Source organism: Panthera onca, assembly GCF_046562875.1.
Source record: "Panthera onca isolate mPanOnc1 chromosome E1 unlocalized genomic scaffold, mPanOnc1 haplotype 2 h2.Chr16_ul_12, whole genome shotgun sequence".
Classification (NCBI taxonomy): Eukaryota; Metazoa; Chordata; class Mammalia; order Carnivora; family Felidae; genus Panthera; species Panthera onca.
The window spans coordinates 468,574-612,752 of NW_027675811.1; the positions used below are offsets into that span (position 1 = coordinate 468,574).

A 144,179-nucleotide genomic window follows, 5' to 3' on the forward strand; every position below is an offset into this window, starting at 1 on the left:
CCCTGACAATCTCTTTAAATGCCCCCAAATAAATGCTGGTGGCTTAGCGATAGGTGATGGAATATGGCACCAACCGCTGGCCACCAACAGAGTCCCCCGAGGGGACAGTAGGACTGGGGCACAGCCCAGCAGGTTTGGCAGGGTTGGTAGGAACGGTTCCAAGCGGGGTGATTGGCCCATCAGTGCCTCTTCGGCTTTATTAGTTTGCTGCTGCTGGGCAAGGACACCTGTTCTCCTGGTGCCTGCTCCCGTTCCCCCAGCGTTTTAGTGAGAACGGCCACCAAGTGTCTGTCTCTGTGTGGTGACGTCAGTGAGCCAACAAATAACTGTGTTGAAAGCACAAGACTAGAGAGTAACAGTAATCGGAAGCGGCAGCAGCACCTAGTTTACTATTTGCTTACTTGGTGTCAAGGCCTGGGTTGGGTGTTTTGCAGTCTTAATTTAGCCCAACAGTCCGTGAAAACATACTTTATTATCCCCATCTGGCAGATAAGGGGACAGGGCTTAAAGGATGTAGGTACCCTGTTCAGGTGCCCAAGGCCGCAAATCCAAAACTGCCAGGTAGGGGTTTAATCCAGGCCTGTTAACTCCAAAGCCTGCTGACGGTTATACTGCCCTGCTGCAGGGTGCAGGGGTACAGAGACGTCTAAGCCATGGTTACCATCAAAGAATCAATAATTATAACGATGAGGATGGTGGCCGCTACTGTTTGTTGAGCACCTGCTTTGAGCCAGGCGCAGTACTAGGCCCTTTAGTCACTCTTAGGTCACAAGGGCAGAAACTCCTCATGCCAGCTCAAACTCCTTCATGAGCTGGGTGGAGCGGGGGCCGGTGGTGACTTTTTGAAGAAGAGAGGTGGACACAGAGACAGAGCTGACGAGAAACCAAGAAGACCCATCTGTGCATAGTTGGGCTTCCCGAAGTGTGGGCCGGGATTCCAGGCAACTCCATTCTCCTATTTTGGAATATTTCCATTAGCTCAAATGTGGTTCATAAAGTGAAGCTTAGAAAATGTTGTTTCTATAACACGACCTCAAATTTGCACAATACTTATCAGTCTCAAATGCTACCTTGCCGTATTTCTTTTAATTTTTTTAACGTTTATTTTTGAGAGAGAGGGAGAGAGAGAGACAGAGCATGCGGGCAGAGAGAGAGGGAGACACAGAATATGAAGCAGGCTCCAGGCTCTGAGCTGTCAGCACAGAGCCCGATGCGGGTCTCGAACCCATGAACCAACCACGAGATTATGACCCTCTCTGCCACCCCTCCACTCGCACTCTATGTCTCTGTCTCTTTCTCTCTCCAAAATAAACATTTAAAAAAATTTTTTAAAAACAACAATAAACATTTATTCCTCAAAAAACATCTTTTTTAATGTTTATTTTGAAGAGAGAACAAGAGAGAGAGGGAGACACAGAATCTGAAGCAGGCTCCAGGCTCTGAGCTGTCAGCACAGAGCCCAATGCGGGGCCCGAAGCCATGAATGGTGAGACCATGACCTGAGCCAAAGTCAGACGCTCAACCAACTGAGCCACCCAGGCGCAATACCCATCCCCAACCCTCCCCTCCCTCCCACCCCCCATCAACCGTCAGTTTTGTGAACATATTTTAAAACTACCATAGCCAGGAAAACAAACCATTCTAGATATTGCAAACACACACACACACACAAAGGTCATACAAGCAATTGGTGCTCACCACTGGTGGGGCTCGCGGTGGTGAAGGTCAGGGCCAGGGGGGAATCGCACCACTAGCTCTCAGGTTACTTTACCACAGTTGCTCTCCATAGATTCAAAGCTGCTGCTGCCACTCGGTCAGGAAACTTCGGGAAGCCACTGCCGGGGTCACTACAGCCCCATGGCCCCAAGCCTGACTGGTGGGGAGTATGGACTCCAACATTCGGCCCGCATGTCTGCTGCTACAGAGGAGAAAAGCATGGCTTCCACCTCCTTCCACCTCCGCCTTCCAAATTTCACACAGGTACGCTTTATTGGCACAATTCTGCTGTCGAGGGAATCTGTCAACGATGGTTCGTGGGTTTCCAGGACCTGCAAAGAAGGGGCTAGAAATGGGTGTCAAGAGCCAACCAACATCATCCAGCAAACCCCTCCTGATGGGGGGGTGTTCAAAGGCTTTGTAAAAGGGGGGTGGTGTCCACGTGGAGTAACCTGGTGGTCGTGTTTCTAAGTCGGAAACCCTGAAAGGTGTCATTCTAGCTGGGCAGCAGGTGAGGCGCTGGATGCTGACGACATACACTCATCCCCAGAGGTGACTGGAGAAGCGCCTGGAGTTGATTCTTAGTTTCATCTCTGGAACGTTCTCACTGGAATTAAAGCTGGATGGACTATTGGCAATGCAGTATCTGAGAAAACATAGCCCCCATTCAAAAGGGCTGCCAGAGAAAAGATCTCCACAGGGAAACATGTTTTCTCAAAATACAGCCTTTGGACCTCTATACGCAAACATCCCTGGGATGCTTACTTAAAAAGCTGATCCTGAAAATAATTTAATTTCAAAGGCTGTTGGGGCACCTGGGTGGTTCAGTCAGTTGAGCGACCGACTTCGGCTCAGGTCATGATCTCACGGTTCTTGGGTTTGAGCCCCACGTCGGGCTCTGTGCTGACAGCGCGGAGCCTGGAGCCCGCTTTGGAGTCTGTGTCTAACTCGCTCTCTGCCCCTCCCCCACCCCCCTGCTTGCACCCTGCCTCTCTCTCAAAAATAAATATTAAAAATAAAAAAATTAAAAGGCTGATCCTGCACACCTCCCCTGATGAAAACAAACAAAAGCAGACACTACTTAAAGTAATCCAGACAGATTTCAGTCAGTAACATAGTATTGCAGTGCCGTAGGGGAAAGGGTTCATCGTGAGCAGGCACCCGACTGGGATTATTACAGAGGTGATGGGGTATTTCACAGGGAGAATGAGGGACTAGGGAAGGGAATGAGTGGGGGGCTCTATAATCAGAAGTGAAAGATGACAAAAAGCAGGAAGGGACGCTGGCCCATATGAGACCCATCTGGCTTTGCTGACACTTCTCAAAGTTAAGCTCCTGCCCTCTCACAGAAGCTGGGAGACAGGGGCCCGATCTTCAGGCGTTGGCTGGACTCAGCAGCCAATCCTTTAGACAGCCGGGAGTTTTGCAGGCAGGCACTTTAAGGGAGGCTAGGGTCCTACTAGGGATGCGGCCACGAGCTGCCAGCAACCACGTCCGTGTTTGTTCGCCTTCACAGGCCAAGCAAGGTCGAATCAAGAAGAGGGCTCGGAGGAGCATTTGGAGAAAGAATCTGTCACCCTCCGAACCCACATGCCCACCCCTCCTGAGCCCATCCCCCAAACAGAGGGACCACTTTGACAGGCCTTTTTATGCTCACCAAACGACTGAAGTAGGACAAGGCGGACGGGGAGGTGGGGGAAGCAGAGGTTCTCCGGCTTCTTCAGGGCTGGAGGTCGGCAGGGATTTGGGGGTGGGAGACGAAGGGCAGAGCAGATTGAGGATGACCAGGAGGCTCAACTGGATTCTTAACCTGGGAGTCCCGACTGGTCATGCTGGCCGGCTCCTGCCCCCACGGAGGTCAGGGCCTCTCAGTCCTGAGGACCACCAGGCACGACCAGCTCTGGCTCCTGTGGTCCTGGTGGGGGTATGTTGTTGAGACCTGGGGGATGGCGTGGAGCACCAGCTGGGGGGCGGGAGCACACTCATTCAAGAAGAAGAAAAGTCCCGAGGCCCAGAGCAGAGGCAGGAATGGTGCTTAGGCTGCGTGTGTTTCCAGGGCAGCGGCAGAGAGCGGTCTGGCGCCACACTGTGGAGGAAATGAAGATTTCAACGGTACAAAGGCCTCGTCTGGATGAGGGCTACACCCCAGGGTGGTAGAGCAGGAAAACAGAAGGAGCCTGGCTCCCTGACATAAGAGCCACCGAACCAGCCCCAGATCCAGTACTTAACCGGATTATCATATGAGAGATCAAGAAGCTGCTTCTTAAAAAAATTTCTTTTCAATGTTTACTTATTTTTGAGAGACAGAGACAGAGCATGAGCAGGGGAGGGGCAGAGAGAGAGGGAGACACAGAACGTGAAGCAGGCTCCAGGCTCTGAGCCGTCCGCACACATCCCGACATGGGGCTCGAACCCATGAACGGCAAGATCGTGACCTGAGCCAAAGTCAGACACCTGACCGACTGAGCCACCCGGGTGCCCCCAAGAAGCTGTTTTTTAATTTAACCCACTGTTGGGGCGCCTGGATGGCTCAGTCGGTTAGGTGTCCGACTTCGGCTCAGGTCAGGATCTCACCGTTCGTGGGTTCAAGCCCCACATCGGGCTCTGTGCTGACGGCTCGGAGCCTGGAGCCCGCTTCAGACTCTGTGTCTCCCTCTGCCCTTCCCCCACTCAATCTCTGTCTCTGTCTCAAAAATAAATAAACATTTAAAAACAAAGGAATTAAAGGGCGCCTGGGTGGCTCAGTCGGTTAAGCATCCAACTTCAGCTCAGGTCACGATCTCGGGGTTCGTGAGTTTGAGTCCCACATCGGGTTCTGTGCTGTCAGCCTGTCAGCACAGAGCCCGCTTTGGATCCTCTGCCCCACTCTCTCTGCCCCTCCCCCGCTTGCACTCTCCCCCCCGCCCCCCGAAAAAAAGGATTAAAAAAAAAGAATTAAAAAAAATCACTTAACCACTGTTGTGTTGGGTCTCTACTGCAGCAGCTGAACCTGTACGTAACCTGATAACGGAGGGAATCCATGTATCTGTTATCTTTTGCCACAACAGTGCTAACTAATAGACCATCCTCAAAACTCAGAGGAGGCTGGGAAACCGATTCTCACAGGTTGGCCGTTACCGCTGTACTTTAATGCCCTGCTGGCTGGATCGGCGCTGCTTCTCACTGCTGGTCTTTTCTCCCTGTGTTGCTGCCGGGACCCAGGCTGAAGAGGCAGCGGCTACCCAAGAGAAGCGTAAGAGAGCAAGCAAAAGAGCCATCGGGCCTCTTCGAGCCTAAGCACGGAACCAGCCCCCAGCCCCAAGCCAGGGGATGGGAAAGTACACTGTGGCCACGAGGAGACACAGCAGGAGCGGGGATGCGGGGAGGGCCCATAATTCTCTCTCCCAGAATGTGACAGAGTCCTGGGTCAGAGGCTACAACACGGTGGCCCTGCTCTTCTAGGCGTCACCTACGAATGGCGCAGAGTGAAAGACAGCGTCCGTCCATGTGAAGACTCAACCGCAGTTCTCTATCAGGTCAGGAGCCCTGACAAGACAAGAATCACATCTCCTTCCTCTTCCCAACGCCTAGGGCCAGGCCCTGCCCTCAGGGCTGACTCAGGGAGATTACTGGGTGAATCTGAGACCATTTCTTCACTCTCTGCGTCGGATTCCTTATGTGATACAGACTGACCTCCTAAAGGTCAGCACACAGTGCTAGGGGTTTGCCCGCAAAGCTGCAAAGGGACTGTGCCATTGGGAACTGAGATGTGTACCTAGGTCTGTCTACACCGCATCCTGGATCCACTGCCTGCCAGAGGGACCTCCAGAAGAAAGGACTTCTACAAGTTAAATATCGCAGACTTCACACTCCAAAGGAGAACCGTTTGAAGAGAGCCATGGTTAACCCTGACGAATGCCACCATCACCACAGAATTCCAGGCACCGGGCATGTGGGTAGAAAGCATATTTTAGGGCAGTGACTCATGGTAAGTCGTTTCCTCCAGTCCCTAAAACGGGCTATTCAATGTCAAGCTGTCTCAGGCTCAGGCTGATAACAGGGCAGCCATAGGGGACCTAGTGGGAGCTGCGTTGTCACGGTCCAAGTCTGTACGCACCGCTTGTATAACCTGCCCAAGTTCACAAAGACAGGATATCAGTCGCCGCTCTTTATGCTCCCAGTGAAAGAAATCCAACTAAAATATGCTTAAGCCAAAAATGTCATACGGTGTATCGGCTCACATAACCGGGAAGCCTAAGATCTTCAAGCTGGCCGCATCTAGCGCTCAAACGTCATTCTCTCCCCAACTATCCCTCAGTTGTGCTTTCCTCCATGACGGCTTCAGGCCACAGGATGGATGCCCCAAGACTGCAAAGATAGTCCTTAGTAACTCCAACTCTCCACTGAGGTTGAGCAAGCCTCATAAAGGAAAGCCAGTCTTCAAAAAGCCTCTGATTGGTCTGCTTGGACCCTGTATCTGGCAGGAGGAGACCCTGATTGGCCAGCCATGGTCAGCGTGCACCTGCAAGGTGGGCCTTAAACCAGTACTTAAGTCTCTGCTAGGGCACAGGAACTGAATAGAAAGTCAAGAGAGGGGGTTGTCTCACGGCAAGTTGAGGGGGCGAGGTGACAAATGGAAGACCAGACATTGAGGCTAGATTGAACTAACCCTAAGCCTAAACTTTGAACAGGCTTTCACACGTTCATAGATGCTATTGTGAGTAAAACACAAATTCACTTAAGAGCAGGAGTGCCTTCATAGTAACTTTTGGTCTTTCTGTATTTTTTGTCCCAATTAATAGATATCGAAAGGATCCCTACGATCACGAGCAGGTCCGAAGACCATTCTATTTTTTAATATTAGAAAGGGATTCTTAACTGCAGATTAAGAGAGAGAGTAAAGAAAGCAAGAAGAGAAGGGAGCCAGGAAAACCCCAGCCCAGGAAGCAGCGAAGGAAGGTTCCAGGACAGCAGCGTATGACAGGTCAAGGAGGTAGCCGAGGGAAACGGCACTAACTGTCATGCCAGAGCACTGGAGCGGAGTGGAGGAGTGATCGTGGCGGGCAGCACAGAAAGAGAAGGAGAAGAAATTAAACCCCGGGGGGTCAGGGGACAGAAACGAGTGCCATCGGACTACATGAGCAAGCTCTGCGGTGAACAATGCTTACCTAGTCACAATTCTGCAACCACTATCAATCATGGGGCAAGAGTGACAAAACTAAACCCCAAGAATGGAATGGGTGGGGGGTGTTAAAGACCTAACTCCTTGCCTGTGTTGCTAGGAAGTCCACAGATAGCGTCTAAAATGGGTGAATCAGAGCACCTGGGTGGCTCAGTCGGTTGAGCGTCTGACGTCAGCTCAGGTCACGATTTCACGGTTCGTGGGTTCGAGCCCCGCATCGGACTTTGTGTTGACAGCGCAGAGCCTGCTTGGGATTCTCTCTCTCCTTCTCTCTCTTTCAAAAAAAAAAAAAAAATTAAAAAACTCTTTTAAATGGAAGAATTAAGAGCTAGAAACACAAGATAGGTGGAGATAAGCACCAGAAGATCCAGCGAGAGGTAAGGAGGACCGAGGACTGGCGAGCTGGCCCAGGAGGGTGGGGATGGTCGAGGCAAGAAGCTGCTGCGGGTCATTCTGTTTCCTCACCACTTCATTTCGTACTATTTGAACTGTAAACTATGTGTGATAACATTTGGGAGGCTTAAAGAGTCCATTCTTTTGTCAACGGCACCTCAAAGCTGTATTTGTGTCCAACTTTATTGAGATAGAATTGACACATAATTTTTACGAACCCTTTAAATCCATTTTTTAAAGAGAGTGGGAAGAACCAGCTTCCTGCAACAGAAGCCATGAGAACATTACCTATTCCGGTTTCAAAAGAAATGGTGGCATTAGTTCTGCTTAGATGATTTCGGTCAGAGACCAAGTAAGCATACATCTGGGGTTCAAACAAGAGAGGCTCTCACTCCAGTGCTCAAAGACCAGTTAGAAAACGGAGATCTGACTGAACTGGGTAGGTACGAATTAGCCAAAACTGTAACAATAATAATAATAATAATAATAATATAGCTAGTTATCCTCAAGTGCTTACTTCAGACCAGAAACCGTCCTGAGGATATTATCTTATTTAATCCTCATGGCAACTGATATTTTCCCCAATTTACAGATGAGGAACTGAGGCTCAGATAGTTTGGGGAACTTCCCGGAAGTCACACACTCTGGCCCCTCTGCCTGAGGCAGAGGGGCCTCAGCGTGTTGTGATTTACTTCTCTTTTCTAACCACCAATCAAACTTAGAAGTTTCTATCTCTGGTGCCATCTCGAGGGGCCTATGAAAACCACTGACTGTGGCAGTGGTCTCAGGCCCACACTTGCTGGGTTGTGCTGGGCCCTGCGCTGTCTTAGGGAAGGCCTAGAAAACAGTATGGGGTAGAGCCGGTATTCAAACCTAAGCATTCCCGGCTCCAAAGCCCACTTGCTCGGCCACTGAATTATGCTAGTTCTCCAGCTAGAATCAGAGCTGGGTGAGGATCCCACCTGTAGTAATTATGAGTTGTATGGCCTTGGGCCCCCAAGTTCCTTAACCTCTCTTAAGCCTGTTTTATCATCTATGCCATGGGGATAACAATGGTGCTTACCTTCAGGGTGGTTGCTAAGGATAAATCAAAATTCCTATCTGGCAAATAGGAGCCTCTATTTTCCACACCTGTTAAATCCCTTGCCCTTCAGCTCCTAGGTTAAGGAGAGATTCTCACATTTTCTCACCCTTCAGATCCACGGGTGGTAGGGCAAGAGACAGAAAAGGTTTGGGTCAAGGCTAAATACTTGGACCTCATCCCAGAGTGACTCTCCAGGGCAGGGGCGGGGTTCAGGAATCTACACCTTAGACCCCCGAGAAATTCAGATGCCTGCAGTCCTCCTGCCTGGCTTTGAATGACTATGCGTAGTGCTTGAAATCTGACAGACCAGTGCCTTTGTGAGCGTCTGAGCCCTTCCTGCACTGGCCTCCAGCTCTGTCTGTGCCTCCTCCCTTTCCCCATTGCCCAATCTGTCTTTATCTCCCCCTTCCATTCTAAGCCCCCTCCCCTTACTCTAGCCTTACTTCCTAGCTTCCTCTCCACCTCTCCGTGCACCCTCCCCTGAGCTCAGTCTGCATTCCTACCCACCGGCCGTTTCTCTACCAGTCTCTTCGCAGGCATTGCCCTTTCCTGTGTCCACCCGGAAGGCTCAGATAAAAGTTGCTTCCGCCAGGATAACCTTCAAGGCCTCTTCCCTGGCACCATGGCACTTTGCACGTACCTTTATTATTGCTCAAATAACAGGGTAATGGGAGATTTTTTTTTCCGGCCTCAGATTACCTGGTGGACTCGTGGCCCACGAATGGTGGAAATGTGCGCCAGAGTAAGATGGAGAGAGGAGGACAAGCCCGTAGACTTTGCAGAGGGGCCGAGAGGCCTGAGAAGTAAGAGAAGACCAGGAGACAGGGGCTCCTGAAAAGATAGATAAGAGATTACCATGCGGGGTTCCCACAGCTTTTGCAGACAGCGGCTGCGCAAAAATTCATTGGAAGAACTGAGGAATGTTGCTGGCTCCATCTGGGGGAGGGCATGCTTGTATCAAGACACTGATGCTCTTGATGTGCTATAATTATAACCAGAAACACTATCCTTTTGCCCAGGAAACTGGATTTCCCAGTAAATTCCTTACTTTCCAAGTTGTTTAACGCTAAGATAATGCTTTGCTTCTGTGTCCTTATTTATTTATCTTTAACGTTTATTTACTTTGGAGAGGGAGAGCACAAGCGAGGGAGGGGCAGAGAGAGAGAGAGAGAGAGAGAGAGAGAGAGAGAATCCCAAGCAGGCTCTGCACGGTCAGCGCAGAGCCCAATGCAGGGCTGGAACTCACAACTGTGAGATTGTGACCTGAGCCGAAGTCAGACACTTAACCGACCGAGCCACCCAGGCATCCCTCCGTGTCCTTATTTCTAACTTTCTGTTCAACTGTTAACCATACTAAATGTACTCAGATTCATCTAGTCTAAAATCGAGGAGAGGTGGTTCTCGCTCCTAGAGACAGAATTATTGAAGAGGCAGCCCGCACACACTCAGGTGCCACATCTCCAACAGCTGGTTTTATAAATGGAAACAGGCACTGGGACCCCTTCTTCTCCCCTTCCCAGAAAGGCTGATGGAGAGCCTGGCCCAGATCAGTGGAGCTTTCTTCCAAGAACTGTCCCGTTCCCAGACCAGCCCTGTAGACACCCCCAAAGTCCCCCTGGACCTGCAGGTAGCAGTACCTCTCCACCCCAGTACTCACCCCACACTCAGGCCCTAAGATCCCACTTGACCTGAGCCTGCAGGTATGAAGTGTCCAAAGCACAAGACATCTGTCCCCACCCCCACCAACACACACTCTTGACCTTTTGTTCTGGGTCCATGTGAAAGAGAAATGTCAACTCTACCAAGTAAAGGAAACAAACAACTTCCTGGCTAGATGAGAATAACCAGAACCTTAAGCTTCATGCCTGGGGGCTGACGGGTACCTAAAGGTGCTCCCTTGGTGATAGGGGTGATCAAAACCTGTATGCTTGTCCTGAGAACCACCAGGCGGGAAGCACCAACTGCACTGATGCCCTCAGGGAGGCAAAACTAGGGTAGACGTTATTGGTCCGATTTTACAAGTGGGAACCTTCCGGGCAGGAGGCCAACAGACAGCCTCCGTAGACAGCACGGTAGATAGTGCTGTGCCCAGGCAAGGTCGTGAACCCAGAAGGCGGCCGGGATCTAGTGAGACGCAGACACTGCTGGGGGCGGGCAGTAGGACACGTTCCGCCCGACACTGGTGGGCTAGCCTGGTGGCCTCGCCTCTTCGTGCGCATCTCGGGTCGCAGAGTCCCCAGCCTCCCAGATCACTCACCTGCTCTGGAGCTGGGAACTTGGGCTTTCCTGAGCGCTGGCCCCGCCCCGAGGCTCCGCCGGCCCTGCGCTGGGCTCCGCGGTCCGGGGGCGGGGCCGGACGCCGAACCAACGTGATGGCGTCAGGCGCCGCGAGCGCCGTTTCCTGTTGTCCCTGGCCCGGAGGCCGCAGCGCCTGGTCGGAGGCTTAGGGGCTGCAGTGGCCAGGAGTGCCCCGCGCCCCCTCCCCGCTCCCTCTGGTGAGTTAGGGGTCAGAGGGCGAGGAGGGTGAGAAGGGGACGGCGGGGCCGAGACGAGAACGGGCGATGGGTCACCAGCCCTGTCCGTGATCGCAAACCCTTGGTTGCTTTGAAACTGTCCTGCTTCAGAGCCTTTTCCCTGCCCGGCCTGAGCCCCGCACCCTACCCCACTCGGACCCGAGCCTTCAGCCCAAACAGCCAGTGCTGACCCGTCCCCTTCCTCTTCTCCACCCGTGACCCGAGCCCAGCCCTTACCCTCACCCCTTCACCACTGGTCTTGCGTAAGTGCAGCCACACTCGACCCCACGGTAGCCCACTTCCAACCCCTAGGACAGCCACTTCCCTCCGCCTCCCTCTAACGCATCTCCTTCTCACCCCTCAACCCCTTTGGCAATCCCAGTGCTCCACGCAAACCTCCTCGAGCCCCCCCTCCCCCTCCCCGTCTTTCTGGCTTACCCCTTTTCAGGCTCAGCTTTCTTATCCCAGCCCCCCTGCTCAGCCCCCCAAGGTCTGCTCAGCCAAAACACCCACCTCCCCCCACTCATTTAATACCTACCACTACAGTAGATGCCCTATTGCGCTTACCCCCCTCTTCTTGATAACTCTGATCTCAGCCCTATCTCAAGTCTTGTATGTATCTTCTTGCCCTCACCCACTCAACCCCTAACTTCCAAGCCCACCGCATACTTTCTTTCCATCCCCAGCCAGCCTGAGGACACTTCATTCCTGAGTCTTTGCTAAACCACCCCCCAACTCTTGCTGCCCTAGTTCCCACCACCCCTACCCAATCTTGTTAGATTGACGTCTTCCTATCCCCATTTCAACTCTTCATCCCAGCTCTGTGCCCACTCTTCCCTTGATGTGGTCCCCATTTGATCTGAGAACCTAGTGCAGTCCCCTGCCAACCCCACCTGCTTTCTCAGAGCCAGGCACTTGCCGAACACCTCAATTGAGGCAGGGCCTCAGATGGTAAGTAAGTGTGGAGGAGTAGAGATCCTTCTCCCGTGGGTCAAGTGCTTTTCCTGGATGTCAGGCCCCCTGTACCTGTCCTTAAGGATTGTATTCCTGGCATCCATATTACATTACTCGCGTTGGCTGCTGGAATGATAGGTATCATCCAAATACCTGGAAGGTGAGGGAGCTACTCATTCAGCTGGGGCAGTGGAAGCTTATCACTTCCTTTTGGGTGACGATCTGGAGAAACTCAAGCGGTTCCACTGTGTGGGGTTGGCTGTGGGCACAGAATCATGTCCATGTGCATTGCCCTGCCGCTCAGAAAGGACCCTCACCCAGTGCTCCTCCTGGCCAGAACTGGTTGTAGATTAGTCCCGCTACCGAATGTGCCAGAGGTGACGTTACATGTTGTGAAGAGTAGAGATGAGTGGATCCTGGGGACGCCGAGGCCTCCGTGGAGGCTGTTGAATTGCTTCCTCTTTTTGCAGGTGCTGGATCATTGAGTTTTGACCATTTTGATTACCCATGAACACAGAGAGTCAAGTTATCTCAGAGTAGCTAGACATTCTTGAGGCACCCAGGCTCCATGGTTAACATTTATAATCTCCTGGGATTTGGGGGTGCACATCCCCTCTAAGTTCTGGTGACCAAACTCCAAAGGATTGGCCACTTGACAGCCATTGTAAAGGACCCCAAAGAAGACCCCTTGTGTTTGCTTGCATTTATAGTCTCACGCCTTTGAGAATCGGATGTCCTTTTACCTTCAATATCCCCTTCCGTTAAGGTGTGATCTCTGAAGGGTTTCAGCCTGTTGGCAGCTTGGTGTAATGGAAGGAGTTCTGCAGTGACCCCACCACTGAGAAGTTGTATACCTCAACTTCTTACAGTCTGAAACGGTCTGAGCCTTTTTATTTTACTCATCTGTTCATTCAGCAAGTATTTTGTGAGCACCACTGTGTGCCGTGCACTGTTTGAAGCATTAGAAAGACAATGGTGAATGAGTCAGGCAAAGGTCCTGCTTTCATTCACTCAGAGTTTGGTCCTTGCCAGAATCTTAAGGGATCTGGGACAAGAATATGGGAGAGATGGGTGTTGTTGGATGGAAGGAGGGAGGGAGGAAAGAAAGATACCCAGTGTTCCTAGACCTCACATTTCTGGCCTCACCCACTAGCCTTTGGACTGGGAATCACGAGCTAGAAGTTGCTTGCCCTCCAGCTGATATTCAGTTGCTTTGTCGCCCTACCCACTCCCCCCCCCCCCCACACCCATCCCACCCCCCACAGGGCTCTTGTCTAGAAATCCAACTTTCTTCAGGTAGAAGGAGGTGCTGTTTACTCAGCACTCACATGTCTGAAGTATCAGCTGTCTTTCTGAATCAGAAGATAACTTTGTCATTTGTTTCCAGCTGAAAACCCTGACTCATCACCTGGTACAGCAGCTGGAGGGCTTAAACACCGGCCTGTTGTCGTGCATAGCCAGGTGCAGGATCGGAGTCAGGCCGTAGAGACGAGGCTGTCGCGGATGGCGGGGAAGTCTCTAAGAAGAAGAGGTTGCTGTTTACTGATGAACGGAGTGTTTCGAAAGTGGTGAAGCCAGGTTATCCATTTCTTCTTCTAATGTAAGTCTCATCTGAGTCCTTCTCCTCTTTTCGTTCTTCCTTAGTCTCTGGAGGAAGTGAAATTGGATGTTTATAGAAGGCCAGGCAGTATCACGAAGAGAATCAACCCCAACGATTCCTTCCTGTGTGTTGGAACATTTGAGGAGGGACAGCTCGGAAACCTGGCTGCCATGGAAAGGACCTGTGGTCAGCTAGTTGGGGCCACAGATCTGATGGGCAAGATTGTTTCTTGTCAGTGTTAGGCCTTCTTTGATAAGGTGGAGCTTCTGAAGAGTCTGTGAATAATAAGTTTGCCTGAAACTCTTTGAACCAAGGACCTGGGACAGTATGAACTGACGAAAGGCACAGAGCTTGGAATGAGAAAATTCTGTCCCTCACCTGAGGCATGTTTCTACTGAGCCTCAGTTTTCTCTTCTGTGAATGAGGGATACTCATCCTTCTCTCACAGGATTGTTTTAAGAATTAAATGAGGATAGAGAATGAGATCCTGTGCCAGAGTGAACCAATACAGAGGGGCAGAGGTAGACGAAGGGTGACTTAAGAGTTTCCTAAAGGCACACGGCACTCACCTTTTCTGCTCCACTGTATCAGGGATGTTTGAACTCTCTACTTGCTCTCTTTCTTCTGGGTCTCCTGAAGACCCACCCCTCTTTCGTTTGCTTCTTGGTGTCAGTGAAGACAGCTCTGAAGATAGAAAGTGAAACCAGTCCCATAGCATGGTAGATGGGGGTCTGGCTCACCCAAGGAGCCTGCTGGAGTGCTGACCTAGCAGTCAGGAGACCCAGAGCCCAGAGATCTCACATCGTAGATGGTCGTGGTCCTGCCTCTGAGCCATTTCCTGCCTTCCTGAGGCGTTCTAGAACCGACAGGCCTATGTAGGGAGCTTTGGCTTCCTGCAAGGAAAGATGTGCCCGGAACTTTGGCCTGACCCCCACGTCTCAGTTCTGTTTTGTGAATTGTCAAGTGGCAATTCTTCTAGGTTTCTCTGCACTGTTGTCCTTTTGTGACGTTCCCGACACTGTTTTAGGTCACAGTTGTCTCTTGTCTGGCCCTGCTCTGACCTCAGTGTCAGTTTACTTTGTTTTTTCAGCAGACCCTGACTTGGCCAGAGCACCCACTTAATGATAAGCCTCCCTCCCTCCAGTGAATATTATATTCAGTGAATTAGTTGATGAGGCCTCAATGGTCTTCCTCTTCAGATTGCTGAGGCCCAAGCCTTGAGGCCGGCTGAGGGAAGGGCAGTTTTAGGGCTTGAGGCTCTGTCTAGAAGGGCAGGCCCCCGGAATTGCCAGAGGGGATTGGATGCCAGGGTCTCAAAGCCAGCGAGCCTGAACGTGGCCTGCAGGGCTGCGTAGGGTAGCCTTGAAGAAACCCAGCCTCTAGGATCAGGCACGGTTTCAGGACCGACTCTATAGTATGTCCCCTTCTCCCGGTGCCCTGGTGGCCAGAGCATGGAGCTGGTCTCCAGCGAAGGGTCCTGAGGATTCCCAGTGGGTAGGAGCTGGGAAAGTGGTGGAGGGAGAGACAGTCTGATGGGCTGTGGCCAGGGGCTAGTGTTCCTCCTGTCAGTCTGTTGTGCGCTGACCAGAGCTGGTTTCGTGGGGGCCGTCCTCCACACACCTATCTGCCTTTGCATGTCCTTACTTAGGAAGGTCGGCGCTGGGTCCTGTTCACCCTCTGCCGGATCCAGAGGCCAGGGCTTGAATCAGAGCGTCTTTCATCATTTAGGGCCACCCTGCCGTTCTCCATGCCTCACTGTTCGCCTGTAAACCTTTCCTGCCAGACTCAACCCTGATGCTCCCTTGCATCCCGCCACCTGGGCCCCCAGCTGGAGAGCCCTCCTCCCAAGACTTCCCTGCCCCCTCCCCAGCCACCCCTTAGCCCTAGCTCACACCCGCCTCTTCCAGAAGGGTGGATGTCATCCTGGCCGAAGGTGGTAGAGCCCGCCACTGATCAGCCCTGGGATCTTGGGAAGTTCCCTGACCTGGGTCAGCTTTGATTTATCTGGATAATAAAAGAGCTCGCCTAGGGTGGTTACAAGGAATGAATGAAGCAATGTGTGTAAACAGTACAAAATCCATTCATCATGCCTCCATTTGATAACTTCTTTGGGCCATAGGTTTTTGAGAACAGAGACAGCGATGACCTATTTTTTGGTGTCCCTCCATGCTCGGCAGCGTGGTCACTAGAGATCTGTTTAGATGGGAATGTGCCTGCCCAATCCTGGTCCGTCCAAGTGGCTGGGGCGGTCCAGGCGAGCCAACAGCCACCCCCCGAGGCTCAGGTTGAGCCCCCCCCCCCCCCCCCCACCTAAGCCACCCCCGGGGGGGTGGGGGGGAAGCCAGTGCCCTGAGGGATTTACCTGTGTACTGACTTCAGGTAGTTGAGCGGACTCATTCAGACAGTGGCCTTTGCCTATAAGGCTTGGCCACATCCAACCGGGGTAATAGATACCATTTATCCTTAGTACCGTCAGGCACTGTGCTGGGCGTTTTCCACATTCATAACCTCCGTTTGAGACGTCTGCCGTGGTGCCCCACCTAGCATGCCTAAGTGGTTAGTGGCAAATTGAGATTCGAACCCGTGTTGTTTCCCTTTAGGCGTGTCCCTGTGCTGCTCCAGCTGGACCCTCGTGCCTGGAGGGGAAGCAGCTATGTAGCAAGAGGCCCTCCCTTTGGAAACTTCCTTCAGTTGTGCTTGTCCCTGCCGAGCTGGCAGACATCGGGCTGGCACAGGAGTCAGAGGCTCCGAATGTGAATTGTGAGCCCCTGCTTCCTGGTCCACGTGGGCTCTTGGCACCTCCAGCGGCAGCATCCCCCTCGCACCCTTAGTTCTGTATCCAAATCGGCCCCTCATTCCCTGCTTTTTTGTGCCAGCGTTTGGTGTGGCATACAGAGGCCTCTCCATGCCCTGATTAGGGTGGACCCACCCACGGCACATAGGATTCCCCACCTCCTGAGATTCGAGCCCTCAGATTTCTTCTCTTCCCTTGTTTCCTTCCTTAAAATCCACTCTTGGCTTTTACTTTTGAATTCAGAGGCCTTTGCATTGCAGTTTGAGGAAGATGGGCTGACCCGCTGCCTGCTGGGGGGAGGGGGAGAATTGGCTGGGGGTGGTGAGCTGGAACCTGCTCATCTGGCCGCGCCGTCTGTCTCTGCAGGTGTCATGTGATTCTCCGAGGGAGCTGCAGTGTGAGCGGAAATGCTCTCGGTGGTGGAGAATGGACTGGACCCCCGGGCTGCCATCCCGGTAGGCAGTCGGAGAGGCTCAAGGGTGGGGAAGGGGGCACGGGACAGCCATGTCATTGGTCTTCCTCACTTTGAAATGAATGAGTACTGTCTGGAAAGCGAGGCTTCGGGCTGAGAAAGAGTTATAGCAGAAGCAGGCTCTGAGGAGACCCTGCCCTTTCTAGAACATCTTATTGGTGATAGAATGGGAATTGATAAAAAACAACGGATTTTAATAGGGGCTGCCTGAAGACCAAGGATTTCTCAAAGGAAGTCATACATATGGGGCGCCTGGGTGGCTCACACGGTTAAGCGTCATGATCGTAAGCGGCTCATGGTCTTGCAGTTTGTGAGGTCAAGCCCTGCATTGGGCTCTCTGCTGTCAGAGCAGAGCCTGCTTTGGATCCTCGGTCCGCTCTGTCTCTGCCCCCTCCCCCACAGGCACATACATGTATGCACATTCTCTCTCTCTCTCTCCCTCTCTCTCCCTCTCTCTCTCTCTCTCTCTCTCTCTCTCTCAAAAATAAGTAAACATTAAAAGAAGGGGCAGCTGGGTGGCTCAGTCGGTTGAGCATCCGACTTCGGCTCAGGTCATGATCTCACGGCTCATGGGCTGGAGGCCCGCATCGGGCTCTGTGCTGCCAGCTCAGTGCCTGGAGGCTGCTTCATATTCTGGGTCTCCCTCTCTCTCTCTGCCCTCTCCCTCCCATGCTGTCTCTCTCTGTCTCTCAAAAATAAATAAACATTAAAAAAAAGAAAAGAGGGCATTAGGGTGGCCTGGGTGCCTCAGACGGTTGAGCGTCCATTTGGCTCAGGTCATGATCTCACGATTTGGGAGTTTGCTGCTGTCACTCCCTAGCCCACTTTGAATCCTCTGTCCTCCTCTCTCTTTGCCTCTCTCTCTCTCTCTCTCTCTCTCTCTCCAGTCAAATAAGCAAACAATAAAAGAAGTATATGACCCATAAGTCATATGAAAAGATGTCTAACATCAAAAGACTGCATACTGTATGACTTCATTTACACAAAATGTCCAGAATTGGCAAATCCATAAAGACAGAAAGTAGATTAGTAGTTGCTAGGGGTTGAGGGAGAGGGGACTAGAGAGGAGTGACTGCTCATGGGCACAGTGTTCCTTTTTGAGACAATGAAAATGTCCTAAAATTAGGTAGTGGCTGTAGTTTCACTATTCTGTGAACATACCAAAAATCACTGAACTGTATAGTTTAAATGAGTGAATTTTAGGCAATGTAAATTGTGTCTCATTAAAGCTGTTATAAAGAAAAAAAAAAAAAAAAACAGGGGCTCCTGGGTGGCTCAGTTGATGGAGCGTCCGACTTCGGCTCAGGTCATGATCTCACGGTCCGTGAGTTCGAGCCCCGCGTCGGGCCCTGTGCTGACCGCTCAGAGCCTGGAGCCTGTTTCAGATTCTGTGTCTCCCTCTCTCTCTGACCCTCCCCCGTTCATGCTCTGTCTCTCTCTGTCTCAAAAATACATAAACATTAAAAAAAAAAAATTTTTTTTTTTAAAAAAAAAAGAACATTCGACTTTTCAAAGAACATTAACATGAACTGTTTGGGCTAAGATAAAAATAAAACAGTAAAATATTTATCCATAATCCTATCAGCTAACAGTTCAAACCAGGTTTTCTGTATTCCCTCCCAATCCTTTTCCAAAACACATAGGTAATTTTGACATGCTTATACTATGACAGAACTGTCTTTATCTTTCCAAAGGATTTTACATATATGTATTTTATAATTGATTTATGTAACAGACCTTAACGGAATACTTACATGTGTCAGGAACCAAGCCAAGTGTTGAGGATGCAAGAATGAAAAAAAAAAGCAAGTCCTGCCCTCAGAGTAATCCCCCCGCCCCCCAACTCCTGTGCTGTAGGTCAGGAAGTATTCGTTCCGTTTAACAGATGAGGAAATTAAGCTCAGTGAGGTTAAGTGAAATGTCTGTAGTGACCCAGCTGTTGACCAACAGAGCTGAGACTAACATCTGCCTCTGACTGCCAGGTCAAGGATCTTTCCTTTTTTCTTTCTTTCTTTTTAAAGTTTATTTATTTATTTTAGGGGCGCCTGGGTGGCTCAGTCAGTTAAGCGTCCTATTTCAGCTCAGGTCATGATCTCACGGCTCGTGGGTTTGAGCCCTGCATCAGGCTCTGTGCTGACAGCTCAGAGCCTGGAGCCTGCTTCGGATTCTGTGTCTTCCTCTCTCTCTGCCCCTCCCCCCTCCTCATACTTTGTCTCTCTCTCTCTCTCTCTCTCTCTCAAAAATAAACATTAAAAAGATATTTTTAAATAAATAACGTTTATTTTATTTATTTTGAAAGGGAGAGTGAGCATGAGCAGAGGAGGGGCAGAGAGAGGGAGAGAGAGAGAGAGAGAGAGAGAGAGAGAGAGAGAGAGAATCTCAAGCAGGCTCCACACTGTCAGCACAGAGCCAGATACGGAGCTCAAACTCAAAAACCGTGAGATCATGACCTGAGCTGAAATCAAGAGTCAGATGCTTAACTGACTGAGCCGCCCAGGTGCCCCTAGGATCTTTTTTTTTTTTTTGAATTTTTTTTTTTTCAACGTTTTTTATTTATTTTTGGGACAGAGAGAGACAGAGCATGAACGGGGGAGGGGCAGAGAGAGAGGGAGACACAGAATCGGAAACAGGCTCCAGGCTCCGAGGCATCAGCCCAGAGCCCGACGCGGGGCTCGAACTCACAGACCGCGAGATCGTGACCTGGCTGAAGTCGGATGCTTAACCGACTGCGCCACCCAGGCGCCCCCCTACGATCTTTCTTAATGTGGACCATGCTCCTGTTTTCTTGGTGTTTTTATGGTTCTAAAGTGGCACTTGTTGCCTCTTCATGGAATCGTAGACCCCTAAACAAGGTGGAAAGCTTCACCCCTGCCCTAGATGGATCACCCAGGCTCCCACACCTGTAACTATGATGGAGCCGGTATTTAAACACAAGATTTCTATGGCTATCAAATCACTGAAGTTCGGTTTAAAAAGCAAAACAAAAGAAAAATATACAAATATCTTTGCAAAAAAATAACTATCTCTGGGTGGTATAAGTACGTAATTTTCCTTTTCTCCTCTATGCTTTGTCTCTGTTTTCTTTCTTTTTTTAAAATTTTTTCCAACGTTTATTTATTTTTGAGAGAAAGAGAGAGCGTGCGTGCGTGTGCAAGTGGGGGAGGGGCAGAGAGAGAGGGAGGCACAGAATCCAAAGCAGGCTCCAGGCTCTGAGCTGGCAGCACAGAGCCCGACGTGGGGCTCGAACCCATGAACCGTGAGATCACGACCTGAGCCGAAGTCGGACGCTCAACCGACTGAGCCACCCAGGCGCCCATCTTTGTTTTCTATGATTAGCTTGTGCTAGTTTTGCTGTATACACACCCACAGGTAGACGTGAGCACGTGTGTGGGTGTGCGTGTATTTGGTGATAAGCACTTACCTTCCAGGGGTCACCGCAGGATCTTCTAAAGGCCTGTGTTATGTCTGACACCGACTAGGTCATCAAGAAGAAGCTAGTGGGATCTGTGAAGGCGTTGCAGAAGCAGTACGTGTCCTCGGACACAGTGGTCACTAGCGAAGACGGAGATGCCAACACCATGTGCAGTGCCCTGGAGGCCGTATTTATCCACGGCCTGCATGCCAAGCACATCCGAGCCGAGGCCGGAGGGAAAAGGAAGAAGAGCGCCCACCAGAAGCCTCTGCCTCAGCCTGTCTTCTGGCCCCTCCTGAAAGCTGTCACCCACAAGTGAGATCAGCAGGGGAGGCTTTGCTTTGGGGAGGAGCTTCAGTGTGGGTGACCCTGGGCTCTCCCTCTACAGCTATATGGGAAAGCAGCAGAGATGCTCTGTGTTCTAGAATGGAGATGGGTGAGATAGGGGTTATTGTTAGACCAAGCCTCAAGAGCCCCTCAGCGCACAGGCAATGGCCTGGGGCTGCTCAGGCCCCTGGCTGGTCGCCTTTAGCAGGAGCCGCCTTTTTGCCACACCGTGGCAAAGTTGGGTAGTTGGAACAGAGAATGTGTGGCCTGCAAAGCCTAAAATCTTTACTAAGTGGCCCTTAACAGAAGAGGTTTGCTGACCCTGCCTTGGAATGTTTGAACATCTCTATGCTAAGTATTATATCCTAACAGGCTATGGCATTTTTTAAAGACGTGGAATCCAGATCATCTGAATATCCACCCTGGGACGTTTGCCTCTGCGGCCCTGGCCCTAACTGCCTGGGCTTTGGAGCAAGCAGCTGCTGGCACGTTGCCTCTAAGGGCTATTAAATGCCACCTTCAGCCTGAAGGTGCCTTGTCAGTCTGTATCTTCCTTTTCATGCTGACTGCCACCGCCCTATCTCAGGTTCTTACCTCACTCCTAGGTGGCAGTGGCTTTCTGATTGTCCCCCTTATCTCATTGTGTCTGTCCTTAGGTCAGGCAGCTGGTCAACATTTATTGAGCTTAAGCTAACCCGAGCTCATTCCCTGAGCCCTGTGGCGCACGCACTCCTATGGGCGAGACGTGCTCAGGGCACTGTGATGGTCAGAGGAAGGGCATTTACATCAGACCAAGGGTTCGGGAACTGAGTTGGGTACATGATCTTATCCCGAGCAGCCCACCCAGAAGTCTGCGCGACTGCGGTCAAGTCATTTCCCGGTGTAAAAACTCTCAGGCTCCCCAGTGCTAGCCTGGAGTTCCATTCACTTCGTTGGGGCCCCGGAATCTGTATCCTGACCAGGTTCCCAGGTGATTCTGACGCACAGCCAGGTGTGGGGACCCTTGCCCCACCTTGCCTCACCGGTTGGATGCTCAAGACCCTGCATCACCTGACTTTGCAACCCAATCAGCCACTCCTCCTCCTCCCCGTGCTGTAACGGGAGTGCTCACCACTCCTGATACACAGCTGCTGCTTCCCTACCCTTGGTGCCTTTTCTCTGTCAGTCCTTGGTGCCTGAGGTTCCCCTTCCATCTTTGCGGCTTGAAATCGCTCAAGGCCCAGCTCAATGCCTTGCCTGTGCCTAATCCCTATGCCTAATCCCGCAATGCCTTGCCTAAGGCATTGTCCTTACTGCAACCTGGAAGTGATTGCCTTCCCCCCACCCCAGCTCTACTGACAACAGGGTTCACTTCCGTGTGCCCTTGAAAGGTAGTAACCTGGACTGAGGGCAGGACCATGTCTGTATCCTGTATCTTCACAGCTCCAAAGACCTGGCACTTAGGGGCTCATCACATGTATGCCGGATGAGCAGGTGATGTCAAGGGCGCCTGGGGAGTTGAAACTAAAATGGCAATTATCCTGCATGACAGTAACCTTGAAAAAGTGGGGAGTTGTAGCTAAATATTTCTCAATTCCCTGTAGAACACTGCTATCTGAGATATTTTCCCAAGCCTGTATATACTTGCAGTCGTTATTACTGGCTCCTGCTCACCAGTGGATAAAATGATCCTCTGTGATCTGAACTCACTTCTTGAAACAAGCCTGTCCTCTCCACCCCCAGGCACATCGTCTCGGAATTGGAGCACCTGATCTTTGTCAGCACGGACGTGGGCCGCTGCCGGGCCTGGCTGAGGCTGGCCCTCAATGACGGCCTGATGGAGTGCTACCTGAAGCTGCTCCTCCAGGAGCCCGCCCGCCTGTGCGAGTACTATCAGCCCACAGCCCTGCTTCGAGACGCCGAGGAGGGCGAGTTCCTCCTCAGCTTCCTGCAGGGACTGACGTCCTTATCCTTCGAGCCCTCCTACAAGTCCGCCATCTTAAACGAGTGGACGCTCACCCCGCTGGCTCTCTCTGGGCTTTGCCCGCTCTCTGAGCTCGACCCCCTCACCACCTCTGGGACAGAACTACAGCGGAAAGAGTCTCTGGATTCAATTTCCCATTCCTCAGGCTCGGAGGACATCGAAGTCCAGCACTCAGGCCATAAGATCCGACGGAACCGGAAGCTCACGGCCTCCTCCCTCAGCCTGGACACCGCCGGTTCATCCCAGCTGTCTTGCAGCCTAAACTCTGATAGCTGCCTACTCCAAGAGAATGGCTCCAAGAGTCCAGACCGTTCCGAGGAGCCCATGTCCTACGACTCCGACCTGGGGACAGCAAATGCCGATGATTCAGACCCGTCTCTGCAAGAGTGAGTGTCCTTCCCCCACTCCTCTCCTCCCCCTGCCTTCCTTCCTTCTCCTCTTCCTCTTTCTCTCCCTCCCTATAGCATGTGATTGCCTGTCACTGAGCATTGACCTCTCTAAGGGCATAAAGGAAAAGGGGATCGTGGCTCTTCCTCAGGGACTGGAGTTGCCGGGACTTGTAACTGGAGGCAACATGGGGCAGCGAGGAGAATGGATTCAGGGAGGGCTCGAGCTGAATCAGGCTCCAGCTCTGCCCCTGGCTGATCTTCGACCAGTTACCTAATTTCTCTGAGGCTTCGTGTAAAATATTATTGCCTCTAGGGCGGAAACCAACGGTTCGGAGTTAGATATACAACTTCCAAAAGACGCAGTGAAGCCCAGCGCGTCTGGGTGCTCCGCTGCGACCTCCCAGAAGGCCTCTGAAGGACACAGACCCTGAATGAGGCCTGGAGGAGGTGGTGCACAAAAGGGGCCAAGCGAGTGAGTGGAGGAAGAGCACAGGGAGCAATGAACTTGACTAGAGAAGGGACGCTGGGCAGAGCTGTCTCTTTAAAAGAACTTTTTTCTATTTGAGTATTGTTGACACACGGTGTTACATTAGTCTCAGGTGTACAAGGTAGTGAGTCACCATCTCTCTATGTTGTACCATGCTCACCCCAGCAGAGCCTTCTTCGTTCAGGCCCTTTTTAAACACTCATTTTTTAATAGATTTATTTTTATGGTAAGAAAAAAAAGTCTACCTACAGTGAAACGTCTTCTCCACCTTTGTAACCATAATTATTCATTCCTTACATCTTTCTTTTTCTTTTCTTTAAAGTTTATTTATTTATTTTTGAGAGAGAGAATGAGCAGGGGAGGGGCAGTGAGAAAGGGGGACAGAGGATCTGAAGCAGATTCTGTGCTGACAGCAGAGAGCCCAACGTGGGGCTCGAACTCACGAACCGTGAGATCATGAGCTAGGCTGAAGTCAGACATTTAACTGACCGAGCCACCCAGGCACCCCCTTTACATGTCTTTTTCTGATGTTTCTAAATGCATCTAACAGATATGAATAGATCTGTTAATAACTGTTAATATCTGTTAATAGATCTGTAATAGACTTTTAAATGTCTTTTATATTTCTTATCTCTGCCCCATCCCCACAAAGCTATTATAAATATACTGTTTGATACCTTGTCTTAGAAGAGATCAGGATTTTTGTTTTGGAGCTTCATATCAGTTTCTTAATTTTTTTTCCCCCCTATGGCATGTGTTTCCATTGTATGAATGTACCTTAGTTTATTTGACCAGCCCTGTATTTCCTGGACACTGGAGTTCACTCTTTCTGTAAATAACCGTGTGTATGTGATCTTTGAATTCTATGCAACTATCTCTGTTCAGTAAAGTCCCAGAAACAGAATTGCTGAGGCAAAGGATAAATGAATCTACAATTTTCATAGATAATCGCCTGTTTACACTCTGTCAGGAATGTACCTGTGCCCCCTCGGCCTTGTAGGCAGAAGGTATTATCAAACTTTTGGATATTTGCTCATCTAATAGGTAGAACATGATAAACTTTTTTTTCAAGTTTATTTACTTGTTTTGAGAGAGAGAGAGAGAGAGAGACAGCAAGCGAGCATGAGTGGGGGAAGGGCAGAGAGAGAGGCGGGGGGAGAGAGAGAGAATCCCAAGCAGGCCCCTCGCTGTCAGTGCAGAGCGTGATGCAGAGCTTGATCCCAGGAACTGTGAGATCATGACCCAAGCCAAAATCAAGAGTCGGGCTGGTACGGAGTGAGCTTAGAAGACATCTGTGAGGAAACAAGGCCATTAGGGCAGCCATCTTGCCCAAGCAGCAGCCTGTGGGTGGAGGAACCTAGGCCTTTGCTCTCAGGAACATACACCTGCTTTCAGGGGAAAGATACGCATGCACACACCCACCACACACACACACATGCACACGGTGACAGAAATAGCCCCATTCTGTGTTTTCATGGCATTGATAGTTTTTTTTTCCCAATGTTTATTTATTTTTGAGAGAGAGAGAGAGAGACAGAGTGTGAGCGGCAGAGGGGGAGAGAGAGAGGGAGACACAGAACCCAAAGCAGGCTCCAGGCTCCAAGCTGTCAGCACAGAGCCCGATGCTGGGCCTGAACCCATGAACCACGAGATCATGACCTGAGCCGAAGTTGGATGCTTAACCGACTGAGCCAGCCCAGGTGCCCCATCCAGTTCTTCACCAAGCTTCCCACCACCTTAGATTTAATATCCATTGATGATTCTTGCCCAAACTAATCTATGATGGCTGCAGAGTGATGATTTTCCAACCTCATGACCACCTCCACGTTTATCACTCACCATCTTATTGTCAGGAAGAGCTCCAACCCCATCCCCGTTATGTATCTGTTTGTCTATTTATTACTATTAAGGACTCAGGGATTCCTATCTCTTTCACTAGATTATAATCTGTCCCTATCCTTATTTTTTTCAAAGACGCTCTAGGCCCAAGGTGGGGTGCTAACTCATGACCCTGAAACCAAGAGTCGCTCGCTCCACCAACTGAGCCGGCCAAGCTCCCCTGTCACTATCTTTATTTGTGTCGATGGCCAAACTGTCCCAGACTACCTTAGAAACCATTCTGTATTAATTCTGTAGCTACGATACCAAAAGCGTAAGCAACAAAAGAAAAGATAGAGAAAACAGTCTTCATCATCATTGAATTCTTTTGTTTCTAAGAATACCATCAAGAAAGTGAAAGGCAACCCACAGAATGCGAGAAAATATTTGCAAGCCATGTATCTCATAAAGAATTTTTTATTTTTTATTTTTTTTAATTTATTGTTTTTAATTTTATTTTTTATTTGTTAAGAGTTACATGCAAATTAGTTAGCATCTAGTGCAACAATGATTTCAGGAGTAGATTCCTTAGTGCCCCTTACCCATTTAGCCCATCCCCCCTCCCACACCCCCTCCAGTAACCCTCTGTTTGCTCTCTATATTTATGAGTCTCTTCTGTTTTGTCCCCCTCCCTGTTTTTATATTATTTTTGTTTCCCTTCCCTTATGTTCATCTGTTTTGTCTCTTAAAGTCCTCATATGAGTGAAGTCATATGATGTTTGTCTTTCTCTGACTAATTTCACTTAGCTTAATACCCTCCAGTTCCATCCACATAGTTGCAAATGGCAAGATTTCATTCTTTTTGCTTGCCGAGTAATACTTCATTGTATATATATATACAGTCATCCGTCATCCATCGATGGGCATTTGGGCTCTTTTCATACTTCAGCTATTGTTGATAGTGCTGCTATAAACATGGGGGTGCATGTGTCCCTTCAAAACAGCACACCTGTATCCCGTGGATAAATGCCTAGTAGTGCAATTGCTGGGTTGTAGGGTAGTTCTATTTTTAGTTTTTTGAGGAACCCCCATCCTGTTTTCCAGAGTGGCTGCACCAGCTTGCATTCCCATCTGATAAAGAATTTTTACAACTCAATAAAGAAGGACAAATAACCCAACTAGAAAATGGGCAAAAGATCTGAATACTGAATTTCCCCAAAGATATGCAAATGGCCAAAGAGCACATAGAAAGATGCTCAGCGTCATTAGCCACCAGGAAAATGCAGATCCAAACCATCATGTGTACGACTTGGCACCCATTAGGAGAGCTTTGATCAGAAAGACAGTTAATAGCAAGTGTTAGTGGGGGGGGGTGCTGGTGGGCTCAGTTGGTATAGAGCATGGTGACTCTCAACATCAGGGTCATGGGCAGAACCTACTTAAAAAAAAAGAGTAAATTGAATTAAAAAAACAAACAAGCGTTGGGGCACCTGGGTGACTCAGTCAGTTGAGCCTCTTGATATCAGCTCAGGTCATGATCTCACAGTCTGTGGGCTCAAGCCCCGCATTGGGCTCTGCGTTGACAGTGAGGAGCCTGCTTGGGATTCTCCCTCTCTCCCTCTCTCTCTGCCCCTCCCTAGCTTTTGTGCACCCTCTCTCTCTCTCTCTCTCTCTCTCTCAAAATAACTAAATAAACTTTATAATTTTTTTTTTTTAAAGTAACCAGTGTTGGTAAGGATGTGGAAAAGCCGATGGCAATGTAAAATGGTACAGCCACTTTGAAGTCAGGCAGTTGCTCCAAAGTTGAAACTTGAAGTTACTCTATGGCTCAGCAGTTCCATTCCTTGGCGTATATGCCCGAAGGAATGAAAACATTTGTCCACACAAACACTTGTGCGTGAATGTTCACAGCACCGTCATTCATAATAGCCCCAAAGTAGCCCAAAAGTCTATAAAACGATCAATAGAGAGACAAAAGAAGGATTCATCACAAGGAATGAGATCCCAGTGGCTGCCACAACATGAATAAATCTTGAAAACATCGTTAAGCGAAAGAAGCCGGGCTCAAAGGCCACCTATGGTGTGACTATTTGTGTGCAGTGTCCAGGTTAGGTAAATCTAGAGAAATGGAAAGTAGGCTTGTGGTGGGCAGGGGTTGGAGGAGGGGTGGATTAGTGACAGCTAATGGGTATGGGGTTTCCTGTTGGGTTGATGAAAATGTTTTAAAATTGACCGCGATCATAGTCGCACGGCTCTGCAAACACACTATTGAGCTGCACGCTTTAAATTAAGTGATTGTGCGGTATGTGAATTATGTACTGTGAATTTTATCTCAATAAAGCTGTTACCAAGAAAGTGTTCCAGATTTGGCCAGTGGGTGCCCCTCTGAGCTGGCTCTCATGTCCATTTGACGTGCCCCAATCCATATTTTGAGCACTTTCTTACTTTCTAGCACAAGATAATTCAGACTTATTTTATACTCTTTCCTAACTCCAGCCTAGGAATCAACCTTTGTCCCAGAAGTCTTGCTTCCTATTTTGGGGGGGAATGCAAAACCAAGATTTAGGCATTTATCATTTCGTTTAATCATCATGACAACCCTAGTAAGTGGGTACTGGCATATCTTCCTTTTACAAATGAGGCCCGGAGAGGTAAAGTATATTGCCCAAGGTCACACTGCAGCCCAACCTTTGAAAGCAGGCGATGTGAATCCAGAGTCCCCGCCCCTTGCACCTCCCCCTACACACACACACACACACACACAGAGTGTGAAAGTGAAGTTTATTTCTTCAACAAGGTCACTTTTACTTGAGTGACCCCAGTTTTGAGTGGAAACAAAGGTGTAGAGCTTATAAGACAGCCTCTCAGGAATTGCACATGGCAGGGTATACCCTTGGGAAAAGTCACATATCATGCGTCTGGGAGCGTGGGGTTGAGGGCAGACCAACACCCAGTGGCCTGGCCCTTCCTACGAGAGCACATGTTCAAACCCACACACGCAAGTACCAGTAAAGTCCAGTGCTCATCAGTCTCCTTTGCCAGCCTCACTCCCCACCCCTGTACCCAAATGCTGCCCATAGCCAGGTGTCCTTTACAAGAGTGAGAATGGCTAAAACAGGAGAAAACCTATAGATGAAAGGAGATCAGCCTCGGTTTTTCACTGTTGACGCTGGGCAGTGGCTACATGGAGATTCATGATATTATTCTCTCTTATTTTGTAAATGTTTGAAAGTTTCTGTAGTAAAAGAAAGTATAAAATGGTGAGAGGAAAGAGAAATAGCCAGGCGGGGAGCCGTGAGTGAGCCGGGACATTTGGCTGCTGTCTCCAGATTCCTCAGGTGCTCAGAGGAGACCAGCAGCACGTCTGGGAGATCCTCGGGACCACAGGCCCTCAGCTGCACCTTCTCCCCTCCGAAGATGATGAGGATGCTACTCATGTCCTTGGTCAGCTGCCTCGTTGCCATAAATGAGGCCAAGCTCATCAGTCGCTGTGACTTGGCCAGAGTGCTGCACAAGGAGGATCTGGATAGGTGTGAGGGCTACTCCCTGAGTGACTGTGAGTGCTGCTTTCTCACACTCCCGCCCCCCCATTCCTCTTCTGCTCCTGGTCACCTCCTATGTGGCCATCTTTCCATCATTCATCTTTCAAAGCCAAGTTCAAAAAGCAGCCCTCCCCGAGAAGCCCCTCCCAACATTCTATATTCCTTCCACTGAATATTATTAACTGAGCACTTACTATGTACCGGGAACTATTTTAGGGGCTGGGGACAGAGACATCAACAAAGCCCCTTCCTTCACAGTGTTCGCATTCTAGGGGGAGAGGCGAGTCCCAAACAAACACACAAACATATGAAGCACTTCCTGGTGGTGATAAATGTTATGCAGCAGAATAAAGCCAGGGGAGTGAGAGGTAACCTTGTCCTTGAAGGGGAAGTCAAGGAATACCTCTCTGAGGAGGTGACATTGAGCAGCACTGAATGAGGCAAAGGACCGGGTCACCCAAATGTCTGGGGAAGAGCATTCCAGGCAGAGGGAGCAGGCAGTGCAAAGGCTTCGTCCTCCTCCCTGGTGGGGCTAGCTTCCTTTTGCCCAGATTTTGCACACACCTGTCTTGTGCCGTCCTTCTCGTTTTATCTTGTCTTGTGGTCCTTTAAGGGGTGCGTCTTCGTTCTTGCTGAAGGCACCAGCTGCCTTTGCCCCAGCTGAATGTCCCTCACTGGGCTTTGCACGGGTCATGGCACACAGTAGGCGATCATCAAGTGCAGGAGATGCGGATGGACAGCGGGATGATGAGCGGTTGTACTGAGGGGCAGGTGGATGGACCGAAGGGCGAGGAGAGAAGCTAATGGGTGTTTCCGGCCAGCTCGCCCCGTCTAGCCTCTTAGGCCTTGTTCCTTTCTTCTGCTTCCCCGTCTCCCTTTCTCCTCCGTGTCCTTTGTCCCTCAGTTCAGAGCCCTCTAAAAACCTTCTTCTCCCTGTTCTAAGGGCTGTGCCTGGCTTTTGTGGAGAGCAACTTCAACCTATCAAAGGTAAATGAAAATGCAGACGGCAGCTTCGACTATGGCGTCTTCCAGATCAACAGCCACTATTGGTGCAATGATCACAAGAGTCACTCGGAAAACATTTGCCACGAGGACTGCAAAGGTCTGGCCGGGGTCTCAGGGTGGGAGAGGGGAGAGGATGAGTGGGGTCTACTCACAGGACTTCTCGTCCCACTCCAAGCCTGGGAATGCACCCAGGAGTGCCTTTGCTGAGCAGAGGATTTCACTAGTGGCTACGATGCCCCTCCGGTTAGGAGATTCTCCGGGGTGCAGGCTCCAGAAAGGCTCTGCACACCCAGTAACAGAGGACAGCAGCGGCCAACATTTAGCGAGAGTGTGTTGTATGCTGAGCACTTCACATGCCAGCTTCTCATGCGGTGGAAACTATTATGATCCCCGCTTTACAGACGAGCAAACTGAGGCTCATAGAACCAGTGCTGAATGCCAGACTGGTGGCCCTGAAGGCTCAGCTCTAACCATCAAGTCCTGACTTTGGTCAATGGCCTGATTGATTCGAGGCCAAGGGCAAACTCCCCACCTCAGAGCCACTCGTGGAGGCTCCACAGGTCCATGACTTTGCCCCTTACTCCCTCTTTCGTACTCTGATCAACATCCCTGCACTCTTCACCTGAAGAGCCTCTCTCATTAGGCAAGGTTTACCTCGGCCTCTGTGCTGCCTGTTTTGACATTTCCTTTCCCTAGAAACCCTCAAACGTGGCGCGAACCAGCATGTACCCTAGCTAGGATGTGTGGTAGTAAACATACATTTACTCCTGCCCCTCCTGCCCCCACCCCTAGCCACCCTTGACCTCTAGCAGCCATTGTAGGGATATCTCCATGGGCCTCTGGGAGGGAGCCCTTGCCTAATCTGGAAGGACTCAGCCCCCGGGGGGCGGGGAGAGCCGGTGTGTGCCTCAGTCTCTGGGACTGTCCTCTGTGTTCTCACAGGTATTCTCTGTCTCCCCTTCAGAACTGCTGAGCCCCGATCTTCTCTCAACCATCAACTGTGTGAAAAAGATTGTGTCTGGAGCAGGGGGAATGAAGAACTGGTGAGGAGGTCACTGTGGGACTAAGTCAGCAGGCAGAGCCCCAAGAAGGATGTAGTGACAGGAGGGGACAGGAGGCAAGGACTCCACCCCTTCTAACCATCTAGAAAAATGTGGGAGAGCGGCGGGCTTGGAACTGGGACTTACAAGACTTGGGATCTGGGTCTTTCTCTGATGTTGTATTAAAACTGTTTTGGACACAGTAGCAAAGGAACTTGAGTTAGCTGAGGGAGATGGCTTCGGAGGGGACAAGGTGTCTCACCGAGCTTACCCAAGGGGTCTCTTCTCTGGAAGAGAACGGAGGCGGAGCTGGGAACTGTCAGTGTGGCTTTCCTGACAAGTTTCTGCCTCCTCGTGCATTTCCTTCACTACTTTCTTTGTAGAGCAGTATATTCTGCTCCCCATTCCAGAGGACAGACTGTGGCTGCCCCCAAGTTAACGGGCTAATGTTCTGAGCAGTCACGGAGACTGGCTAGTCTCAGCCCCAGAGTCCAAGGGGCTGGGATAGAGAATCTGATTGACTCGAGCCCCTTGTCTGGCTCTGTGCTGACAGGATGGAGCCTGCTTGGGATTCTCTCTCTCCCTCTCTCTCTTCCCCTCCCCCCCCCCCTCAAAATAAATAAATAAACTGAAAAAAAATGTTTTTCTTGCAGAAGATGATGAAGTACAAATAGAAGAATTTGGACAAGTGGTAAAGGATATTCGTGATGCCTCCAGGTTAAAAGGTAACTAGTAAATTATTTGTGACTGTTAAATTTACTTTTATTGAATGGATGTCTTTGTGTTTTGTTTTTTAGAATTTCTAGTTCTGTTAATTTCTGCTTACCATGTTGGCATTGATCTGTTTTAAGGCAGGCAAAACTTGATTTTGATTAAAAGTTGGCAGCATCCATGATGAAAGAAAAATGCCTTTTTCTGGAATGGGGCCTGTGTAACCTATTTTAAATCCCTTTTTTTGTTGTTGTTATTTGTGTGTGTGTGTGTGTGTGTGTGTGTGTGTGTGTGTGTGTGTGTTTTGTTCTGGACTTTATGTAAAGTCAGATACTAGCTTTACAATTTTTCAGATATGAAAATTTTCTATACCATTTTTAGCCTCAGACTTAGGACTCTACCCTGTGTAAAGGCTTATATATTATAGAATTTCTCAGAAATCTTCTACCTCTTCCTTTAGTAGACATTCCTCATGTTCCTTTCTTTGGATTTTGTTAACATACAAGAGTGACCATGTGCATTTTGGTACCATGGCTATTTCCTACCACTTGACTTCCATTTTTGCTTAAAAGTTAAATCATAGACCTAAAACCAATGGAGATCATACTCATGGAGTTTGTGTACTTTTCTATTGGGAAAATAAGTTTAAAACTTAATTATCACTGGTAATTTATTTGAATAACATTCAAATGACTGTTTGGTCAATGAGCGCTGTCAGGAGAAGAATAACAACATAGGTATATGTTTAGGAAAACGGAAGCGGAGTCATTTCTGGGTGTAAAGAAGTAGATAGATACTTTTCAGATTTTTCATAACCACTCTGCCCTGGTATAAAATTTTTAACATCATTGTTTCTCTTTTAGGTTAAGAAAAGTACTTAATAATTCCCTGTTGACATATAAATATGTTACCTGGGTCACATAACATAATTAGCATCAATATAGTATAGTGAAATAGATTAGCTGTGCTATAGGAAACAATGCATACAGGTAGAAAAGAACATGGGCTATGGAGTTTGATACATGGTGGTTTGTGGGTTTTTGACTTACCAGCTGGGTAGTCTCTGTAGGTCATTCTGGTTTCCTCATCTTTAAAACAAGGAAGCTAATAAAATCACGTTTCTCCTAGAGTTGTCAGGATCAACTGCAAAAACACATATAAAGCACATAATCTAATTATTAGGCACATACTATATACTTGGTAAATGGTAGTTAATTTTGAAATCAGAAAACAGAGTTCAGAAAGACTGGTATTCAGGACAGATAACTTTTTATGTGGAGGAAGGAAAAAAAAATGGAAACTAAACCATTGAGAAAGGAGAACAGTGAAAAAGGAGAAAGGTGTAGTTTAGGTACCTGAATCTGGGAGCTGGTCATAATGATTGGGGGTTGACACTGGAATCTGTCAGCCAGTGCAAGAAAAGGCCAATAATTACAGGGAAGAGTGAGGAAGGGCCACCCTGGAAGAAAAGTGTTAACATAGCAGGCCTGAAACTGCTCTTTTTAGAAAAGTCTCCTTGCAAGGTTGACTGTCATATGCTCAGACTGTTCCCTTCATTACTGACTGATAAGGTTAGTTCACTGTGCCTGGACTATTTGTTGACAAACTTGGAGGGGCTGAGAAAACAGGCATATTGTGGATCAAGTTCTATGCTTTCCTTCAGTATACACACAGTTTTAAGGGATTATGGTCAGTGTCTGATCTTGTAGTTGAAGATTTTAGAGGTTGGGCAGGCAGTTCTAGGTATTGATGAGGATTAAGGATAGCCATTGATCTGGATGACTTTGGAAAGGAAGTGAAAGTTTTTGGAGTTGAGAGGTCAAGGTCATTCTTATTGTCATCAGATGATAATGGGAAATGGGGCTGAGGGAGGATTATGAGCAGGGTGACCAAAGATCCTCCAAGAAGGTGAAAGAGTGATCAGAAAGTCAGTAGATGATGGTGTCCGGAGGGTAGTGTAGGTCAATGACAGGCCTGAATCTCAGGGGAGGGATAGGTTTGATTGAAGGTGGAACTAAAATAGCCAGACAGCAGAATCTTAGGAGTGTTTCTCTGCTTCCTGGTCCTATGTGGAGCATGGGAGGATGAGCAGACTCCTCTTAAGGTGTCTGTGCAAAGAAACCATATTTTAAAGGGAACCAAGCTTTAGGTAAAACAAGCAGAGCTGATACAGGTTTTTAGGTGACTGTCATTTGCAGTTGCCTCGCTGAGATGTTAGGGGGACAGAAAGTGAAGCGGGATCGAAGGTACTAAGAAGCTGTGATTACTGTTTGCAGCTATTCCTGAAGGCTTAATAATAATAATAATAATAATAATAGTAACTTTATTGCTATTAATATGACACTTAGTGTTTGCTATATACCTAATGTTGTTTTAAGTGTTTTTCATACATCATATATTTAATCTCCATATTAACTGTGTGAGGTAGATAGTATTATTAAATTATTTTAGATATAAGACTACTGAATTTGATAGAGGGGTTAAATAGTAATAATTTGCTCAAGGTCAGATAGTTTCAGGTCACAAATCCTGGAGCCAGGATTTGAATGTACTTAACACTGCCTCCTTTGAAAGGGCTGGAAATAAAGCAAAATTCCAGATGCCAGAGTACAACTGGATCTTGGTAGAATTGAAAAGAAAAGGTGAGTGAGTCTTTGTGATACTTGTGTTTACAATTTTACATTTCTCATGATTCTGAAATCTATTTCACTTCCACCAGGATGAGTTAATTTTGTTTGCTACCATTAGAGCTCTAGTTTAAAATAACTACTTTGTGTCATTGCAGTGAAAAATTCAGCCATAGCAACCATTTTGGTTGTGCCAATTTTATATTAGCACCAAAGAAACATGGCAGACCAAGCATATTGTTTTGCTGGACTTAGAATTTCCTGAGGGCTGGATTCTTCACTGAGATTTCTTATTCAAGAGGTGATCATAAATCATGGACTACCACTGACAAAAGTCTTGAGTGATGGCTACTGTTGTTTTTTAAGTCAGAGGTTAGTTCAATTACCGAATCACTTTTTTCTGTTTCTAGAGTTACAAGACATTGTCTTAGCTCTTGATGGGCTTGAAGGTGACATGATATCTGGGAAGAACTTGGAGAGCTTTCTAGGCAATATTGGGATTAAGTCACCTGAAGAAGAGGTAGAGAAAATTCTTCAGTCAGATCTTGTTTCTGGTAAGCATTTAAATATTATTATCCATTTTTTTGTTTTGGGTAGGAGTAACTGAAGAAAGTGTGCAAGGTTTTTGTTCAAGCGAATAGGGCTCCTTTGAGCTAATATCTATAGGTATTTGCTTGTATTGCTGTAAATGTCCTTAAAGAGGAGACTTTCTTTTAAAGTCCTTTTTTACAGTTAATGAGAATACTCTTAGCAAGCAGGTAGAAATTTTGTGGGGGAGTGGGCTCATTGGTATCCACTCTCTTTAGATAGATCTTGATTTAGTGACTAACACATAGTTTGGAAATTCCAGCTCTGTGAATAGAAAACCTAGCTTTGCTGGTTTGTACCAAGTAAAGTTATTGGACTTACAACTTTCTTAGTAGGTTAGTTGCCTTACAGGTAGAATCAGAACTAGCATATCTACAATCTTGTAAGGTTAATTGCAAGGCACAGTGGGTGAAAATGAATCCCAAGTATCTTGTATGTAAAGTAAAGAAATTGTATGCTGGTTTTGATTTTCATATGAGCTTTTTAATATTACGTTTTCCAGGGATTCTTGTCTGTTCCCCTCCCCTCTCTCTCTTACAGATGACAACGTGGTGAATGTTAAAGACTGTATGAGGGCTTTGAAGGACACTCAGAAATTTTCCACTTTTGTTGGTAAGAACTTTATGGTAAAACTGTTGAATGGCAAACAACACAGGACTCATTCAGAGGTCACGTAGCCAAACATTATATTTGGTGCTCAGATCTTCTTTGTAGTATCTGTGCCAAATGTTTGTTTCATCTACATTTGAACTCTTCCAGTTATGGCAAACTTGATTACATTTGTTTTTCATTTAAGAATTTGTATTTGAATGGAAAAGATTGGGAAAATGACAAGGTTATGATGTTTTCCAATAGCTAAAGTAAGGACATTTTATTATATAATAATGGTAATTTTGAAACTGTTATAAAAAAATTTAGTGACCAGAAATGTAAGAGATATAAAGTGCAAGGCTCATGTAATGTCACCTTCTGGAAATATCCCTGTTAAAGTGTGGTAAATATCCCTTTAGCCTTTTTTATTTGAATCTATGAATATTTGTGTATTCTGATATTATTTAAAAATTAGACGCACTTGGGTGGCTCAGTTGGTTAAATGTCTGATTTTGGCTCAGGTTATGATCTCATGGTTTGTGAGTTCAAGCCCCACATTGGGCTCTCTGCTGTCAGCACAGAGCCCACTTCAGATCCTCTGTTTTCTTCTCTCTCTGCCCCTGCTTGTTCTCTAAATAAATAAATCAATTAATTAATAATTAATTAATTAAAATAAAATTACCATGGGGGCGCCCGGGTGGCTCAGTCGGTTAAGCGTCCGACTTCAGCCCAGGTCACGATCTCGCGGTCGGTGAGTTCGAGCCCCGCGTCAGGCTCTGGGCTGATGGCTCAGAGCCTGGAGCCTGCTTCCGATTCTGTGTCTCCCTCTCTCTCTGCCCCTCCCCCGTTCATGCGCTGTCTCTCTCTGTCTCAAAAATAAATAAAACGTTAAAAAAAAAATTTAAAATAAAATTACCATGTCCATAATATTCCACGACTTGCAGGTTTAAAGAAATTAACAGTGTATCTTAGATATTGTTCCATGTTCCATTGTATCATAAACAACCTCATTCTTTTTTTTTTTTTTTTTTTTTTCAACTTTTTTTTTATTTATTTTTGGGACAGAGAGAGACAGAGCATGAACCGGGGAGGGGCAGAGAGAGAGGGAGACACAGAATCGGAAACAGGCTCCAGGCTCCGAGCCATCAGCCCAGAGCCTGACGCGGGGCTCGAACTCACGGACCGCGAGATCGTGACCTGGCTGAAGTCGGACGCTTAACCGACTGCGCCACCCAGGCGCCCCGCAACCTCATTCTTTTTAAAGACTGCAATAATATTCCATTTGGGGGATGTACTGTCATTTTATCCACAACACTTTTGATGATATTTGCCAATTAAAAATCTGAAAATTTGCCAATTTTTCACCACTGAAACATTTTGATGAGCATTGTTGTATGTATATATGTGCATAAAGTTCTCCTGGGGGATAAAACCCTCAGAAGTCACACTGCTAGACTGAAATATATGCAGATGTGAGATGTTAACAGCTACTGCTTAATTATCCTCCAAAAAGTTTGTAAAAATTCACACTTTTATCAGTAATGGATATTATTTATTGAAAATTCTGCTGGTAAAAGAATTCTATTATTGTTTTAATATGCATGTCTTTAATGACTAGTGAGGTAAAACATTTTTCATATGATTGTCGAATATGCTTTTCTTTTATTTTAATTAGATTGTCTTTTTCATATGAATTTATAAATAGCTCTTTTTTTTTTTTTAAATAGCTCTTTATATATAAGGGACATTAATGTTCTGTCTTGTCTATTGCCATTTTTTTTCTAGTTTATTATTCATCTTTGACTTTGATTTTGGTGGACTGCTTATTGCCATCCTCTGTTTTATTTTGTCAGTTTTGGTAATTTTTATTCTCCTAGGAAATTTATTTTATTCAAGTGTTTTTTGGGAATATTAGTACAATCCTATGCAGTGATAATTCTTTTGATTTTTTTGTGTCTGGTTATTTTCTCATTCTTAAATTTGTATATATATATTTGTGTGTGTGTGTGTGTGTGTATATATGTGTGTATATATACACACATATATACACATATATATATATATATCTTCTTCTAGATTTCCTAGCAGATCTTTTAATTATCTCTCTTTTTAAAGCTCTACATCTTAGATTTATCTTTAGTGTTTCTATTTGTAGTAAAAAAAAAATTCTGCTTTTATCTTTAGGATGTCCTTTCTATTGTTCCCTTTTGTCCATTTTGTAGTTTTTCTAAGTTGTTTAAATTATGAACTTACTTTTTTCTTCTTACTGAGAAATAAATGTTTAAGACTATCAATTTTCATTTCAGTAAGACTTTGGTTTATCAAAGTCTTTATTCTTGTTTTTTTCTAAGCATATTCAGTTGTATTTTGATTTTCTCCTTGATGTAAGAGTTGCCTAAGAGAAAAACCTTAAATTTTAAAGCAATTATTTGAAAAATTTTAAATGAATTTAAAAATTTTAAATTTGAATTTGAATTTCATTATTGTCCTCTCTTTGTTGTTTATTTTTAGTTTACTGTGGTCAGAGAATGAGGTCTATAGTAGAGGATTTGATAGTTTCTGTGTTAATTAGATACGGAGTTTTTTCGATTTTTACATGTTTATTTAAAAACCGCATTAGGGGTGCCTGGGTGGCTCAGTTGGTTGAGCGTCCGACTTTGGCTCAGGTCATGATCTCGCGGTTTGTGAGTTCGAGCCCCGTGTCGGGCTCTGTGCTGACAGCTCAGAGCCTGGAGTCTGCTTCAGATTCTGGGTCTCCCTCTCTCTCTGCCCCTCTCCCACTCATGCTCTGTCTCTCTCTGTCTCAGAAATAAACATTAAAAAAAAATTTAAAAAACACATTAGTGGGCTTCAGGGACAGGCTAATCGTAAGGGACACTCATCCTACTGTTTGTCTTGGAAATCCTTATGACTCTTTGAAGCAGCGCATTCCATAATTTTTGGACAGCTGTAGAACTAGTCAATTGTTCCACATATTTGATGGAAATCCTGCCTTATAATTCCATTCCCAAACTTAACATTTGGACTCTTCCCCGTCAGTAGCCCTCCAGGGATGGGAGGAGAGCTCTTATATTTTCTTTCTTTTATGTTGAATCATCTTTTCTCTGGACTCAGATTTCCTTTCAACCATTCCTCACATGGCCTATTTTTGAAACTTCTTACCAATGACTAATGACTAACTCATGGAACAACATAATATATTAAATTATACTTTCACATAAATTAGCTAATTTTAAAGTAATTTATTATATATTTCTCTTAATGAATTCTGAAAGATTATTTTTTTAGACATGTACTTTAGAAATGTGAAGAGGTTTTTGTTTGTTTTAATTAAGGGGGGGGTGGTCAGTCATGGATTTCCTAGTTCAGATGTTTGATATTATCATGCTAAACATAATAGGCTTTGCTGATTCTCTAAATTGGGTAAAGTGAGCTGACAGGAGCAAGGGGTGTAGGGAAAGAAAGTAGAAAGGGAAGGATTGGAGTTTGGGAGCAGGTGTGACGAATGGAGGGTATTTTTTATGAAATGGTGAGCTCGTTAATAGAATCCCTAGAGAAACTTTGGCATACTTTTTTGTTCATAAAGGAATAGCCCACGCAGAACCCAGAGTTTTAACAAAATAATTTTAAGAATAAAGATAAGGGGCTATAGAAAACTATAGTGGAGAACGGATTGCTCTACCTTTTTAAATGGCCACATGTGGGTAGTGGCTGCCATTTTGGACAGTGCAAAACTGGAAGAATCCATCAGTTTTACTGTTATGTTCCAAAAATTTAGATCCATGGACTGAATTACATGTTGCATGTATATTCTCTGTGTTTGTAGTATTGAATGACATCATCGGTACATTGGAATGTATGGAAGAAAGTGATCAGTCTGGCAAGGACAACTATGCAGATGTACTTGGAAACACCAATAGAATTTATTTCACTGATAATAGTTTTCAAGAAGTGTTGGATGATTCCTTGCTCGACGGTGAGTTGATTGAGCAGATAACCAGCAACTTGTAATAAAAATTTCTTCTAAAATTTTATCCAAGGTTTTAAAATATTTTACCAAATACTAATTAATTAAATCTTAATACTTAGTTCCTAAATACTACTGTAAATGTATTGAAATGCAATTTACTACAGATCAGATTTAGAGATATATCTTATATTCTATATTCACGGAGATTTAGTTATTACAGTATCAAATTCCTGGATGATCTCTTGGACTGCATTGTAAACTTGGTCTGAAAGTATTTATATACGTTGTCATATGGCTTTAAAATGTTTCTTTCTAGAGTAATTTCATTTCAAAGTTAATCCCTTTCCTTTTATGAATTTTAGAGAGGTCCTAATAGTTGTCTAGCTTTCTTTTTCTTTTAGGTGACAGGCTCTTTGAAAAATACAAGTTATTGTTGAACAATTAAACCATTGGTCTATATAACATTCTGTGTAAGTGTTGATCTGGCTATTTGCTCTATTTACAAAGAATTTACCTGATCCATCCATATTCTTATCTGGGATATACCCAGATGGGTTTTATCAATACTTGGAAAGCCATCCCCTGCCTTTAAATTTAACTTCAGCTAAAAAATGAGATCAGATCTGTGTCTCAGGGAAAACTGGCAATCTGCAAAGACAGTTTAGATTGTCAAAACTGATGGGGGAGGAATGCTGGGATCTGGTGAGTAGAGGTGAGGGATGCTACTAACCACCCTATAATGTATAGGACAGCACTCCCCCACATAATTAGCTGGCCCCAAATGTAATTTTGCTCAGGTTGAGAAATTCTGTTTTAGAGTTATCTTGTAAAATTGCCAAACCTACTATTTTGAAAGTACTTTTTAATAGGTTAGTTATATTTTTTTAATCCTGCTTGGATCACATTTTAAAAATTAATGTAAATATAATGTATCTTGATTCTAACCTCCTTTTGCTTCAAGGTAATACCTGTACTAGTTGTGAGTTATTCTAAACTGCTCTCTAACTGCGATGTGGTCCATCTATGCAAATGGACATATTTTGTTTCTATCACTTGTCCCTCAAATAGATCTCTGTATCAATTTGCATTTGTGTAGAAAATGTATAGGATGAAGCGTATAACTGCACCTTGTCCTTAGGAAAAGCTCCAGAATTAGATAGATAGGTAGGCAGGCAGGACTAAAAAAGGACAATTCAGACTAATAATTAAACACGTTATTGAATATATGAGCCTGGGGATTAAGCTGTTCTCTTAGGGATAAAGGAAGCATTTGTAACATTAGAATCTCAGCCACATTTAAGAAGCTTGGTGGAGCTTGACGAATCCATGGAGTCTAAGAAGTAAGAGGAAGATGAGTAGAGAACGTTATTCTGGAAGCTAGTGGAGGATTTTGAGAAGAAGGGGATGGTCAATGCTAAATGTTATTGAGAAATGAAGTATGTAATTTATCCATTGGTTTTCTTCCAAACTGGGTAAAATCAGGATGCTGTTCCTTATGGCATAATCTCTCTATTTAAATTTGCAGACTTTAGGAAAGAGGCTTTGTCTTCAAATCTGAAACTACCAACAGCAGATGGTAAGGACTTTATATATGTATACAAGAAAGCATTCCCTATGAAGGAGTTATTTTTTAGGATCATTGCCAGGTGCCAATGGATTCCTAGTCCATTCTTCCCACTCCAGCCAGAGTAATTTTTTTTTTTTCAAAAAAGTAATCTGATTGTGTGATGTCCCCCTATTTTCAACTCTTTAAACATTTTTCATTGTTGTTAAAGATCAAAATCCTGCATGTCCTAGCTCTCTGGTATAATTTTGTACCATTACCCTTGCTTTCTGCATTTTCAAGTACAATGGCTTTCTTTCATTTCCTTAGAACTCCAACTACAAAGCTTTTGCGTATTTTGTTCCCTGGAATAGTTTTCCCTGACACTCTTTGCCTAGTTAATGTTTACTCATCTTTCAAATGAGTGATGGGGTGCCTGGGTGACTCAGTTGGTTAAGTGTCTCACTTTGGCTCAGGTCATGATGTCGTAGTCTGTGAGTTTGAGCCCTGTGCTGAGCTTTGTGCTGACAGCTCAGAGCACGGAGCCTGCTTCAGATTCTGTGTCTCCTTCTCTGTCTCAAAAATAGACATTAAAAAAAAAATTGAATGAATGTCAATTTCCTCTAGGGAGCCTGTCATTATCTGCTAGTCGAGGTCAGCTTCTTTTATTATAAGCTTTCATTAAACTATGTCTTTTTCATAGCATTTACTTCATACTATAAATACCCATTAATATTTTTTTAAATGACACTAGAAATGCTCAATATATTTTAGCTTATATAGTGACAAAAGTAGGAGCATCTGACTGGTTCAGTTGGTAGAACATGCAACTCTTGACCTCAGGGTCATGAGTTCAAGCCCCATGTTGGGTGTAGAGCTTACTTAGGAAAAAAAGTAGCAAAAATATTAGAGAACTTTGAATTATCTTAATTCATTAAGACCAAAATAATATAATTTCTCATTAAACTTTTTTTATTTGAGTACGGTGGACACACAATGTTATATTCGTTTCAGGTGTAGTGATTCTCTATACATTTTGCTATGCTCACCACAAACATAGCTATTTGTCACCATACAACAATATTACAATATCACTGACTATATTCCCTTTCCTGTGCCTTTTATTCCCATGACATAGTCATTACATTCCTGGAAACCTGTATCTCCTACTCTCCTTTACCCCTTTTACCCATTATCCCCCTTTCTCTCCGGCCACCATCAGTTTGTTCCTGTATTTATAGGTCTGATTTTGCTTTTCTTTTTTTTATTTGTTTTTTAGATTCCACATATGAGTGCAATCATATGGTGTTTGTCTTTCTCAGTCTGACATATTTCACTTAGTATAATACCCTCTAGGTCCATCCATGTTGTTGCAAATGGCAAAAAAAATCTCATTCTTTTCCATGGTTTTGTCAAATTCCATAATATACCACATCTTTATTCATTCACCTATTGATAGATAGTTGAGATACTTCCATATCATGGCTGTTGTAAATAATGCGGCAATAAACATATAGGGGTGCATATACCTTTTTGAGTTAGTGTTTTTGTTCTCTTTGGGTAAATACCCAGTAGTGGAATTATTGGGTCAAATAGTATTTCTGTTTTTACTTTTTGAGGAACCTCCATACTGTTTCCACATCAGCTGTACCAATTTACATTCCACCAACATTGCACAAGGGCTGCTTTTTCTCCACGTCCTCGCCAGCACTTGTTACTTCTTATGTTTTTGATTTTAGTCATTCTGACACGTGTAAGGTGATATCTCATTGTTATTTTGATTTGCATTTCCCTGAGATTGGTGATGAATATCTTTTCGTGTGTCTGTTGGCCATCTGTATGTCTTCTTCAGAAAAATGTCTATTTAGGTCTTCTGCCCATGTTAAAATCTGGTTGTTTTCTAGTCATATTTTTGATTATTTGGTTAATGATTCTTTTTCTTACGTGCCTGGAAGCATCATTGGGCCAAGAACCATGTTTCCATTTTGCTACAAGTCCTAGCATTGTTTCTCCAGATCCTAGCACAATTTTGGCTTTCAGAAGCCCCTTATTAATAGCTAATTTAATAGCTAATATTAGATGATATTTACTGTGCTAGGCATTGTTTCAAATCTTTTATATTATTGACTTATATAATTGTGAATATTTATGGAATTAAAGAATGACAATAAATCTGTCTTCTTATCTCATTAGCCTCATCTCTCATCACTTCTGCATTTGTATTTATTCTGTAACCATATTACTTATTATAATTTAAATTGGTTCCATATCTTCCATGTGCTTTTGGTTCCATATATTTGCATGTGCTGTTTCCTTTCTGTATATTTTCTGTCAAACAAATTCACATTTTCCCCCCAAACTCAGCTCAAACATCACTCCTCAACCCATAAGACTTTTCAGAGTTATAGGTTAGGTGAACTGTCTCAGTGCTTTATATCTGAGTGCTCAGTGCTCATATCTGGCACACATTTTTCTCATAGTACCAACTATATAATGTATTATAATTTTATTTACAGACATGACAAATTCAGTCCCTGTCTTCAAGGAATTTAAAGGAAACTCTTTAAGAGGGCTGAAATTTTCATTGTTGGTCTTAGTAGCTATAAGATAAATGTTAGTAAAAATGAATATAGGTCTAAAATGGTATTATGGTATTCTTTCCAACTGAAGGTTTAGATCTGTTAGTATAATGCAACGATTTTCGGACTGTGGAAACATACATGACAACTTCGTTTTGGGGTTGAGAGAGAAATGGGGTGAGAAATGGTATTGACAAAAAATTGAAACTCCCAGTAATGATCATGTTTTATATTTTAAATTGGTGTGGTATCAACAGGACTACATTTGGTTGTATGGGTTGTGCTTGCACAAAGATGCCTGGTTGAGAGGGTACAAGTAGAGACTGAAATGCATTCTACATTCCACTGTGCTCTCCAGGCTAGGACCACCAATGCTAGATTGCAGCTACCTAGAGGAAGGTATGCCTCTTTGTAATTGATACATAGAGAGGGGTGCCTTTTTTCAATTCACACAAAAGCACAATATAGACTGGTAGTGGCCCTGGAGATCAAGAGCTTTAATCTCAAATTTTAGCATTTTTTTTTCGTTTATTTCATCAGTTGATAGAAGTCTTTAGATCTACATGTACAGGATGTTACTATTATTTAAGAAAGGGTCACAGCTTACTCAGTATTTAATGGATGAGTGGATTCAGGTAACCCATCATATTCTGCATATAATTTTTTGGTTTAATTTTTTCTTTTCTTAAAATGTTTAGTTTTAAGAGACAGAGAGAGAGAGAGAGAGAGAGAGAGAGAGAGAGAGGGAGAGAGGACAAGTGGAAGAGGGGCAGAAAGAGAGACACAGAATCTGAAGCAGGCTCTAGGCTCTGAGTTTTCAGCCCAGAGCCCAATGCGGGGCTTAAACCCAGGAACCATGAGATCATGACCTGAGCTGAAGTTGGATGCCTAACCGACTGAGCCACCTAGGCGCCCTTAATTTTTTTAAATGCTGCTTGAAATAAATAGGTTGTCAGTTACAAGTAGAAAATACTTTGCTTTTTTTCTGCAGAGATTTTAGTTAAATATATATACTTAAATTGAGAGTTCACCTATAGTGGACTCTGGGCAAACTATTTTGCATTTTTTAAAATAATAGTATCTTATATATATTTATTTATCTTTGTAGCAGTTAAAGAAGCTGCTTATATCTTGACAAGTGTTGATAATGGCAAGATTGGCATACGTAACTTGGAGCATGCCCTGAAAAGTTTGAATGTTAATTTAGCTGAGGAGGACGTCAGTGAAGCCCTTAAATATTGTGACATCGGTGGTGAGCATTTTTTTTGGCTTGAGATTCTGCTCATTTTTTCCTGTTTATAGGAACCAGTTTTAGAGTGTTTTATATGGAGGTAAAATGCTAAAGGCAGTCGCAGTGAGGCCTAGGTTGATATAAATTAGAGCCAAAATAGTCTGCTAATTTATTTACTGACCGTATCTATCTGTTCATACTCTACATATGCTTATTTAGATAATTAGCATTCATTTCTTGTAAGCATGGGTGGGAAAATACCATTATGTAATAAAACAAAGACATGACATCAGCAGCTTCATTTTGATCTGCAGTCTTTCTTCAGAGGAGACCCAATTTCACCTTTTATTTTGCTTGTCCCATTCTGCTTTTTTAACCAAAGGAAATACCCAAGGTTTCATTACATCTCAGAAGAATAATTATTTAGTCTTGATCATTGTTTCCAAGTGGTCACATATTTATCTTTGTTTTCCATCTTTGACTTCATGTATTGTGAACTTGATCTCCTTTCCTATTTACATCCACTCTTAAGTGTCAAATCGTGTGGGAATACTTCTAGAAGCTGGTGAGTTTTACCAGTTTTAGGTGGCTTTTTATTTGGGGTTTATCTTAACCAGCTTGTTTTTTCTATGGGAATCCCATGAGCATGTCTTAGGTTTAAGAGTACCTCCCCAGCATTGATTGGTTATTGCTTTTGCCATAGATTATTATTGACCTCAATCAATTTTTATGTTTTGACCTGGAGTTTTTCATATCATGAGAGTGGTATAAATTTAGACCCTAAGCCCACATGAGTTGCAGGAGATTTTTCACAGGTGATCTTTTTTACCCACTGCCTCTCAAAATTGGGAAGATTTAGGTCACCCTGGTGTTTACATGGGCCAGTGAATATAATATTTTAATCTCCCTTTCACTGGATTGAAATTCTTTAAGCATCCCAGTTTCATTTGGTATCTAAATTCAAACTCTCCGTGTAGCAGGACCCAAGATTTCTTTTATGAATATGCATGAACATTTAAATCAAGCACCTTGCTGCTTTTGGATCTAATATGTATCCCCAAATAGCTGTAGGCTTAGTATTCACTTGGTTTTCCCCTCTGGATCTCTGTGCCCACTTAACGTTTTATTATTTCCTTTTCATACAACTTGATAATGCATTTATAGAATAAAGTATTTCATACAGCATCTTTAGGAATTTGTAATCATTCCTGTGCTACCCAGCTTGCCATTTTGTTATAAGTTAAAGTCTTTTCATTGTAGGTATAGCCCTATATTTTCTGCTGTGGTTACATTACTGCATTTTATTTCCTGTGTGTGTGTGTGTGTGTGTGTGTGTGTGTGTCCCAATAGTTAACATTGTCACCTCTGGCCTTAGACTGCCTTAGTTCAAATACAGCCTCGAGCACTTTCTGGCTCTTGTGACCTAGACAAGTTATTTAATTTCTCTTTGCTTTCATCTTTTAAGGATAGGCACATCAAGCATGTTATAGAATGAATTCTTGTGCATATTTTAGTTAATAAATGTGAAGCATCATAAAAGGATACTTAGTATACATAAGGAACTCAAAAGTTATTTTAAGTTCTTACTTTTGAGTAAGAAGTCAAAAAAAGTGAACTATTAATATCATTAACTGATCAATAGGTGTGGTTCCTGAAAGTATGAAAAATTACATTGAAATAGTTTCAGCCATTTGAGAGAGAAAATAAGGTAGAATGAGACTTTAGGTATTGTTAATCAGAGCCTTTATTTTGTGTACTGACTGAGTATCAGGGTTTTAATGACAATATGCTTGATTTTGATATTTCCAGATAATAATGAGGTGAATTTAAAAGATTTCTTTGAAAGAATTAAAGGAAGTCCACCTTTCAAAGAGTCCGTAGGTAAGTGAATACTTCCAGTTTAAAGAAGTGACTGTAAAATAAAGATAATGAAATCACATTTAAAAAAAATCACTAAATGGATTTCAAGTGTTTAATTTGTAGTCTCTATAGTGTCAAAAAGGATTTCAAGCAGCTTATGCGATATAAAAAAAAAAAAAAAAAAAACAAGTGAAAATGGGACAAAGTTATAAAGGAGGGAAAAGAAATAAAACAGGGTCGAAGAAGATACACAGTAAATACCTTTGCTGTTAATATAAAGTCCTTCCTCAAGAGGAGATAAATTTTTCTTCACTCAAGGGGTTCTGGATCTATGAATTAAATCAGGTGTGGAAATTGGGTGAAGGACCACTACCCTCTGTGCTGTCTCAAGACAGGCCTTTGGAGTTTTCAGGTTTACCCAAATGGACTGGCCATTGATTTCATTTATAGAAATCTTAGCTTCATCTATCTAGTTTCTTTAAATGCTTGGGCCATTAATCCCTGTATCATTCTTACTACCATGTCATTTCTGTGGCCTAACCACATCATTTTGCCCCTGCTGCATAAAGACAATTGCTTGGTCTTTGTCCCCAAAGTTCCTCTCGTGCTCCTTGAAATTAGGGAAACCATTTCAACACCAGCATCTTTCCCTAAACGCCCATGTCTACAGAGAACACCTACCAAAGAACTCTCCGCAAATGCAGACACCCCTGCCAACAATGTATTTCTAAATGCGTTGGGGAAACAAATGTCTTTTTTTCTTCACGTTTGAATATCTCTAAAATTAGAACACCTTTATAATCAATGGCATTATTTATCAAATGTACATTTTTACTGAGATATAAATCACGTACCATAAAATCTCATCCTTTTTTTAAAAAAAAAATTTTTTTAATGTTTATTTTTGAGACAGGGAGAGACAGCATGAACGGGGGAGGGTCAGAGAGAGAGGGAGACACAGAATCTGAAACAGGCTCCAGGCTCTGAGCGGTCAGCACAGAGCCTGATGCAGGGCTCGAACTCACGGACCGCGAGATCATGACCTGAGCCGAAGTCGGCTGCTTAACCGACTGAGCCACCCAGGAGCCCCAAATCTCATCCTTTTAAGGTGTTCAATTCAGTGGTTTTTGGTATATTCACAAAGTTGTGCAACCATCACACTCTAATTCTGGGACATTTTCATCACGTCAAAAAAACCCCTGTACCCTGTAGTGCTTATTTCCCCACTCTCCCCAGCCACTGACAACCACTAGTCTGCTTTCTATCTGTGTTGATTTTTGAACATCATATAACTAGAATCATATAATTTGTGGCTTTTTGTGTCTGGCTTCTTTCATTTGGCATACTGTTGTTTGTTTTTTTTTTTTTAATTTTTAATGTTTATTTTTGAGAGAGAGAGAGCGAGGAAGGGACAGAGAGAGAGGGAGACACAGAATCTGAAGCAGGCTCCAGGCTCTGAGCTGTCAGCACGATATGGGGCTCGAACCCACGAAACCATGAGATCATGACCTGAGCTGAAGTCGGCCGCTCAACCGACTGAGCCACCCAGGCGCCCCAGCATACTGTTTTTAAGGTTCACCTGCATTATAACATAAATGAGTACTTTATTCCTTTTCGTGGTAGAATAATATTCTGTGGTTATACCACATTTTCTTTGGCCATTTATAAGTTCATAGACATTTGGGTTGTTTCCCTTTTTTGGCCACTAAGAATAATGCTGTTATGAACATGTGTACATTTTTTTGAGTACAGGTTTTTGTGTGGACGTACATTTACATTTCTCTCAGGTACCTACCTAGGAATGGAACTGCTGGGTCACGTGGTAACTTTACATTCAACTTGAGGAGCTGCTGGAACATTTTCCAAAGCAGCTGCCCCATTTTACATTCCCAACAGCATTGTACATTTCTTTAAATCCTTGTCAGTACTGGGGTGCCTGGGTGGCTCAGTTGTTAAGCGTCCGACTTCGGCTCAGGTCATGATCTCGCGGTCCGTGAGTTCAAGCCCCGCGTCAGGCTCTGGGCTGATGGCTCAGAGCCTGGAGCCTGCTTCCGATTCTGTGTCTCCCTCTCTCTCTCTGCCCCTCCCCCGTTCATGCTCTGTCTCTGTCTCAAAAATAAATAAAAACATTAAAAAATAAAAAAAAAGTTTTTAAATCCTTGTCAGTACTTGTTACATTGTCTGTCTTTTTTATTCTAGCCTAGTCTCACAAGTATCTCACCGTGGTTTTGTTTTGCATTTTTCTGATGGCTAATAACTTTGAACATCTTTACATGTGTTTACTGGCCATTTAGAGATATGTACCCTTTGCTTATTTTAAAATTGGGTTATTTGTCACGTTGTTAGGGTTCTTATGTCCTGGATACTATAGCTTTATCAGATAGATGATTTGCAAATCTTTTCTCTAATTTTATGGGTCTTTTCGCTTTCTTGGTGGTGTCCTTTGAAGCACAAACGTTTTTAAATTGGGTGAAATCCAGTTTATATTTTCTTTTGTCACTTCTTTTGATATCATGTCTAAACATAATCCAAGATCATTAAGATTTATACTAATGTTTTCTTCTAAGAATTTTATAGTTTTAGCCTTTTAATTTCAATCTTTGATTCATTTTGAGTTAATGTTTGTATGTGGTGTGAGATGGGAGTCCACTTTAATTCTTTGGCATGCAGATAGCCAGTTACCCCAGCATCATTTGTTGACAAGATCATTCTTTTCCCCCTTAAATAAATGGTTTTGCCATCCTTGTAAAAAATCAATTGATCAGAAATGTATGGATTTATTTCTAGACTCCCAGTTCCATTCCATTGATTTTTATTTATTCTTATGCCACATGGTCTTAATCACTATAGCTTTGTAGTAAAGTAATAACCTAAACAGTAATTTTCAACCAGAGCAGGGCATCAAATTTACCTATAAAGCTTGAGTTACCTGGTTCTACTTCTGACTATGATGGAGTAGCTTATGTGAAACCAACCCTCCTGCTGAGAACAGCTAGTAAAATGTGGATTAAATTAAACAGCATCAACAACCACAACTGTTTGAAGGCATTGGAAAGTGACCAAGGCTGTCAAGATTTGTGGGGCTATAAGATAAATATAAAGAGCACGACTTACAGAAACAGCACCTTCTTCTTCTTCTTATTTTGTCTCTGTAACATAACTTTAAGTGAAATAAGGCAATAAAGTTTTGATGTAAACTTCTTTGTAATGCTTCACAATTATTTCAGGGTCCACATATGAAGTATTATGTAGCTGTAGGCATCATGGTTGACCAGTTACATACGTCTACTTGAAAGGCACAGTAGTTAAGAGCATGGGCTTTGGAAATATCGTGCCTGGATTTGAATCCTGGCCCTGCCACTTAATACCAGTGTATTCTTTAGTAAATCACTTAACCTCACAAACCTCGGGGCGCCTGGGTGGCTCAGTTGGTTAAGCGCCCAACTTCAGCTCAGGTCATGATTTCGCGGTTAGTGAGTTTGAGCCCCACGTTGGAGTCTGTGCTGACAGCTCCGAACCCGGAGCCTGCTTCAGATTCTGCATCTTTGTCTCTCTCTGACCCTTCCCCGCTCGTGGTCTGTCTGTCTGTCTGTCTCTCTCAAAAATAAATAAACATTAAATTTTTTTTTTAAATCTCACTAACCTCAATTCCTTCATCTGAAAAATGGGGATAATAATGCCTATCTTGGAATTATTATAGGTAATAATAGACTTAAGTAGGTAAAGTAGAAGTACTCAGAAGAGTCTCCAGCACTTAGTGTTCAGTAACTGCTAGCTGTTACAATACACAATGGTTTTTTTTGTTTTTTTTTTTTTTTTTTTTTTTTTTTTCAACATTTTTTATTTATTTTTGGGACAGAGAGAGACAGAGCATGAACGGGGGAGGGGCAGAGAGAGAGGGAGACACAGAATCAGAAACAGGCTCCAGGCTCCGAGCCATCAGCCCAGAGCCTGACGCGGGGCTCGAACTCACGGACCGCGAGATCGTGACCTGGCTGAAGTCGGACGTTTAACCGACTGCGCCACCCAGGCGCCCCTACACAATGGTTTTTAAAACTACTAGTAATTTCATGTAAAGTTCTTTTATGCAACTCAAGCCCATTAAGTGAAAGTGAACAATGTACTCTTATTTCTGCTGTTGAAGCACGTTTTTGCTCTTTTTTTTTTTTTCTCAGTGACACAGCTACTCTTCATTACTATTCAAATTCTCCAGAATGATCTAATTGATGTCTCTAGCCTCAAGGCATTATTGATGAACAATGACTTTCATGCAGCTAATGTTTTACTTGATGAAGTATTAAGACATGGACCTGAACATGGTTAGTAGTCTGAATGCATCTAGTTGTAAAGGCCATCATCTACCAGTGGGGATGGGAGATGTATGGATGGGATATACAGCAATGGAGGGCACCCTGGGGGGGGGGGGGGGGCGCTGCAGTGAGATGACTGGTGAGCACCAGTGCCACCATAGTGTGCCAAGCCTGAGCTCTGTGAAACTGAACAGATGGGTGAGTCTGGGCCTACTTTATCCCTGTGGGTGGTGGTACTTGGGAGATGAGGTCACTTTGTGAACTGACTGGCACGGGCAGTATTCAGTCAGAATGCCATGCACAGAGTACAACAGAGTCCGTGAGGCCCTTCGCCACGTGTTAACCCTTTGGAAGGTAAACTATGCTGATATCCAGGAATACCTCAGGGGGTGTTGCCTGCGGCATTGGCTCAAGGAAGCAGATGTTTATAAATGTACAAAATAACTGCGTTATTTTAATGACTGGTATTGTTGAATATCATTTTTGTTACGTTTTCAAAAGAGTTGGGGAATATTCTTTACTTTCCTATTCTCTGTAAGAGATTTTTTTTCTTCCTCAAATGTTAAGCAGAACTCACAGGTGAAGCCTTATGGGCCTAGAGTTTTATTTATGGAAAAATTCTGGACTATTGATTTAATTTCTGAAATTGTATGGTATTACCAAGAAAATATTCTATTTTCCTGTCAATTTTGGCAGGCTGTGTCTTTATAGGAATTTGTCCACTTCATCTGACTTTTCAAATGTATTGGATAAAGTTGTCCTTGACATCTGCTTTTTATCTTTTTTGATTTCTGCTTCATCTGTAATGATACCTTCATTTTCATCCTCAATATTAGTGACTTAGAGCTTTTTTTTCCCCCCACTCCACCTCCACAGAGTTTTTCTTTTCCTTTTTGTAAAATTGAGATAGAATGGGCATATAATAACATTATGTAAGTTTAGAGTGTCCAATGTGTTGATTTGATACATTTATATATTGCAATATAATTATCACTGTAATGTTATCTAACACCTCTATCACATCACGTAATTATCACAATTTCTTTTTTTGTGGTGAGAACATTTAAGATCTAGTCTCTTAGCAACTTTCAATTATGTAATACAGTATTAGATCAGCACAGCATTAGATTTCCAGAATTTATTCATTTTAACTGCAAATTTGTACTTTTTAACAGTATCTCCCCAATCACCCCACCCCCTAAGTCCTTGGTAACCACCATTCTGCTCTCTTTCTGTGAGATCGGCTTTTTTAGATTCCACATATTAGCGATATATACAACATTTGTCTTTGGCTTATCTCCTCTAAGCATAAGGACTTCAAGATCCTACCATCTTGTTGCAAATGACAGGATTTCTCTCTTTCTCATGGCTGAAAAATACTCTGTTGTCTATTTTCACACTACCTCTGTTTATTCATCTGTTGATGAGCACTTAGATTGTTTCCATATTTTAGCTATTGTGAATAATGCTGAAATAGACACAGGAGTATGTCTTCAAGATCCTGTTTTCGTTTCCTTTGAATATACACTTGTAAGGGGAATTGATGGTTCATATCGTAGTTCTATTTTTAATTTTGAGGGGAATTTCTATACTATTGTCCATAGTGGCTGCACCAATCTACATTGCCACCAACAGTGTATGAGGGTTCCCATTCTCCACATCATCACAAATCCTTATCTCCGGTCTTCTTGATGATAGCCATTCTAACGGGTTTGAGCAATATCTCATTGTGGTTATGATTTGCATTTCCCTGATGGTTAGTGATGTTGAACACCTTTTCATGCACCTGTTGGTCATTTGGATGTCTTCTTTGGGAAAATGCCTATTCTATTGCTCTGCCCATTTTTAAAATAGTTCATTTGCTTGTTTGTTATTGAGCTGTGTGAATTCTTTGTTATATATTTTGGATAATAATCCTTTATCAGATATATGGTTTGCAAATATTTTCTCTCATTCTGTAGGTTGCCTTTTCATTTTGCCGATTGTTTCTTTTGCTGTACAAAAGTTTTTAAGTTGAATGTAGTTCTGGGGTGCCTGGGTGGCTCAGTCGGTTAAGCGTCCGACTACAGCCAGTTAAGCTTTCGACATCAGGTCTTGATCTCATGATTCTTGAGTTCAAGCACCATGTCGGGCTCTGTGCTGACAGCTTGGAGCTTGCTTCAGTTTCTGTGTCTCCCTCTCTCTCTGCCCCTCCCTGCTCATGCTCTGTGTCTTTCTCTCTCTCAAATAAATAAACATTAAAAAAAAGAAAAATCTTAAATGGCATCTAGTTCTACTTGTTGATTTCTGCTTTTGTTGTTTGTGCTTTTGGTGTCATGTCCAAAAAATCATTGCCAAGACCAATGTCTGAAAGCTGTTTCCTTATGTTTTCTTTACAGTATCAGATCTTACAATTAAATCTTTAATTCATTTTGAGGTAATTTTGGGGAGTATCCCAAGTGGTTATTCAGTTTCCCAACACCATTTGTTGAAGAGACCATCCTTTCTCCATTGAATGTTCTTGGCTGCCTCGTCAAATATTAGTTGAGCATATGTGGGGTTTATTTCTGGGCTCTGTCACTTCTGCTGTAAACTTTTCTACTTTTTTTTTTTTTTTTTTTGCATTGGGTTTTTTTTTTTTTCTTCCTTTTCTCTCTCCCCCTCCTTTTTTTTTTTTTTTTTTTCCTTTTGGTTCTTTTCATGTCTATCCTTTATGTCCCTTACTATAGTTTGTCATATCCATTCTACCTTGTGTACCTTTACTTTACTTGAGTCTTTATTTTGGAGCTGACTTGGTCTTTCTACACAGTCTATTTTCTGAGTTGTTGGCTCCCATCTCAGATCTTCCTTTGTCCATTTCTATCCTGATTTGTTGAAAGAGTTGAGGGTGTTGGGTGGCACATTCAGTGTGGAGCTCTGTCTTCAGTTTCTACTGAAGTAAATGAAGTCCGTTTACTTTAATGGCACCTTTGGGGCAGAGGGTGGGAGGTGGGGGTAGTGAGCCTTCTGACATTTTGATACTGTTTAGTAGGGACTTCATCTTTAACTGCTTCTTTCTTTTCCTTCACCACCAAATTCTGTGCACTGAGTTCCACATCAAGATGCCATCTTTGGTCCTATGGATTTCTAAGCCTTTTTCTTAGATTTCTCCAGAGTAAATTTAGGTGGTTACCATTATCCTAAAAGTAGTGTTTCTTAACCTTTAAAAAAAAATATCACTCCCCTAAGGAGACTTTTTAGACATTTTTGTCTTTTTCACCATCCCACACGCTATGAATGTTTAATGCCAAAAATAAATATTTGCTTATGTACTGTGGCCACAAACCATTGTAATGGCTAAGATTTTTTCCCCTCCAAGAACCTGTTTTCCTTCCTGAAAGCCTATCACCCTCAGTGAAAATGCATGTCCTAAAGGTATCTAGAACTTTAGTTTCTGCTTATACTGCTAAACCCTATTTTCTAGAATTTCACTTAGATGTTAACACATTTGTAAGGAATATTGGCCTATAGCCTCTTTGCCTGCCCACCGTGTGTTTGTTTTGTTTTGCTTTTGTAGTTTTTGGACAAGTAGGAGCTACTGAAGGGTTTTATTCAGAGGAGTAACCAGATTTTTTTTTTAAAGAGAAAGACCTCTCTTGCTGCATTGTTTAAAATAAATGGAGAGAAATGAGACTGATGCGATAGATTTTTAGCAATGCTATTGTAATAGCATAGGCATTAACTAATATAGTGATATATTCAAGCAGTATTTGGAAATAATTGAATAGAAATTGATAATCATATGTATGCAGAAGTTAAGGAAGAAGGAACAGTACAGGCTGACCCCCGGGCTTTTCACCTTTGTTATAACTTGACTATTAACTGCTGACAGATTAATTCAGAAGCAGTAATTCCTTCATCTACATTTTACTTTGCATTACAGAAAATGGCAAGATTACCTTTGAAGAATTTTTTTATTAAGTTCTGTGATACATTGAACATGCCTAAAGCCTCAGGTGAGTTCCACTTAATATGTATCTACTGGCTCTGTGTGGAAGGACAGGCAGTGGTTTTCATGTTAAAACAACACAGGATTGGGGCGTCTGTGTCACTCAGTTGGTTGAGCAACTGACTCTTGACTTCGGCTCAGGTCATGATTCCAGGGTCATGGGCTCAACCTGCATCCATTCGCGCTGAGTATGAAGCCTGCTTAAGATTTCCTCTCTCCCTTCATCCTTCTCCCCAGCTTGTGCTCTCTCTCTCCCTAAAATAGTAAACAAACAAACAAACAAAGATGTTTTCAAAAAAAAGATGTTTTTTAAAACATCTTTTAAAAAACACACAGGATTAGATAAAGCACAGGTAAGTAAGAAACAATATAAAGATAAAACAATATAGGGGCACCTTGGTGGCTCAGTTGTTTAAGCGTCAGACTTCGGCTCAGGTCATGATCTTGTGGTCTGTGAGTTGGAGCCCCCCATCAGGGTCTGTGCTGACAGCTCAGAGCCTGGAGCCTGCTTCGGATTCTGTGTCTCCCTCCCTCACTGCTCCTCCCCCACTCGCTCTCGGTTTCCCTGTCTCTCTCTTTCTCAAAAATAAACAAACATTAAATTTTTTTAAAGATAAAACAATACAGTATTAGTTTATATAACTTGTGTTTGAATTATATGGCAAAGACTGCTAAATTTACCCCAAACTCAAAGTTATGGGTGGTTTTACTTTGATAGTGCTAGAAAAATATTAGATTATATACTGTTCTCTGAGATTATTCACTAGGTATATCTGACCTGAATTTATTAGAATATTATAAACAATGAGAAAATAATTTTTAGAATGCAAATTGGTGCAGCCACTGTGGAAGACAATATGGAGTTTCCTCAAAAAGTTAAAAATAGAACTACCCTATGACCCAGCAATTTCACTACTAGGTATTTACACAAAAGGTATACAAATACTAATTTGAAGGGCCACATGCACCCTGATGTTTATAGCAGCATTGTCAACAATTGCCAAATTATGGGAAAAACCCAAATGTCCATGGATTGATGAATGAATAAAGAAGTTATGGTGTATGTATATGTATATGTAATGGAATATTACTCAGCCATCAAAAGAATGAAATCTTGCCATTTGCAACAATGTGGATGGAACCAGACTGGATTATGCTAAGTGAGATAAGTCAGGCAGAGAAAGACAAATACCTATGATTTCACACATGTGGAATTTAAGAAACAAAACGAATGAACATAGGGGAAGGTGGGGGAAAGAGAGAAGCAAACCATATGAAGAGTCTTAACTATAGTGAACAAACTGAGGGTTGGTGGAAGGAGGTGGGCGGGGGATGGGCTAAAAGGATGATGGGTATTGAGGGCATTTGTTACGTTGAACACTGGGTGTCATATGTAAGTGATGAATCACTAAATTCTACTGAAACCAATAGTACACTATATGTTGACTAACTAGAATTTGAATAAAAATTTGAAAAATAAAAAGAAGACAACTTTAAAACTTTTGACCAACCTAGCAAAGTGGATTTTATACCTATCTTTTCTGTTTTTATGTATTCTCAACTACTCTCTTGACTATATTTTTGAGGAGCAAATTTATATTTATTGCAGTATAACTTGCGTGTAGTAAAATTCACCTTTTTTTAGGTATATTGTTTTTTGAATTCTTAAAAATAATGTCATGTAACCATTACTAAACAGCACATAGACTGTATCACCACAGAAGTTTCTTTGTGTCCTTTTGTAGTCCATCCATTTCGCTAACCCTCATTCCTGGTGACCCCTGATCTATTCTTTGACTCTAAAGTTTTGCCTTTTCTAGGTTGTCATGTAAATGGAATCATAACATATGAAGCTCATTTGAGTCTGGCTTCTTTCACATAGCATATTATACTTTACATTCATCAACTTTTTGCATGCAGTGTGTTTATTTTTATTGATGAGTATTATTCCATTACATGAATGTAATGTTTGTATATTTACCAATTGATAAACTATTGAAGTTTCCTGGGTTTTGGTGATTATGAGTGAAGCTGCTATAAATATTTATGTACAGGTATTTGTGTGGACATATATTTTCATTTCTCCTAGTTGAATACCTAGAAATGGGATTGCTGGGATATATATTTAAATTGATAGAAACTGCCAAACATCAATTTATGATAGATAACATCCATTTATGATTAAAAAAAACCTCTCAACAAAGTGTGTACAGAAGAAACATACCTCAGCTTAATGAAGGCCATATACGAAAGGCCACATATATGCTCAATGGGGAAAAACTGAAAGCTTTTCTTCTAAGATCAGGAACAAGACAAGGATGCCTATTCTTGCCAGTTTTTTTGTTTTGTTTTGTTTACTAAAATATAGTTTACATAAAATGTTATATTAGTTTCAGGCATACAACATAGTGATTCAATAATTCTATGTATTGCTCACGTCTCACCATGATAAGTGTAGTTATCATCTGTCACAATAAAATGTTATTACAGTGTTATTGACTATATTCCCTATGCCGTAATTTTTCTCACTACTTTTACTCAACTTGTGTTCATAGTATTGGAAGTCCTACCGAGAACAATTAGGCAAGAAAAGGAAACAAAGTCATCCAAATTGGAAAGAAAGAAATAAAACTGTTACTATTTGCAGATAACACAATATTATATGTAGAAAACCCTAAAGGCCCTATTAAAAAAAAACTGTTAGAACTAATAAACAAATTCAGTAAAGTTGCACCATATGAAATCAAATAGAAAAACCAGTTGCATTTCTATTTGCTAATAAACTATCAGAAAGAAATTAAGAAAACTATCCCATTACAATTGCATTGAAAAGAATAAAATACCTAAGAATAAATTTAACCAAGGAGGTGAAAGACCTGTACACTGAAAACTATAAGACATTGAAGAAAGAAATTGAAGATGATGCAAATGAATGGAAAGATATTCCATGCTTGTGGAGTCAAAGAATTAATAATGTTAAAATGTCCATACTACCCAAAGCGATATACGGGCTCAATGCAATCCCTATCAAAATTCCAATGGCATTTTTCACACCTAGAACAAACAATCCTAAAATTTGTATGGAGCCATAGAAAACCCTGATAGCCAAAGCAATCTTGAGAAAGAACAAAGCTGGAGCCATCATACTTTCTGATTCCAAACTTTATTACAAAAGTATAGTAATCAAAACTCTATGGTATTGGCATAAAAACAGACATCAGTGGAACAGAACAGAGAGCTCAGAAATAAACCCTTGCATATACGGTCAATTCATTTATGACAAACGAGGCAAGAATATATAGTGGGGAAAGGACAGATTCTTCAATAAGTGGTGTTGGGAAAACTAGACAACCACATGCAAAAGAATGAAACTGGATTCCTATCTTAGACTATGATTAAATACTTGCTCTTGTAAGACCTGAAACCATAAAACTCCTGGAAGAGGAGCGCCTGGGTGACTCAGGTAAGTGTCTGGCTTGGCTCAGGTCATGATCTCGCGGTCTGTGGGCGTCGGGCTCTGTGCTGACAGCTCGGAGCCTGGAGCCTGCTTCGGATTCTGTGTCTCCCTCTCTCTCCTCCCCTCCCCGGCTCATGCTCGCTCTCTCTCTCTCTCTCTCTCTCTCTCTGTCTCACAAAAACAAATGAAAAATGTTAAAAAAATTTTTTTAACGTTTAAAAAAAATCTAGGAAAAAACATAGGCAGTAAGCTCTCTGACATCCATCTTGGAAAAAATTTAAAAAAAAAACAATTTTATCTATTAATACAATATCATAGGTAAAGTCAAAGAACAAATAACAATATGGTAGAAACTATAATGTATATCACAGAAGAAAAATAGAAAAATGGGCAAAAGTCATGGATATATAAATCATAAAAAAGATCTTAAATGGCTTATGAACATATTAAGAGATGTTTGATTTTACTCATAATAAGAAATATGCAAATTGAAATGGACATACAATTTCTCACCCATTAGATTGGCAAAAATTGAAAACCTTCACAACTGTTAGGTTGTAGAGAAAAAGACGTTTACCTATAGCTGGTGGGCGTTTAACATGCTACCAGTCTAATGGAGGGAATTTGGCAATGTCTAACAAAACTACATATGCCTTTACCTTTGGACCCAGCAATCCTGCTTCTAGGAATTTTCCCTGAAGATACCTTCCAACAATGTGAAAATATAGATACATAAGATTATTCATTACAGAATTATTTGAGATGGCAAAAGAATGAAAATACTTAATGTGTAAACATTGGAGGTTAGTTGAATAAACTTTAGTTTCTATGTACAGTAGAGTATTATACAACTCTAAAAAAGAATTTTTTAAAAAGGAGTTTCAGGGGTGCCTGCATGACTTAGTCGGTTAGGCGTCCGACTTTGGCTCAGGTCATGATCTCACGGCTCGTGAGTTCAAGCCCCGTGCCAGCCTGGAGTCTGCCTTGGATTCTGTGTCTCCATCTCTCTCTGCCCCTCCCCTACTCATGCTCGCAGGCGCGCTCTCTCTCTTTCAAAAATAAACATTAAGAAAAAAGAATTTCATACCACTACTTTTTGTACTACTGATTTTATACCTTTCCAGCATTTAAAACTACAAATTTCCCTCTGAGCACTTTCACAGCATCTCACAAAATTTTATATGTTGTGATTTGATAATCACTTATTTAAAATATTTTCTTTTTTTTTTAAATTTTTTTTTTTCAACGTTTTTTATTTATTTTTGGGACAGAGAGAGACAGAGCATGAACGGGGGAGGGGCAGAGAGAGAGGGAGACACAGAATCGGAAACAGGCTCCAGGCTCCGAGCCATCAGCCCAGAGCCTGACGCGGGGCTCGAACTCACGGACCGCGAGATCGTGACCTGGCTGAAGTCGGACGCTTAACCGACTGCGCCACCCAGGCGCCCTAAAATATTTTCTAATTTACCTTGTGATATCTCATTTGAAACATGAGTTATTTAGAAATGTACTATTTAGGGGCACCTGGGTGGCTCAGTTGGTTAAGTGTCCAACTTCGGCTCAGGTCATGATCTCATGGTTCCTGGGTCGGAGCCTCGTGTCGGGCTCTGTGCTGACAGCTCAGAGCCTGGAGCTGCTTCGGATTCTGTGACTCCCTCTCTGTCTGCCCCTCTCCCACCCACGCTCTGCCTCTCTCTGTCTCTCAAAAATAAATCAACATTAAAAAAATTAAAGAACTATATTATTTAATTTCCAAATATTTGGACATGTGCTAGGGATCTTGTTACTGATTTCTAATGTAATACACCTTGGTCAGAGAATTTATTTCGTACAATTTAAATTCTTTTAAATTCATTAAGATTTGGTTCAAAGACTAGCATGTGGTCTACCTAGGTGAATATTCCATGTGCACTTGAAAGAATGTATATTCTGTAGTTGTTGGGTAGTGTTCTATAAATATCATTTGGTTAGATTGTTTGCTAGTTTTGTTGGATATTCTAATTTCTGATTTTTTTTAAACATTAAAATTTTTTTTGTTTTAATATTTATTTTTGAGAGAGAGAGAGAGAGAGAGAGAGAGAGAGAGAGAGAACGAGCAGGGGAAGGGCAGAGAGAGAGGGAAACACAGAATCCAAAGCAGGCTCCAGGCTCTGAGCTGTCAGCACAGAGCCCAACACAGGGCTCTAACTCATGAACTGTGAGATCGTGACCTAAGCCAAAGTCAGACACTTAACTGACTGAGCCACCCAGGCGCCCTTAATTCTTCCTGATGTTTATTCTAGTTGTTCTATTAATTACTAAGTGCAAGATTTTCAAATCTGCAGTTCTGATTATGGGTTCATGCATTCCTCCCTTTAATTCTGCAAGTTTTTGCTATATTTGGAAGGCTCTTGTTAGATGCATGCACATTTGATATTGTTGCAAAATTTAATGTATATGACCTTATGAAATGTACTTTGTCTGTTGCTCTCTTTTGTCTTATTTTTGCTGCTCTTCTGTTTCTTTCCCCCAGTTTCCTTACTTATATTTATACATTTCTGTGTACCTATTGTCACCTATTTTAAATTATTGTAGGTACATAAATAAATACAAATACTGCCTTTTCTCTTAAGTATAATTTTATATCTTGGGAGATTTTTTTCCCCACTTTTTTTTAAATATAAAGGAGACGGGTGTCTGGGTGGCTCAGTCGGTTGAGCGTCTGACTTCAACTCAGGTCATGATCTCGCGGTCTGTGAGTTCGAGCCCCGTGTCAGGCTCTGTGCTGACAGCTCAGAGCCTGGAGCCTGCTTCAGATTCTGTGTCTCCCTCTGTCTCTGCCCCTCTCCAGCTCATGCTCTGTCTTTCTCTCTCTCTCTGTCAAAAATAAATAAACATTAAAAAAAATTAAAATATAAAGGAGAAACATGAAAATTCCTTTCTAACTGAAGGTGATTATCTCTTCCCAGGAAATAAAAATCAATTTTACAACATCAACATTTACAAAAATGAACTTAAAGACATTCCTGTACTTCAGCAAAATTTAAATGCCATTGGAATCTATCTAACAGATGATAAAATAAAGGAGACTTTGGATAACACTAATCCTAACGGTGAGTAATTATTTCAATTTAAAATAACAAATTTTGCATATTTCAGAAGTTTCACTCTAAATGCCAAAGGAAATATACTGCCATATATCTTTTAAAAGAGAAATTAAAAGTTGTTTCTTGTCTATCAATTTACGGGTTTTTATCAGAGGAATTGATGTTCAAAGTGCATCTCTGACAGCTTTATTTTAGGTCTATTCTGCATATCACATGTGTCACAATAGGATTACCAGTCCTCTCCATTATTTTTGTGTTTATAGCTCTGGTGTTATAACATCAAATGGTCCTTTTTACAATAATACCTAAATTCTTTCTTTTTTTCTTTTTTAAAAAAAGATGAAGTGGTGAGTTTTAAGGATTTCATCAGAGAATTGAACAACAGTGATGAATTTATCGAGTGCCACAGTAAGTATGAAATTCAAAATGCATATGAACAGAAACTTCATTTTTGGGGGTTGGTGTATGTATAGGTATGTGTGTATATAGACTTTATATATACTCTACCAAACCCCCCTTTTATGCATTTTCTCATTTAAACTCAGTTCATGTTGTAAACTCTAGGTTTTCACACATAGATGCATATTTTCCATACTGTAATATTCTTGAATTATTTAAAAAAATTTCTGTTGTCTCTCTTTCTTCCTTGTCATGTGTTTTATTGCTATATTCTTTCTTTTGTCCTCACTAATGCTGATGGGGTTATCCATCTTATAATCAAAGTAACAGGTTTGCTTTTTTAAATCACATCTAATGACTTTTCCCCTCTGTATTCTTATCTTTCTTGTTTATTTCTTCATATATATATTTTTTTACATTTGCTCTCTATCTCCTTGTGAAAAACACTGGCTAAATGCTTAACTTTTTTCGGTTTGTTTTGAAATTTCAGCACAGTTCTATCATGGGGACACTAAAAACAGCCTTGGACCACAGACATTGAGATTGAGAACTGTAGTCCTAAAACTGGGGTTTTAAAAGAAGTATTGAAATAAGTGGATTCTCTCTAAATAATCTGTACTTGGAATGCAGTTCCACTCACTATCTCAGGATAAGTTTGGTGGGAACCTTGACAAATTAATGCTATATTCATTATAGAAGATTATAGATCTATGAATAGCTAAGACCCTTTTGGGAAAAAAAAAGATAAAGATCTTGCTTTGTCACATGTTAGTACATAGCATAATGCTGTTTTAATATAGACCTGTGAAAATAGACCAGTGCATCACAATATGGAACCCAGTAGAGACTTCTATTAATGGGAACTCGGAATGTGATAGAAATGACATCATCAGTTAGTGGGGGAAAAGATGTATTATTTAGCTTCTGATTTGAGAAAATTGCCTTACAATGCAGAGAAAATGAAGTAGAATCCCTATGTCATACCATATACAAAAATAACCTTCAAAGAATCAAATGAATGTTAAAATGGATCTCAAAGATTAAACTATAAAGCTGTTGGAAGAAAATGCAAGAAAAACTATTGTGCCTTGTGGTTATGGATGCCTTCTTAAAGATGTTACTCCCCAAAAGCACAACCATGGGGTAAAAAAGGATTTGATCACATCAAAATTAAGGATTTCTGGTAAATGAAGGACTCTAAAACATGTAACAGACTGGAAGAAGATAATTACAAGATAACTAACAAAAAATTAATATCTCAAATATAAGGGAATTCTGCAAATCAACAGTAGAAAGAAAGAAATCAATTGGAAAAATAAGTAAGGATATAAGACTTAGTATACAGGAGGAGAAACCCACATAGCTAAATATGTGTATGAAGAGAGTTGGCAATACTCACAAATTGCTAGTGAGTAGGTAAAATGGTACAGCATTCCAGATTGCAATCTAGCAGTACTTGTCAAATTCAGTATGCATATTTCTTATGATCCAATAATTCTATTGTCAGATAAATAGCCCAGAGAAGTTTCTTGTAGAGACATGTACAGGGATGCTCCCTGCAACATTATGGGAGGGAAGAAATGAAAACAATCTATGAGTCCATGATTTGGGAAATGGTTGAATAAAATATGGTCCATACATACACGTCATAACAGTAAACTAGATTTACATTTGCACCAGAGAGAGACCTCAGTAATAATACGGTTCCATGAAGAAAGGAAAAAATGGAATACGTGTATAACAAAGAATGCTTTATATAAGTTGGATTTCTACTAATGCCCATAAAACACAACCATATTTATATCTATTTCCAGGTAAACACTGAATTCTAAATAGATAAGATTGAAATAGACGGATTGAAAGAAATTGAGAAAGAGATTGAGATTGAAGTGACAATATTAACAAAGTTGACTTCAGAAACAGATTAGAGTACTCTGTATGCTAAAAACATACACATTCTTTTCAAATACTTATGGAATATCCACAAAAATAGATGATGTATTTAAGCCACAAATAAAAATTTCAGTGAATTCTGAAAATCAGAAGTCATTCAGACCACATAGTCTGACCATGATGTTGTGACATTAAAATTATTTGTGAAAGAAAGGAAAAGTGTTGCTTTTAAGATGAAAAACAAATTGCCTTGTAAGTAATTCCTTGGTGGAAGAATAAAAGAAACCTGAAAGATTTTAGAAATGATGACAGTGAAAGCACTATGTATCAAATCGTGTAGAGTGTGACCAAAACAATCTTACAGGATATTTTATAGCATTAAATGCTTTTATTAGAAAACAAGAAATATCAAAAATAATTTATCTTTTTTTAAGTTTATTTATTTTCGGAGAGAGAGTGCATATGACGGGGGGGAAGAGCAGAGAGAGAGAAGGACAGAATCCCAAGCAGGCTCCTTGCTGTCAGCGCAGCTGACATGATCATGACCTGGGCCAAAATGAAGAGTGGGACGCTTAACCGACTGAGACACCCAGGCGCCTCCAGAACAATTTATCTTAAACGTTCAGTTTACAGAGCTAACCAGCAGCATAAACAACAAAAGAGCAGTACAATCCCCCTGAAAAGTGCTAGTCAGGAGCTAACAAAGTGGAAAGTTGAAGTTAGTGAAATAGAACACACACACACACACACACACACACACACACACGCACTTATCCATATAACCAAAAGTTGGTTCTTTCAAAAGACTAATAAAGAACTCTTTAGGAAGTATGATGAAGGGGAAAAAATAGGGAGGACATAATAAAGAAGACAGTTGTAACTTGGATACAAGGGAGATTAAAAGATATAAATGAATAACACTTGAGTTAGTAAAGCAACAAATTATTGGCATGTCATCAACAACACTGTCATTCTTTCCAAATGTTTAGATAAAGACAGAAAGGGCTGCCTTTTTTTAAATGTTTGTTTATTTATTTTTGAGAGAGAGAGAGTGAGCGAGCATGAGTAGGGAAGGGGCAGAGAGAGAGAGTGCCAGAAGATCTGAAGCTGGCTCTGCGCTGACAGCACAGAGCCTGATGTGGGGCTCGAGCTCACAAACCGTGAGATCAAGACCTGAGCCAAAGTCAGACACTTAACTGACTGAGCCACCCAAGTGCCCCCTTTTGTTTCCCCATCATGGCACTATTTTCTTAGAGATAATTTTGGTATTTTGTTGTTTTGTTTACCTTCCTGTGTTGAACTAGTAAGGTAAACTATTTCAGTGTGTCTTGTTTTCTGATATAAGCATTGTAAACCTATAAATGTTGTAGAGCTTTCAGTTTGGAGAATATTTCAGAGAGGCAAAATCTCTCAAGACTGGGTATTCTAGAAAATGAATACATCTCACCCAAATCAAGTTGTTATGTGCTTCTCTGGATAGACTGACCAACTAGATATCTTTGTATTTTGTCATGTCTCTGTTTAGGAATAGAAGATGCATGTAACGTTGTTAATAGTGTCTTTGATAGGAAAGTTGAAGTTACAGACCTTTTATCTGCGTTGGAGGGCCTGGAGAAACCTTTAAATGAAGAAAAACCTGAGGTGTTACTGAACTCTGAAACAGATGGTGAGTTCTTGAGTTACCTCTCAGTTTTCCTGTTTAGACTATACGTGTTCATGCTGGCTCATTTTTTTTTTTTTTTTTTTTTTTAAGAATACTAATACCATAGGTTTAGGAAGATTGTTATGGGACTGCTATGTTTATAAACTGGTTACTGAGAATTGTTGTAACCCTTTTGGAAAGTGTGTGGATACTCTTCTTTATTTGGAGAAGACTAGTAGAAACAAGTACTGTTTTTATCCAGGTTTTAAAATCAGATACTTCTTGGGGTGCCTGGGTAGCTCAGTCAGTTAAGCGTCCAACTCATGATTTTGGCTCAGGTCATGATCTCACGGTTTGAGATCACGATCTCACAGTGCTCTGCACTGACGGACGGAGCCTGCCTGGGATTCTCTCTCTCTCTGCTCTCTGCCCTTCCCCTGTTCTCTCCCTCTCTCTCTTCCTCCAAACATAAATAAATAACCATTAAAAATGTTTAAAAAGATGTTTCAAACATTTTAAAAAATAAATAAAATCAGATACTTCTTTTTTAAAGATTTTTAAAAATGTTTTTATTTATTTTTGAGGGAGAGAGAGTGGAGGAGGGTCAGAGAGAGGGAACACAGAGTCTGAAGCAGGCTCCAGGCTCTAAGGTGTCAGCACAGAGCCTGACACGGGGCTCAAACTCATGGACCACGAGATTATGACCTGAGCCGAAGTCAGACGCTTGACTACTGAGCCACCCAGGCGCCCCATCTTTTTTCTTTTTAGGTCATTTATGCTAGCGGTTTGTCAATTTTAATAACTCTTAACTAATTCCTGGCTTTCTGATCCTCTCTATCGTGTTTATTGTTTCCTCAATTTATGTTTTCATCTGTATCATTTTCTTCTCTACCATTGATTTTGTGACATTTTGTATATATATTTCACATAGAGAATGAAATGATCACAACGATAGATCTAGTTAACACGTCACCATGCATAGTTAAAAAGGGGTTTTTTTCTTATGTTGAGAAATTTTAAGATTTACTCTCTGAGCAACCTGCGAATATGCAATACAGTATATTTTTGGATATATATGTATTTTCTATTCTTTTAATTTCACTCTTTCTGTACTCTTCTAAAAAAAGATAAATTTGAAAACATGTAAGGGAAACTAAAATTTGAAAAGAAAGAAACAGGACTTAAAGAAATTAAAAATATAATAATTAAAATTAATTAGCAGACAACAATATTAGCAGATTAAACATAGGTGAAGAGAGAAATATGAAGTGCAAAGGAGTTTGAAGAAATTATACAGAATGCAGCATAGAAAGACAGAGTTGGAATATAGGAAAGAGGTTAGTGGCGCTGGGGTGGCTCAGTTGATTGAGTATCAGATTTCTGCTCAGGTCATGATCTTGTGGTTTGTGAGTTAGAGCCCTGCATTGGGCTCACTGCTGTAAACATGGAGCCCTCTTCAGATCCTCTGTCTCCCTCTCTGCACATCTCCTACTCTCTCTCTCTCCCCCAAATAAATAAACATTAAAAAAAAGAAGAAGAAGAAGCTAAAAGGAAGGCAGAATGAAGAGGTCTACTTATTGTGGCAATCAGTTTGAAATATATATGTGTATCTGATTACGTTATATATTAGTTACAACTAATATAATGTTACATGTCAGTTATATCTCAGTAAAGCTAGAAAAAGAAAGAATGAAAAGATGTGATATATAGCCACACAGGAGAGAAGAGACAGAGTGGTTGCAGAGAAAATATTTGGAGAACTATAGCTGAGAATTTTCCAGAATGAGAAAGACCTAAACCTACCAATACAAGAATTCCAGTGAATCCCACATAGGATGAAAGGAAATCCATACATAGGGTTATCATGATGAAACTGTGACATACCAAAGAGAAAGAAAAATCTTAAAGGTAGCTAGAGAGAAAAGTCAAATTATCTATAAAGGAGGAACGTTTTCTTATTCTTGATATTTTTTTCTGGGTCTTGAAATCTAGAGAAACATTTTTGTAAATTGAGGATAACCACCCCACGTTCCCCTCCACTTTGGGAGGAACTTAGGCTTTGTCTGAGCCTTTGAAACTACAAACTAAAATTCATCCAATTTTGTTTTGTTTTGTCTTTGGCAAACACTCTTTGGGTAAAAACAGTCGCCGTGTTTCTGGATTACAGCCTTTCATCAGTTGTTTGGTCTGGGAATTTCTTACTTTCTTGGCAACACATTGATGAATTCAAGATTTTTTTAAAATTTTTTTTTTTAACATTTATTTTTGAGACAGAGAGAGACAGAGCATGAGTCGGGGAGGGTCAGAAAGAGAGAGGGAGACACAGAATCTGAAACAGGCTCCAGACTCCAAGCTGTCGGCACAGAGCCCGACGCGGGGCTCGAACTCACGGACTGTGAGATCATGACCTGAGCTGGAGTCGGACGCTTAACCGACTGAGCCACCCAGGCGCCCCAAGATTTTTTTTTTTATAGCAATAATTTTATTTAGAATTTTTAGTTGTTTTTAGTAGGAGGGCTGATCCAGATATCTGGCTACTAAATACCAGAAATTGAAATCATTTTTTTCTTTCAATTAAATTAAATCAGACCCTGGGGGCAGGGTGGTTGATTACTGGCACCCTCTCCCATTCCAAAGTCACACCATAATGTGGGAGACAGAGGAAGAGCTTTTAAAACTTCCTTGCATTGTGTTTCTACTGATGCTTTGTTGTTGGAGCCTGTGGTAATCCTGCATCTGTGTGAAGGGAAGCTCCCACAGGGTAATTCTCACTCTTTCCCATCAAACCTCTAGTCTCTCAACCCCTCCCTGTCCCTCTCTTTCCTTCTGTCTCTGTCTCCAGACAAACTCTTCCTCTCTATTTAGGCATTTGGCATATTTTCTTCAATGATTCTAGGTTTTTGCAAACATAGTCCCTACCAAAACTCTCAGTCTACAAAAATCTCAGGAGTGAGGAAATATTTAAGGCCAAGCTAACTGCTTCGAATAGGAAAGATGGGTCAAATTATCCTGCCACTTCAAAAGGTATAGTGCCATAGCTCCAATATTTGCCATTTAGATAAATTACAATAGACTTCAATAGAGAAGGGTAACTTTTGAATCAGGCTCTGCAGAGTCCGCTAACTCAAATGCCTGCGGTAGCCAGGCACGTAATGCAAAATTAATAAAATGAGTTGGCTGTAAGACAAAAGGAAGGGGTGTGGACTGTAAGGTAACTTGAGAGCATGTGTCCTAGATGAAGATAGTTAAATTCAAATGGAAAGAAAACCCCACCACTCCCTAGGACAATGGACATGACTGACTCTCAGCTATATTCAGTCTGTGGGCTACCAGCCTATGACCCCTGAAGCAGGCTTCTGTAGGAGTGGGAAAACAATCTTTTCCTTCTGCCCTTCTAGGTTCCCAGCTGGAGCTCTGTAACAAGAGACAGATCAACAAGAGAAAAGCATTCAAAGTTAATATAAATTTTACATGAAAGGGAAATATTCATAAGGAGTTGTTAAAGCTGAATGTTTTGGTGTTAGCTTTGATGAAGTGTGGAAAGTGGTAGAAAACTGTGATAGGACAAAATGAGATGAGCTGAGGGTGGTAAACCAGGGGAAACTTAGTAAGGTCTGTTCGTTCAGATTCCTCTTGGTGTCCCTCCAACCCTCAGTCTTCAGAGATAAGGATGCACCCTCCCTCTGGGTATAGCAAGGGCATCTCTCACATGAGTGTCTTATGACCTGCCTCGGGGCAGGGGATGGGGAGGTCTGAATCCTAACTGTACCTTGCAATTCCCAGATTGTGTTTCCTTGCATTCCCTTTTTGTGTGTGTGTACGTGTGTGTGTGTGTGTGTGCACACGCACATGCTCATAATCTAAGTGTATTTCTTACCATGCATTATGGTCACAGAAGTTTGAAAGCTGAATGAAATTGAAACAATACCAGATCCCTGCTTTAATGAGCTTAAAATCTATTTAAATTCCATTTTATTTCTTAACTTTGCAGAAAGTAAAAAGATCTTAAAAGATGTAATTGATGTTTTCATTAATTCACCTAAACCATCAACACCATTCAATAGTAAGTATAGTAAAAGAATGAAAATTAAAAGTAAATTTCTAAGATCATTCAATGGTATTCTTTTTCTAAAATATAGTTTGTTTTCCCCTGTATTTTTAATTCCTTAAGTTTTCTTTGCTGTATCAAGATGTTATAATCTGCTTTCTTATTCCTTATCATATTTAATCTGTGCTTTGACTGTAATGAATTATTTAGAATTACATTCCTAGAATATGCTTTCTTAAAGCAAAATAGTTTGTCTCAGTATATGCTCCAGTATAAGGTACACATTTTCTCCCCTGGTGAATCTAATACAATTTTCTCTCACCTCCGATAATTTCCATATGCTTCTTTTTCTCACCTATAGTGAAACGTTAAAAAAAAGTACAAAAAAAAAAAAAAAAAAGGATTTACTGCATGTAATACTAGTAGGTAGGCTAGCAAGAAAGAGAGGCTTTCTAATGCCTAGGAGAGGGTGTGACTGTTTTTCAGAGTATAACAGATTTATATTTTTCAGTTTTCCTTTTGCCAACTAGCTGGGTTCTATTTTTGATATTTGACTTCATTCTAAGCTATTTATTATCAAGCTGTTCTTGAAATGCTTTACAGTCTATGAAAGACTGGAGCATGTAGTAGAAAAACCTTTGAGGAGAAATAGTTAATAAATAAAAGCAAACTTCTACAAAATGTTGCAGAAACTCAACTTTTAGCTGGCTAGGGGTATGTTAAATTTTGCTTATTGTTTAAGTGACTTCTGAAAACAGAGCCCACTGACATGTTTTGAAAGCCCTCTAACTCAGAATTCCTTTTGTAATGCATCTACTCTGTGCAGGTTAGGGTGTTAAGTCTAAAAAAGGGCTTTGCCTCAACTTCCTCATCACTTCTCTATTCTTGACATGTTTACAGATTTATTTAAAGAGATTACAACTCTTGATAAGATCAGAAATGATAAGATGCCTATAAATGAGCTGAGGTCCCAACTCCGGAAGGCTAGAATTCTATTAAGCAACAAGACGTTCCAGGAAATTCTGGGTCAAGCATCTATTGATGGTGAGTCCTTTTTAAAAGAACAATCTCTGTTGAAGTCCTAGTTTTACTGTGTGCTTGGGATATGTTTTATATATGTATGTTTTAGATAAACTAGGTCTTAGAAACATAATGAGAATGTAGGCATACTGAGAACAAATTAAAATTAATATTTTTTTACTCTTGGAAATATTTTTAAGAGTCACCCTCTGTCTGGCATCACATTTGTAAAATGTATACATCAATATTTAATTAAGACAAATAATACCGTTAGAATTTTTTCTTGTTTTAAGGGAATAGATTCGTGGTAAAATTATTTTAAATTGATTAGTTTTTATCTGGCTAATTTTCAGACATTAACAAAATTTGTCCCCTCCCCCCCCCCCCCCCCCCACACACACACACACCATTCCCTGTCATGGTTATTTTAATGATGATTATTAATATTGACACCTTGCCATTTTATAATCCTTATACTTTACTTTTTAGAAAATAGTGAAGTAAGTCTCAAACAAATTTTGGAGGCTTTGAACACAAATAAGCCAGCTCCTGAATTTGAAGGTGGGTCATATTTCCCATTGCCTTTTGTTATTATTAAACAGTATTGTGAGCTATAAATGATATTCAAAAGCTGTATATTTTTATAATTAAAAGTACACAGTTTGACATATGCACACACCTATAAATCTGTCATCACAATCAAGGTAATGAACACATCCCTGACCTGCAAAACTGCCTCATGCTCCTTTGTAATCTCTCCTGCCTTTTTCCCATCCTCTTCCTCATCCGTAGGCAACGACTGATCTGCTTTTTGCCAGTATAGATCCATTGGCATTTACCAGACTTTTATAAAATGGGTATATTCTTTTTTGCTAGATGCTTTCATTCAGCATAATTATTTTGAGATTCATCCACGTAGGATGTATCAGCAGTTCATTGTCATTTATTACTGGCATAGCACTCCATTTTGCTGATACACTGAAGTTTGTCTACTTACCTGGTGCGGCTCGTTAGGCTATTTCCAGTTTGGGGCTCTTATAAATAAAGCTGTTATGAACAGTTGTGTACAACAATATTCATCGTATGAATATATGCTTTCCTTTCTCTTGAGTAGTTACCAAAGATTGGCTGGTTCACATGGTAGGTGTATGTTTCACTTTTTAAGAAACTGCCAACTGGTTTCCAGAGTGGCCACACCATTTTACATTTCCACCAGCAGTGTATGAAGAGGTCCAATTCCTCCATATCCTTGGGAGTGCTTGGTGGAGTCAGTCTTTTTAATTTTAATCATTCTAATAAGTGTGTAGTAGTATCTCATTGTGGTTTTAATTTGTGTTTCCTCACTGATTAATGATGTTGAGCATCTTCTCATGTGCTTATTTGTCATCTGTGTATCTTTATAAAGTGTCTGTACAGATCTTTTTTAATGTTGGATGGGGGGGCGCCTGGGTGGCTCAGTCAATTAAGCGTCTGACTTCAGCTCAGGTCATGATCTCACGGTCCGTGAGTTCGAGCCCTGCGTTGGGCTCTGGGCTGATGGCTCGGAGCCTGGAGCCTGCTTCCAGTTCTGTGTCTCCCTCTCTCTCTGCCCCTCCCCCGTTCATGCTCTGTCTCTCTCTGTCTCAAAAATAAATAAACGTTAAAAAAAAATTAAAAAGTTGGATGGGTTTTGGGGCGCTTGGGTGGCTCAGTCGGTTAAGCGTCCGACTCGGCTCAGGTCATGATCTCACGGTTCGTGAGTTCAAGCCCTGCGTCAGGCTCTGTGCTGACAGCTCAGAACCTGGAGCCTGTTTCGGATTCTGTGTCTCCCTCTCTCTCTCTGACCCTTCCCTGTTCATGCTCTGTCTCTCTCTGTCTCAAAAATAAATAAACGTTAAAAAAAAATAAAAAAAAATAAAGTTGGATGGGTTTTTTTGTATTTCTGTTTGTATTCTGGATACATGTCCTTTATGAGATATATACTTAGCAAATATTTTCTCCGAGTCTTCTACTGAGCACATTTTTCTCTGAGTGTCTTCATTTTCTTAAGTGTCAAGAGCATTAGTTTTAATTTTGATGAAGTCCAGTTAATTAGTTTTTTTTTTCTTTTATATATTGTGCTTTTGGTGTCACATGTATGAAATCTTTGCCTCACCCAAGGTTACAAATGTTTTATTATATTTTCTTCTAAAAGTATTATGGGTTTTGGTTTTGCATTAAAAAATATTTTTTTAATATTTTTATTTATTTTTGAGAGAGAGAGAGAGAGAGAGAGAGAGAGAGAGAGAGAGAAAGCACAAGTGGGGGAGGGGCAGAGAGAGAGGGCGACAGAATCCAAAGCAAGACTCCAGGCTCTGAGCTATCAGCACAGAGCCTGAGGCGGGCTCAAACTCACGGGGAGATCATGACCTGAGCTGAAGTCGGATGCTTAACTTACTGAGCCACCCTGGCACCTCTGGTTTTGTATTTTAGCTCTGTGATCTATTTTGAGTTAATCTTTATATGTGGAATAAAGTATGGATCAGAGTTCCTTTTTGTTTTGTTTTGTTTTTGCATATGGACCTTCATTTGTTCCAGCACCACTGTTGAAAAGATTGTATTTTCTCTATACTTTCTATACGGAAATTCCTTTGTAGTTTTGTAACAAATAATATAAATATACATATATATTTATTTCCTGGATTCTCTCTTCTGTTCTATTAATCTTTGTCAGTTTTTTTTTTTTTTCAACGTTTTTTATTTATTTTTGGGACAGAGAGAGACAGAGCATGAATGGGGGAGGGGCAGAGAGAGAGGGAGACACAGAATCGGAAACAGGCTCCAGGCTCCGAGCCATCAGCCCAGAGCCTGACGCGGGGCTGGAACTCACGGACCGTGAGATCGTGACCTGGCTGAAGTCGGACGCTTAACCGACTGCGCCACCCAGGCGCCCCTCTTTGTCAGTTTTTACACAAACCACATTGTCTGACTGCTGTTGCTTTGCAATAAACATTGAAACCATTCAGGTAGTATTGGCCCTCTAACTTTGTTCTACTTTTAAAAAGTTGTTTTGACTGGGGCACCTGGGTGGTTCAGTCAGTTGAACGTCCGACTTCAGCTCAGGTCATGATCTCATGGTTCGTGGGTTTGAGCCCCATGTCAGGCTCTGTGCTGACAGCTCAGAGCCTGGAGCCTGCTTCGGATTCTGTGTCTCCCTCTCTCCCTGCCCCTCCCCTGCTTGCTCGCTCGCTCTCTCGCGCTCTCTCTCTCTCAAAAATAAACATTAAAAAAATGTAAAAAAAAAAGTTGTTTTGACTATTCTAGGACTTTTACACTGCCATGTGGATTTTAGAATCAGTTTGTAATGTCTACAAAAAAAACCTGCTGGGATTTATTGGAGAAATAAGGCACTCATGAATTAGGATTTGTTGGAAAATGTCTTATCTAATAATGTCTTACTAAATAGTACAACTCTTTCCTGCAATTCTTTTGAGTACCAGTACTTTGCCTCCTTTTAAATATTCTCTTAGATAAACTAGAGATTATAATCCAAACAGTGACCTTGAGTGTACCATGATTTGTGGGAGTCATTGAAAAGGCAGACAGAGGCTTGGCTCTAATCCTAAGGACCCCATTTAGAAGGGAAAATCCCTAGAGGTTTTAGATAAGAGCTGGGAATGGGGCACCTTAATACTCCCACACTCCTTGGCGGACTTCTAATAATAGAGTGAAAGTTATGAAGAATATGCAAAAACTGAAAGCAGTAGCAAAATAAGCAGAAGAAAATTCAGGACTAATATTTTTATACTCTGAAATTTGGGCTATTTCATATAGACAGAAGTAAGCCCCAAATTCTGTCTCATGCATATACAATGAAACATTTCCCTAAAAGATGCAATGGCCTATTTTAACTTTTGAGAAGCTGATACCTTGAGTGTATGATGATTTGTGTAACTCATTGGTAAGGCAGTTAAGTTAAAAAACAAAAACAAAACTGAGTCATCTTAGTTTTTTTAGTTTGAGACAAAAATAACTGAACATCTCAGGGAAATATGCTTGGAATAAAGGGATGTTTGGCTTATTAATTTTGGAATCATAATGATAATATTAATTGAAATATATGACCTATAGAATCCCCCTGTGTTTTCAGGTTTATGTACTGCCCTCCAAACTGTCAACTTGATGAACTGCAACAGAATTCAGATTGGTGACTTGAAAGATGCTTTTGATGACCTCAGTGTTTCTGTAAAGCCTGAAGAACACCAGATGTTAGTGAAAACGCTTGATGTTGATGGTATATATAACTACGTTGACTTTCCAAATAAAGTGATAGCAAATTTTCCATTCCCCTTCCCTATCCTCCATTCATCACTCCCCAATAATTTTTTTCTTTATTATCCTAATGGAAAAAGTACTCTAAGAGAGCGTGTCTACTGAGATCATAGATTTATCTTGACAGAAAAATCTTTGAATAAGATTAATAAGATTTTTTATGACCCATGAAGTATCCTGTGTTGATTCCATCAGAGTGTATCTGTGTGTATGTTTTTAGCATCTTCAGGGAAGGCAAGGTCATTCTCTGTGAAAGCTGTGCTGAAGGGAAACTGCTCTGAGCCAGGAAGAGACTGAGGGAGGACTTTCTCCCCTCTGCAGGAGACATTTGTGGGAGGAGACTGATTGAATCCTAAGAGGTTTCAGAGAAAACAAGGTATAATTTTCAAATTTTGCCAATTATTATGTGGTTCTTTTATTCATTTAAATTCAGTTCCTAAAAGTATTTTCTTTATCCCATTATTAAATGGGTTTAAGCATTGTTTCATTAATCATATTGACTGGAGCCGCTGTACAGCACAACTTATGGGTGCTTGTAAACAGCACCCTTCAGCGTTAGGCAGTGCCTGGCCTGTATGACTATGGGACAGACCTGATCCTGAGTGTCTTTGATATGTAAGGGGTCATGTAATGTGTCAGATAATCGAGTAAATATAAAATATTCATAGGAAGCTTTCAGTCTAGTTGGTGAGGCAAGCTGTAAACAACAAAAGGGTATATAACAATATAAGAGATAAAAGTTTAGTGAATTTACAATGGTATATGGCAGTACTTGAGTAATAGCCAGGGACATAGTGATGTGATGTGTTGTGATTTATAATAAGAAATATATATTTGCCCTTCAACCCCATTCCTGGCACGGAGCTCCTAAAACACTGGCAAATCCCTAAGTGATGAGAACTCTAGGGGCATCTGTTGTTCTAATAGGTGATTCTGGGAAGGCTTCTGGTTTCTAGGTGGGGACTTGTCACCATAAGGATAAGCCATGATTGGAACTTTGGAATTTTCAGCTCTATCCCCCACCCGCATTCTTCAGAAAACGGAGAGGGTCTGGAAATGGAGTGAATCATTGATTATGCCTATGTGAGGAGGTCTCCATAAAATCCTAATAGTATGGGGTTTGGGGAGTTTCCACGTTGGTGAACACATCTACATACCAGAAAGATAACTGACCCAACTCCACAGGGACAGAGCTGCCGTGCTTGGGATGCTCCCAGACCTCCCAGACCCTATGTATCTCTTCATCTGGCTGTTCATTTGTATATTTTATCATATCCTTTAATAAACTGATGAATGTTAAGTATTTCCCTGAGTTCTGTGAACTATTTTAGGAAATAATTGAGTCCAAGGGAGAGAAAGTCATGGGAACCTCCAATTTGTAGCCAAGTTGGACAGAAGTTGTAGGTAACCTGGGGACCTACTACTTGTGATTGGCATCTGCAGTGGAGGGGGAGCAGTCTCATGGGACTGAACCCTTAACCTGTGAGACCTGATGCCATCTCCAGGTAGATAGTGTCAGAATTGCGTTAAATTGTATGACACTCAGTTGGTGTTGCAGAGAATTGCTTGGTGGGAGAAAACCCCCCACATATCTAGTGTCAGAGTGCTGTAAGCGTGGCCGTAGAGTGAGAGTAAAGAAGAAACACAGGAGGAGGACTGAGTTTTTTCCTCCACAAGTGATGATAGTGAGTTGTATGAGAGTTCAGAGGTGAGCTATTTCATTCATTCAATGAAAGTTTATTAAGCACTGTTGCTTGCTAGACACTAAGTATATAAAGATAAAAGAGCTTACAGTCTGTCAAGATGACAAACAACGCGAATTCCAATTGTTAAATACCACGACAGAGGTAAACAGAGTGTTATGGGAACGTATACAATAGGTACCTAACCCACACAGGGTTGGATAAGGTAGTCAGAGAGGCTGTTTGGAGGAGATGCTGTTGGAGTTGAGTTTTGAAATATGAGTAGGAACTAGCCAAGAATTGCAGGTGCAGGGAAAGGGGCTGAAAGGAGTTAGGAAGGAATGTTCAGTATGTACAAAGTACAGAAGAACAAAGCTCATGGAGAAGCCAAGGAACTCTAAGTAGTCCAGTAGGACTTACAGCATTGGATCTCAGACTGATTTACATCAGAACTACCTAGGAATTTGTTAAAAACCCAGAATATCTGAATCATGGCCAAGGTGTATGTGTGCGTGCGTGCGTGCGTGCGTGCGTGTGTGTGTGTGTGTGTGTTTAACAAGCTTTACAGTTCAGGTTGATGTTTGACTATCAACTTGATGGTGCATAGTGGTGGAAGGAGTGGGAAAAGAAAGAAATGAAGTGGCCATATAGTCAAGAGCAGATCCAGAAGGGCTTTGTTTTTATCTTTGTTGTTCTCTGAGCAACAGAGTTTGAATTTTATCTTGAAGACTCTAGGGAGTCATTGAAGAAGTCAAATTTGAAAAGTGACATGACTAATTTTGCACTTTGTAATGGGCATTATGATAGCAGTGTTAAGAAAGAGCAGAGGGGGGCAAGATTGGAAGCAAGGACACATTTTAGAAGGCATGCAAGAATTCGGGTTAAAAGTAATGAGTGTTGATGTAAGGCATTGGCTCCAGGGATGGGAAGAAGGGAACAGATATGAGTTCTAGGAGGCAGAAATTCTTCATTGTTTGGTTAAGTTAGGGAAGGAAAAGAGAGAGGAATTGAGAATGATTAACAGACTTCTGGTTTGGGAGACATTTCATGGTGATGTCTTTTTTTTTTTTTTTTTTTTTAAGTGTATTGATTTATTTTTGAGAGAAAGAGTGTGAGCTGGCTAGGGGCAGAAAGAGAAGGAAAGAGAGAATCCCAAGCAGGCTCCATCCTCTCAGCGCAGAGCTGATGTGGGGCTCAAACTTACGAACCACTAGATCATGACCTGAGCCAAGATCAAGAGTCGGTCACTTAACCGAGTCATCCAGGCACCCAAGTGATGCATTTTAATAAGCTGGGGAATATAGGAGGAGGCTTTAGTGCAAAGATGAATTCAGCTTAGGATATATTGTGTTTGATGAAGGGCATGATGGAGGGAAGAGATTGAAATGAGAATAGATAAATCTAAATTCCTTCACAAAATGCACAAGGCCTTTTTAAATCTAGTTCCCGTTACTGGACCTGTTAAGATTAACCTTTGCCCACAAACTTTCTGACACATTTTTGTAAGGTTTCAAGACACTTACTAGACACAAATAGAATAATTTAAACTAAATCCAAAATTAAAAAAATACTTATAGTTTCCAGAACGCATCATACTCACTTATATACATTTTCCGTATGAGTCTTTCTGTCAACCTTCAAATATGCCGCCAAGTCAGTAAAAATGTAACCTCCTTGAAGCTTTTCTTAATTCATTCAGTTAGATGTGGAAGCCTTTTACATTTCAATAACATGCCATGTTTAGCATCATTGAGACAATTTTGCTTTATAACTGTTTGAGAAAAGTGATATTATTTTGGAGAAATTTCCATGAGAATTATGAGGAGAGGATACATTTTGAGCATTTGGTTACTGATGAAAAATGAATACTTAAACTGTAAGCAAATTAAAAGTATTCTGTGGGGAGAACAGGTTAAATATTTACAGCCATAATACAATGTGAGGTAGGTAGAAAGATCAAATGAGAAACATATGTTTTTGTTTGGGTTTCCACTTCTTACTTTGACCTACATCACAGTATCTCATTTATTTTGCAGGTTCTTCCAGCTAACGGGAAAAATATAAGTACTTGCATATTTCTGAATATACAATATGTACATATTGCTTTAAAAAATTTAACAGGAGGGGGGCGCCTGGGTGGCGCAGTTGGTTAAGCGTCCGACTTCAGCCAGGTCACGATCTCGCGGTCCGTGAGTTCGAGCCCCGCGTTGGGCTCTGGGCTGATGGCTCGGAGCCTGGAGCCTGTTTCCGATTCTGTGTCTCCCTCTCTCTCTGCCCCTTCCCCCGTTCATGCTTTGTCTCTCTCTGTCCCAAAAATAAATAAACGTTGAAAAAAAAAAAAAATTTAACAGGAGGGGTGCCTGGGAGGCTCAGCATCAGACTTCAGCTCAGACCATGATCTCACCATTTGTGAGTTCGAGCCCCGTGTCGGGCTCTGTGCTGACAGCTCAGAGCCTGGAGCCTGCTTTGAATTCTGTGTCTCCCTATCTCTCTGCCCCTTCCTCCTCTCTCTCTCTCTCTCTCTCTCTCTCTCTCTCTCTCAGAAATAAAATAAAAACATAAAAAAATTAATAGGAACTACACTACCACTGGGTAGGTGGTCATTTTTAAAGTTTGCCCCCTAGATGAATCTTCAAGTTTCTTGTTTTCAATTGTTTAAAAAGTAAGAAATTGTTAGACAAATAGTCATTGGTTTACATTAAAACTGACTTCTCAGAAATGCTCATTCTTTTAACCAATTAATATGTGAAAACTAATTCCTTTCAGATATATGTTATAAAACCCAAAATAACAGTTTAAACTGAGATGGGAGGGTTGATTTATAATAAAATGATTTTGTTTTAAAAAGAAGATGCAAATTAATCCAGTTATTGCTTGCTTTAGACCTAATTTTGCCTCATCTTAATTTTTCATTCTTTTATTTAAATTTTGTGTTTACCTCTTCTGTCTTCAATATAAAGTAATACACCAGGAAAGAAAGTGGTGAAAATAAGTAAGAGAATATCATAAAAATAATTTGTAATAACATTAGTCAATACTTTTATATATCTAGCGCATCCAATTATCCTAGTTCTTTTTTCTCTGCATCCATTGTGCCAATTGACACTAGACACTTCAAACTAGACTCATACTTAGAGTCTGTGAAAACTTCGTACAGTGTTCATTAAAGAAGGATGTTAATACAACTGTCAAAACCACAGAAAGTTCAGAGCCATGTCGAGTAAGAAGTTGCTGCGGCTGAGGTTAAACAGGTTGTTGCCTGTTTTCTCCTCTATGGTTTTGATGGTTTCCTGGCTCACATTTAGGTCTTTCACCCGCTTTGGGTTTATTTTCGTGTATGGTGTGAGAGAGTGGTCCAGTTTCATTCTTCCGCATGTTACTGTCCAGTTCTCCCAGCACCATTTGCTAAAGAGACTGTCTTTTTTCCATTGGATACTCTTTCCTGCTTCGTCAAAGATTCGTTGGCCATACACTTGGGGGCCGAATTCTAGGTTCTGTATTCTATTCCATTGGTCTATGTGTCTGTTTTTGTGCCAGTACCATACTGTCTTGATGTTTACAGCTTTGTAGTAGAGCCTGAAGTCTGGGATTGTGATGCCTCCTGCTTTGGTTTTCCTGTTCAACATTACTTTGGCTATTCAGGGTCTTGTGTGGTTCCCTACAAATTAAAACATTGTTTGCTCTAGCGCTGAGAAGAATGCTGGTGCAATTTTGATTGGGATTGCCTTGAATGTGTAGATTGCTTTGGGTAGTATCGACATTTTAACAATATTTGTTTTTCCAGTCCATGAGCGTGGAATGTTTTTCCGCTTCTTTGTGTCTTCTTCAAGTTCTTTCGCAAGTTTTCTATAGTTTTCAGCATATAGATCTTTTACATCTTTGGTTAGGTTTATTACTAGGTATTTTATGGTTCTTGGTGCAATTGTAAATGGGGTTGATTTCTTGTTTTCTCTTTCTATTGTTTCATTATTGGTGTATAGAAATGCAACCAATTTCTGTACATTGATTTTATATCCTGTGACTTTACTGAATTCATGTATCAGTTCTAGCAGCTTTTTGGTGGAGTTTTTCGGGTTTTCCACGTAGAGTATCATGTCATCTGCAAAAAGTGAAAGTTTGACTTCTTCTTAGCCAATGTGGGTGCCTTTTATTTCATTTTGTTGTCTGATTGCTTAAGCTAGGACTTCCAACACTCTGTTAAATAACAGTGATGAGAGTTCCAAAAGCGAGGGAAATAAAAGCAAAAATGAACTATTGGGACCTCATCAAAATAAACAGCTTCTGTACAGCAAAGGAAACAGTCAACAAAACTGAAAGGCAACTGATGGAATGGGAGAAGATATTTGCAAATGACATACTGGATAAAGGGCTAGTATCCAAAATCTATAAAGATGTTACCAAACTCAACACATGAAAAACAAATAATCCTGTGAAGAAACAGGCAGAAGACACAAACAGACACTTTTCCAAGGAAGACATCCAGATGGCCAACAGACACATGAAAAGATGCTCAACATCACTCATTATCAGGGAAATATAAATCAAAACCACACTGAGATACCACCTCACACAGGTCAGAGTGGCTAAAATTAACAACTCAGGAAACAACAGATGTGGGTGAGGATGTGGAGAAATGGGAACTCTCTTGCACTTGTTGGTGGGAATGAAAACTGGTGCAGCCTCTCTGGAAAACAGTGTGGAGGTTCCTCAAAAAATTAAAAGCAGAATACCCTACGACCCAGCAATAGCACTACTAGGAATTTATCCAAAGGATACAGGAGTGCTGATTCATAGGGGCAAATGTACCACAATGTTTATAGCAGCACTATCAACAATAACCAAATTATGGAAATAGCCCAAATGTCCATCAACTGATGAATGGATAAAGAAGATGTAGTTTATATATACAGTGGAATACTACTCGGCAATGAAAACGAATGAAATCTGGCCATTTGCAACAACATGGATGGAACTGGAGGGTATTATGCTAAGTGAAATAAGTCAGTCAAGGAAAGAGAGATCTATGTGTACACTCATGTGGAATTTGAGAAACTTAACAAGAGATCATAGGGGAAGGGAAAGGGAAAAAATAGTTTCAAACAGAGAGGGAGGCAAACCATAAGAGACTCTTAAATACACAGAACAAACTAAGGATTTATGGGGGGGTGGGGATCAGGGGAAAGTGGGTGATGGGCATTGAGGAGGGCACTTATTGGGATGAGCACTGTATATTGTTGTATGTAAGCAATGAATCATGGATTCTACTCCTGAAGCCAAGAGTACACTGTATACATTGAATGTTAGCTAACTTGACAATAAATTATATTAAAAACACACACACACAGAAAGTTGTCCTCTCTCTTTTCTTACAGCTTCTTAAGTTATGAAGGTAAAACAAAATGTAATTAGAATAATCCACTAGGATCTTTATTTGCCACCTACCATTCTCTGAATGCCTGCTGATCAAAGTTTTTAACTGCAGATTTTCCTTGATAGACTGGAATGAGGAAAGTTTCCGTCTACTGTCAGTGCTCCAGCTGCCACAGGGGGATAAATATAGAACTGATCAAATTAAAATTTGGCAATATGGAAGTAAAAAAATGTATCTGATCTGTCCCAAAGAGTTGTTATTTGCATGGAAATAAAATCATCAGTTCATTTGAATTCACTGAATTCATTGAATCACATTCAATATATCGCACATTGGATTCATTGAACCACATTCAATATATCACACAAAAAGGAAATATTGTGTTTGAGGGCATGGAGTGGACACGGAGTTGAAGATGTGCAGTAGACAATGGTCTAGCCTAGAAATAGAAACTTGAGAGTCAGCAACATACAGTTTGTAGTTACAAGAGAATTCAGGAATGGTTTATAGAGTGCAACAAGAAGAGGGCCAAGGACATTGAAATGCTAACATTTAAGTAACGGTGGAGAAAGAATAGTTTATAAAGGACGTAACAGGAAGTAACTAGAACGAACGGTAGGAGAGAAACCAAAAGAAAGCTATAGCAACAAAACAAAGAGAAAAAAGAGTTTGAAGGAGGAAAGTATTAGATAAGACCAACAAATTAAGAAGCATTCATTAATTTGGGAATGAAAGAGGAAAGTATTAAATAAGACCAAAAAAAAAGTATTCATTGATTTGGCAGTAAATAGTTAATGGGTGAACTTGGTAAAAGCAGTTTTGAGAGGGTGGAAGCTAGATAAGACCAGTTTGATGTGTGAATGACAATATGATTATGATGAATAAGAACATTTCTTTCCAGAAAATAGTTTGGGAAGGAAAGAAAAAGGAAAGAGTAGTGGTTAGAGGGTATCATCTAGGTTCAACAGAAGGCTTTTTAGAAATCTAGACTTAGGAGCTGGTTTTGACATATGAATAGGATTTAAATAGGCAGACTGTAGATTGCATTCAGGACAAAAGTTTACGTAGCTAGAAAACCATAAGATGCTTTAAGGGGCAGCAAGAGAACCGATTTAGCTCACTGTGGAAGTACTTTATGTTTCTTGAATCTACTAATTTTTCTTCTGTTTTTGTCTTCACAGAAAAGGGAGATACTTCTCTAAAGACTGCCCTTTTAGCACTGAAGAGCATTAAGCGTTTTCGAGATTTTAGAGGTGAGAATAATTAGGAAGTTTTGAACACAGTTAGAATATAGGAAACTTTTAGCTAGTTGTTGAAAAGTGATGGACTACTTACATCAACATATAACTAATATGCTACAAGATTAAATGAATGGTATACGCTCAGTATTTTGGGTATTCAGATGAAGGTGAGCTTCCTGTGTTCACGTAAGTCTAGTTTGAAACATTGCAAGTTTGTAATTGAAGCAAATAATATATCTTCTAACAAGGTTGCCAAAAATACATGACCCTAAAAATATTTTAATAAATTTAAGGGTTTTGATTAGGTAATACATTCACACAGATCATAAATAAAAAAGTATTGGGGTGCCTGGGTGGCTCAGTCGGTTAAGCGTCCGACTTTGGCTCAGGTCATGATCTCACAATTCATGGGTTCAAGCCCAGCATCAGGCTCTGTGCTGACAGCTCAGAGCCTGGAGCCTGCTTTGGATTCTGTGTCTCCCTCTCTCTCTGCCCCTCCCCTGCTCATGCTCTGTCTCTCTCCGTCTCAAAAATAAAAATAAAACATTAAAAAAATTTTTTTAAGTAAAAATAAGTAAAAAAGTATTTAAAGATACACAATGCGGGGCGCCTGGGTGGCCCGGTCGGTTAAGCGTCCGACTTTGGCTCAGGTCACGATCTCGCGGTCCGTGAGTTCGAGCCCCGCGTTGGGCTCTGTGCTGACAGCTCAGAGCCTGGAGCCTGTTTCAGATTCTGTGTCTCCCTCTCTCTGTGACCCTCCCCCGTTCATGCTCTGTCTCTCTCTGTCTCAAAAATAAATAAACGTTAAAAAAAAAAAAAAAAAGATACACAATGAAAATCTTCTTGCCTGGTCTATTCAGTTCCTATTCCTTTTCCCCAGTAACTAACTAATAAGTAACTAGTTTCTTTTTTTTTTTTAATTTTTTGTTAATGTTTTATTTATTTTTGAGGCAGGAAGTACTTAGATCATTCAAGAAAATATGAATATATGTATGTATATATATGTATGAATATATATATATATGATATATATATATCCCTCCCTCACTTTTTACGTGAGAGCATGATATGTACATTGTTCTGTATCCTTGATTTTTTAATACAGTAATATATTTTGGATATTTGTTCCTATCAGAATATAAAGGCCTTTCTCATTCCCTTTTATAGTTGCATAGAGAACATGTGAATTCTCATTCTGATGGAAATTTATTCTTTTAATTTATTTTTAAAAAATTTTTTTGTTTATTTATTTTGGAAAGAGAGAGAGGCAGAGTGTGAGCAGGGGAGGGGCAGAGAGAGAGAGGGAGACCCAGAATCCGAAGCAGGCTCCAGGCTCTGAGCTGGCAGCACAGAGCCCGACATGGGGCTTGAACTCACGAACCGTGAGATCATGACCTGAACCAAAGTCAGACGCTCAACTGACTGTGCCACCCAGACACCCTTTGGAACTTCATATATTTAACTTATTGGGATCAGTGATCCTTCCAACTTGAATCTTTGTCTTTTCGATTGTGGTACCAAGAAACATTTTGCAGCGTCACATGATGGATGCCCTGTGTGAATTATCTAACTTTTGAGTATAATTTTGAAAATATCTAACTCACTTTAAAAATGAGTTAATTGAATTGCACCAAGAAGCATAAAATACCTAGGAATAAATCTTTTTTTTTTTTTTAATTTATTTTTTTAATATATGAAATTTACTGTCAAATTGGTTTCCATACAACACCCAGTGCTCATCCCAAAAGGTGCCCTCCTCAATACCCATCACCCACCCTGCCCTCCCTCCCACCCCCCATCAACCCTCAGTTTGTTCTCAGTTTTTAACAGTCTCTTATGCTTTGGCTCTCTCCCACTCTTTTTTTTTTCCTTCCCCTCCCCCATGGGTTTCTGTTACGTTTCTCAGGATCCACATAAGAGTGAAACCATATGGTATCTGTCTTTCTCTGTATGGCTTATTTCACTTAGCATCACACTCTCCAGTTCCATCCACGTTGCTACAAAAGGCCATATTTCATTTTTCCTCATTGTCACGTAGTATTCCATTGTGTATATAAACCACAATTTCTTTCTCCATTCATCAGTTGATGGACATTTAGGCTCTTTCCATAATTTGGCTATTGTTGAGAGTGCTGCTATCAACATTGGGGTACAAGTGCCCCTATGCATCATACCTAGGAATAAATCTAACCAAAGATGTAAAAGATCTGTATGCTGAAAACTATAGAAAGCTTATGCAGGTAATTGAAGAAGATATAAAGAAATGGAAAGACATTCCCTGCTCATGGATTGGAAGAATAAATATTGTCAAAATGTCAATACTACCCAAAGCTATCTACACATCCAATGCAATCCCAATCAAAATTGCACCAGCATTCTTCTCGAAACTAGAACAAGCAGTTCTAACATTCATATGGAACCACAAAAGGCCCTGAATAGCCAAAGTAATTTTGAAGAAGACCAAAGCAGGAGGCATCACAATCCCAGACTTTAACCTCTACTACAAAGCTGTAATCATCAAGACAGCATGGTATTGGCGCAAAGACAGACACATAGACCAATGGAATAGAATAGAAACCCCAGAAGCTAGACCCACAAACGTATGGCCAACTGATCTTTGACAAAGCAGGAAAGAACATCCAATGGAAAAAAGACAGTCTCTTTAACAAATGGTGCTGGGAGAACTGGACGGAAACATGTAGAAGAATGAAACAAGACCACTTTCTCACACCATTCACAAAAATAAACTCAAAATGGATAAAGGACCTGAATGTGAGACAGGAAACCATCAAAACCCTAGAGGAGAAAGCAGAAAAAGACCTCTCTGACCTCAGCCGTAGCAATCTCTTACTCGACACATCCCCAACGGCAAGGGAATTAAAAGCAAAAATGAACTACTGGGACCTTATGAAGATAAAAAGCTTCTGCACAGCACAGGAAACAACCAACAAAACTAAAAGGCAACCAACGGAATGGGAAAAGATATTTGCAAATGACATATTGGACAAAGGGCTAGTATCCAAAATCTATAAAGAGCTCACCAAACTCCACATCCGAAAAACAAGTAACCCAGTGAAGAAATGGGCAGAAAACATGAATAGACACTTCTCTAAAGAAGACATCCAGATGGCCAACAAGCACATGAAAAGATGCTCAACGTCGCTCCTTATCAGGGAATACAAATCAAAACCACACTCAGATATAACTTCATGCCAGTCAGAGTGGCCAAAATGAACAAATCAGGAGACTATAGATGCTGGAGAGGATGTGGAGAAACGGGAACCCTCTTGCACTGTTGGTGGGAATGCAAATTGGTGCAGCCACTCTGGAAAGCAGTGTGGAGGTTCCTCAGAAAATTAAAAATAGACCTACCCTATGACCCAGCATTAGCACTGCTAGGAATTTACCCAAGGGATACGGGAGTACTGATGCATAGGGGCACTTGTACCCCAATGTTTGTAGCAGCACTCTCAACAATAGCCAAATTATGGAAAGAGCCTAAATGTCCATCAACTGATGAATGGAGAAAGAAATTGTGGTTTATATACACAATGGAATACTACGTGACAATGAGAAAGAACGAAATATGGCCCTTTGTAGCAACGTGGATGGAACTGGAGAGTGTGATGCTAAGTGAAATAAGCCATACAGAGAAAGACAGATACCATATGTTTTCATTCTTATGTGGATCCTGAGAAACGTAACAGAAACCCATGGGGGAGGGGAAGGAAAAAAAAAAAAAAAAAGAGGTTAGAGTGGGAGAGAGCCAAAGCATAAGAGACTCTTAAAAACTGAGAACAAACTGAGGGTTGATGCGGGGTGGGAGGGAGAGGAGGGTGGGTGATGGGTATTGAGGAGGGCACCTTTTGGGATGAGCACTGGGTGTTGTATGGAAACCAATTTGACAAAAAATCATATATTGAAAAAAAAAAGAGTTAATTGCCTAATGTTTTATGAACTTACCAAAACTCTTCTTTAACTCTTATTTTCAGTATTAAAAGTATCTTAGGGTCAAAAGTACATAGTTTTATTTCATAGTCTCTAAAGGTATACTTTATTTTCTTTGGTTTCAAATAATATCATTAATGGTTGGCAAATAATATTTTTGCATAGTGTTTGATGTTTTACCAAGCACTTTCACATAATTTATTTTTTAATAATTATTCTTTTTTTAAAAATATATATTTATATTGAGAGGGACAGAGACTATGAGCAGAGGAGGGACAGAGAGAGGGACACAGAATCCGAAGCAGTCTCCAGGCTCTGAGCTATCAGCACAGAGCCTGATGCAGAGCTTGAAATCACAAATTCACAAATCGTCGTGAGATCATAACCTCAGCCGAGGTTGGACGCTTAACCGACTGAGCCACCCAGACGCCCCTCACATAATTTATTTTTTAACTATTCTTTATGACTATCCTGTTAAGTAGAAATCTTACAATAAAGAAAGAGAAAAGTAAAGTTCGAGGAAATTGTACCTTACCTAAGACCCCACAGCAAGTGTTGGACTCCATGTGCAGCTATTTTTTTTTACTGTATTATAGGTTAATGGTTCGGTTTCAAAATTCATTTAATGCTATAACTTACAGATTAGTATTATCATGATCAGCACACATATATTGAACACAAAAATATGCATAAAGTAGGCCGTGAGAAATCTTAAAATCTAGATGAAAAGATAGGTCATTTACATAAAAATATAACTAGTATTCTGTAAGGGCAAATTAGTGATGCATATTATTTTAAGAGTTTAGGTGAAGATTAGATTCCTATGAAAAAAATGGAGGAACTGTGAAGGAAGGGTAGCATCTTGCTTGATAGGTAGAGGGAAAACCAGAAAACATTGACACCTAGAGATTTAAAAGGGAAGAAAAGATCAGAGGCGTAAGTAGGATTTGAAAGATAAGGAATGAGAGATAGTTGGTAGGTCTACATTGGAGGAGATATTAAATGTTTTGCTCAAAACAGGTCTCACTATAGTCTTTGGGCAAGAGAGTGTCAGGTACTAAGCTGTCTCTAAAAATTGATTTAACAGTGGATTGGACTAAGGAGCCACTAGAAGCAGGAAGATCGTTTATTTAATCCATTCAGTCAGCAAATGAGTGACACTATGCCGGTAACCAAGATAGGTAAATACTGGTCTCTGACCCCAGAGAATTCACTGAAGAAAGACAGATGAGCAAATAAATAACTACAAATTGTGCTAAATGTTAAGGAGAAAATGTACAAGGAGGAGGTAGAGCGTTAAGGTGCAGGGACTTAATTTAAATAGGATGGCCAGGGAAGCATGTTCTGACATGTGACATTTAGGCTGAAACCTACAGGATTAGAAGGAATCAGCTGCTGGAAGAGTTGGCAGAAGCGTCTTTCAGACAAGAGGAAGAAGCTGTGAATGGTTCTAGGGTAGGAAATAACACATATGTTTAAGAAACTGAAAGGCCTTTCTGGCTGAAGTCTAGTGAAAGCATAAGAGACTGTTAAAAACTGAGAACAAACTGAGGGTTGATGGGGGGTGGGAGGGAGGGGAGGGTGGGTGATGGGTATTGAGGAGGGCACCTTTTGGGATGAGCACTGGGTGTTGTATGCAAACCAATTTGACAATAAATTTCATATATTGAAAAAAAAAATGTAAGGAATTTGAATCAAATTCAAAATATAATGGAAACCAATGAAGTGTTTTTATTTTATTTTTTTTTAATGTTTATTTTTGAGAGAGAGAGAGTGAGAAGGGGAGGGGCAGAGAGAGAGGAAGGCACAATCTGAACAGGCTCCAGGCTCTGAGCTGTCAGTACAGAGGCCAATGTGGGGCTCGAACTCGCGGACCACGAGATTATAACCTGAACCGAAGTCAGAGGCTTAACTGACTGAGCCACCCAGATGCCCCCAATGAAATGATTTTAAACAACAGAGTGATATGATCAATTTAGTCACTCCCATTGCAGTGTGGAGATTGGATTGAGAGAGGGAAAGTATTTAATGGTATTTAGAAAAATTTGGAAATAATACAGGCCTGGGGAGGTGAGGACCTGAATAGGGTCCTCAGTATGGACTAGTGAGGAAAAATGAATGAAAGAGATATGCTAAAAGGGGAAAAAACTGTGGTGTCTGGGTTTAGAGAGAAACAAATGAAAACAGAACCATGGGTTCCAACTTAGGTTAATGAAGGAATGAATCTAGTTGAAAGTATATTTATTTCAAGTTAGTAGCAATGATGGTACCTCAGAGACTATCCAGAGAAATAGGCACATGAGAAAAGCTGGAGATGCAATTTGGCCATGTAATTGCCTCATGGAGGTAACAGCTGGATAACAATCAGGAGAAATAAATCTCAGAGATGATATAGAGAAGAAAAAGCAATGACCAAGACCTTCTAGCCTAGATTCTTAATCTGTTTAGTCAATTTCATTACTTTGATTGTTTTATCAATCTTTGAGTTAATGCTAATCCCCTTAAGGTAAAATGAGAAAGATTGTGGTAGGTAAAATGTGAAAGATTTTACCATTTTATGGATAGATGTCGCATATCATACATAAGTCACTTCTCTTTAATTGATAAATGTAATATAATTCCTGAAGAGATGTTTTTGTGGGAAGGTGTTGGAGGAAATGATTGACAGCATGATCTTAAAGTTCTTCCAGAAGAATAAGAAGAGAATAAGGAGAAATAGGAGTTGGAAAGGATGTGGTGAAATGAATGGCTTTTTTTTTTTTTTTTTTCACTACCTACGTATTTGTGTAAATTGGGCCAATTCTTCTGAAAGAAAATTCTAAGAGGGTTCATTATTAAGATTCCACTGAATTTTGGATTAGGAAGATAGGATGCAGTGGAATACTATGTGGTCATTTAAAAATAATACTCCTAGAATAATATGCTGACAAGGGAAAATGTTGAAAATACATTGCTAAATGAAATGAAACTTGATATTAAAGAGTATTAAGACCAAACACCGTTAAAATGTAAATCATTAAGCACGTGGCACGGCGTGTACTAATTCTGTAATTGGAAGGAAGGAAGCTAATTAAGACGTGAGAGCAGGTAGTCAGCTACCCAAATTGTACAGAGGACAGTGAAGGCTAAGATTATTAGATCTGACAAAGAAGGGGATTGAGAGGTTATTTGCTGTTCTTTGTAATAGCAGAAGCATTGTGCTCTGCATCAGAATGTTTGACCTGTAGTCTAATGTTTTCTTCCTCATGATCTTGGACAAATCACTTCATCTAAATATAAAATACAGGTATATGTGCTGAACTATAGATAATAGTACATGTCCTATATATTTCATAAGATTTTTTTGTGGCTGTCAAAAGAACTAATATAGAAGTACCCCATAAGTTATAAAAAGTGTCAAATGTAAAGTAGTATTGTTCCAAGAGAGCTATGGGAGCTTAAAATAGAGATTGGGTGATGAAATAGGGGCAAGAAATACTAAATTACTCATTTGAGAAGCTCAGTAATACAGAATGGAGGGAAGTAGAATAGTAGGTAGGCATGACAATAGGATAGAGGAATGGAAACATTAAGGGAGCAGAGGAGAAAATACATTAAATAGTCAATAATCAAGTAACAATTAGTGAGTCTATTTGGTATGCATAGTAGAGATCGTAGAAGTATTATAGCGCAAGGGTCTTGTGCTCACAAGGGAGATTATGGTGAGATTAGAGAAAAAAAGACATTTAGAAGATTGTATACTAGATCATGTGGCACCAGCCATAAGAGCTACAAGAATTTAAGTATAATGAGAAGAATACATCTTATATATACTGATATTATGCCATTATTATATATAATGGTATATCAGAACGAACTATGATAATCTGGGGAAGCCTAAAGGAGCAGATAGAGCTTGAACTGGTTGCTGGACTGGGGAGAGAATTTAGATGTATATTCTAGATGAGGAGACTAGCCTGCCCAAACAAAACATGTGAGAATGACTTAGATGTCTATGAGGAATAAAGTAGAAAGATGTGGGATAGATTTGGGAATGCACAAAATCTGAATGATAAAATACCTACTTTATAACATTGCAAATTATAATATGGCTGAGTTTGTCTTTCCCCAAATACATAATGGAATTACTAACTACCTTATAGCTATCATATTTTTAGGTGTCTATTTCTAGGCAGAAAAGTTTTACCTGAATACAAAGGCAGTGTCAGCAAATTTTGTACCTAGGAAGTACAGTCATCACAGTCAGAAGTTATAAATCCATATTCCAAAGTGCTAAATTCAGATTGATTATATACTATTAGAGAATAAATACGGGTTTTTCCTAGACAGAATACATAACTACTTAAAGTGATAGGAAGGATAGTTAACCTCTAAAAAAAAAGCTCTGTAGGATCTTTCACAGCATCAGAAATTACTATCATTAAGACATTCTCTTGTATTACCTATCTTAGGCCACTATTAAAGTATTGTTATTAAATAAGAAGGAAACTGACATGGAGGGGGAAGCAAAGCTCTCTCTTCTGTTAACAATTATTATTGTTAAATTATTAAAAAATTATTAAAAAATATTAAAATTTTTTAAATAAATTATTTAAAAAATTATTTAAAAAATAACAATTCTAGGTTGATGGGGGGTGGGAGGGAGGGGAGGGTGGGTGATGGGTATTGAAGAGGGCATCTTTTGGGATGAGCACTGGGTGTTGTATGGAAACCAATTTGACAATAAATTTCATATATTAAAAACAATAACAATTCTATCAGCAGATTAATTAGCTGTTACTTGTGTATACCAAGGTTCTCAGATCTAAGTACAAGAGAATCAGTATAAGACAAATTAAGTTTAATAAAGGAACGGGAAAGAGGTAGATTTGAGGTGGCAGTGACTAGGGGCAGCAGAGAGATCCCTGGACACATACCGAAAGGATGTAAGAAACTTGAGAGGCAAAGATAGATGGACAGAAGGAGACAGATAGCAAGGCTTAATTTCTACTACGAGTTTGCCCTATAAGTGATCTATTTTGTAGGTATAAAATGAGAGTTAGATGTGTATGTACCTCAAGAGAATATTTAAGGTGAATGCTTAAAAAAATGCTAGGTATCTATATTAGTTTTTTGAATCATAGTTTAAGCTAATTGTTTAGAATTTGCATCTAAACTGAAAGTATTTTCTCTTGATAGAGGTTAATGAACTTGCAAAGGCCTTAAACAAAGTCACCAATGAAAAAGTTGTTGTTGATGATATAAAACCTATACTGAAAGGCTTGGGGATTTATTTGCCAGAGGAAGAATTGCAGGAGATGCTTACATCCATTTCTCTTGATAGTAAGTATTTCTTTTCTGAGTCATTTATTACATATCACACTTGTGTTTACTTTCACTCATAAACCCACAGAGCTGATTGATTAGGAATCAAATGCAGTGAGTTCAACAACATTAGATTTTCCCTATTAGGCTTGGGTGAGAATTTGCTTTGGATTATTCTCATATTGAATTATCCTAGGGATGTTGGATATCCTAGGGATGTTGAATTATCCTAGGGATCCTGTCTTCATCCCATTGCTTTGCCTCCTGAGGTTTGAATCATACGTTTTTATTGGACAGGAGCTGTGCAGCTCTCTCAAGCCCCTGAAATGCAGGGCCAAGCCTTAGTGTGGTGACACACACTTACCAGTTTGGTTTCCCCACAGTCCTCAAAGGGCTACAGTGGTGTTTTTGGAATCCTGCCAGTGGGAGGTTTAACTTACATGCAAAGCAAAGGGGTACTTTTCTTCTTCTTCAGTTCCAAATACATGGCCAATAAAAAACAAAAGATGCACACTTCCTTTACTAATATATCTTTGCTTATAAGTATATATATAGTCTCCATTAGGTATTTCGGTTGGGGTTTGGTTTATGGTACTTGTAGGGAATATCTTCTTCCTTCGTAACATAGATAGTGGTAGTAGGACTTGTAATGCTGAAAAATTCAGAGAATGTCACATACCAAAAAACACTGGTCCCAAGTGGTTAAAATATATGTAAAATTCATAAAACACTCATTGGCTCTACAACAAAAAAGACTGCAAGTGTTATCATAATCATGTTCCTTTTTATAGTCTGAGGTGTGTTTAGCAGAATCAGAGTTAGAAAACAGGACTAACTTGGTTCTGAAGATTTGGTAAGCATGCATATCTTTTGAGCTCATCCCTTTGTATCTTTGGGTTAAAGACCATTCATTTCTTGATGTTTCATTTTCAGATGAGGGGAAAGTGAACTTAAAAGATTTCCTGACTCAGTTAATGAAAATGCCATATTTTACAAAAGTTCAAAGTAAGTGAGAATTTTTTAACAATAAAAATTTTGAGTGGAAACCTTTAGTTTTGATTATATGCATTTGTGCAGTTTTCTAATGCTGAAGCACATCATGTATATAACAAATGTACTCTGGATGATGAATCAGTAAGGGATCCTAGTCCTGACCTTTTCTTGACTTAAATTTTATGAACTTATAGTATTTTTCCATCACTCAAAAGGGATTAACTAAGTGTTAATAGCTGAATGAATAAGGAAACCATAAAAAGGATGAGATCATGCCATTGGAGACAACATAGATGGACCTAGAGGGTATTATGCTAAGTGGAATAAATCAGACAGAGAAAGATGAATGCCATATGATTCAAATTATAAGTGGAATCTAAAAAAAGCCAAACAGGGGCACCTAGCTGGCTTAGTTGGTGGAGCATGTGACTCTTGATCTCAAGCTTTTAAGTTCAAGACCCAAATTGGGGGGGCGCCTGGGTGGCTCAGTCGGTTAAGCGTCCGACTTCGGCTCAGGTCATGATCTCACGGTCCGTGGGTTCGAGCCCCGCGTCGGGCTCTGTGCTGACAGCTCAGAGCCTGGAGCCTGTTTCAGATTCTGTGTCTCCCTCTTTCTCTGACCCTCCCCTGTTCATGCTCTCTCTCTGTCTCAAAAATAAATAAATGTTAAAAAAAAAAAAAAAAAGACCCAAATTGGGTGTAGAGTTCACTTAAAAATACAACGAAGAATTATAAATAAATAAATAAATAAATAAAGCCAAACAAACAACAAATAAATAAATAAGCAAATAGCAGAATCAGACCTATAAATACAGAAACAACTTCGTGGTTGCCAGAAGGGAGGGTCTTGAGGGTTGGACAAAAAGGGTGAAGGTGAGAGGGAGATACAGGCCTCCAGTTATGAAATGAATAAGTCACAGGAATAAAAGGCACAGCATAAAGAATACAGTCAATGATATTGTAATAGTGATGTAATGGGACAGATGGTGGTTACCCTTGTGGTGAACAGAGCGTAACGTATAAACTTGTCAAATTACTAAGTTGTATACCTGGAACTAATGTAACATTGTGTGTCAGCTATACTAAAAAAAAAAAAAAAAAAATCAATGTTACCTTTTCTTTTTTTATCCTATTATATGTTCATAAAAATGGGATTTTATCATGAGAAGATTAACTATTGAAACATGTAGGAATATGTTGAAACATACAAGCTTCCTCCATATTTTGTAAGAGGTATTCTTCTCATTATTCCACTGCCTTAGCCATGAGGCATTGAATGTAATCTGGTTTTAATGTGTTCATTTAATTGACATCTCCAACTGTGAGATATCTGTGATATCTGTGGAACTTCTGGGTCTCCTTGGAGCCTTTGTTCTTGAGATTAATTGAAATGGCTTAATTTCCTCTAAATTTTAATTCCCGAGATTGAAACTGAACAAAATTCAGAAGGCCTAATTTAGGTAGCTACAAAAATGAAATTATTCCCTAGATTGTAGGTGTTTAGGATGTAACCAAAATGGTATGTTTTTTCAACTGACAAAATATTTTGTCCTTAATCTCTGGTTTTCTGAATGGGATCTATAAAACTCTCCTAGGTATGTTGTTTATCAGCAAATCTCTTACAGGATTAATGTTTATGATATGATAGTGTTTATCATAATACATTTAAAATTTGTTTTCTTACTTGAACAATTGAACCATGATACTTTCAGAAATGAATGTTACCTTTTTTTGGTATTGATAGCAGTGCTGATCCTTCCATTATTTGGGGGACTTTTTGTATGTATGTGTTGGATATATCCAAGTATCCATTGAATGAAAAAAATTAAGAATAGTCACATCAAACTATGGCTGGTTATCTAATTTTTGGCAAGAGAATTGCTAGAATTACTTTTATGCTTAGTTATCCTAGCTTTAATGGAATTCCCAGCCTCTGATATGCCAGAGATGAGTATAAGCGGATGTCCTGAGATTCCTTTATATGTAATCATTCCTCAATCTCAAATTAAATATTTACAATGCCCTGTTTAGCCTAGCGCCTAAACGTTCTATGAAATCAGATAGCCTGCACTTCACACTTGGCTTTACATTTAATAACTGTGTATGCTTAGACAGACTAGCCTCTCTAAGGCTAGGTTTCCTTATCTGTTAAATAAGGGAAATATTGGTAACAACCTCACAGAATCTTTGTATTAAAATGGGATGGTGGAGGGGTGCCTGGGTGGCTCAGTCAGTTAAGCATCCGACTTCAGCTCAGGTCATGATCTCGCGGTCTGTGGGTTCAAGCCCCGCCTAGGGCTCTGTGCTGACAGCTCAGGGCCTGGAGCCTGCTTTAGATTCTGCGTCTCCTTCTTTCTCAGCCCCTCCCCCACTCTCACTCTGTCTCTGTCTCTCTCAAAAGTAAATAAACATTCTAAAATTTTTTTTAAATGATAAAATGGGATGGTGTGTATAAAGCACTTAGCATAGTGCTTAGCAAGCACTAAGCTGAATACTTAATAAGTGGTAGAAGTAGCAGTAGTAGTACTACTAGTAGTAATTATTGTCACTCAGGACCCACTGAATATTACATATTTTTTAACTTCGTATATTGCATATTTTTTTGAATATAGAAAAAGAAGGCCCCTTGAAAACTTTGGCCGCCATTAGGAAAAATGAGGTCACTCCTGATGATCTAGACTCCATGATGAAAAATATAGGAGTTCCATTATCCCAAGATGCGATTCAAAGATCCCTGAAGAATGTGGCTATCACGGGTGAGCATTTAACATTTCTAGGTATCCTTTATCTTAGCTGACATGCATGTGTTTGAACTTTTCAAGAATCCTTAAAGGGTTTATCCACTTCATGGATTATCCGAGCTCTTTTCTACCAACTACCCACTTGGGTTCTACTTATTTTAAGTAGCATCATACAGAGGAGGATCTATACGGTAGGAGGGTATGTGTCTGAATGATACGCATGAGTCTGTCTTTTTGATGGAATCTACAAAATATCAAACGTTTTTCAGTATAGCAATTACAGTTGCCAATCTCTGTTCATATTCCTTGTTCTCTGACATGCATTTTTTCTTTCAGAAGATGGGAAAGTGAATTTAGAAGGGTTCATTGGCAATTTAGTCAATTCAGGATTTTCATTTCTACCTGAAAGTAAGAATTTTCAGTTGAATGGAGATAGCTAATGATATGTAGGTTATAGATCTCTTGGGAAAACCCTAGCTAGATTTTGAGATGGTCTTAAACTGATTTACCACTGGCATAATTGTCTAGTATCTTTACTCCACACATGTCAAATGTGTATGTAGCACATGAGAACATGCCCTTTAGAGAGCTCTAGTTACCTCTTCTGCCTAGTCTGAGACCAGAGTCTTAACTGCAGTTATCTTTCCACTGAGGACCTTGTGAAGAAAAAAATCACATTAATTAAAATGACTAAACCAGCACTTAGAATTACACTGTTTGCAAGTTACTCTACTTTAACTCAAGTGTAATTGTGTGAGACATATTAAAATGATAAATAGTGGGTTCCTGATATTGATTTACAATAATTCTTCTTTAAGAAATGAGTGAAAATCTTTGTTACTGTTAGGAAAATTTTTCTTCAGGTTTGTTTTTTTTCTTTTGTTATTTCTTTTTTTTCTCTTTTTTTTTTTTTTTTTTAACGTTTATTTATTTTTGAGACAGAGAGAGACAGAGCATGAACGGGGGAGGATCAGAGAGAGAGGGAGACACAGAATCTGAAACAGGCTCCAGGCTCTGAGCGGTCAGCACAGAGCCCGATGCGGGGCTCGAGCTCACAGACCGCGAGATCATGACCTGAGCTGAAGTCAGCCGCTTAACCGACTGAGCCACCCAGGCGCCCCATCTTTTGTTATTTCAACGTTGTTTTCTTTGGTTATTTCTTTGTATGGGCTCCATGTTTTTGCCCCTAGTTTCTCTTTATACACTAATTCAAAGTTTAATTTTAGCACAATGTTTGTCAATTATAATGTTAAGGACCCTTTTCTTCTTTGGGTTTGCATAGTATTTCTGTAACCTTAGGCCTCTGAATTCTCTGATAAGCTGCCCTTTCTTGCCACGATGGTGCTGAAAAGGAAGGAATGATTTACATTTTGCACGTGTAAGTGAGAAGAATATCTCTGACACCAAGCCAAAATTATACACACATTCAAACCACTTCATATCGTCCATTTTTAAGTGCCCTCTATGGTTGCAGAAATTCAAGGTTTACTTCTTTGACCATGTCCACCTACTTTTGGATAAGCACATATATGTAGCTTTGATAAGCAAAAAAATATTTATGAAGAGATGTTTTGTAGAGATGCCTGGGATCCAGACCTGAGCTGAGATCAAGAGTCGGATGCTTAATTGATTGAGCCACTCTGGCGTCCCTAGAAATGCCTTTTTTGAGACAACTTCCTAATAGTATATATCAACTGCTTTTGGGAACTGGTGTTAAAAATGGCCATATCAAGGGGCGCCTGGGTGGCGCAGTCGGTTGAGCGTCCGACTTCAGCCAGGTCACGATCTCGCGGTCCGTGAGTTCGAGCCCCACGTCAGGCTCTGGGCTGATGGCTCGGAGCCTGGAGCCTGTTTCCGATTCTGTGTCTCCCTCTCTCTCTGCCCCTCCCCCGTTCATGCTCTGTCTCACTCTGTCCCAAAAATAAATAAAAAACGTTGAAAAAAAAAATTAAAAAAAAAATGGCCATATCAAGAGTGTCACTATATCTTCAGAAGATGTTGCCCATTAGATTATTTAGTGATGAAAAGTGTCTTGAAATTTAGATGATTGATTGATTTTTTAGAGAGAGACAGGGCAGGTGTGCTCACCAGCAGGGGAGGGGCTGAGGGAGAGGGAGAAAGAATCTTAAGTAGGCTCCATCGTGAAGCCTGATGTGGCTCTCCATCCCACAATTTACCATGAGATCCTGAGCTGAGCTGAAATCAAGAGCTGGATGCTTAACTGACTGAGACACCCAGGCACTCCTTGAAATTTAATATCAGAAAAAAAAAAATCTCTCTTCCAAAGACCAGTGTGCTTCTTTGTGTAGGTAATAACCCGAGTTCCCCTTTATGCCTTAGCTTCCAAAAAGTTTCAGATCTAAACTTAATATTTAAGCACTATTAACCATGTTGGCCTTGTTTGTTATTTACTACCTTTTTCTCATGTGTTTTTGATGCTCACATTTCTAATTATGATTGTTATATTTTCTATTTCTCCATGAAATTTTGTCAGTTCTGTTATATACTTTTTAGACTCTCTAATTTTGCTCATCTGCATTTATGATTGTTATATCTTCCTGATGAATTGGCTGGCAGAGAATACCGAATGTATCATTTTGGAAGAGAAATCACTTTTTCCTCTGAGTACAAGCTGAAAATTGATTCCCCATTCTATGGCTACATGACTCCTTATTTACCACATTTTTTTAATGTTTATTTATTTTTTTGAGACAGAGAGAGACAGAGCATGAACGGGGGAGGGTCAGAGAGACAGGGAGACACAGAATCCGAAGCGTGCTCCAGGCTCTGAGCTGTCAGCACAGAGCCCGACACAGGGCTCGAACTTACAGACTGTGAGATCATGGCCTGAGCCGAAGTCGGACCCTCAACCGACTGAGCCACCCAGGTGCCCCTACCACAGTTTACATAGTGGCTCCTAACTGTTCCCTCAACATCAGCCAGTAACACTTCTTGTCTAATATCATATGGGCTGTACTGGGTTAAATGTTCCTGTGCTTATAGCCATATTCTCTTTAAAATGATCAAAAGAACATGTTTCTATTTCTTTTTTTTTTTTTTTTTTTTTTTTTTTTTTAAATTTTTTTTTTTCAACGTTTTTTATTTTATTTTTGGGACAGAGAGAGACAGAGCATGAATGGGGGAGGGGCAGAGAGAGAGGGAGACACAGAATCGGAAACAGGCTCCAGGCTCCGAGCCATCAGCCCAGAGCCTGACGCGGGGCTCGAACTCACAGACCGCGAGATCGTGACCTGGCTGAAGTCGGACGCTTAACCGACTGCGCCACCCAGGCGCCCCCATGTTTCTATTTCTGATAGAAGAACTGAAAGTGTGCATCTGAATACATGTCAAAAGACTCTTCTTTTCACACTGAAATGGAATATAGCGATGTGAAGATAATAGGAAGTATTTTTCTGAAATTGAAAATTATTAGCATTTCCCATTCTCGTAGCTTTTACCGCTTCTATTTTTCTCCTAGGAAGTAAGGTTGATGACAGCAACTTAGACACTTTTCTAGGAAACATGAAGATGGAGATGTCAGGTAAAGAATTTTGTAAGATTCTGAAGCACCTGTCAGTTGAAGGTGACATTTACATAGACATCGTTCACATGGTTCTATGTTGTGAGAAGTCTTTTTATTAATGTAAACTTCTTAGATATAAAATTCTTATAGAAAGAACCATAGAAAATGATAAAAAATAATAAAAAATTACCTTAAGTGTTATGCTTTAGGCTCTCTTCCTTGAGAATAAATTTTATGGTTTCCAAAAGTTCCATTTGGGAGGTGTGGAAGAAAGATGGAAATGTATTTGTTTTGTTAGTACTTTAGATCCAAACTTACGTTTCTAGGAATACTTTGGCAACCTTTCCTCTGTATCACTGATTCAAAAAGCATCATTAAGATCCCACAATATTCTTTTTATTATTTAAAAAAAATGTTAATGTTTTCTATTTTTGAGAGACAGAGAGACAGAGCATGAACAGGGAAGGAGCAGAAAGAGAGGGAGACACAGAATCCAAAGCAGGCTCCAGGCTCTGAGCTGTCAGCACCGAGCCCGACGAAGGGCTCGAACTTTGGGAGCGGGGTAGCACCCTAAACTGCCACCGTTACCATGTATACCCAGTCCAATCCACCAAGAAAGGCCTGGCACACAACATTCTGTTCTTTAAACTTTTTTTTTTCAATTTTTCCTCCTTTCTCCTTTTAAAATGCTATTCTGCACTTTGAAAACAGAATCAAGACATGATGAAGAATCAGCTTCTGAAGAAAAGGATTACTATAGAATAAATACAGCTGTATTACACTGCTATTAAATAGCTCAATGCAGGAAAAAATTTACAAGATACAAGTTTGTTTGTGTTTTTTACAATATTAAAAGGCAGGAGTTTCAACTTTATAAATCTAAGAACATTTTATGCATAGGGTAACGTGCATTACTGTTATTTAAGGAAACACTGACAAATCCTTTAACTTGCAAATCTGATTAAAAAATATCAAAATGTTGAAAGTTGTGGAACAACCTACCCATTAAGCAATTTATCTACTATTTTTATATGATTACAAAATGTGAGGGGCACCTGCGTGGCTCAGCCGGTTTAGTGTCTGACTTCAGCTCAGTTCATGACCTGGCGGTCGGTGAGTTTGAGCCCCGCTTCGGGCTCTGTGCTGACAGCTCAGAGCCTGGAGCCTGCTTCAGATTCTGTGTCTCCCTCTCTCTCTGCCCCTCCCCCTCTCACGCTCTGTCTCTCTGTCTCTCAAAAATGAATAAATGTTAAAAAAAATCAAAATGTGATAAAAAGCCCTTATCTTGCCTCCCCCCTTTTGGTGATATGATCATACCTGGGACAGTCATAAGATTGGCCAAGGAGGGTGATGAGCGAGCAATGGGAACCACAGCTAGGACCAGACAGGGCTCCACAGGCAAGGGGAGCATGAAAGAGGAAGGGCCTAACTGATATCGACAGGGAACTGGATGTGAAGGAAACAGGACTAAATGAATCAGTCTGTAAAAATAGAATTTTACAGGGAAGATGACTGCTCATGTCCTAGACCCCCTAGTTTGCAGAGAAGTGGGAATAGAGGTGAAGTAGTCCTAACATGGACTTTATAGACCAGGGCAGGTAATAAAAGCATTCTGAATGGAAATACTGGTGTGTGGGGTTATGTACCTGGTGGGGTGGAGCACAGAAAAGAATATGAAGGCATGGGCGGGGGTGGGGGGGAGAGAAATACAGTTGTAGTAAAAATCATGGGAAATTGTTGATTTCTTATGCTGTTTCACAGTTAAGAATTTCATGTGTTTGAACCTCATTATGATCTCTGTAATTTGTACCTCATTTTACAGCTGATGGAAGAGTTGAACCTAATAAACTAATGAATAAAGCTGAAGCTGTTACAGGTAAGAAGTTGATATAAAACTGAGAGAGCGATGCTTTAAACTTTTTTTAATGTTTTATTGATTTGCGAGGGGGGGAGGGGCAGAGAGATGGGGAGACACAGAATCAGAAGCAGGCTCCAAGCTCTGAGCTGTTAGCACAGAGCCAGATGCAGGGCTCACACCCACGAACCATGAGATCATGACCTTAGCTGAAGTCAGACACTTAACCAACTGAGCCACCCAGGCGCACCTGAGATAGTAATGCTTTTAAAACATATTTTTGCAAGAGTATTCTCAGCAATATTTTTTAAAGTATTGAAGTATAGTTGACATACAACGTTATACTAGTTTCAGGTGTGCAATGTAGTGGTTCAATAATTATCTACTTAACTAACTGCTCACCATGGTAAATGTCGTTACCATCTGTCATCATGCAACGTTATTATGATATTACTGACTATATTCCCTATGCTGTACTTTTCATCTTTGTGACTCTGTTCACCTATTTCATGTATCCCCCCCACTCCCCTTTCCTCTGACAACCAACAGTTTTGTTCTCTGTATTTATGAATCTATGGTTTAAGAAAGTGCAACTGGGGGGAGAAATAGAGATAAAGATCTCTCTCTCTCTCTCTCTCTCTCTCTCTCTCAAAAGAAGGTTCAAGTGTTCTTGCTGCCTGCTGCACACCCCCATCATCTCTACCCTCAACCCTTCTTTCTAATCAAACCCTGATAGGAGGTAAGATAGAAGAAAAACTCTAGATGTGTTGATGGGATGGGAGTGAGGGTATAGAAAAAACCAAGGAGACCTTTTGTCGTGCTTCCTATTTGGAACTCTGGGATGTCACCACCTCACTGAGTGTCCAGACAGGATGCCATTTTCACCAGAATAGATATTGCGGTATGGTGTTCTTAGGCAGAGGGAGGGCTGGAAACAGGCCACCGCTTTGCCCCCTTTGGCTTTGTGTGGTATGAAGGATATCCAGTTTTCCCACGTACTCCCAGTAAGCAATGTAGAAGGTTTCTCAGAGATGGGGGTCAGTGGGTCTGCCATGGGACACCAAGTCAAAGGGAGAGGTGATCCCTCCAGAGGCTATGGAGTAGACAGTATGGTCTGGGGACTAACAGAATACTTGACTGAGACACAGAGGACCTCATCACCAGTGAATGCTAGGGCTTAGCCAACCAAGTTAGTGAAGGAAGGACCAAAGAACCTTGACTTTGCTAAAAAACAAAACAACAATGACACAGACCACAACGACACAGACCACAAGTTTCTCAGGCCATCAGCTTCAGCAGGAGATGTCAGGACTCATGAAATGTGGATTTTGTTGAAGAGGCTATCGAGAATCCAGAGGGCAACCCAAGGTCTGGCCGCCCTCCTTCACGGGCAGCAGGACCCCCAAGCTTTCCCTGATACTACGAGGAGGCCTCTCAGAGCGGAAGTGCGGAAAGGTTTGAAAAACTGAGAATTTCCCAAAATAAACTAGGTCAACCAAAAAGGAACTTTTTATTTTAAACCGGAAGAAACTAGGTTAACTCTATTTTTTAAGTTTTTGTTTAAATTCCAGTTAGTTAACATACAGTGTGATACCAGTTTCAGATGTGAAACTGTTTCTCCTCCATCACCTGTTTCTCCTCCCCTCACCCACTCCCTTCAGGTAGTTAACGGACTTTTCCCCTCCTCTTCTTACCAAACAGGCTATGGGAAGAAGGAGGAAAGGGAGCTTCCTTGTGTCATTTTTTTTTTCCCTTTCAACCCTCTGGTTCACAGTAAAATGAAATGTTAGATTTTCAGGTTTGCTTTATAAAAAGTAGCTTTTGAAAATTAAAAAAAAAAAAACCCTCTTTCCTCTGAGTTATATAAATTCTATGGCTGAATAGAAAAGTTTTATGGAAGAAAAGGAATATGAAAAAGAAAAATACATGAGTACAATTTACGATGTCATACCTGTACCACATGTTTCAACATGGCAGGATGTCACTCACAGCTGCTTCAAGGGGAAAAGATTTTGACCTAGCTTTTATATTATTATGGAGATAGGTATTCGAGATGTATAAGCCAAATCAGAAAAGTGCTTCTTTATGAAACTTAAGCAGTTTCATGAATTCCATTTCTCTTTCTCTGTGATTTGAATTTTGCCTTGTCTTTAGCTAACAAGAAGCTGTATCATTATGAAATCTTACCTTTCCAAGGTGAGACTGATGATGAATCAACAAACCACTCGCAATGTATCACTTATTGTCTTATTTCCTAATCATGTGATAAAGAATCCTGATACTCTCCAACATATGGATTCAATATAATTGAAATTATTTTATCTTGGTAGGTTGTTTTCTTTGGGGCTTTTATATTGATCTTATTGATATGAATTTTAACAAATTTTCCAAGAGACAGAATTTATTATTGCAGGTTAATTGTGAAACGCAGAATAAGAATGTAATTATTCTGTGATTTTGGTTAGCACAGGCAATGATCTAGTTAGAGCTAAAAAAAAAAAAAAAAAAAAAAAGGAAGCCAATGCTACTTTGGCTTAGATGTAGTTATTAAAATGTATCACGTGGGGCGCCTGGGTGGCTCAGTTGGTTAGGTGACCGACTTCAGCTCAGGTCATGATCTCCCTGTTCGTGGGTTCGAGCCCCACGTTGGGCTCTGTGCTGAATGCTTGCCTGCTTCAGATTCTGTGTCTCCTTCGCTCTCTGCCCCTCCCCCACTTTGCTCTGTCTCGCTCTGTCTCTAAAAAATAAATAAATGTAAAAAAAAAAAATTAAAACAAAACGTATCAAACGTCTGCTACATACCTGACAGAGTTCTAGATCTTTTCATAAGTGTTATTTTATCTTCACAGAAGCTCTGAGAGATAGTCTCATCTTTGTTTCATACAACAGAAAACTAGGACTCAAAGTTAGGTTATTTACCTAAGTTCCAGTAGATAATATATAGTAGAGAACAATATTCAACCCTTGTGTTCTTACTCCAACCATGGTGATTTTCTCATTTCACTGGAACTGCCTATTTATTTTTCTTAAAAATTTTTAACATTTAGTTTCTTTTGAGAGACAGAGACAGAGCATGAGTGGGGGAGGGACAGAGAGAGAGAGAGAGAGAGAGAGAGAGAGAGAGACATACAGACAGACAGAATCTGAAGCAGGCTCCAGGCTCTGAGCCGTCAGCACAGAACTAGATGTGGGGCTTGAACCCAGGAACTGTGGGATCATGACCTGAGCTGAAGTCGGACACAACTGACGGAGCCACCCAGGCGCCCCCTGCCTGTTTCTATCATAAAAATTATACACTGGAAAGTAATTCCGTTCCTTTAGAAGTTTATGGGGTATATGGTTATTTTTCCAAAAAGGTTTAAGAGAAGTGAGCTTAATTCTAACCATATTGAAGCTCTGCCTTAAACTGAAACATGTTCCATGGATCTTGCATATTTCTGCCAAGTCTATAATGAATGGGTAAAATATATGGAACATTTCAGCATTAGTAGGCATTTTCATATTTTTTTCTCTTTCCCTAAGGAGAGACAGTAGCTGTCAGAGACCTGGACAAGATACTAGGGAACATGGGCTTTGAACTCACCAAAGAAGATTCTGGAGAGATGAAAAGAAAACTTCCACTTTATGGTGACTCATTTTAGATATAAAAAGTCTTTCAGGAAAATTTGGTCTCGAGGGTCTATGTAAGAGTTATTCTGAAACCAGATTAATTTTGTGATGTAAAATCTTAGGGAAAAATGTAGTTCTAGAACAAGAACTAATCCTGTCTTCCATTTTCTGAATGTATATAGAATACAAAGCACTTGACTAGACTGATTCCAAGACCATCTTTCACATCTGGGAATGTTGAGGAAGCACAGTTAAACGACGGAAAAGGAAATAAATGCAAGCCCACTGTGTACCCTTCTCACATTCCCCATCATTCCTCTCTTCTGACACAGCCCCATAATACTACTGAAAGTTCTCTCTGGGCACCAGTAACCTGCCATTTGCTAGTTGCATTAGACATTATTGACTTTTTATTGGAGCTTTCTACTGTCTTTTGTATCAGTGATAATTCTCACCTTCTTGAAATTATTCTCCTTTGGCTTCTGTGTTTTTTTCCTCCTAACCTGGATCTTCTCATTTTTTGATTTTCATTTTGCATACTCTACCTGGGTAATCTCATCACTGTCTTTTGTTCAACCTATCATCTACATGCTTATGACTGTAAATCTGTGTTTCTATACAGCTTCAAACTGGTGTATCCAAATGCCTGCTACACATTTCTACTTGGATATTCCGTGGGACGCTTCTTTTTCTCAACTGAACTGAATTTAGAATTTAGAACTGAATTCAGTATTTTCCTGTCCAGTCTCCTAGTCCTGTATTCTCAATCTCATTTGTGCTCTCCCTATCCATCTATTCACCTAAGCTAGATATATGGAATTCATTTTTGATTCCCCCAATTCCTGTCAACCACGATCTGGATTATCTGCCACCTAATTTTGTAAGTTTTACCTTTATATAAACCTAAATTTAAAAATTGCTGCACACAGATGGGTAGATGGATGGATATGTGACAAGCCAAGTATAGTAAAATGTTAAATAGTAGAATCAGATGGTGGGCATATGGGTGTTTATTGCACAGTTCCTTCAACTTTGCTATATGTTGACAAATTTTCATAATAAACCATTGGAAAAAATCCCATATGTAAATCCATCAGTTTCTCTCACTCCCTGCTACCACTGCCCTATTTTAGGTCCTTTCATTCCTGACTTCAGCTACTACAAGGGCTTCCACAAAATATTAGACATTAGAGTGATCCATATAAGATGCAAATCTGATGACATTCTGCACCAATTTAAAATCCTTTAATGGCTTTCAGTTTGGTACTTGGGAATGTCTCAAGTCCTTTTTATGGCAAACAAGTTCTTTCATTATCTGGGTTGGCCTTATCTGTCCAATCTAGTATTTTACCCTCACTAACATTGAACTTTTATTCCAAGCATACGTATATCATGCTTTTTGTCGCATCTTTGTTTTGCTTATACTTTCCCCGCTATTCAGAGAGTTTCCCCTTCCCCTTTGTTTGACCTACTCCTCACCATTGCTTATTAGAGTTGAGGGCACTTTTTCTAGTAAGTTCTTTAAATACGCAGGCTCCATTAGATGTCTCTTCTCTGTGTTTCCACAATAACTGCATACATTTTTCATTATAATTGCCACATTGTGTAAATGTATGCTTCTTTGCCTGTCTTGTCACTTTAATGTGACCTTAGAATAGAAAAGGGTATTCTGTATCTAGTACCTAGCAGAGTGTCTGGCCTATAAGTAAGCACCCTATAAATGTTGAGTGAGAGATGATAGAGTAAATGAGCGAAAAAGTGAATGATTCCTAAGGAAAACAAAAACTGCCTTTGGTCGGGCCACTAATACTTACTTCTAATACATTGTACATTGTAATCATTTGCAGCAATTCTGAGCAACAGGGAGAATCAGAGTATATTAGCAGTAAACCAGAGATGAAAATAGACTTTTCTTCACTAGAGACTCATACTTAAGAGTCATAGCATTACCAGAATCGAGGGCCTTTAGAGAATTAACTTGCATGGATGGTATTTTCTATCCTGTTTATAAGGACTAAAATAGCTGAGTAAAAGCATATTTTTCCATGGGCCAGACTTTATGGTTCAAGGGTCAAAGGCCAGCTTACTAAAATAGAATCAATGTCTTGGGGCACCTGGGTGGCTCAGTCGGTTAAGCGTCCGACTTCAGCTCAGGTCATGATCTCACAGTCCGTGAGTTCAAGCCCTGCGTCAGGCTCTGTGCTGACAGCTCAGAACCTGGAGCCTGCTTCGGATTCTGTGTCTCCCTCTCTCTCTCTACCCCTCCCCTGCTCACACTCTGTCTCTCTCTGTCTCAAAGAAAAATAAATTAAGACATTAAAAAAATTTTAAAAAGTAACATAGAATCAATGTCATAAAACTAAGAATTAAGCAATTCAAGTGAGCCCAAATGGTGATGTGGAATAATGAAATTCAGCTTATTTCTGGTTTCTTATTTTATAATTTTTTAAAGAACCTGCTTTGTATCTCCATTATGTCTTATTTTTTAGCTGAAGGGAAGACTGATCTAAAAACATTGATAGATTCAGTACAAGTTATTACAGGTCAGTGAGAAATTACTATAAATATGAGATCCCAAGTCTACACTAAATTATATTTTTTCCTGTGATAAATATTTTACTGAAGTATGAAACACGTAATTACTACATTGTATAGTGTGTCCAGCTTAAGAATTATTACAAAGTGGACATACATATTTATCTATCACCTGGATGAAGAAATACATTATCAGTAATACAGAAGATCCACTGTACCACTTCACAGTCATGTCCTCTGGACTCTCTGGAGGTAACTGCATCCTGTATTCTAGGACCACAGATTAGTTTCACCCGCTTTTGGAATTTGTATAAATGCAGTCATCTGATCTGTGTTCCATGATGTCTGACTTCTTTCACGTAACATTGTATTACATCTTATTCTCTGAGATTTGTCCACATTGTTGCATGTAGCGGCAGTTTGTTAGTTTTCATTGCTGCATATTGTACAGTCTACCAAATTACAGTCAAGGAGATCTTTAGAGAATGTGCGGTAGTAGGTAAAATGATTTCTGACTAGCTCGTTGTACCTGAATTGCCGTGCGATATTCCACTGCATCAGTATACCACAAGATATGTATCCAGTCTACCGTCACAGGACATTTCTAGTTTGGAGCAGTTATGAAGAACATATTGCTATGAATATTCTTGTATATGCCTTTTGGTGAACATATGTGCACAATTCTAGGCCATCCACCTAGAAATGAAATTTCTTTGTTGTTAGATGGGATTGTGTGTACTTGATTAGATGTTGTCAATCCATTTTCTAAAGCAGTTGTACCATTTGACACATCAACCATTGCTTTACATCCTTGCTAATACTTGGTATTATCTCTCTTCTCCGTTGTAGCCATTCTGGTGAGCATGCTGTGGTATACCACTGTTATTTTTGGATTTCCCTAATGATTAATGATGTTGAGCATCCATGTTTACTGGTTATTTGGATACCTCTACGATAAAGCTCCTTTCATGTCTGTTGCCTATTTGCTTGGATGTCTGTGTTCTACATACTGAATTTTTAAAACATTTTTTATTTGTTTTTTAAATTCAAGTATATTTATCATAAGGTGTTATATTAGTTTCAGGTGTACATTCTAGTGACAGCTATACATTATTCAACAGCTCTATACATTACTCAGTCCTCATCAGCTAAGTGTACTCTTCAATCCTCATTACCTACTTCACTCATCCCCCAACCCACCCACCCATCTGCCTCCTGGTAACCATCGGTGTGTTCTCTGTACTTCAGAGTCTGTTCCTTAGTTTCTCTCACTCTTTTTTTTTCTCTTTGTTTGTTTTTTTCTTAAATTCCACATATGAGTGAAATCCTTTGATATTTGGCTTTCTCTGATTGACTTATTTCACTTAGCATTATAGTCTCTAGCTCCATCCATGTTGTTGCAAATGGCAAGATTTCATTCTTTTTATGGCTGAATAATATTCCATTACATATATATTCCATTATATATATATTCCATTATATATATTCCATTACATATATATTCCATTATATATATATTCCATTATATATATAGTCCATTATATATATATGTATATGTATATATATATACCATATATCCATTATATATATATATATACACATATGTATGTGTATGTATGTGTATATATATATATGTATGTGTGTGTGTATGTGTACATATATACACACACACACACACACACACACATACACACACACACACACACACACACACACACACACACACACTACATCTTCTTTATCCATTCATCAGCTGATGGACACTTGGGCTGCTTCTATAGTATGGTTATTGTAAATAATGCTGCAATAAACATAGAGGTGCACATATCCTTCTGAATTAGTGTTTTTGTATTCTTTGGATAAATACCCAGTAATGTGATTACTGGATCATAGGATAGTCTATTTTTAGTTTTTTTGAGGACTCTCCATAATGTCTTCCACAGTGGCTGCACCACTTTGCATTCCCACCAACAGTGCACGAGAGTTCCTTTTTTTCCACATCCTCACCAACACTTGTTGTTTCTTGTGTTTTTGATTTTAGCTATCCTGACCGGTGTGAGGTGATATCTCATTGTAGTTTTGATTTGTGTATCCCTGATGATAGGTGATATTGAGCTTGTTTTCACATGTCTGTTGGTCATCTGTATGTCTTCTTTGGAGAAATGTCTGCTTGTGTCTTCTGCCCATTTTTTAATTGGTTTATTTGGGGTTTTGTTGATGTTGACTTGGTGTAAGTTCTTTATACATTTTGATACTAACTCTTTATCAGATACATCATTTGCAAATACCTTCTCCCATTCAATAGGTTGTCTTCTAATTTTGTTGATTATTTCCTTTGCTATGCAGAAGTTTTTATTTTGATGGCATCCCAATAGTTTATTTTTGCTTTTATTCCCCTTGCCTCAGGAGACATATCTAGAAAAAATGTTGCTACAGCCGATGTCAGAGAAATTACTGCCTGTGCTCTTTTCTAGATTTTTATAGTATTAAGTCTCCTATTTAGGTCTTTAATCCGTTTTAGTATACCTTGGTGTGGGGTGTAAAGTGGTCCAGTTTCATTCTGTTATATGTAGCTGTCCAGTTTTCCCGGCACCATTTGTTGAAGAGATTGTCTTTTTTTCCCATTGTATAATCTTTTGTCAAAGATTGATTGACCATATAATTGTGGATTATATGCCTAAATATGCTTTACATGCTTTCTACCCTTTTCTATTGATCTATATGTCTACTTTTATACCAGTACTATATTGTTTTGATTTGTACCGCTTTGTAGTATAACTTGAAATCTGGAATTGTGATACCACCTGCTTTGTTCTTCTTTTTCAAGATTGTTTTGGCTGTTTGGGGTTTCTGAGGTTCCGTATAAATTTTAGGACTATTTGTTATAGTTGTTACTGGTATTTTGATAGAGAATTCATTAAATCTGTAGATTGCTTTGCATACTATGGACATTTTAACAATATTTGTTCTTCTACTTCATGAGCATGGAATATCTTTCCATTTGTTTATGTCATCTTCAAATGTTTTCATCAATATTTTATAGTTTTCAATGAGTGGGTCTTTCACCTCTGTGGTTGAATTTACTCCTAAATATTTTATTATTTTTAGTGCAATTGAAAATGGGATTGTTTTCTTAATTTCTCTTTCTTCTACTTCATTATTAACGTGTAGAAATGCAACAGATTTCTGTATATTGATTTTGTACCCTGTAACTTGGCTGATTTCATTTATCGGTTCTAGTAGCTTTTGGGGGCTTTTGTAGTTCTTCTTTGTTCCTTTCTTCTCTTGCTTTCTTCCGTTGTGGTTTGATGGCCTTTAGTGATATGCTTCAATATCTTTTTCTTTTGTTTTTTGCATATCTATTACACGTTTTTTTATTTGTGGTTGCCATCAGGTTTATATATAATATCCTATGCGTATAGCAGCCTATATTAGGTACTGGTTGCTTAAGTTTGAACCCATTTTAAAAGCACTAAATTTCACCCCCCCACACACACACATTTTATATGTATGATTTCATATTTTACTTCCTTTTATTTTGTGAATTCCTTGACTGATTTCTATAGCTATAATTGATTTTACTGCTTTTATGCTTTAGCTTCCATACTGGTTTTATAAGTGATTGATCTACCACTTTGGTTATGTTTGTATGCCCCCGTGAATTTTTTTCCTTTCCTAATTTGCTTGCTCCTGATTATGGCCTTTCCTTTCCAAAGAATTCCTCTTAACATTTCTTGTAAGACTGGTTTAATGGTGAGGAATGCCTTTTACTTTTGTTTGTCTATCTCTCCTTCTATTCTGAATGATAGCCTTGCTGGATAGAGTATTCTTGGTTGCAGGTTTTTTTCTTTCAGCACTTTGAATATATCATACCACTCCCTTCTGGACTGCAGAGTTTCTTCTGAAAAATCAGCGGATAGACTTAAGGAGTTTCCCTTGCATATAACTTTTTTCTCTTGCTGCTTTTAAAGTTCTCTCTTTACCACTATTTTTTGCCATTTTAATTATTATGTGTCTTGGTGTAGACTTCCTTGGGTTTATTTTGTTGGGGACTCAGAGTCTTCTGAATCTTGATTTGTCTCCTTCTCCACATTAGGGAATTTTTCAGCTATTATTTCTTCTAACAAATTTTTCTGGCTGCTTTTCTCTCTCTTCTCCTTCTGGGATCCCTATAATGCTAATGTTATTACATTTGATGGTGTCACTGAGTTCTCTCTTCTCATTTTATATTGTTCTTTTACTCTTTCCTTTTCAGCTTAGTTGCTTTCCATTACTGTTCTTTCAGTAATGATCTGTTCTTTTGCTTCCTCTAGTCCACTATTTATTCACTCTAGTGTGTTTTTAATTTTAGTTAATGAGTTCTTCATCTCTGGTTCTTTTTTTATATTTTCTAATATCTTTGTTGAATTTCTCACTATGATCCTCTACTCTTTTCTCACATCCAGTAAGTATGTTCATGACCATTACTTTGAATTCTCTATTGGGTATATTGCTTATCTCTGTTTCATTTAGCTCTTTTGCTGTGCTTTTGACCTGTTCTTTCATTTGGGACATAAGCCGCAGTTTCATTTTGTCTAACTCCCTGTGTCTGTTTCTATGTATTGGGAAAGTCAGCTATGTCCCTGATCTTGAAAAAAGTGGTCTTATGAAGAAGAGGCCCTGTAGTGTCCTGTTGTGTAATGTCCCCTGTTCACCAAAAACTAGCATTTCAGGTGTCTTCTCTGGGTGTTGCATGCCCTAGGGCTGTGATTGTTGAGTCATGTTTGCCATCAGTTGTCATCTGCAATGGCCTTCTTTGCCTGTTGTGGACAAGGTTTGGTCCCTGTGATGTTAAAGGGCCAGTCTGGGGCCACCTTGGGCTTGAGTTGGGTCAGACCAGATGCCTGGCCTCACCCCATTTGCCAGAACTGTGGTTGTACCAAACTTCAGGGTGCTCACTTTCTGCTGCCCGCTGTGAGATCATCGTTGGTGGGTAGAGCTGGCAGTCAGAGGTCTGTACCCATCCCAGAGCTGGGAATATAGTCAAACTGATGTGTGTGATTATATTCCCTCTCCCAGGGCAAGAGTCACTTGGGAGTGGTCCTGGACAGTGTTGGAGCTGCCTGCTGCTTACAAGATGAGAGGCATCTAGTGCTGCTTTGGATGGACTCCTGCCCAGTGGGGATGGTTGGAGGGGGCAGCCTGCAGGAGAATGCAGGAGTGGGTGAAGCGGTGTTAGCAAGCTACATGGCAAGTGTTCCAGCTGGTTCCTGCAGCTGTCTGGGTATCTGGATTAGGGTGGGGGTAGGGGAGAGAAATGGTGCCTGCCAGGTCTTTTATTCTTGGAGAAGTCTCCTAAAAATCCCTGCCCTTCCAGGAGAAGTTCTGAGATTAGTAAATAAATCTCCTTTCTCAATATCCCAGCCACTTTTCAAACTGCCACTTCTATGCTGTATCCCTGCAGGGCTGTTTGTTATGCTGTCTCTTTAAGGATGGAGACTGTTTCCTCTTGCCCTCCAGCTCTCCCAGAGCCAAGCCAAGTGATTTTTAAAATTCTAGGTGTTAAGCTCCAGTGATTGTAAAAGTTAAAAAAAAAAAAAAAAAAAAAAAAGTTAAGCCCCTCTGTCTTTCAAAGACAAATATTACGGGGGTTTGTCTCTACAGTGCAGGTCACCCATGTCTGGGGTGCCTGGCAGGAGATCTCTTCCTCTCCCTTTTCCGTGCTTGTGGCATCCCTCACATTTGTGGTTGGTTTTCCTGGGGGTCTGGTTCTAACCACATCTCCATTATTCCTCCCATTCTTTTCATTGTGGCCTCTTCTCTTCAATTAACTGTGGAGGGTCTGTTCTGACCGTCTTCAGGTTGTTTTCTGGGTTGGTTACACTGATACGGGTGTATCGAGGGGTATCCATGAGACAAATGAGCTTAGGATCCTCCTACTTTGCCATCTTTCCCAGAAATTCATATTGCATTTTTCATTTATCTTTTACCTGTTTGTTTTTTTTAATGTACTCTAGATACAAGTCCCTTGCAGGTTATATAAATTATAAATATCTTACTGTATAGTTTAACTTTTCACTTATATTTTATCTTCTTTTTTTTTGATAGGGAAAAATGTTTTTTAATTACACACTCAATCCATTGGATGTATTTCAAAATACCCCCCAAAACACTTTTCTTCATTTATCAGTGAAAGAAGTTAGAAAGTAATGTCAAAAAAATAGCATATGGCAATCAAATTTCCCTGAAAGTCACAGTCACGTATAGAGTACATCCTAGAAAAGAGGAGGGGCCAGACAGGTTCTCCCTACTTTCAGGAATTTCATCAAGTACTGGACCTACTCATGGGTGGAGAGAAAAGGCAACTTTTAACTATGAGTATGTTATTAAATGAGGCGTTTACTATACTCCTTCCTAAGAGTACCAGGTGGGGGACAAGTGTTCTAAACTTGATCTAGGAAATGGAATGTGGAGTCAGTCCATCCTCTTCCCTCTAAGAGCTGTCCAGTGGCTAATGAATTTAAAAAACATGACTAAATAAAAACAAATGCCCCACATACTCTCTCCTCCCCCCCCCCCCCAATAAAGGTAAAAGAAAAAACCTGGATTTCCCAGATTATTCTCCAGAATAATAGTTGCTTTATATATTTGGTATAAGTGGGATGTTAAAGTCCTTTACTGTTAGTTCATTGCTATCAATTTCTTCCTTTACATATCTATTAATAGTTGCTTTATGTATTTGGCTGCTTTCATGTTGGGTACATAAATATTTGCAACTCGAGAGTGGATGGAGCCTGGGAGTAGCTTTAACAACCCAAATTCGTCGATTACAGAGTCATCACAAGCATGCCTTGCTTTTAAACAACAAAAAAAATATTTTTGAAACAACAAGATAAAAACCTAGTACTAATCACTTTCTGACAATACACAATTACTGAATTAACTAATATTGAGAAGGGGAAGGGAATCATACCTATGGGCCTTGTCTCACACAAGTGCATGTTTGTAGGTGCAAGGCACTTGTCATTATTGCAGAAATGAATTTTAATTTTTCATCTTTAGTTTAACATTGCTTTTAGTACAATGCTGACACCAGCAGTGCAGAAAGGACTCTGGAGAGTTGTTCATAGCAGCAGCTCTCCTTTGGTTCTGGAGGCTCCAGGCCAGCCAATATTGCCTCGTCACATACATTCTTTAGGCCTTTCTGTGAGTGCAGAACCTGCCACATATTTGACCACCTTCAGGTCATGGGCCAGCTTTTCACATCATTTCAGCAGTCTCCGGAGGGATAGACTTCTCTTTGTTCTTGGTTTCTCAATCGTAGAGGAGTCATCTTTAAGATCAATTTGGGTCCCAACAAGCAAGAAAGTCTTGGGACAGTGGTAAGTTATCTCAGGCACCCACATTTCCTTCACATTTTCGAGTGAGGAGGCAGAGATCACTGAATAACAGACTGGAATACATTTGTAGAAATGTATTCGTAAATACGTTGAAATACGTTTGTAGAATAACTTGGCAGTTGTAATCTGTCATAGTCCTCTTGCCCCGCAGTATCAGAAAGTCCAAGAGTGTATGGCCCCCTATCGATCATAATGGTGACTGCATAGTTGTCACCAAGAGTCGGTACATATTCAGAAATGTGTTTGTTGTGTAGGATATCAGGAGACACGTTTTACCAACAGCACCGTCACCCACAGCAACGCACTTAATTGTCTGCATTACTGAAACAATTTTGTATCCACTTTAAATATTTCAAATTCGGTGGTGATCTCAGCTTCTCCGCAGGGGCATTGGCAGTGCCGTGTGGTGTCTCCTCTTGTATTTTATCTTCTGATGAACAAAAGTTTCTCTTTGACACGTAGTCGAATTAGTCAACCTTTTTTCTTTTATAGTTAGAATGTTTGGGAGCCTGTTGAAGAAATCCTTCCATACACCGCGGTCATGAAAACGTCTCCTATTTAACTTCTGGGAGCTTTATTATTTTCCTTTCACATTTAGATCTATAATCCACTTAATTGATTTTTCTATATGATGTGGGATAAGGGTCCCTTTTTCTTCTAAATGGATATTCACCATTTATTGACAAGGTGATCCTTTCCCTACTTTAATGTAAGGCTAGCTTTTTCATAAATGAAAGATAATAAATGTGTTGCTATATCTGGACTTTTTATTCTTTTTGTTCTTTGTTCTATTTGCTGGTCCTTGCACCAGTATACCTACTATTTTAATGTAGATTTAATATGTCTTGATATCTGAAGCATAAATCCTCCCAATTTTATTTACTTCTTTAAACTCTTCTTGGCTATTCTTAGTAATGTCCTTTTTGTCATTAGAAATATTTATTCTTTGTGCTTTCTCTCTTTTTTTCCTTTGTCAGTCTTAGTGCAGGTATGTATCACTTTTGTTGGTCTTTCCAAAACCCAACATTTGGTTGTATTGATTTTATTTAAAGTTTGCTTTTCATTTCAGTAGTTTCTGCTTTTGTCCTTAGAACTTTTCTTCTCCTTTTGAGGGGTTTAATTTGCTGTTCTTTCCTAACTTTTTAAGATAGAACCTTGGGTTATTGATCTTTTCATCTTTTCTATTACATGCATTTAAGGCTGTGAATTTCCCTCAGCACGACCTTACCATATCCTACAAGTTTTAATATGTAATATTATTATTTTTACTCAATTCAAAATATTCTAACTTCCAGTATGGTTTATTTTTTTGACACATGATTTATTTAGAGAGGCATTCTTTAGTTTCCAAAGTTAGGGGAGTTTCCTAGTAGCTTTTGCTATTGATTTCTAGCTTAATTTCCATACCCTATGTTAAGTTATTTGTACCGATCATCTTTATTACTCTAATAATTTTTAAATTATATGAACCTTATTCAATTGTGAAATATTACTTTATAACCATTATTATGGGAGCATCTCTTTTACCAGTGTTAAAGAAACACTGTTCATTTTGTGTCTGTAACTGACTGCTTATTTTTTAGCAGGTATCATTATGCTTTATTTCTCTTTAATAATTGGAAATTATGCTATTTTTTAAAATGTCATCTTTCTCTACTTCTTTTGTTCTGCAGGAGGAGAAGTTGACCTCAGTGACCTGGAAAATGTCTTGCAAAATACGGGGATAGAGTCCTCACCAGAGCATTCGGAGCTAAAGAAATTACTTCCAATTAATGGTGGGCATTTCAAATATCAGAATAGTCTTCAAGAGAGTTAATATAGTCATCCAGGGAGTTGTTCAGCCATTGCAAGTATCAGGTAGAATCTTGAGGGAATTAGAATTATAGCCTACAATTTTTTTATAATCCAAATCTCCATGTTTATTCTAGATCACTTAGAAGTTAGAGTTAAAAATATCCATAATTCTAAAGGTAATTATTTTTAATATTTAGGAATACATAAATTACCATTTAAAAATATGTCTAAATCAAGAGGCTCATCAATCATCAGTCTTGCCATTTGGACTAAGGAATATTGATAGTTATTTTTCCTTCCATTGAGATGCCTTGGGTTGGAGAGGAGGACGAGGAGAGATGTAGAACTATACTTACTAGTAGAGGGGGTAAAATGTGGACTCAGAAAAAATACAACATAAGGAAGTGTTTTTTCTTTGGCCTGGTAAATATTAATAATTGTCTCAGGTGCTAAAGAATTGATTTACCATATTAAGAATTTCGTTTACATTTTTTGTTTTATTATTTCTAGAAGATACTAGGTAAATTTTAGGAGCAAATTATTTTATGCTGTATATTTCTGAACTTGGATATTTGATATTGTTTTAGCATGTCTAGATGTTTTCTCTATGACCTAAATTATGTGTTTCTTGCAGCTACAGCTAGTAGAAGAATATATAAGACTAGTTTGCTGAATTGTGCAGATGTAAAAGGTGAGTGAGATTCAAATAAAGATGTCAGATTGAGACTCTTGTGTTTTGCTTTTTTTCTTATTAAATATTGCCCCCTGCCATTCTCATATATATTTCCACGATTAGTTTTAATACACACATATGTTCATACTGATTAAATAATTTTGTCTTGTTTTTAAAAGGTGTTCTAAATATTTAGGTTTACCTAGATTTTTGATGTGGAAATAATAAAATTTAGGCCCAGCTATAAAAATTTAAGATAGTATATCTTGAAATACAGTGACCAAACTGAATCTCCTTGTATAAATGTTTATATAAAAAAAACTATTATGTTTGCAGTTTTGCTGCTAAAATTAACCTGAGTGGTGTCTCAGCCTTATTCTGATGTATTGTGTTATGTAAGCTTATCTTCAGTGTAGGATATTTTGGGTATAAATGAATAGATAATTTTAGTCCATTAGTATTTCTCTTTAAAAATTTAAATGTCCTTAGCCTCTTTTTTTATGATGAAATTGATACCACCATACATTAGGAATTTATATTATATTTTGATTTTTATTTTAATGTCCTCATATCTTTCTCTTTTGTTGGGTTGCAAGATGATGACCATGACCTTGACTCTATTCTTGAAAACATGGCAATCAGACTTACAGCTGAGGAACTTAATGATGTACCAGTTGCTTCAGATGCTTCAGATGTACCAGTTGATGGTGAATGATTTAGATATCATTATGCCTTCATGAAAATTTGGGTTTTGCAGCTGACATTTTTTATAGGACTTATGTAGCTGAAATAAGAATTATTTTTTCTCTCAATATATTAATCTAAAGTTGATACTTATTCGTTTATTTAACAAACATTTACTGAGCACTATATATCATGTATTCTGCTCAGTGCCAGAAATACAGTGACCACGAAATACAGACATAGTCCTTGACCCAAGGAACGTAATGTCTAGTGTATCACAATTCTTAGTATTCTAGTAGAGGCTGAGAATGTTGCTGGGGCCTCAGTCAGGTTAGTAGTTTTCACAGGAACAAGGGCTTTGGTTTCAGCCAATATGAATGACATTTTTGCTACTTCTATGTAGGTATGGATCATCATATCCTTGGACCAGACTTCACGATTCAAGGTCAGTATTGTATGTATTAAATAAAATATAAGGATTGAAGTGTGATGTATCACAAAGTAATCCCCACTTTAAATAAACCAAAAAAGAATATATTTAGCTGAGCACAATCCACTGAGGTCAAGCAATATCACCTAGAAACATTTTACTGAATACTGCCTCTTACCTGGAAAAATATTTTTTTTCACTTGATTCATATACTATTTAGTTATGTCTTTGCCATGGGTTTTATACCCTTCTGATAGGGTGAGTTTTTTTTTCCCCAAAAGATATTTTTATTAAATCATTCCTTAATTTTCAAGTACTACTGTGTACCAATGAAAAACTTGTAGTTAGTTTTTTATTTGCTTATTTTCTTTATGCTTTTAAGTTTCCCTGGGACATCTGGAAAAAATAATGAAGTGGGACTATCAACAATTGCCAGAGGTTATTTTTAGCTTCAGAAACTCACTTGTCGATGTCAGATAAAAGGCAGAATAGGAGCCACCGAAAAACTCTCTCCTCCATAAGAGCAATGAGCAAACTGGCAAAAATTGTCAAAATTAACATTTTCAGAACTGGAAATTAACCAAAGGTTTGCTGCAATCTGGGGAGGATTTAAGAGAAAAAAGACTGAATCTCAGTAAGAATAGTGAGCTTTGTGATATTTTAATTTGCCCTATTCCCATCCTCTGTCTCACAGCTCCATAATAGCCTTGAAAAATAACATTTTCTATTTGCAGTGAAAACTAGTAGCCTGGAAACCACTGGAGGGAGCAGAGGGGAACTGGAGCTCTTTCAAAGCCTTATTGCCAAAGAACTGTCATTATTTGGTCTGTTTGGTGGTTCCTTGGAGTGAGGCTTTATATCTGTCTCCCTTTATGTATGAATTGATAAATGAATAATCCATGAGTATGGAAAGATGAATCAACTGAAAAGAGCAGAAAAGAATAAGAAAAAATAATAATTATTTGGAGTCATAAAGAACTAATAGCAATTACTGCAGTGGTAGAGTAATAATTAGTCAGCAGCCATACTGAAATGGACGCAGTGATTAGAAAGAAGAGGAGAAAGTATGTTAGTAAAAGACATGAGATGAGAATTATGGCCTTTACTTCTTTTACTCTTGGTACCTGCATGAGTCTTGTCCCTGCCAGAACAAAGATGAACACAGAGAGCATGAACTGTCCTGTAGAGTTTATGAACTAGTGTGGCATCATAAAATGTTTTTCCTAGACTCCGAGTCCATTTTGCAAATACAAATTGAACCCCAGAAAGCCTGAAATTAAAAATTAAAAATGGACTCAAATAAAATAGTGGAAATACTGGACTCTGCCTTAAGTTTTTTTACAGTATGGGTACTTTATGTTTTCATTCTAAAGCTCTATCATTTTCTGGATCCCAACTAAGTCTTTTTTTTTTTTTTTTTTTTTTAACAACTAATGGGAACTTTGATGTTGGTATCTTAATGGATGGAATGGGTGGAATAAAAGCCAAAACAGGTCATAGAATAACAACTAAGAGTAAGATGCTACTAGAAATCTAAGAACCAAATTATTTCCACTAAATTACAATATAATGCTCTTTCCACATCATGATTGCATGGACTTTTAAAATCTGTCTTACACATCTTATAAAAATGTTTATGTATAAATGCCTACAGTTAGATAATAGATTATCAGAACTTTTAGCAATAAAACTTCAGTGCTCTTTGTTGTTTCCCAAGTCATTATCTGAAATCTCTGCCAATAATTAGCATACCTTCTTTTATGGCGGAAAGCTAAATTCCAGTTTAACACAGTAAAAAGTGAAGGAAAGTTTTGGTAAAGTTAGAGGCGATCTCAAAGCAATAAAGGTGCTGATAAAACTATTTAGATCAGCAATCTGTATCATTCTAATGTACTGCAAAGTTTATACTCAAATCGCATGCCCTGTTGCCCTGCCTATCATTCAGAGATTATGCTAGAAATAACGAGAAACCTTCTCTGTAGGCCCAAAGGCCTATTTTTTTAGGCTGGGTCTCTTTTCATTCAGCAGTTAGCTGTAATGCTACAAAGGCAATTTTTTTTTTTTTAATTGTGTGGAATCACGACATCATTCACAATAATACCAGAAGTCTCCCTTCTTTTGCTTTGAAGGAGAGGTTGAGGTCAATGACATGAAAAAAGTTCCAGGAAACATGGGGATAGAACTCAAAGATAAGAAACAGGGAGAGTTGGTGAACAATCTGCCAGTCGATGGTGAGAATTTCTCTAATAATTCTATTTCATATCTAAGTGAAAAAGATTGTCCAAAAAAATCTTTTACAAGGTAATGACTGTTTTCTCTTACGAAGAAATACCAACGGTGTCATCTCATTCTTAGTTGGGAATGAGGTGGCTTTAGTCAGAAATCCTGCGACCATGGTTGAGAAATCCTGGCTATTATTCTTGAATACACTGTGATTCTGAAATTTTAAAATGAGAAGAGGAAAAGGAAGGCATTGAAAAGTATGAAATGGAAATAAATGAGAAATTACAAAGAATAAATGGATGGGAGGGGTTCTGCCTGTTAGAGGGCCAGCAATAACTGCCTTAGGTGCCAATGAATGAAGAGTGGCCTTATTTTCTCCATTTCATATATTTTTAAAAATTATTGAGAGTATATTTGTACTGTATGGAAATGTAAAATCTGACTTTGTGAAATGATGGCTTCTCTGTTGCTTAATAACGAATTTTGGTGAGATTTTGATTTGTATGCTTCTTAAAGCTGATACATCTGTCAGGATAGGCTGATGGTTGGCACGGAGGCCTTTTTCATTAATTTATTCTAAACCAAAGGATAACTGACATATAACATTAGTTTCGTGTGTACAACATAGTGATTCAACAATTACACACATTATGAAACACCATGGGAAGTGTAGTTGCCTTCTGTGGTCATAGTTATTACATTATTGACTCTGTTCCCTATGCTATACTTTTCATCCCTCTGACTTATTTTCTTTATAACTAGAAGTTTGCACCTCTTAATCTTCTATTTCACCTAATCCCCCACCCACCTCTACTTTGGCAACCACCTGTTCTCTCTATTTATGAGTCTGTTGTTTGTTTGTTTTACTTTTTAGATTCCACAAGTAAGCAAAATCATACGATATTTGTATTTCTCTGTCTCACTTACTTCATTTATCATAATAGCCTCCAGGTCCATCCATGTTGTCATTAATGGCAAGATTTCATTCTTTTTTACGGCCGAGTAGTATTCCATTATGTGTATGTGCACCACATCTTCTTTATATCCATTCATCTGTTAATGGACACCTAGGTTGCTTCCCCATCTTGGCTATTGTAAGTAATGCTGCAGCAAACAAAATGGCATAGTATCTTGCCAAATTAGCGTTTCCATTTGTTTCTTGTAAATACCCAGAAGTGGAATTACTAGACCACATGGTACTTCTATTTTTAGTTTTTGGAGGAACCTCCCTACTATTTTCCAGAGTGGCTGCACCAATTTACATTCCCACCAATAGTGCACAAGGGCTCCCTTTTCTCCTCACCTTCACCAAGACTTATTATTTATCTTTTTGATACTACCCATTCTGATTGGTGTGAAGTGATATCTCATTGGGTTTTGATTTGCATTTTCCTGATGATTAGTGATACTGAGCATCTTTTCATGTGTCTGTGGGCCATCTACATGTCTTCTTTGGAAAAGTCTATTCATGTGCTCTGCCCATTTTTAAATTGGATTATTTGTCATTTTTCGGTGTTCAGTCGTATGAGTTCTTTGCATATTTTGGATTTTAACCCCTTACTGGATATATCATTTGCAAATATCTTCTCCCATTCAGTAGTTGCCTTTTTGTTTTGTTGATGGTTTCCTTTGCTGTGCAATGAAGGCCTTTAAAGATGAAAATATACATAAGATGTTAAATTTTGATACTTGCCACTTTTCAGATATTTTGATAAGATATTTATGCTTCTTTTAATCCGCCCGTGCTTTTGCAGACAATGTATGTTCTATCCTGGGGGATAGAGTTCCATAATTTATTGAAAAGTTTACAATTTGTGGCAAAGAAGAACATAAGTCTAGTCTGAAAAGTGATTATAATAAACAAAAAAATTAGTAATGGTTAAGGAAATTTACTCAGAAAAAGAAATTTTTCTCTGGGTATCATCAACAAAAAAATCATGCTTATTGGATGGAAGGATGAAATTTGTTATCCCCACTGGTGTATTTCACTGAGAAGCTCACCGATTACCTTTAAAGCTTTCTGCTCTATGGACTGACCAAAGGAAGATATTTTACTCTAACTCTATTATTGAACATATTTTAAATATTTGAACAATGTATTTAGCTATGTTTTTTGTGCTAGAACTTGTAACTGTATATTATACACGAATTAATAGTTTTGGTCACATTTAAGAGTGACTACATTTTGGTGTTATTTCTTTCAGTTTCCTAGGGGTGAGGATGATTGATATCAACAATCATGTTGATATAACAACAATCACTGTTCTGGAAAACATGAGGTTGAATCTTACAGAAAAGGAACCTAAAAATATGAGACAGAATCTACAAATTAATGCTGAGCATTTAATATAGCATTGAACCACTTGGGAAGTCTTGGGCGTATGAAGTGATGGAAAGACTCTCGAAAGCCACTAATTTGGCACTAAGAAGACATTTTAAAAACTCACAGAACACATCTCTAAATAGAAATGAATGCTATCCTAAAAACTTATATTAAGTTTATTATATCAACAACTTCTTTCACTGTGAATCATAAGTAATGCTGAGGTTTCCACAGGCCACAAAAGGCCAGAGAAGAGTCAGGGGGACAGGGAGCATGGAAATAAGATGAAAAAAAATCTTAAATTGGAAAATCAAATCTAGGTCTATACCGCAGACACTGAAGTGAAGGACTGGCAATTGTTCAGTGGAAGTGACCTGGGAGTTCAGGAAAATGAGAATGGCTCCTGTTCTTGTCTGCAGCAATGAGATCTGTGGTCTAATAGCCCTAAGGTGCTAAAATATACCTTAGCACCTTTTGCTGTCTCAAGTTGTCCCAAGATAAGGTGAAAGGAGACAGGTTCTGGTTTTACCCATCCTATTAAATTTTTCCAGATAATTAGAAAAGTCAAATGAGTCTTGGTACTACTATTTAAAATGTTAAATGATAATATGAAGACATAAATTACACTTTCTCTCTTTTTTCATATCATTAGCACGGGCTGATTAAGTTAATAATACACAGAAACGAATGCATTTTTAATATTGTGGAAACATTCCATTTTTCTTATTTCCCATCCCTATTGCTTTCCTAAGGTGGGAAGGTTAATGTGAGTAACTTGGACAGCATTCTGGGGGAAATGAGGATTAAGCCCCCAGGAAAGGAACAGAAAAAACTGACAGAAAACCTGCTACTTAATGGTGAGGATTTTAGAAATAACTGTGTCTTTGAAGGGAGTTAGCGCTTGTGAACATGCATACCAGAATTTCTAAAGCACTCAGAAGATATTTGCAGATCTTAAGGAGGGATTAATTCCTAATGTAAAAGTCCTATTTCTTCATTTTTATAAACTCCAGGGAGCAGAATGAAGTTCTGTTTGTAGTTCATTGTTTCATTTAACACTCTCTGAAAAAACTTCCTTTCTCCCATCATCCCTATATCCTCAAAATATTTAGATTTATATCTTCAGATCAATTTTCTCACTCAAATATTGTGTGTTATAAGTTTTATAGGACACTTCTTTCTTTTTAAAGTTTATTTTGAGAGACAGAGACAGAGAGAGTGGGGGAGGGTCAGAGAGCGAGGAGAGAGAGAGAATCCCAAGCAGGCTCTGCACTGTCAGCACAGAGCCCAACGCAGGACTGAATTCCACGAACCATGAGATCATGACCTGAGCTGAGATCAAGAGTCAGACACTTAACCAACCGAGCCACCCAGGTGCTGCGTAGGACATTTCTATGACTGTCCTTCAGACATCATAGATTTTGTCAGAAACTGAATTCATAGTTTTCATTGTGGTATTTGACCAAAGCAGCTACATGGGGCTTTTAGAAATATGTTGGGGGAATATCTGGTTGTTACAAACTGTTGTCACCAAGTGATTGTAAAAGTGGATGCTCTTAGCATCATATTCCCTGAGCGTCAAGGATACTCAGTGCTGTGCAATTCATCGGGCTTTTCAACACAATGAAGAATTATTCCTCAGGAAGATGCCAGTGGCTCTTCCAGTAGCTGAGAAAACTCTGTTTTTATACTCTTTTACAATTGTGGTACTATCGTTATTACCCTAGTAATATAAGCTAAAACACTGAGAGACCTTTCCTCACCTCACTCTGACTTAACTAGTTGTATTACAAATGAGTACCACTCTTGCCTTTTATAAAACGTGAGCTTCTTTTGTCAGAGACCCTGCCTGATCCTTCATTGTAAATCTTTCTCCCCCGACCCAGCAAAGTATCTTTTACATATTCGCTATGTAATAAATATTTGATTAATGAATAGAATAAATGAAAGGAGTTTCTTCCCCAAATGAGAGCAACAAATAAAAAGAATGGCAATCCTAGCGAGTGATAGTACAATATTAACAGATGCCTCAAATATTTGCTGACTTTTGTACTTGAATAAACCCTTTGTAGTAATCTTATACCAACTGTTCTTTGGTACCGAGACGCTCTCCTGGTTATCCCACACAGAATCAATTGTCTTCTGACATTATAAGAAGTACTGCTATTTTGTTTGTGTTTGGGAACTTGTATTCTGAGGGAAGCTTGTTTATTTATTTTGTATTTATTTATTTGGATAGAGAGAGACCGAGCATGCGGGGGAGGGGCAGAGAAAGAGGGAGGGAGAGAACCCCAAGCAGGTTCCACACTGTCAGCCCACAGCCTAACGTGGAGCTCGATCCCACAACCCTGAGATCATGACCTGAGCCAAAATCGAGTCAGATGCTTAAGTGACTGAGCTACCCACGTGCTCCGCTCAAGGAACCTTGTAACCTATTGCAGTCTCTTCAATTCTCAATGACATGGTAAAAAGGTGGTTTCATAGACAATACAGAGATAGAGACCGAAACTTCTCTTCTTATTTTCTTCCAATTTCTTCTTTGTCATCTCCCCATTCTACCCCATGTCCTTCTAGTCTGAGTCACTGAATGTCCCTTTTTGGGTTATCATTTACTTTATTGGGACTAATTACAATTTCATTATAGTTAGTAGCTTTATCAAAGGACTTTGTGAATACCCAGAACACCCCAAAAGGAAACCCTATATCCTTTAGCTATCACCCTTTTATTCTCTCCCCACCACCCTACAAGCCCTAGGCAACTTACTAATCTATTTTCTGTCCCTATAGATTTACCTATTCTGGACATTTCATATAAGTGGGATAGTATGTAGTCTTTATGATTAGCTTCTTTCACTTAGTATGATGGTTTCAGGTTCATCTATATTGTAGCATGTATCAATATTCGATTCTTCCTTTTTTCCAATTTATTTATGGTGGTAAAAGGCACATAACATAAAGTTTATTACCTTAACCATTTTTAAGTGTCCAGTTCAGTGTTATTAAGCACCTTCACATTTTTTGTGCAATGACTACCACCATCCGTCTCCAGAATTCTTTTCATTTTGTAAAATTAAAACTCTGTATCCATTAGGGATGCCTGGGTGGCTTGGTCAGTTAGGCGTCCGACTTCGGCTCAGGTCATGATCTCACGGTCCGTGAGTTCGAGCCCCGCGTCGGGCTTTGTGCTGACAGCTCAGAGCCTGGAGCCTGTTTCAGATTCTGTGTCTCCCTCTCTCTCTGCCCCTCCCCTGTTCATGCTTTGTCTCTCTCTGTCTCAAAAATCAATAAACGTTAAAAAAAATTAAAAAAAAAAAAACCTCTATATCCATTAAACAAACACTTCCCATTCTCCCCTACCACGAGCCCCTGACAACCACCATTCTACTTTCTGTCTGTATGGTTTTGACTAATCTAAATACTTTATATAAGTGGAATCATGCAGTGTCTATTTTCGTGACTAGTTTATTTTACTTACCCTAATGTCCTCATGTTTCATCCAGGTTGTAACATATGTCAAAATTTCCTTCCTTCTTAAGACTGAATAATATTCTACTATATGTATATATGTTCATTCATCCATCAGTGGATACTTGAGTTGGTTCCACATTTTAGTGATTGTGAATATGTTCTGTGAACATGGGTATACAATTTCATTCCTTTTTGTTGCCTAATAACACATTCTGTTGTATGTGTATATGTTTTGTTTATTCACTCATCCTTTGATGGGCATCTGGGTTCTTTCTGCCTTTTGGCTATAATGAGCATTTCCAAATGTATACAAAGTAGGAAGAATAATATAATGAATGATAAAGAATAAAGAATAATAGAATGAACCTAGATTCAACAGTTATGAAGATTCATCTCACTTGCTTCTTATTTATTTATTTATTTTTTAAATTTTAACGTTTATTCATTTTTGAGAGACAGACAGAGACAGAGCATGAGCGGGGAAGGGGCAGAGAGAAGCAGACACAGAATCCAAAGCAGGCTCCAGGCTCTGAGCTGTCAGCACAGAGCCTGACGTGGGGCTTGAATTCACAAACCGCGAGATCCTGACCTGAGCCGAAGTCCAATGCTCAACTGACTGAGCCACCCAGGCTCCCCTCTGATTTATTTTTTATATTTCTGACTGAAATATTTCAAAGCAAATTTTCATTTAGTCCTTATATACTTCAGTATACATCTTCTTAAAAGTATGGATTTTTTTACATGACTGCAATACCATTATACAGCTTATTTTTAAATTTCCCTTCTTTAAAATATTTTTTACAGTGAGCTTATTCAAATAAAGAACCAAACAAGCTTTACACACTGCATCTATTATGACACTTAAATCTCATGTACTCTACAGCTATTCCTCTACCTTCTTCGTCTTTTCTTTTTAGGCACTGATTTTTTTTTAAGAAACTGGGTTGCCAATTGTCTTGTAGCATTTCTATATACTAAAAAAAGAAAAATTTCCCATATACTAAATTTACCCGTTTTTGTCTGTTTTCTCATCTCTCTTGTTTCTCTGTTGTCCGTATTCCTCATAAACCAGGAGTCAGCTCTGATGGCTTAGTTATTTTCATCTTCAACATTTTTTCACAAGAATACTTCATAAGTAATACCGTTTATTTCACATTGCATTCCATCGGGAAATACAGATCTAGTTTATCTTTTTGAAAACGGCTCTACAGTTGTCCCAAATCATTTATTTAAAAGTCTGTCACCACATCCTTGAATTTGAGATGCCATCCTAACTATATACTTGATTTCCACGTGCACTTGTCTATTTTGAGAATTTCCATTCTGTTCTATTGGTCTGCTTATTCATGCTCTAAATTGTGTTGAGTATAACAGCTTTATAATCTTTTGCTATGAGTAGATCTAACCCCTCACTCCTCAGCCCTTGTACGCACACACACACACGCACACACACACGCTCCCTTGTCCACCCCGCCCAGTTCTGGCTGTTCTTTATAGAAACATCTTTTTTGTGTGACTTTTAGTAGGAGTGTATTTGTCTTGGTTTTTTTTCTTTCATTTTCCACTTGCTGTGTGACATATTTCCTGGTGAGAAGATTGATTTCTTAGGGTTTGAAAACCACTTATATTATGAGAGGACTTATCACATGTACGTGTTTACTGTTGTGCCAAGTTTAAATCCCAACATAGGGGCGCCTGGGTGGCTCAGTCGGTTGAGCGCCGACTTCGGCTCAGGTCACGATCTCGCGGTCCGTGAGTTCGAGCCCCGCATCGGGCCCCTGTGCTGACAGCTCAGAGCCCGGAGCCTGTTTCAATTCTGTGTCTCCCTCTCTCTGACCCTCCCCCATTCATGCTCTGTCTCTCTCTGTCTCAAAAATAAATAAACGTTAAAAAAAAAAAATTAAAAAAAATAAAAAAATAAAACCCAACATAATGAAGAAATATGAAAGCATATCATGCACCCTTATTTCTTGTTTTCTGTGGTATAGAAATACTGACTAGCCTTTCAACTTTAACATCGAAATCTTCCACATTCAATACAGATCCGCGTTATTGTGAGTCAAGATTTAACCACGTGGTGATGTACCCACTTGGCTGTAGCTCCGGCCTCCATGGGTGCAGACAATGCCATATGCACGGTGTGCACCAGTAAGAGTGCCCCGTAGACACCGTGAGCTGCCCACTAGGAAGCTCGGGAAAGACACACCACCTCTACTTGGCACTAAACCGAGGATTGTCCCAAAGGACTTTCCCACAGCCCTAGATTCACTAGTGGGTAGAGGATGAGTTCCACGTGGTTCAAGGTCCCCTTCATGTTCCCATACAGCTGTCTTGTTTCCTTCCTCCCTCCTTCCTCCTCTTTCCCCCTTCTTTTCATTTCTAAACATTTTTTTTTCTCTTTTTCGGCTATCCTGGGTCATTTTGTATTGTTTCCTATCTCCTGCAGATGCAGATACTTTTAGCTTGTTTTCCATTGCTTTACACATAGGAAGCACAATAGTTTTGTAATTTGTGCCTGATAACTTCTAAATCTAAAGTTTTTATGAGCATGTTGCTGCTGCCCGTTATTTCTGCTTATTGTCTCTCAGGTAACTTGTTTCGTTCTGTGTTTGGTTCTTTTGAGCGTGAGCTATTTTCCTTGGAAAATTATAGAAAGAAACCTTTGAGGCTAAGGATGGAAGCATGTTCCTAAGGAATACTTGCCTTTGCTGCTGCTGGGCACTTGGACAGAATCACCCACACTCCATGAGGTCATCAACATGACAGTTCAAAGCCAGATGGAGCAAGTATCATTAGAACAGAAACAGTAACAGGGCTCTGCTTACCTCCCTAGGTTCCTACTTTTGATGAGACTTTGCACTAGTAACTTACTCTCTTATCAGCTCTTTAGTACTTTTGAGGAGATGCTTTTTACATTTTATCCAAGATTTCAGTTTCCAGAGGAAGGTTGGTCTGAATAACATCGTCCTCCACATAAATGGAAACAGAACTTGATTATAGATTTTTGTCGGGAGTTGAGGCATCTAATCTGGGAGTTCAGGAAAAAAAAAAAAAAAACCCTCATTGTCAGCCACAGTTTGATTTTACCATTTGCTGTGAAAGATTTGAAAATTGCTCATTCACCTGGAAGATTTCTATTCAAAGTCTAACATCCTTATTGACCCCCTTGATATATGTGAATAGACTATATTACATCTTGTTTTCCTCATGAGACTGATAATCATTAATGCACTGTGAGTAATGCGAGTGGTCACATTTTGGAATCAGTGAGTTTTCCCCATATTCTTTACTTTTTCACAAGGAGAGATTATTGATGTCGATAAAATGGATTCTCCTTTGCAAACTATGGGGATGAACCTTTCAGAAGAGGAAATTAATGATCTGACACGTGATCTACCAGCTGACGGTGAGTATTTAAGATATGTTTGAATTGGTTAGAATTGGTTAATCTGAGCTTCTATAAAAGAATCTCTGAAAACTCTACTTTGGCATTAAGAAGACGGAAAACATGAAAGATGACTCAGACTGAAAGTAAACATGTTTTGCCCCTTGACATTTTCAATAACTTCATTTCCACTTGGAGTATGGCCAAGGCCAAGGCCACTATTAGAACTGAACAAAATTAGAGAGAGACCCTGCTGTGGAGGGAAGGGAGTGGGGTGCATTAAATAGAAGAAGCTTTAACACAGAAAAAATTTTTAAAAATTATAGAGAAAAGAGAGCAGAGCCCAAAGTGGGAAATTATTTTTAATTTCTTTTAAGTAAGCTCTAGGCCCAGGGTGGAGCTCAGTTCACAACCTGAGATCAAGAGTTGCATGCTTTACCACCTGAGCCAGCCAGGTACCCCTAAGTGGGAGGTTATTAAAATAGCATTTCTGTCTTCGCCTCACCATTTTCAAGGACATGTAGAAAGCCAGAATAAGGGCGTTTGGGCGGTTCAGTCTGTTGAGCATCCAACTCTTGATTTCGGCCCATGTCATGGTCCCAGGGATGTGGGATCGAGCCCTGCATCCAACTCTGTGCAGAGTGTGGCCTGCTTTGGACTGTCTCTCTCTCTCTCTCTCTCTCTCTCTCTCTCTCTGTCTCTCTCGTGCACACGCGCGCTCACTCTCTCTCTCTTAAAAGAAAAAAAAAAGCGTGATAAAGGAGGAATATGAAGTGTAGGACCTATTTCCTGCACCAAAGGAATAGGACCAAGTTTTCCAGATACCCTTGAGGGGAAAAGGAACAGTAACCACTCAGGCCTGAATGTGTGGAATGCCTGAATGCTCAGTGGCCCCCACCTATGCCTCTGCTTACATCCCCTCATTCTGAGCTGGATTCCATGGTTCAAGGACTGACTGTTCCCAAAGCTCTAATCTCCCTTGATGGGCTAGAGACAAAGTCTAAAGTTTAGTACATTCTGAATTGGGGCTAAAAGAATTCTCAAGCTAAATAAGCAAATGTTAAATATCAGCCTGAGAACGTTATAGTAGGGCTAAGAAGTATCTGTCTGGAACATTCCTTAACTATCATATAACCTTAGATGAATCAATACTTGCTCATCTTATTAAGGCGCATTTATTCACATCATTGTGTAAGATAAGCACTGTACCCTTAAAAATATTTTTGTTAATTCATTTAATTTATTCTCTAATTTTTACCACTAGTAGTATACAAGAAGGACCATGCAAGTGGTCTTCATTGTCTTGTTTTCTTTGCTTGCAATGGTGTATCCATGAATGAGACTAGATATGGAACAATCAGCTTTCATAATAGAAAACTATTTTTTGTCTATTTGAGATTATGGTGGAATTTTTTTTAATATTGCTAAAAAAAGCAGAATTATGGGTGGAAATATAGCTATTATTTGAAACTATCCTCTGGTATTGCCATTGATTTCTGTTCCTTATTTTAAAATAATAATTTCAGATCAACCAACATAATGAAAATCATTGTGAGATTAAAAAGTACACATGAAATAAAATGGACATGTGGAATGATTAATCCTTTTTTCTTTAAGTCAGAGTTAGAATTTTTTTAAAGTTAATTTATTTATTTTGAAAGACACGAAGAGAGCGTAAGCGGGGGCTGGGACAAAGAGGGGGGTGGACAGAGGATCCAAAGTGGGCTCTGTGCTGACAGCAGCAAGCCTGATGCAGGCTTGAACTCATGAACCGTGAGATTATGACCTGAACTGAAGTCAGATGCGTAACCGACCGAGCCACCCAGGCACCCCCAGAGTTAAAATTTTTAAGTTATTGCTTATTGGTGATCTGCTCATCTGAAGAGTTACCATCAGTATTGAGCTTAAAAAGAAGTTTTGTGAAAGATTAAGGCTCAAGCATAGAGCCCCAATTATATCATTTGGGACAGAAAGACCCCATTTAGGGCAAAGCTTTTCTCATACTGTGTCTGTCAGGACGGAGATATGAATTTACTGGAGAGGGCAAGATTCAGTTGAAGTAGGACCCAAGTTAAATAGCAAGTTTTACACCCAATAGGTGTTATCATCTTTGTTTCTGAGAATTTCCAGTGGCCCCATAAAACTGACATGTATCTTCATGCTTTCCTGACCTCACTAAATGGTTTTACTACAGAAATAACTTTTGGAGTATTCTGCCTCAAAAGATCCAGAAGAAAAACAAGGAAGATTCTCGTTAGCCTAGATTTAGCAACCAATGAATACATGTATATTTATCCTGCTCCCTGTTCTAATACTTGTTATTGTGTACATGTAAGTGTCACACAGCTTCTGCTAAGAGTCACTGCGTACTTCTAATACTTCAGTAAATATTTTTGAGTTATCCAGGACCTTCATTTGTAAATTTTCCACCGTATAGGGGTTTTTAGATATTGTATACTATAATTTATTACTTACAATCTAAAATCAGGAATTTTTCAAGTAACTTACCAACAGTGACAGTTTTTTAGGTCGTTTTTCTTTCTTGGCAAAATATAGATCTCAAAAATCATCTATTTGTGAGATATTTCTGTTCTTTAACATATTAATGTCTTTTTAAATATTAATTTGTATGAAATTCAATTGGGTGTCTACTATGAAAACTATGCACATCATTAGAGTTGGGAAGTTAAGCTCAAAATGAATATTGCCCTCAAGCAAATCATACGTCATGCAAATCAAGAGTAAACTGGTCTGCCTGGGTCAGTGAACATGAAAGGAAATAGTAATTAGAATCTCAGTAAAGAAAGAGATAATTTCAAAAGTCCAGTTGAAACAGTGGTGAATAAGATCCCAGTTTTAAATTTTGTTTTCCCTGGTGTGGCCCAAATCATCTTTGGTTTTCCAAAGTCTAAAGCTAAAAATAAAGTCTGATGAGAAAAGGTGACTTTTGAATCTCACACCTTTAGAGTTTTGCCATATGACAATGGATGAAAGCAGTTGTTAAAACAGGCACCTTTGTAACAAGTAGAATGATTATTTTCCATGTCCTTTTGTGCTCCTTGGGATAGGTGGGGGATAAAATTCAGTAGCCAATGAATGCCATTGTGCTTCCTGTTTTGCATTTCTCCGTGAATACCACTGTGTATTTGATTTCCATTTTCTTACAGTTCATGGGAAGGTTGAAATGAGAACGCATATGGATGGAATGAAACCTTTTACAGGTAAATAAGAGACTGTCACTTTTGTCCTGGAAAATATTTTGCTCACAGGGATGGATGATCAAAAACAGTTTGGGGAAGGGGGTCAAAATGCCACAAAGCTCTCTTACTATAAGTCACCTTTTTCTCAATTCTGCTTTCACTTGGTTGATGTACCAAACTTGGACTCTTTTCCAGAGTTCTAATCAGTTCTAATCAGTTCCAGAATCAACTGATTCTGGTAGTTCTTTCTCACTCATTTAGTGTTTCGGTGGAAGGATAGTTTCATGAAGCAACCCACTCACTGCTCAGCTGTTTTTGCCAATGTCGCTCAATCTTTCAATAAGAAATTACTTTTAAGTAGATCTAGAGGGTACAATGCTAAGTGAAATAAATCAGTCAGAAAAAGACAAATGCCGTTTGATTTCACTCATGTGGAATTTAAGAAACAAACGAATGGGGCGCCTGGGTGGCTCAGTCAATTAAGCATCCGACTTCGACTCAGGTCATGATCTCATGGTTCATGAGTTTGAGCCCCTCATTGGGCTCTGTGCTGACAGCTCTGAGCCTGGAGCTGCTTCAGCTTCTGTGTCTCCCTCTCTTTCTCTGCCCCTCCCCCACTCACGCTTTGTATTTCTCTCTTTCTACACAAATGAATAAACATTAAAAAAAAATTTAAAAAAACAAAACAAAACAAAACAGAAACACAAGCCAAAAAAAAAACTAGACTCTTAACTATAGAGACCACATTGTTGCCAGAAGGGAGGCGGTGAGGGGATGAGTGAAATAAGTTGATGGGATTAAGAGTTCATTTGTTATCATGAGCACCGATTAATGTCTAGAGTTGTGGAATCATTATATTGTGCATTGCACACTTATTCCAGTTACACTGTAAAGCTTTGACAGGATCAAATTATTGTCATTATGTAGAAAAAAGCCACATTATTCAGAGACAAGAATAAATACAATAAATGATAGCTGAATTTATATGTTTTCCATCTAGTATCTTAATTTGCTGGCCAATTGTAAAACAAATTTGTTCTCAGCAGGGCAGACTTGTTCCCAGAAATAAAAGACCTTCCTTTTGTAAACACTAAGGGGTTATGTTCTATTATGTGACTTCCCCATAATTCTGTGTAAACGTGTTTCCTTTTCCCCTTCCATTTCCTCAGATGGGGGGGATGCATTATAATGAGAATGAATTTTTCACCATTTCATGGAATGATTATTCTCAGACATTAATGTTCTTGTATTTTCAAAGGAAAAATGTCAGTTCATGTCAGTGATCTGGAGAGAGTTCTGGGAAGCATGGGGATCGAGCTCACAGCTGAGGAGCTTAAAAAGCTGCAGGAAACTCTGCCAATGGATGGTGAGCTATACAGAAGCCACAAAGACTTTCCAGGGAACTTGGTTTTGTGGCCCGTGTGAACAATTTAAAATTTTTACCTGTCGAGGGCTTTCTGAAAAATCCTGAAATTGATTAGGAAAAGGCATTGTCATTTGGATTTAGTCTGCAGTTTACCAAACCCTTCAGCCATAGCTTTGCCATCTGAGTGTCAGGTAGTTGATCAGCCTATATCCTAAGGAAGAAAAGGAAGGAAACTGGAGGGGACTAGGAAAAGAAATAAAAGGGGAAGTCAACCGAAAAAGGAAAGATGTGTGATTGTTCCAACATAATAGTGTTTCCCTCAGCTGTCAGTCGCCTACTTGCCAGAAAATACATATATTTGTCACACTGAGACAGTTTTCTTTTCCATAACTTCTTTTTAAATTTAATACCGAGACAGAACACATTTCCCACTCAATTACAGTTGTTTTACTGAAGTTGTAAGTAAGTGAATGTTCATACCATTTCCCTTCTGACATGAATTGTTCCTTTTCCTCTAGCTGCTGGAAACGTATTTCAGAATGCAATGTTGGATGGGGTGAAATCCACTAAGGGTAGGTTAAAAGCCTGATAAGAAAGGCAGAGACATCTGAAATCTTCAAGGTTCACATTTATCATTTAGATGCGAGTCCTGTCTAGCTTCCTATGTATAGATTACTTAGTTACTTTCTTTTATTTTAAGTTTATTTATTTACTTTGAGAGAGAAAGATAGTAAGTGGGGGAGTGCAGAGAGAAAGAGAGAGAAGGGGAATCCCAAGCAGGCCCTGCACTGACAGTGCAGAGCCAGACGCAGGGCTTGAACTCACCATCCCTGAGATCATGACCTGAGCTGAAATCAAGAGTCAGATGCTTAACTGACTGAGCCACCTAGGCACCCCAGTTACTTAGTTACTTTCATCATCATAATATTTTATGCTATAATGTCTCAATACATCTTTCTAGGAATCCATACTCACAACCCAAAAAATCTAATCATACACAGCAAATTATGAAGAAAAGGATTACCAAATTTTTAGGGAGTTGTGTAAGGAAAACTTGTTATGAAGGAAGATCGAAGGCAAATCCATAGAAACAAAAAGTAGATTAGGGTTGCGGGGGGCTGGGTGGAGAGGGAAGTAGGGAGTGACTACTTAATATGTATGGGCTCTCCTTTGGGGATGATGAAAATGTTTTGGAACTAGAAGTGATATCTGTACAACATTGTGACTATGTACCAAATTCCACTAAAGTGTTCACTTTAAAATGATTAATTTTATCTAAAAAAGTGCTAAGATTCTGCTTGTTTTTAAGGTTACCTTATGATCTTCACTCTGTTTTAATATTAGCTAGTTAATAAATTAATGAGGTCCTATCATCAAAGCTCATTCCTATTCTCTCTAATATTGGTTATAATCAAATCATGTAGCCTATCCCTTCATGAGCTGTTTATAATACAGGCTTCTATTCAAGGTTTAAAGGAAGAATTACTAATTCTGATTTTTCTGTTGATTATTTAATGCTCTTAGACATGTTAAATGGGAGTTCATACAGAAAAGTAATAATCACATAAGTACATTTTCTCTTTTGTTTTTTATTGTAATAATGACAAAGTGTATATATTCAGATAACAATTCACATTCAAAAATATATTTCTAATATTTTAAACTCATTTTTTTTCATGTTTCATTCCTGTATGTTTCCTAAGGAGGCAAAGTCAAGGTGAATAACCTGGACACTGTCCTGGAAAACTTGGGAATCAAGCTCACACAAAAGGAACACGAAGATGTGACAGAAAATCTACCACTTACCGGTGCGTGTTTCACATACTACTGTATCTTACAGGAGACTTTCTGCACTTGTACATGAGTGTGTCCATAATTAGTTTTACCTAGTATCGAAATGACATTTTTGCAAAGCTTAGAGAAGAAACTAGCCTTCTCTTCATTTCTATAAGCCCCATATCTTTAACCTCTTCTCTTTTGGATTCCAAGCATCACACACAGAACTATTATAACTACTTTCTGACCCAGTAATGAATTTACAAGAAGCAAAATGAATCTCATAGGCTATAGAATAGAAAGGAAGGAAGAAAAATATGACTAATTTCCCTATTATTAGTATCCCTCAAATAGTTGTGTCCTAAGCCCCATTAATCACTCTAACTTTTACAATTCCGTGTTACAATTTTCAGTGGACAGTATTATCCACACTCCTATTTCCAACTGTCATTATATGCTGAAAACTTCTAGATGTTTTTCTGCAGCCCAAATTCCTCCCCAAATATGGGTTGGGTAAAACCACATCCAGATTCCTGTTGGGTTGTATCTGCCAAATTCATTCTTGCTCAGCAAAGCCTCAGATCTTAAATTCACTATATTTAAAAATACCTACCAAAAACTATCTCCTAATTATACATTCCCTTTCTCAGCTGGTGGCACCATCATGTTCTCAGTAAAACAAATTTAAAAATTGACATTTTTCAGGGCACCTGGGTGGCTCAGTCGGTTAAGCCTCCAACTTTGGTTTAGGTCATGATCTCGCTGTCCATGAGTTCGAGTCCCGTGCTGGGCTCTGTGCTGACAGCTCAGAGCCTACAGCCTGCTTCAGATTCTGTGTGTGTGTCTCTCTCTGCCCCTCCCCCAATTGTTCGTTTTCTCTTTCTCTCTCTCTCTCTCTCTCTCTCTCTCTCTCTCAAAAAATAAATAAATATTTTTTAGAAAACCCGAATTGGTATTTTTCACTGCAACTTTTTCTTAGTGCCACATCTCATTGAATACCAAGTCCTACCAATTAGGAGTGCTGACTATTTCATACGTCTGTGATCTGACCCTTGCTTTCCTTTTGGCTTTATCTTATATTATTTCCTGCTTCCACATTGCCCTATAACACCTCAGTGTCTGAACCATAGTATTGGATATAGGCAGGGTTCGAGATTCTTATATAGTCGGCTCTCCACCCTGTTGCAAAGCAGTAGCTATAAATGGATGAATTTTAGCGGGAGCATCTCCTGATTTTATCATTTGCTGTACGTCAACCCAACTGCTCTATTACAGTATGTTTACTTGTCCGTCTCACCCCAGAAACTGACTTGTTCAGAAATTATATTAAATTTATTATTAAATATATTTTAATTTTTAGTGCCTCATATGGTGCCTGAAATTTAGTAGATAATTCATGAAATTTTCTTCAGTTAATATACAGATCTTCTTTGTTATTTAATGCTTGTACCATGGCATCTGATTTGATTATCCAATTGTCCTTTTCCACATACTCTCCAACTCCTAGAACAAAAATACTTAGGCATATTTCACCAGGCCAATTCTTGTCTATAAAATTAATCTCAAAGTTTACCTTTTCCAGAGCTCCCTGATCCCTGGAATTCACTTTATTTACTCTTCCTCTTAGTTTAAAATTCATCCTATTCACACATATATTATTATATACTCAGCATATTGTATAAAAAGTGAGTGTCTTTATGTCACTCTTCTTTGTTTATGAACTGTGATTTTCTTGTAAGTAGAAACCATACCTACATCATTTTATATTTAGAGGCAATAAATATTGAAGAATGAATGGAATGATGGAATAATTAGACTAAACAAATGAAAAACAGTGAAAAATACAAATAATTCAAAGTGACAGAAAGTCTTCAAGAGGAACGTCAAATATAGGCTGGCCTTCTAACACTTCATTTGAGCAGTACATAACCAAAGGGCTCCAAATCATTGGTATAAATGTTATCAAAGCAAAAAGACAATTGCCTAATCATCAGTCATGCAGTTTTCTGCTTTCCAAAGAAGGTTTGGCAGAAATTATACTCATTTTGAAACAACCAGCAACATCCTGGCCAATTTCATTGGTATACAAGGGAATACTTGTTCATACTTAGCACACGGGTGCAAACTTGGCCTTCTCTTGAAACCCCCCCTCAGAACCATCCTACTTCCAAGTTATTACCAATAAGGCATAATATTCTTCTAAAGTTTATTGCTTTTTTTATGACTCATGACCCTTTTTTAAAAAAAAAATAATTACTAGTGTTACACAAGGACTTCATGAAGCCTTAGGACATAGGAGAGCAAGTCTGCACATTCGACTCATCACGTAGAATTTTTATTAACCCATTAGCTTTCAGTGAACTGTTGAATCCCCTTTGTAACTAGTTATTATGTTACCACAAGTCCTTTCAGTTTGGAGACTCTCTGAAATATCTACCCATCTTTTAGGGTTAAAGAGAAATACATACGTATCTTTACACACAAGTGTATATAGTGTTAATCGAAGAAACAGGTCACCAATTTATGTGATCAAAAATCCCAAGACAGTTGTGATAGACAAAGAAACTAGAGAAAGACAAATTGGGAAAAGGTAAGAAGACAAGAAAGGTGGTCCCCAAAGACTCCTCTGACAAATGTGGCTGAACCAAAGCTGATAAATTGCTACACAGCCAAATAAGTCACTGGGACCTCTCACCCTGCCAGTAAGATGGAGAGCAGCCTTCAAATTCAAGAGGTTCATTCAAGACTCCATTTTGTCCAAGAGATAAAGACTCTCCCTCAACTAATGTGGAGTTAATTCTTTAAATCCAGGGTTTATATCCTTATAGTTGAGTCAGATAAAGCAGTGGAGCTAATGAACTTCGATCTCTTATTTCCCAATTTACCCTATTTTTTGTCTGTTTATATATGGCTCTCTGGCCTTATTACCTTATTTTGGCTTTCCTTGTAGCTAATGGGAAGGTTGAGCTCAGCACATTGATGGATGCAGTGGCCACTGTTACAGGTTAGTGAACAATTACTGTGACTCTAAGCTCCTAATTCGTACATTAAGTTATATTTTAATGCTCTATTCCAACTCTCCCTCACTACCTTTTTACTCTGCCATTTTACCATTTTATTGGGGAAGTGTTTCTACTTTAATTGTCTAAACTACGGGTTGGCAAACTCTGACCCTTGGGCCAAATCTGCTTCCGTTTGTGTAAACAATTTCATTGGAACACATCCAGCCCATTAGTTTGTGCATTATTTATGGCTGCTTTTACCATACAAAGGTGGAGCTGAGTAGTTGTGACAGAGATCATAAGTCCTACAAAACCTAGAATATTTCCTATTGTTTATAAACTTTTATAGAAAAGTTGGCTGACTCCTAGCCTAGAGTTTAACTTCAGAGTGATCTTACATCCTCGATTGTTATGGTTTACCACGGAGGGAGATTAATTTTAACGAATTATTTTTAATACCCTCTTTTACTCCAAGTAGTCCTTGTATATGTGATAAATTGTATGGAATTTTAACTTTTGATATTTACACTATATACTGAAGTGCAATGCTTGATAAAAAATTCTTTATCCTCTGAGGTTTCTTCCAAACAGTACTTCGATATGCATAATCTGAGTGTCATGAAGGGAAACTGACTTTCTGCAAACGTAGCCTCAAAGTACTAGCCCAGAGTGCACAGGACAGAAAGGCTCATGGACCCAGTTAAAATGTTTGAGTCACACAGTATTACATCATTTAAAAACACACAGCAAAACAAAACAAAACAAAATAAAATAAAAACACACAGCAAAAATGGGGCAGAAATATGGAATACATTAACAAATTCAGGGTAGAGTGAATGGAAGGACTACACTACTTGAATCTAAGGTGTGTGATGTGCATAATAAGTTTTGTGTCTCTCTCTGTTCAGCAGCATTAGTTTTCCCTGCTGCTGATGTGGTTATAAGGACCAGAATTGAGATTCAAGCAGATGGACCACAGATGGAAAGTGCTCTAGCCTGTGACACAAACTCTTTCAGAAAGACTCAGGGTTAGGGGCACCTGGGTGGCTCAGTCAGTTGAGCATCTGACTCTTGACTTTGTATCAGGTCATGATCTCACAGTTCGTGAGATCAAGCCCCATGTCAGGCTCTGCACTGACAGCACAGAGCCTGCATTATGGGATATTCTCTCTCTCTCTCTCTCTCTCTCTCTCTCTCTCAATCTCTCTGCCCCTCTCCCCACTCTATCTCAAAGTAAATAAACTTAAAAAAAAAAACAAAAACAAAAAAAGAAAGACACAAGGACAAGTACCTGTAGCTAATAGTTGTAGCTTGCCATTAAGGCCATCAAAGAGCCATAGGTTTTGTGTTCCTTGAGCAGAGGACACAGAAGACCTAAAAATGGTGTCACCAATGGATTGCCAAATTAGAGTCATTTGAACAAGTGTCATAAATATTTTCCACATCTTGAATATTTGGTGCCTCAAGCAATTTTAGAGTATCGCAAATATTTAACGCTTCTTATACATTTAGCCTAGCATATATTTAGTGAACAGGTTCTCCATGTGCATGTAATGCCTCGTGAGTATTAAATATTGCTCAGTTCTTTCATTCCCTTCTATCTCACTTACATACCCTTTACTTAACTACTTGTCTGTACTGCAAAACATCTTAAAAGATGTAGCCCGTGTTTTGTAAACTACAAACTTGAACTAATGTACTTACTTCACTTGTGTAATAGAATTAAATGTTCTCAAAGGCAAATGCACATTATGCTGAATTAACATATTAAGTAGTGAAGTAAAACCAGACACAACACTCATAATTAAGGTAATAACAGAGACACTGAATTTTAAATATCTGTGATATTTTAAATAACTTGGAATCCCCCAAGCCACTTATATCTTGCTTAAATTGCTTTACTCAAAAAAAATTGCTTTACTCCATAATTATAGATATTGAATTTTTTGAGTAAAGGGAACAATTCTGTTTCCATGATGTCTGATGGCGCAAAGGTCTCATGCTACTTTGTTCATAGCTGTTGCATGATCTGCTAAATAGATAAATGACTTCTTTTTTTCATATTTTGGAGATTTTAGGTCATATCCAAACTTTTCATCTACTTACATTTCTTTCTTTGAAGGAGGAGAAGTTAATGTCAGTGATATTCAAAGTATTCTGGAAAAAATGGGGATAGAGCTCACAGATAAGGAGTGCTCAAAACTAAAGAAATATCTGCCAGTCAATGGTGAGTATTTAAAAAAAACAATGTAGCCTTTAAGGAACTTAGACTTGTGTTTATTTTTTGAGAAGTTCTAGAATTATTTCCATTTGATAAGAACAGGATTTAGAAGGAATTATGCAGTTCCAGTTTAAGAAGTAACCCCAGCAGTGCCACTTTATTTATAGAATCATTGGCCCCTTCGGTCACTAACCTGGTATTAAGTCAAGGAAGTGTCTATTCTAACTTTTGATTCTAGTCAGAAGGCATCCTCAAGAATAAACAGGGACATACAGGAAAGTAAAAAGAGTGAGAAAATACCAGAAAGGGAAAATGGGGAAATTAAAGGGAGGCCTAGGGAATTAAGATGTGTGTGTTTCAGCATAGTAGAGTGCCCATAATAACTCCCTCAGAAGCCAGGGAGCCATATTGAAAATTTTTTCTACTTGTTAATTGTTTTCTTGGTTATTTACAATTAAATTAGGCCTTTTCTGGGGGTAAATTATGATGTCTGTCTTTCCTAAATGCCTAACTTAATCTCTCATGGGTGTGGTCTGATTTCTTTCTTTCTTACAGCTGTTGGAAAGGTGTACCAAAATAGGTTGATGGATGGTGTAAAAACCCTTAAAGGTGAGTGACAGGTATAGCAAAAAAGCAGATGAATCTGAATCTGAAAAGCAGATGAGAAGCCTTTACCACTGTGTGTGTATGTGTGTGTAAAACTACATTCATGTTTTTTCCAAAGATCTTTTCTGTATTTATTTTACGAAATGGCCTCCTGTACCATTCTTTTACCTTAAGATGGAAGCAAAAATCCACATAAAAGTAGAACTCTTGAATAACTTCACCCTTAAGGAAATGGTAAACTAGAAAAATGTCTAATCAGCACAAGTAGGTAAAAGGAAGTTTATGTGTATAGTCATGGATTCTAAGATCATGAAGAAATGTCTTCTTTGAAAATTCATGACTATGGACCTATGTTCATGTTGGTTCCAATTCATATCTGCACTCCCTGCATGGCCCAGGAACTCACAAAAATTTAACAAAAAGTGAGGCACCTGGGTGGCTCTGTCAGTTGAGTGTGTGACTTTGGCTCAGGTCATGATCTCATGGTTTGTGGGTTTGAGCCCCATGATACGCTCTGTGCTGAGAGTGCAGAGCCTGCTTTGGGTTCTCTGTCTCAGTCTCTCTCCGCACCTCCCCCACTCACATGCACGTGCGTTCTCTCTCTCTCTCAACAGAAATAAATATTAAAAGAAAATTTTTTTAAAGTTTGCACCAGCATTGTAGTAACTCTAGTATTCAAGAAATTCATCCTCACATCATGGTCAGAAGAATTTTCCCTATAAAACTTTTCTTAAAATGAACTTGAAACAGAAAATTACAAAAGATGAAAAAATTTTGCCAAAAGGGAATTAAAAGCAAAAATGAACTATTGGGACCTCATCAAGATAAAAGGCTTCTGCACTACAAAGGAAACAATCAACAAAACTAAAAGGCAACCGTCGGAATGGGAGAAGATATTTGCAAACGACATATTGGATAAAGGGCTAGTATCCGAAACCTATAAAGAACTCGCAAACTCCACACCTGAAAAACAAATAACCCCGTGAAGAAATGGGCAGAAGACACGAACAGGCACTTTTCCAAAGAAGACATCCAGATGGCCAACAGACACATGAAACGATGCTCAACATCCCTCATCATCAGGGAAATACAAATCAAAGCCACACTGAGATACCACCTCACGCTGAGTGGTCAGAGTGGCTAAAATGAACAAATCAGGTGATTATAGATGCTGGCCAGGATGTGAAGAAATGGGAACCCTCTTGCACTGTTGGTGGGAATGCAAACTGGTAGAGCTGCTCTGGAAAACAGTGTGGAGGTTCCTCAAAAAATTAAAAATAGATCTACCCTATGACCCAGCAATAGCACTGTTAGGAATTTACCCAAGGGATACAGGAGTGCTGATGCATTGGGGCACATGTACCCCAATGTTGATAGCAGTGCTTTCAACAATAGCCAAATTATGGAAAGAGCCTAACTGTCCATCAACTGATGAATGGATAAAGAAGATGTGGTTTATATATGCAATGGAATACTACATTGGCAATGAGAAAGAATGAAATCTGGCCTTTTGTAGCAACGTGGGTGGAACTGGAGGGTATTATGCTAAGTGAAATAAGTCAGGCAGAGAAAGACAGATACCATATGCTTTCACTCTTATGTGGATCCTGAGAAACTTAACAGAAGACCATGGGGGAGAGGAAGAGGAAAAAAAAAAAGTTAGAGAGGGAAGGAGGCAAACCAGAAGAGACTCTTAAAAACTGAGAACAAACTGAGGGTTGATGGGCGTTGGGGGAGAGGGGAAAGTGGGTGATGGGCATTGAGGAGGGCACTTGTTGGGATGAGCACCGGGTGTTGTATGGAAACAAATTTGACAATAAAGTATATTTAAAAAAAATTTGCCAATATATACGATAAAAAATGGAACCCCCAAAGACTTCATATGATACAAATATTTTAGATAGTCCATAAAATAAGTATGCTTTAAATGACTAAATTCACAAAAGGAAAATGGAAATACTCTTAAAAACTAGCACAGGAAAAAATGGATTTGAAAGGAGTCAAAATTTCTAGAAATGAAACGTCTAGCCTGAAAAATTTAAAAACATAATGGTTTTATTAGCAGATGTAAATGAAGAATTAATTGGATTACTGGAATAGAACTCTGAAAAAATTACCAAGATTCCAGCATAGAGACAAAAACGTTACAAACAGGAAGGAGGAGTAAGAGGCCTGAGGGTCAGAGTGAAAAATCTGCCAATTTATCCAACAGCATACAAAAGAGCTAACAGAGACAAAGAAAGAAAATGCTAATTTGAAGACCTAACAGTTGGTAATTTTTTGTGATTGTTCAAAGACATGGGTCCTAAAACACAGGGCACGTAATGAGTCCTAAAATGTTGCTTAAGAGGTCTCTGGTTAATCA

General features: G+C 40.0%; 3 protein-coding genes and 1 long non-coding RNA gene across 10 annotated transcripts; 3 read left to right on the top strand and 1 right to left on the bottom strand.

The window, feature by feature from the left end:
* Nucleotides 1-1,121: 1,121 nt before the first annotated feature.
* Nucleotides 1,122-12,100, bottom strand: LOC144615351 (uncharacterized). Of its 4 annotated transcripts, XR_013553759.2 has the most exons (4): nt 10,612-10,671; nt 7,019-7,151; nt 3,374-3,802; nt 1,122-2,048 (listed from the first exon to the last, which is right to left on the bottom strand). It is a non-coding gene; the product is annotated as an uncharacterized LOC144615351 (long non-coding RNA). The 4 variants fall into 4 exon arrangements; XR_014137144.1 differs by lacking the exons at nt 7,019-7,151; nt 10,612-10,671 and adding an exon at nt 11,975-12,100; XR_014137143.1 differs by lacking the exons at nt 7,019-7,151; nt 10,612-10,671 and adding an exon at nt 4,670-7,012.
* On the top strand, nt 10,713-31,182 carry LOC144615349 (pleckstrin homology domain-containing family M member 1-like). Of its 4 annotated transcripts, none has more exons than XM_078442284.2 (7): nt 10,713-10,849; nt 16,582-16,670; nt 20,167-20,414; nt 22,149-22,775; nt 28,413-28,639; nt 29,569-29,727; nt 30,573-31,181. In XM_078442284.2, exons 2-7 carry the CDS (start codon nt 16,623-16,625, stop codon nt 30,695-30,697), a joined length of 1,434 nt encoding a protein of 477 aa, XP_078298410.1. In that variant the 5' UTR covers nt 10,713-10,849; nt 16,582-16,622; the 3' UTR covers nt 30,698-31,181. The 4 variants fall into 4 exon arrangements, with proteins under 4 accessions (XP_078298410.1, XP_078298409.1, XP_078298412.1 ...); XM_078442283.2 differs by lacking the exon at nt 10,713-10,849 and adding an exon at nt 13,333-13,421; XM_078442286.2 differs by lacking the exon at nt 10,713-10,849 and adding an exon at nt 13,333-13,421 and having other exon boundaries at nt 30,595-31,180.
* LOC144615359 (EF-hand calcium-binding domain-containing protein 13-like) lies at nt 30,904-46,449 on the top strand. The gene is made up of 8 exons (XM_078442288.2): nt 30,904-31,024; nt 31,324-31,395; nt 34,419-34,562; nt 35,137-35,208; nt 39,014-39,163; nt 40,683-40,733; nt 44,388-44,531; nt 46,320-46,449. Exons 1-8 carry the CDS (start codon nt 30,904-30,906, stop codon nt 46,397-46,399), a joined length of 834 nt encoding a protein of 277 aa, XP_078298414.2. The 3' UTR covers nt 46,400-46,449.
* Nucleotides 46,450-50,556: 4,107 nt separating this feature from the next.
* LOC144615357 (EF-hand calcium-binding domain-containing protein 13-like) lies at nt 50,557-74,821 on the top strand. Its single transcript, XM_078442287.2, has 9 exons — nt 50,557-50,689; nt 54,582-54,654; nt 61,053-61,196; nt 61,530-61,598; nt 65,008-65,148; nt 69,116-69,187; nt 70,073-70,216; nt 70,682-70,753; nt 74,301-74,821. Exons 1-9 carry the CDS (start codon nt 50,675-50,677, stop codon nt 74,585-74,587), a joined length of 1,017 nt encoding a protein of 338 aa, XP_078298413.2. The 5' UTR covers nt 50,557-50,674; the 3' UTR covers nt 74,588-74,821.
* Nucleotides 74,822-144,179: the final 69,358 nt, after the last annotated feature.

Excerpts from the sequence above, each read along its gene's own strand:
- LOC144615349 (XM_078442284.2), top strand. The coding sequence starts at position 16,623 with ATGCTCTCGGTGGTGGAGAATGGACTGGACCCCCGGGCTGCCATCCCG. Across the intron at positions 16,671-20,166 it reads ACCCCCGGGCTGCCATCCCG|GTCATCAAGAAGAAGCTAGT; the intron begins GTAGGCAGTCGG and ends GACACCGACTAG. Across the intron at positions 29,728-30,572 it reads TTGCCACGAGGACTGCAAAG|GTATTCTCTGTCTCCCCTTC; the intron begins GTCTGGCCGGGG and ends GTGTTCTCACAG.
- LOC144615359 (XM_078442288.2), top strand. The coding sequence starts at position 30,904 with ATGGCTTCGGAGGGGACAAGGTGTCTCACCGAGCTTACCCAAGGGGTC. Across the intron at positions 35,209-39,013 it reads GAAATTTTCCACTTTTGTTG|TATTGAATGACATCATCGGT; the intron begins GTAAGAACTTTA and ends CTGTGTTTGTAG. Across the intron at positions 39,164-40,682 it reads GGATGATTCCTTGCTCGACG|ACTTTAGGAAAGAGGCTTTG; the intron begins GTGAGTTGATTG and ends TTAAATTTGCAG.
- LOC144615357 (XM_078442287.2), top strand. Across the intron at positions 61,197-61,529 it reads GGATAACACTAATCCTAACG|ATGAAGTGGTGAGTTTTAAG; the intron begins GTGAGTAATTAT and ends TTTTAAAAAAAG. Across the intron at positions 61,599-65,007 it reads TGAATTTATCGAGTGCCACA|GAATAGAAGATGCATGTAAC; the intron begins GTAAGTATGAAA and ends GTCTCTGTTTAG.